We start from the raw sequence: 144,179 nt of genomic DNA, 5'->3' as shown, positions 1-144,179 counted from the left end.
CATACCTGCTTGATAATGATTCCCCATTTATCATTAAGGTTTTGAGACACCAGTTTTGAGTTCACCAGTTTTTAATTCATTTTGTGTCCCCCATGTGGGGCCCAAACTGAAAATCCAGGGGGTGAAATCCTGCCACCACTGAAGTCAATGGGAAGATTCCCACTGATTTCAATGGAGGTCAGATTTCACTCTAGATCTGAACTCCCCTGAATTTTAGAGAAGTATGTATCTGGATCCCTGTTCACAACTGGTTCCTGTCTGTGTAATGGACCCAAACAAAAGCTTCCTAATCCAAACCTCAAAGTTAGATCCAAATTTCTCAGCTCAATTCATCTCTATATATTACTGTAATAGGCCCAGTCCCATTACTGAGGACTGCCGTGAACTCCAACACAAGTCAATGGGAACTGTTGGGACTTAGAACCCAGGACCAAGCCCTTGCTGCAGACAGTGTTCTTTTCTTTTGGCATCACTTTGCAGATGGATAAATTCTATCATGGCAAAATTGTAGATAAAGCATCTTGTACTAAAGAACAATTGAATTCACACTGGAGGGTCCCCCCATTGTTGAAACACATTGCAAAGTAGTAAACTGAAGTATTTCATACCTAGATCTCCTTACACAGATTTTTTCTCCATAGAAACAATTGTGACAGTACAGATGATATAATACTGTATACTGTTAAGACAAAAAACCTACAAACAATAAAACCAAATATTAGTTGCACTTGAATTCAAAGCCAAATTTTGGATTTGACTATTTATTGGTGATTCTGGGGAAAGGTTTCAGAATAATCCCCAGTTAATGAAATCTTTGCTAGTCAATTTCCTTTGTCAACACTACATTTAATGTGAGAAGTGCTTATACCTGCTAGATTATCAAAACCTGCAAAGCTAATAGACTCAACTGGAATGTAAGACAGGGAGGATTTTCATAAAACCTTAATAAAAGGTTTTGGCCTAGAATGGTGTAGGGTGATTCCTTTAAAAACAACTCTGCTATTACTATTCTCCAGTTTCCAAATAGTTTTCAGCCATGAAAACTGACAGCTATGTTGAAAAAACTATATTAAAACGTATTTCTTGGAAATGTCGCACAAATAAAAGAAGAATTCAATTGTAAAATCCCTACCCAACCCAGGTCTGAGATTTAGATACTTCTACTCTTTTGCAATGATTATAGAGCTTGGACACATGCCAAATCCCAAAGAAGCCAGTCAAAATTGTGCATGAGAGAAAGGTAACCTTGGCCTTGGATTAAAAAAAAAAAAGAGAGGCTAACGTCTGGCTTAGTGCAATGAAGTACAGAGGCTCTTTTGCTAAAATGACAAAATTCCCCCCGTGAGCTTATGTACAGTGAGTGACAGGACCATGACAGAAAAGAGGCCTAATCTGATCTAATTCCAGCAAACACATTCTATCCTCCCACAGAAGTAAGAGCAGGTGCAGTCGGCGTCCAGTGGGGCATGGATATCTGCATCAGAGGTATTTTAGCAAATCCACCTTTAATGAAGGAGTGAGCAGGTCATGTTTTCCTATACATTTTTGAGAGACTTCTGTGCAGAAGGTGAAACTGTTGATTTCATGATTGTTTCCTATTTCTCCTCAATGGCTGACAATCAAATACAAGGCTCTTGTTGGTATTGTTAATTACATTATTGAAAATGTTTCATCTTCGGGGAATTAAAAGAAAACACTCATAACACAAATTGCACATTTCTCTTTTCTACACTTTATATAACTGCATACATTTTTGTGTTGTCAGTTAGCCCCAAATCCTGCCTTGTTTCCCTTCCATATGGGATACATTTTGTCCAGTGCAACATACCTCAGACAACATTATAAACTGTGATTACAGCTTTTTTGGTTGCTCTCTGAGGATTGCCCTCTCCAAATTCCTGAAAAAAAATACACCCAGAAACACTATGATCTCAGAGAATCCTTCCCAGGTTTTACATGGAGTCCAGCACATGCTGAGACAGGATTTTGGGAATTTAGTTAGTGCTTCCATGTCTGAAGTGTGAACGTGTTTGCAATTACGTATCTAACCATCATGTCTCAGCACTTGGATTTAAGTAAGCTTTCTAGTCAAGCTGGATGAACACTTAAAATACCTAAAAATGTGCACACATTTCAGACTTTTAAACAAACATTTTGACTGTCAACTTTATGCTGACTTTCCACAAATATCCAACAAACGTGGGATATTTGTGAAAACAGAACATTAAGAAAATATTTAGGAAAGAAAATTCTGAAATGGTAACAAATATTTGCAGCAGAAACTTTATTCTCCTCATCCAGCGAGGGAACAGAAACAAACCACGTATTGTGTGCATCCAATCAAAACAGTTAAAATTTTTGAATACTTACAAAAAACTACAGACCTAGAATTTTGTACAATAACTAAACTGGAGAAAATAATAATTTGCTCATGGGTAATTCTCTAAAAAAAGTGGAAAAATTTATGGGGAAAAAAATTATCCATTACAAACTAAGTGCCCAATTCTACTTCCCAGCAACCTTCCCATAACATTATATTCTGCCAAATGCATCTCTGATGACTAGTAACAACTGCACTCTTTCTTGCCTCTTTTTCTTAGGGGTTCTGCCTGAATATCTCATGAAAGTGCTGACAGTGAAATCTATAAGATTGTGTATAGGGTCCCTAGAAGAAGTAAAAATACATTGCACTAAAACATATTGTAGGAAACACTCTTACAATAGCATAGAATTATAGAAATGTAGGACTGGAAGGGACCTTAGTAGGTCATGTAGTCCAGCCCCCTGCACTGAGGCAAGACTAAGTTTTATCGACCATCCCTGACAGGTGTTTGTCTAACTTGCTCTTAAAAACCTCCAGGGACAGAGATTCCACAACCTCCATAGGTAATTTGTTCTAGTGCTTAACTACTCTTACAATTAGGAAGTTTTTTCTAATGCCTGTCTTAAATCTCTCTTGCTGTAATTTAAGCCCATTGCTTTGTGTCCTGTCCTCACTGGATAAGGAGATCACACTCCTCTTTACAACAACCTTAAACATACTTAAGACTGTTACATCCCACCTCATTCCTCTCTTCTCCTGACTAAACAAATGCAGTTTTTTCAATCTTTCCTCATAGGTCATGTTTGCTACACCTTTAATCATTTTGTTGGTCTCCTCTGGACATTCTCCAAAATGTAGTGCCCAGAACTGGATACAATTCTGCAGCTGAGGCCCTATCAGTGCTGAGTAGAGGGGAAGAATTACTGGTGTGTTACTTACAACACTCAAGCGAATACATCCCAGAATGTTGTTTGCAACAGTATTACATTGTTGACTCATATTTAGTTTGTGTTCCATTATGACCCCCCAAATCCTTTTCTGAAGTACTCCTTCCTAGGCAGTCATTTCTCATTTTGTAGATGTGCAATTGATTTTTCCTTCCTAAGTGAGGTACTTTGCATTTGTCCTTATTGAATTTCATCCTATTTATTTCAGACCATTTCTCCAGTTTGTCAAGGTCATTTTGAATTCTAATCCTGTCCTCTAAAGCAACCCCTCCCAACTTGGTACCCTCCACAAACTTTAAGCGTACTCTCTACGCCATTATCCAAATCACTTACAAAGATATCGAATAGAACTAGACCCAGGACAGATCTCTCTGGGACCCCACTCAATATGCCCTTTCAGCTTGATTATGAATCATTGATAACTACTCTGAGTATGGTTTTCCAACCAGTTGTGCACCCACTTTATAGTATGTTCGTCTAGGTGATATTTCTCTAGTTTATTTATGAGAAGGTCATGAGAGACAATACACAAAGTCTTACTAAAAATCAATAAATATTACATCTAATGCTTTAAAGGAGGACATTGGGTTGGATTGACATGACTTGTTCTTGAAAAGGTGATCAGTAATAGTCAACATGGATTTGTCTTCTAGGTGCTTACAAATTGATTATTTGCTCCATTATCTGTCTGGATACCAAAATTAAGCTGACTGGTCTATAATTCCCTGGGTTGTCCTTATTCCCCTTCTTATAGATAGGCACTATATCTGCCCTTTTTCCAGTCCTCTGGGATCTCCCACATCCTCCATGAGTTCTCAAAGATAATTGCCAATAGCTCAGATCTCTTCAGCCACTTCCTTATGCATTCTATGATGCATGAGGTCCTGCCAACTTGAAGACATCTAACTTGTCTAAGTAATTCTTAACTTGTTCTTCCCCAACTTTAGCCTTAGATCGTACCCCATTTACACTGATGTTCACTATGTTAATCATCCAATCACTGCTAACTCTTTTGGTGAAAACCAAAACAAAAAAAAGGGTATTTAGCAATTGGACCATAGCTGTATTTTCTGTTATTGTCTTTCCCTCCTCATTGAGTAGGGAGCCTTCCCTCTCCTCAGTCTTCCTCTGGTTTCTAACATATTTTGTAAAGTGTTTTCTTGTTACCCTTTATATCCCTAGCTAGTTAAATCTCATTTTGTATGTTAGCTTTTCTAATTTTGTCCCTACATTTTTGTTAGGGTTTTATATTTATATAATCATCCTTTGTAATTTGTCCTAGTTTCCACTTTTTGTAAGACTTTTGAGTTTCTAGTCATTGAAGATTTCCTAGTTAAGGCAGGGTGGTCTCCGACCACAGGAATCTATCTAGGGTATAACATGCTCCTAGGTGCTTTTCTGAAGCAGGATCCTAAGTACATGCTTCAGTACATCCTTATTCAGGAAAGCACCTCAGTGGGACTTCAGCACATGCTTAAAGTTAAGCATTGACACAAGCACGTTTCAGAATAGAGCTGCTTTCCTGAATTGGGGCTTAAGGGCCAATATCTCAGGATTCACCAGATGACCTATTTCCATCACTAGTTAGTGTGGTTATAATACTGTACTTTCATATAGCTTTGCACCTAATCATAGTCAGAAGTCAAGGAAGAGATCTGAGGGTTTAGGATGCAATCTTATTGCTATGTTAAGCAAGCTTTCTGCTTGAAAGGGAAAGGGTAAGGCAACTTTTATGCAATAGCTATTCCATGTGGGTGTAAAACTATGCCCATGTCTTTATATTTTAGCCCTTAGTAGTGTGTATGCAAAGAAAACAATAGAATTAAGGAACTAGCAAAAATTTCACATGTCCCTTGGAAACAAGCACCTGATACAAAGTCTATTGAAGTCAACTTGACTTCAATGAACTTTGGATCAGGCACCAATGTTTCTCTTCAGATTTCTAAAGGGCATTCTTCCAGGTGGCTGTTTGCATGAGACCGATTGGCATTGCAACTACCCCCAGACAATGCAATTTATGGGAAGAGTATTCAGATAGATAAATGAAAAATCTTGTGTGCAGAAGAGCCACACACACAAAAAAAAGTGATTTAGGGACTGGAAAAAGTACCTTATAAATAAACAGAGAACCTCAAAGATCTCAATCTATTTAGCTTATCAAAAACCAGACTGATTTTGATTATAGTGGCCAACTGCCTTCAAAGGGAGAAAATATTAAAATGGCTCTTTAATCTAACGAAGAAGGGCAAAACAAGAACCAAAGGATGAAAGCTGAAGCCAGACAAATTCAAACTAGAAATAAGGCACATATTTTTAAACAGGGTGATTAACCCTGGGAGCAAACTACTAAGGGAAGTGGTGGATTCTTCATCTCTCAGCATTCAGATTAAGAATGGATGCTATGATGTTATACCCCATATCATTCATAAAAATAGTGTTAGGATATGAATATGACATAACTAAAATATGTTTTATGCAAGATGGGTCATGTGAGGTATTATTGGAAAGGTATTAATTTACTGAATGTGTTTATCCAATGTGTATACATGTATCATTTCTGTATCTGAAGTTAGGAATATTGTCTATGTAATAACTACAAGTGTGTGTGTACCAAACAGTAAGCAATCAGCCTTAATGGTCCATTAGGAAAAGACAGTGAGTCTTTGAAGATGTGGATCTCCCATCTTCCCTGGAGTTCCTTCCTGTGGACATTGCAAATAAACCTTATTTCATGGTTGCTTTGACACTGCAAGGTCTGGTGCTAAGGTTACCTGGTACAAAATACCACCTTGGACACTGCTGGTACTTTTCCACGGGAAACAAAGGCTTCCTGCCATATGTAAATTCTATTTAAGGCTGGGAAGGAAGGCACTCAGGACTCTCCTCCATTGCCTGCCCAGGAAGGAAGACTGCTAAAAAACACCTGAAGGGAAAGGCAGGGTTAAGTCCAGGCTGAGACAGGGGTCCAGTCTGTAATGAGCAATAACTGGAATGCTAACCTACAGAAACTCTGCAACTTGCCTAAAACAACATTGAGGGTGAGAAATTGCATTCTGTAACCTCTTTCTTGAGTGTATTTAGTTTAGTTTGTGTGTTTTGTTTTATTTGCTCAGTAATCTGCTTTGTTCTGTTGCTATCCCTTATAATCACTTAAAGTTTACCTTTTATATTTAATAAAAATATTTCTTGTTAATTTCAAAACCCAGTTTGTGCAATTCATATCTGGGGAGGGGGCAAAAATCTGTACTTCTTTCCACCTTGAGAGAAGGAGCAACTTTTATGAGTTTGCATTGTGAAGATCTTTCTATACAGTGCAAGACAATATTATTTTGGGTTTACACCCCCAAAGGTGGTGTGCATGTGAGTGCTGGCCATTCTCCTTGCTAAGTCTTCCCACACAGAGCTGATTTCAGTCTGTCTCTGCAGCTGGGTGCAGCCTTACCTGTGTGTGCGCGCTGGAGAAGGCTTGAGGGTCTAGCACGTCAAAAACAGGGTGAGGAAACCCAGGCTGGTGGAAAAGACAGGTTCAGGGAGACCCGAGAACATCAGGTAGTGCCCCAGGATGGGGGGGGTCCAACTTATCACAGATGCCTTTCTGGAAGATATGCTTTAGCCAGACACTTTTATGCAATAGCTATTCCAAGGGGCTCAACCCAGGGCCAAGTGGATTAAATGTAATGGCCTGCGATATATAGGAGGTCAGACTAGATGATCTAATGGTTCCTTTTGGCCTTAAATGACATGAACATATGAAGAGACCCTTTCCACAGTAAGTAGGAGGTGGGGTACTGGAACAATTTGTATAGTGGGTTACCGAGAGCCGTTGAACCAAACTGTAAACCCTACATATGATGGAATCCACTTCAAGCCGTAGGGGTTCCAGAACTAATGTGTAGGAGGTATTGTCCAGACACATGTGCAACTGGCTGTGGCTGGAATAGGGGCAGGGCCAATTTAAGTAGATTAAGAGTGGCTGCTTTCACTAGGAACTGATACACCTGCCTTGGGATCACCTGGTTAGACCCTTAAGACTCAGAGGTAGTTACCTCAGATGACTCATAGAACTCTACCATTGACTTCATATTAGAAGTTATAGCATTGCAGCAGGTACAGTCCCTTACAGGGCAACTATGTCCATCTTATCATAGTATAGAGGGCTATGCAATGGCCCTGAGCACCCTTGGTGAATTTCACCCTTACAGAAGTGACAGAAGGCAGTATATAACAGCAGACTTTCAGCAGAGCTGCCCATTGGCTTGGGCGCCGTTTCATTGCTAGGCACCACCATGTCTCTTTGCAGCGTTCCATAAAAATCACAAGCAGCGTTGGCTTATTTAAGAAGTCATGCTTCTAAAAGAGAAGCAGAAACTAACATTCCTTGTTATGAACACATTGAACAGTTTATTAATGACACTTGACTCCTTCTTTCTGCACAGCTTTAGTTGTATGTAGTTATGAAAATAAAACAAATTTTAACACACTGGTACCATTGCTTAGGCAACAGTGCATTGCTGCTAACCTGCATGTTACCAAATGAAAGAAGACAGGAGAAAATCTTCTTACCCTTATGAGCAATGCTATTTCATATAATTATTTGTATTAGAGTAGTGTCTATGAGCCCTAGTCCTGGACCAGGACCCCATTGTGCTATGTGGTGTACAAACAAAGCTCATCCCTGTCCCAAACACCATACTGCCTAAGTATTGTCCTGACCTTCTCATACTTCTATGATCCTGGCATTTCTAGAGTCCACATTTCTGCTGGTTAGAGTAATCTGGTACTTCCTAGTAGGATTCTTAAGCACCTGAGTTCTGTCCCAAACCTCACAAAGCATCTTGGTTTGTTCTCCCTTTCACCATCTAAGAAACTACTGGGGGGGGGAGAAAGAGGGGAGAAAAGAGAAAAATGCTCTTGACTTTCTCTCCGAACACTAGAATTTTATTTAGATTTGCATTGTTTTAGCCCTTGGAGTTAAGTGTGTGACATATTTCTTAATATATTTGTGACAATTGTTAAAATAGTAATATATATTAAGTGTAATTGTTCTATCTCCAGCCTACACAGGATATGAAATGAGGAAGTAAGTTTTCTTGCAGCAAGAAAAGCATATTATTTTTATATATTAGGGCTGTTGATTAATCGCAGGTAACTCACATGATTAACTAAAAAAATTTATCGCAATCAATCTTTTAATTGCACTGTAATTTATTAAATATTTTGGATGTTTTTCTACTTCTAATATTGATTTCAATTACAACAAATACAAAGTGTACAGTGCTCACTATATTATTTTTATTACAAATATTTGCACTGTAAGACAAAATAGTATTTTTAATTCCTCATACAAGTACTGAAGTGCACTCTTCATTTTGAAAGTGCAGCTTACAAATTGAGATTTTTTTCATCACATAACTGCAGTATTAAAAAAACCCACACACAACGCCAAACTTTAGAACCTACAAGTCCACTCAGTCCTACTTCTTGTTCAGCCAGTCGCAAAGACAAACAAGTTTGTTTACATTTGCAGGAGATAGTGCTGCCTGATTCTTCTTTACAGTGTCACCAGAAAGTGAGAACAGGAGTTTGCATGGGACTTTTGTAGCAGGCATTGCAAGTAATTTACATGCCAGATATACTAAACATTTGTATGTCCCTTCATGCTTAGGCCACCATTCCAGGGGACATGATGCCACACTGATGCTCAAATTTAATTAACACATTATTTTTTTAAATGACTGAACTCCTTGGGGGAGAATTGTATGTCTCCAGCTGTTTTTCCCTGCATTCTGCCATACATATCATGTTCTAGTAGTCTCGGAGGATAACACCTTCACTGCAGATTTGACAAGACGCAAAGAAGGTACCAGTGAGAGATTTCTAAAAGATAGCTACAGCACCTGACCCAAGGTTTAGGAATCTGAAGTGCAGCCAAAATCTGAGAGGGACGAGGTGTGGAGCATGTTTTCAGAAGTCTTAAAAGAGCAACACTAATGCAAGAACTACAGAACCTGAACCACCAAAAAAGAAAAAATCAACCTTCTGCTGGTGGCATCTGACTCAGATGATGAAAATGAACATGCCTCGGCCCGAACTGCTTTGGATTTTTAATCGAGCAGAACTTGTTATCAGCATGGAAGCTTGTCCTCTGGAATGGTGGTTGAAACATGAAGGGACATGAATCTTTAGTGCTTCTGGCATGTAAATATCTTGTAACACTGGCTCCAACAGTGCCATGCGAACGCCTGTCCTCACTTTCTGGTGACATTGTAAACAAGAAGTGGGCAGCATTATCTCCTGCAAATGTAAAAGAAAACTTGTTTGTCTGAGTGAGTGGCTGAACAAGAAATAGGACTGACTGTACTTGTAAGCTCTAAAGTTTTTCATTGTTTTATTTTTGAATATAATTCTACATTTGTAAGTTCAACTTTCAAGATAAGAGATTTCAATTCACTTAATACAAGTACTGTAGTGCAAAATACTCTTGTTTATCATTTTACAGTGAAAATATTTGCAATAAAAAATATAAAGTGAGTACTGTACACTTTGTATTCTGTGTTGTATTGAAATCAATACATTTGAAAATGTAGAAAACATCAAAACTATTTAAATGATATTCTATTATTCAGCAGTGCAATCAATCGCAATTAATTTTTTTTAATTGCTTAACAGCACACACACACACAAAAACCAAGAGGTTTCCACTATCCTGGAAAATATCTTGAGGATTAACCTAGTTCCTGAGAAAGGTCTTACTGCAATGGATTAAAAGTAGGCTTGGGAGGGTTAGATTTAAAAGGTCGGTAAACTTCAATTTCACCATACACACAAACTGAAACTATTTCCATCAAATGACATTTACAGATAAGCAAAAAAAGAAGAAAAAAAAAAGGTTTTCTTGAGAACTTACTTTAAGGATATTTACTTTGTATATTTTGGCATGTGACATTGATTTGTTTGAAAGGTTATGAAGTTAATTTTGAATCTTGACGTCCGTCATTTGTCTACCCCACCCCCAATTTCCTCAACTGTGAAAATTTAGAGTTGATAAAAAAAAAAAAAAGATGCTTAAAAACATCTATTCACATTTTTTTTTAAATAGAGTAATTCTGCCAAGCCTAATTACAACTAACACTGCTTGAGGGCTCTGATTCAGCAGCCCATCTCTATTAATTTCTAGCAAAGCATAAACTTAAGCATGCACTTGAGTACTCTGGCAAATTGGGATGTACTTAAGCAACTGCTTTGTTGAATAGGAGCTTTGATTAACACTATCATCGTTAGCAAAATTCTGCTTTTCACTTGACAATGTCTAAACAGCTGATGTGCTGTGACTTCTGATTGTCAGATTGTCCATTATTGGCTCATTGTTCCCTTGTGTGCCGCCCACGTTTGTTATAGCCACCTGTTGCTTCATCTTCTGCTTAGAGTGGAGGGCAGGAGCCACTTGTGTGTTTGTACAGCACCTGACTCAATGGCATCCGGATTTGTGACTAACACCAAGACACTGCCATAATGCAAATAATAAAACACACTCCTGGGAAACAGTAATACTAAATGATGCCATGGGATTATGTTGGACATCTATTCCAGCATGAGATTTAAAGAGCTAAATGGGTATATCTTGGCTCCTAGATGACTAACAAGTGGACATAACCTACAAATAATTGGAGTATAAAATAAAGCTAATAGAGAGTAGTTATTCACAATGGAACACATGGGTATAGCTAGGAATACTGGAATGAAATTAAGAAAGGGTGAATTTCAGGAAAAAAGCTTCTTAAATGGTGTAACAGACTGTGAAAGGCTCCCAAGGAAGTAGTGGAGATCTCTCTTGGGATTTGAAATACTAGGCTGGGAAAAACATTTGAAAGTTTATTATAAGGAATTGGATTGGTGGGGAACAGACCAAATGATGCAACAGCCCCCGTCCCTCCCCCACACTGGTCAAATGTGTGTTATAAATTTAACTCCTTTTTGGGGTTAGAAGTCATTTGTGAGCCACTCGTCTTTCTTCAAGTGTATTACTTATTCATAAAATATTCACCAAATAGTTTGGAGACTTTTTTCAGACTGTGGGTTGTTTATGAACTGTTCACATGAACTATGAAGAGCAAAACAGTTATATATTTCTTATGCTGCCTATTTTGTTAAAAACGTAAGACTAGGAAAATAGAAAAAAAATAGCAAAGTTGTACTGAGTTTGACAATTATTCATACTTACATTTGTAAAACCTTCAGGATTCATAAACATCTATGTACTCTTGAATAGTTAATAATATCACAATGAACCAAAGCAAATATATTTATTCTCACTTCTTTATTATGAGATTTTTGGTTTATTATTGGATGAACTAGTTTTAAATCACTTCTAATTTCTATCTTTGTATGATCCTGACTGGATTCAGAGGAAAAGTGAAATATTCCTTCCAAGACTATTGTTTTTTCTGTCTATTGCTGATTTGATTGTCAACAAAATTTTGCAAGCTGTGAAATAACCTTTGCAGTTTTTAAATGGTAAACACAAAAAACCCCACCACCTTTAAAAAAAATCTGGAATTCACCATGTCAAATGTTGAAACCACAGATTCACCCACAGTCTGTAGGCAAATTCACCCTTTATAGAGCACCAGCATGAAAAGACAGTTACCTGTTTCAAACCAGTGTTCTTCGAGATGTGTTGCTCATGTCCATTCATTGTAGGTGTGTGTGCTCACCACACACACTGGTGCCAGAAGTTTTTCCCTCAGCAGAATGCTTTGGGGGGGGGGGGGAGAACAGCTCTGGCGCCCTCTGGAGTGGCACCTAAATGGCATGGTATAAGGGCACCACCAGCTCCCCCCACCCTCAGTTCCTTCTTGCCGGAAACTCCAACAATGGGGAAGGAGGGTGGGTTGTGGAATGGACATGAGCAACACATCTCCAAGATCATCATCAGGTACGAAACAAGTAACTGTCTTCTCTTAGAGTGCTTGCTCATGTACATTCCATTGTAGGACTCCCAAGCAGTGCCACTGGAGGTGGGCAGAAATTCATGGACATGTCAATTGCAACACCGCTCTGCCAAATCCAGCATCATCTCTGGCCTGCTGGTTGATGGCATAATGCATTGTGACAACCACATGGCAGATGTCCTGGATGGGGATGTGCGCTAGGAAGGCAGCTGATGACACTTTAATATCGGTGGTAGCTCGGCCCGTGCCAACTCATAACTGGTCTGGATACAGGTGGTGATCCAGTTCGAGATCCTTTGGGAGGACACAGGTAGGCCTTTCATCCTGTCCACTGTCGTGATGAAGAGTTGGGACAACTTGCGGAAGGACTTGGTGCGCTCCAGATAGAATGCTAGGCCGTGTCGGACATCCAAGATGTGGAGCCGCCTCTCCTCTGCAGTCGAGTGCAGCTTGGGACACAGAACCATGAGATATATCTTGATTACCATGGAAGTGGGACACCACCTTTGGCAGGAACACTGGGTGGGGACGCAGCTGGACCTTGTCCTTATAGAAAACCATATAAGGAGGCTCTGAATTGAGGGCTTTAATCATGGACACTCACTTCACCGAGGTAATGGCTACAAGGAAAGCTACCTTCCATGACAGATGTGAAAGGGAGCAAGAGGCCAAGGGCAGGCCCCATGAGCCTCGAGAGGATGAGGCTGAAGTCCCATTGCAGAATTGGGTCCCATACTCATGGGAAGAGCCACTCTAGCCCTTTTATGAATTGGATGTAGATGTCATGTGAGAACACCAAATTTGCCCTGGACCTGCTGGTGGAAGGCTGATATGCCTGCTAAGTGCGCCTTGATGGAGGAAAGCATGAGGCGTTGCTGCTTAAGGTGGAGCGCGTAATCGAGGATGGACTGCACAGACGATCCAGCTGGGGAGATGCCATGCTCCTCTGCCCAGCAGGAGAACCACTTCCACTTTGCCAAGTAAGTCACTCTGGTGGAGGGCTTTCTGCTTTCCAAGAGGACTTACTGTACCTGACTGGAGCAGGCCCTTTCCTCGAGGTTCAGCCATGCAGCAACCAAGCAGTGAGAGGAAGGGAGGGAATGTTTGGGTGCAGAAGCCATCCGTGATCTTGTGAGAGGAGGTCCAGGTGGTTGAGCGGTGGCCACGGGGAGGGGGAGCAACTGCCAGATTCACAAGCGTGCCAAACCAGTGCTGGCGAGGCCATGCCGGGGCGCTCATGATTACTCTCGCCCTGTCTCTTGATTTTTGCTATGACCCTGCTGACAAGTGGAATCAGTGGGAATGCATACACCAGATCCCCTTCCCGTGACAAAAGGAAGGCAGCGGAGAGGCAATCCCTGCCTAAGCCCTGGGGGGAGCAGTACTGCTGGCACTTCCTGTTCTGTCTGGTGGTGAACAGATCCACTTGGAGGAGTTTCCCACCTTCGGACGAGCATCTGGACGATCTCTGGATGGAGGGCCCACTCATGGGGAGGGCAGTAGGACCTGCTGAGGCAATACGCCAGAGTATTCTGGACGCTGGGGAGGTGACGCCTCGAGGTGGATGTCATGCTGGATGCAGAAGCTCCACAACCGGAGTGCTTCCTGACAGAGAGTTGATGAGTGGGCTCCCCCTTGCCTGTTGATGTCAAACATCAAGGCTGTATTGTCCTTGAGTATTCATACTGGTCAACTGGGAGGAAGACTCTGCAGGCTAGGCAGACTGCTCTGAGTTCTCTGATGTTTATGTGCAACGTCAGTTCCTGTAGGAGCCATATCCCTTGGGTCCGCAATGTGCTGAGATGCGCTCCCCAGCTGAGGCTGGAAGCATCCAATATCAGAGACACAGAGGGTCATTGCCGAATTAACTCCCCTGTGGGCCCGGGGTTATTAGATTTTGTGGGGCCCCTGTATACAAGTCTCTTTCCTAATTTAGGACAAAACCACAATTATGGCATCAAGGCTTTTAATGCTATACTAAACTTGCCTTTTAATTAACAAAGCCATTCTGTGGTTACATTTCAGTCTTAAAACATGTAGAATATAGTTAAGTAGGCTATTTTGAATTCTTACCTTACAACAGCTGTTATATCAGTTTCTTTCTGGGAATGAGTTTGGGTACAGGAGGGGGCTCCAGGCTGAGGCAGAGTGTTGGGGTGCAGGCTCTGTGAGGGAGTTTGGTGCAGGAGGGGATTCTGACCTGGGGCATGGGGTAAGGGTGCAGGAGGGGGTACAAAGTGCAGGCTCAGACCAGGAAGTGCTTACCACTGGTGGCTCCCAGCCAGCAGTGCAGCCAGGCTCAGCCAGGCTGCCTGCCTGCCTGCCAGCTGTGGCCCCACGCCGCTCCCGGAAGCGGCTGTCCGCTGGCATGTCTCTTGTGCCCCTGGTGGGAGGAGGACAGCATGTCTCCGTCAACAGATCAGATGAATGCAGCCAGGATGCCCTGCTCATAGAGATGGTGGAGGCCATGGTTCTTGCCACGGAGTCCACTGTGTCTGAGGCCACCTGGAGGGCCGCTCTGGCTACCGCTTTGCCCTCTTTGAGGATCGCACAGAACTCCTTCTTGGGGTCCTCAAGCAGAGAATCTTCGAACTTTACCATAGACTGCCACATGTTAAGTTGTAGCAGCCAAGCAGGGCCTGGTGGTTGACCACTAGCAACTGAAGTCTTGATTTATTTGGAAGAAAAACGTATTTGTCCTCAAGCCTCTTTTAGTCCGTTTTTCGGGGTCGCACCTTGTTTGGTCTTGCCTTTTCCATTCATTAATGGCTAAGATCACCAGGGAGCTTGGGGCAGGGTGCGTGTAAAGGTATTCATATTCTTTAGCGGGCACATAGTAGATGTGTTCTGCCCTTTTGGAGATAAGGGACAGTGATGAGGGCATCTGCCACAAGGATTTGGTGATCTTTGCCACCCCCTTGTGCAAGGGCAATGCTACCCTGGCAGGTGCTGCTGAACTGAGGACATCGAATAGGGAGTCCAAGATTTCCTCCAGCTCCTCAGCATGAAGCCCCAAGTTCCAGGCAACCTTCTTTAGCAGCTCCTGATGGGCCTTATCCTGTGGAACTGGATGAGGGGGTCCTGTGATCACCTCATCAGGCGAGGAGGAGGAGGAAGCAGGTAGACATCGGAGGATCCGCCGCCTCTGATGGCTGCTCAACTGGTCCCTCCATGGGAGCTGGGTGAATCTGAGGGGTCTTTTCTCCACATCTGGAAGACCATGGCTGCCAGTTTATCCAAAGCCAACCTAAGCCCTTGCAAAGGCTGTGGAAACCCCCTAGGGACTCCAAGGGTACTGGGGGCAAGCCACTGGCCCTAAGGCCATGACACAACTGGTGGTGACATTGGTAGAGTGGGTAAACCTGACGCAGAACCTTGGCCTGCTGGCAGAGTCCAAAGAGGAGTGATCATGTCTGGGAGACCAGGACGGTGCCAACTGATCCTCCCGGTCACAATGGTGCCCATCCTGACACTGTGACGGGCATCTTTCAGAGTGCAACGACTCCCCGCGTTGAGCTCCCAGAGACTGATGGCATTCGGCGGATTGGCGACGGTGGCCTGGTGATCAATGACTTATGCTGGTTGATTGTGCCGGTCTGTTAAGAGTGGAAGCAAGTTGGCTGCTGATATGGGGAATGTCAGCCAGATGGTGGTAACCCGTACTGGCGCTCCAGACCATCAGCTTGGGTCCCTAGAATGGTACCGGACACTAGGGCAGCGGCTAGGTCGGTCTCGACATCAGGGCTACAGGTACAGGCCTCCATGGGTCTGCGCCAAGTCACCGGCCATTGTGTCTCGAGCCCAGTGAGCGGTGCCCTGAATCTGGTGGCGGCTCCTTCGGGCTGGCCTCCCCATGTCTGAGAGCTGGTATTTCCACGCAGGCAAGCACTGGCGGGACACTCCCTGAGGTTGGGAGTGGTGCTGCACTGATGGGGACTGTTGAAAAGGTCCCAGGGTGGGTTTGCCCTTAGAATCGGGCACTGCCATGGCCAGCGTGGGCGGCACCAGCAGCGGTAGGATGTCCTGCACCAGCTGCAGGGCCTCTGGTGTGGATAGCATGTCCAGGTGCCGGAGGCCTGCATCACTGTCCAGGGAGGCAGGTGCATCACTGGGTGGACTAACCCGCTCGACCTGAGCCAGGGCCTGACTCCCACTCAGAGGTGCCCTTCTTGGGTCTTAGCTCCCCTCCGGCCCTCTCCTTCCCTTGATGGCATGTAGGAGATTGTCCTCTCCTGGCTTTCTTTGCCTCCGGGCCAGTGCCAGGAAGGGGGATTGGCACCAGTCCAAAGATGGCACTGGTGGAGTGCTCTGCACCAATTCTGCTGGGAGCAGAGTCTGGCCGAGACAGCTCTGGTGCCCCTGCTAGCGCCAGTTCTATAAGGAGCACCCGGAGATGTATGTCCCATTCCTTTTTAGTCTGAGGTTTGAAACCCTTACAGATACGACACTTGTTGCAGATATGGGGTCTCGCACCTCAGACAGCTACTATGGGGGTTCGCTGATGGGCATTGTTTTTTTTACAGTGGTCACAGGATTTGAAGCCTGGGGAATCAGGCCATGCCCCATCCCTAGGCGGAGTCCCGTTGGGAACTAACTACACTAAGGGAAACAACTAACAACTTTCAACTGTTTACAGAGAAAAGTTCGGATCAACAGATTGAAAATGAGAAGAGTTGCTGAAGCAAGAAGATGTTCCAGCACCGTCACTGGCGGTAAGAAGGAACTGAGAGTGGGGGGAGCTGGTGACGCCCATTATACCGCGCCATACAGGCACCACTCGAAAGGGCATCAGAGATGGTCCCCTATGGATACTGCTGCGGGAAAAAAAAAAAAACTTACGGCATCAGTGCGTGTGGCAAGCACACACACCTACAATGGAACAGACATGAGAACACATCTCAAAGAAGTCGTCTACGATCTGAATCCTCAGGATAGGGCTAAATTGGTGTAAAGGCCTGGTCTTGTTTTCTGCATGGGGAAGAGGGGTAATTTTACCTTGTGAAGAAGTATTTCACTGTATTTTTTGTTTAAGTTGACCAATTAAAGAAACAAAGAAAATTTTGAAACAAGACTGTGTTGATAAATTTGACTCATTGCAGTGCAAGAAGTTGATCTAACGTGCGATACCAAAGAAGGTTAGATATGTTTCCTAATAAAGGGTGAGGGAATGAGCATTTTTTAAAAAGGAACCCATTCATCAAGATGAAAAACTAAACCATTTCCTTTTGGTGAGGGGAATTGGGGGGTGGGGGGGAAATGAATAGCTGCATCCCTTTCTCCTGATGTGCAAGTGTGTAAATAGTCTGTCATCACCTTGTTTAGATTTCAGATGTTAGAATGGTCTGTTACACACTGGGAAATTTTGCCCAGCCTCTCTCCTTTGTGCAGCTGTTAGGAATGGAATCAAGTCATCTTCCCCACACTTAAATCAGGGAACATGGTTTAAAAATAAGCCAGCAGTATGCCACAAAGCCATTACCTAAATCTGGTTGGAGGATACATACAGATTTCAAGAGTTTCCATTGCACGGGGTTCAAAATGGACCCAGGTTTTTGTGGGAGAGTTTCCATGTTTTTTTTTTATTACAATTTTAAATAAAAAAAGTTACTGAAATTTGTTTCCTGAAAACTCATGTTTCCTTGCCAAAAAGGTGATTTTAACATTTCAGTAACATTGAAATTAAATTAAGTTTTAGAGAAGTTGCAGTAGATTTCAGCAATTTAATAAATATGAAAAAGGTTTCCATTTTGAAAGCGGCCATTTTCTAACTAAATAACCCCCCAAAAACATTGCATGTGAAAAGCATCAAAGCTGTAATATTAACCTTTGTGTAAAGTAAAACGAGCAAGCATGGGGGCACCAAGCCGATAGCAGTATGACTGCTGCAGGGAGCACTGGGGGCAAAAAGTTTCAACCTTGTACATTTCACAGCATTGCAGGAAAAGAACCCCAAGCTCAGTGGATAATTCTTGCTCTCACTGCAGCAGCCATACTGCTATTGGCTTGATGCCGCAGGCGTTGACCAGTAGCTGCAATGGAGGAGACCAAAAGGAAGTTAAAAAAACAAAAACAAACCACCACACACACAGCTCCCAGATGTATTAATTCCCACCTGATATCCACACTGAAAGGACCAGCCTAATGTATAGGGATCTAGTAGTAAGGTACTGCAATGCCACATATGGGATCTGAGTTTAGACCTTTAACTTGTTTCTTATTAGAAAGCCATTTTCCCTTACACCGTGACTGTGCAAATGGATGTAGAAGTTAAAGTGTTACACAGAATCTTGTCAAAATATTGTTAAAGCACAAAAGAAAATTCTCAGCTCAACCTCCTTTTCAGGGTCTAGTAGCAGGTTATTTAAATGGAACATTGATGTTTCAATCATAGAAAGTGCAGATATGGTATAGTCTCCCATTGTATTGTCTTCTAATAGTGGCTTCAGGGAATACCTTATTGCTTGATTTGTCTGACCTAGAAATGGAAGAGGCCAGGGCCAAGCGATGGTTCTGTTGAAAATAATACTGCAGGAGTTCGGTACAAACTGTAATATCCTATAGGGATTAACCCTAAGCATTCTAGGTTTATGGTCTGAGCTATTAAGATGCTGAGAATACAGAACAGTGTGCCCGGATAGATTTTAATGCACATTTCCTCTAAGTCATTGCTGATTTTTAAATATCATATTTCTGTTACCAGAACAGTGACCTGAAGAAGCATTTTGAATTGGTAAAGCTACTGGGAGGGAGAGAAATCAGGGCAATTGTTTTTCGTTTTCATTTTTAAGTCACGTTTGGAGCCTAAAAATGGAAACTTAAATGCTGACTGTAGCATAGTCCCATCAAGAGAACACTCAGGCAATGAGAGCACAAGATAAGCATAACTTTGAACTGACCCACAAACATCTGCCACTAGAGAATATTTTCAAGCTTTAGACAGATTGTATTTCCCAATATAGGAAATAAAAGCCCTTCATGTCCTCCTCAAGTGAATGATTTGCTTTGGTCACAAGACCAAGTGGCTCAATATTCCTAGCAAACATATTTCAAGTCTTGCTTTTAGAGAATTTGTTCATATATTGGCCTTGTGGGGATGAGAGAAATCTAGCTTGCTGCAGTCAGCCAAAGTCTCATCAGGGACAGAGGAAGAGGTACATTAGCCAGCTTCTCTTTGGTCTTACCAAGTTGTAAGATGAAACAACACTCACAAGAGGGCCTTTAGCAATATAACTGAGCAAAGAGGTGCTAGTCACATTTAGAGGAACAGAAATAGCCAAACAGACTCTGAACAGTATTAGAGTGTAATTTATATTAATTGTTATTTATATTAGAGTAGCATCTAAATGCCCCAGCTGAGATCAGGACCCATTGTGTTAGGCGCTGTACATGCACATAGTAAGAGACAGTCCCTGCCCGAAGAGTTTACAGTTTAACTAGACAAGACAAAGGAAGTATCATCCCAGTTTTACAGATTGCAGCGGGGAAGGGGGAGAGGAGGCACAGAGATTAAGGGTGGATTTTTCAAAAGGAGCCTAAAGTTGGATACCAAAATCTGACTGGAATGCAATGGGAGTTGAGTGTGTAATCCCCTTAAGATACTTCGAAAGTGCCAGCCTCAATCATTTGGACCCTTTGGCCAAATTGGAATTGAACCCCCCCCAATCTGCCAAGTGCAGGTCCAGTGCCATAACCACAAGGCTGTGCTTCCTCTCTGGCCTAAGAATTATCACACTATCAGTGAACTGGATTTTATTTGCTGTTTACCATTCCATTGCCTTTTGCTCTTCTCCAGTACCATGCAGCATCATCCTACAAGGATGACTCCAGGTAACAGGTGAGAGAGTAATATTCCCTGAAGTTCTAGGCAGAATTTCAAGCTGGCCTTTCTGAACCTTATCTACCCTGCTTTAAAAGCCTTGCTCTTTCCTAATTTATCCCTCAAAACAGCAACATGCTTATTCATCATTTAATGACAGTGCTTGTAAGATTAACCTTCCTGCATTTAAATTACTTTGTGCTGCTACTTTTAAAGTTTAAAAAAAAATACTCAGTATTATGGAGATCTATTTTCCTACCTGAAGGAACAAACATGGTAAGTATGCACTGCCTGTAGCACATAGGGTCAGATTTTCAAAGATCTGTAGGCACCTAAAAATGGAGCTAGGTGCCCAGTGGGATTTTCAGAAGTGACTTCAAGGGGAGTCAGGCACCTAGACAAGGGGAGTTAGATGCCTAGGCATCTTTTGAAAAGCCCATTAGGTTCTATCTGCATCCTTAGGCTCCTGAAAACCTTTACAAAAATCTGACCCATAGTGCCCTCAGGGACATCTTGGGTGCACAATGAAGTATGTGCTGGTAGTAGCAACAGCAGCAGAAAGGGAAGAGTTTCACAATTCCACTGCAGCAGGAAAGTGAGGGGGACATGTAGGCAAAAGATTGCAGGGAGTAGGCCCACTTTGCCAGCCCAAAACCCAGAATGAAAGGAGCTGGCTGGCCAGCCAGCAGGCTCTTGCACATTTCCAATGGACACCGAAGACGACAACCCCAGCAAAGGTGATAGGGAGGGAGACGGATCTCTGGGGGATGGGTATTCCCATGAGTCTCTCATCCCAAATGACTTGCACTTGGGGTTCATGTGAGCACAAAAACTCAAAGCACAAGGAGAAATGAAGGGGTCTATGTCATGTGAACATCTTGGTAAAGATCAGGAAGGGCTCTGAGCTTCATGGGATTAGTTATCCTTCTTCCTGTCATAGTGCTGGTTTGCATCAGTAGCCCAGCTAAGATAGGGAATATGGAGATACTAAAATGCCCACCTTTACTGTTGGTAGGTAGGCAACCAAATGAATTCCTTTCTACCACTTATGGCATCACCCTTATACACACTTAAAGGTTTTAAGATCAAGCAGATACTTAAGTCCTGCAGCAACAGACACAAAGATCAGATTCAGGACTAGCAGAGAGATTGGGAGAAGAATGATTTGAGTAAAGGCCTGGGAGTCAGGATCTCCTGTGTTCTTCCCCAGTCTAAGAGGGACTCCTTCTGGGATCTTGAGCAAATCAAATCACTTAACCTCACCCTGTCTCAGCTCATTCCCAGTTTACAGATGGATGCTGCATTGGTACGTATGTTTATAAAGCATCCTGAAGAGGGAAAAGCACTAAGAGTGCCAAGTAGCAACACTGTTAGCTGTGCCAGCTAAGTCGGGCACTTGAGGAAAAACCATTTTTCACAGACAGCAACTTTTCTTAAAGCCATCTATTTCCCACTCTCAAATGCCAGCCTTAGGCAATGTCTGCCTGATCAAGAGAGTGAGATTAGGAGCAGCCATCTCTTTGATGACTGTTCCAGGTTCCTACAGAATGGACAGCAGGGAGTACAAATATAAATATAGATCAATAATGAAGGGCCAAATCCTGCAGTTCTGCCCCAAGCAATATTTCTCATTGTATCAAACCCTCCTGCAAAACTGGAAGTGCCATGATGGATGAGACATGTGGTCCATCTCCTGAGATATCTAGTTTCTGATACTGTTAGGCACAGTATATTTCAGATCCCAGTCAATGTTAGCCTTCCTTCAAGTACGAGAATTTATATACCACAGATCACTTTTTTTTTTTTTAAGTTTGCACCACTTAATATCTACACTATATAGTTGTCCATGTTTCCCGCCCACCCCCACTGCACTTAGTTGTCTAGATCTTAGTTTTATCTTCAAGGCATTGGGAACATCCTATACTAATGTTCTCCGAGACCAAATAAACTGTATTAGTAATTAAAAATTAATTAGCTCATTGCTCCAACACACACGACATCTCATTATGACCACATGGACTAGAACTCATCAGGCCAGATTCTGCTGATAAAGTACTTTGGGTTTTTATCTGAAATTCTCCCCTGGTTCAGAGTTTACAAGTTCTTTCCCAAATGTTCAGAAGTCAAATATGTGTAAAAGAGTTCGTAAAAAATATAATGGTTTCCCACAGCTTTATTCTGTAATATATACCAACAGCCACAGATAATTAGCTCCTTTGGGTTGAGTTCAGAATTTGACCCTTTGTAAATGGCTATCCATTTGGAAATCTCTCAAGTGCTGAATAAAAAGCCTAACGTAATGGAAGATAATCTAGATATAGCTCACTATATCCAAGAGGACAATTTTGTCTTGACACTCGTGGAGCTAAAACAAAGACTTCAAATTTATCCCCAAAACAAGAGTGATTGGATCTTGGGTAGTTTGAAGTCTTCTCTTTGGAAAATTCAGTGTCATTAATGGCTGTTAGATGGAATTATACATCCAGATCACGATCAATAAATGCTCAGGTTTATTAAGTGGATTTTTGTGGGACTTGGACTCTCTTTTTTAGGAGCAAACATGTCAACAAGTAAACGTCACCCCCACCCCTCACACGCACTAAGTTTCTCAAAATTTCAGCATGGAAATTGTGAAGTGTCTAAGCAAATCAATTCAGAGTCTCATTTGTCTGCATTCAGCATGCTATTTTATGTTTACAGCTGCAGAGAAACTGAATTCCTTCAACAGTATTATTTTAGTATAAATGAACAGGAAGACTTGACCAAAATTGATGATCCAGTGGGTGTCGCCCCTCTGACTGTACTGTATATGCACAGCTTTCTAGACTAATTTATTGGTTTGTCAGAAACTTCAGTCATTTTCATCAAGTTGAGTTTTACATTAAACATTCCTCCACTTAATTGGAACCATGCGGATACACTTGGGCAGCATCCATATTCCTGCTCAAATAAAAGGGGTACTTTGTTAAAAGTTCAGCACACTTTGCTGTTAAGTTATATTTTGCTAGCAATTACAATTAAATATGAAGTTCACACTTAATAGCAAATATTGTAATCATGTGGGAATAATTCTCCTTCCACAAACATCCTGGTTGAGCAGGGGAACCTCACAGCTTCATGAAATAAGCAGCCCTGCTGGTGAATAATCCAGGGATTTTAAGATAAGGTAGCAGCAGGATGGAAATTGTTTAGAAAGCTTATTTAACCCTCTCACCTGCTACTTCTAGCCCTCTTAGGAGGCACACACCCCCCAGTGCAGGCAGGCATGAGTAGAAGAGGTTGGCAAAGTGGCGCAATATATTAATGCTTGGTTTTATGTTCAGTACTGTTGCAAGACGTGACTTTGGTTGGGTCAGAGATGCTTTGGGGTTCACACAGACCTGGAAAGGACTGCATCAAAACCTGCCCTGTAACCTGGGATTTTCTGTGCTGTGCAGTTTTGGCTCCAAACCCTGATACTCGCAGCCTGCTGACAGCACAGACCTCACCCTGGCTTCTACCAGGCTGATTACTCCTTGCAGGAGGACACCAGCAGCCCCTCCAGTCCTGAGTCTCCCTTGCCATGCTTAGCCCCTATTCTCACAAAATCTTATCAAGTTTCTGCTCCTTTAAAGGGACAGTATGCAGCACCAGTCTGTTAGTTTTTCTGAGGATTTTACTCTTCAGTTTGAAACACTGCCCCGAGATAGCTGTGTAATAAAACAAATATCTGATCCTTGTTAATAAACTTAATCTTAAGTGATACTACGTAGAAGGAATTGAGCTAGAAATGGTTACAAACTTAAAAATATGCTTCTACGTCTAAAATCTAGCTTAACAAATGGCTTTAAGTAATTTTCTCACCACAATTCTTCCAGCATGGCTGACCAGTTCCTAGCCAGGATCTGCACAAACTATTGGTTTCTCTCATTGGGTGAAAGATGCCAAAATGGCACTCTCTCTGCACTTATATCCCCAAAGTTTCTTTGTTTTCAGAGTCAGGAAGCAATCCTGGCTGGCTCAGTTTGCTGTGTCCACCAGGGAGCTGACACCATTTTTTTTTTGCTGTCTTCTCTCCATCTATCCCCCACCCCCACATCTCCACTCCCCCTAGTCTGACAGTTTAACAAAACCATCCTTTTATGCAAGTGTACTTTCTATTGTCTCTTTGTTCAAATTACATTGGAGACACATTCAAGCAGGCAGAACCACCTTCCTTTGTCTAGGGTGGGATGATTTAAGCCCTACCTGCCAAACACTAAGAACATATGAAAAGTTATAGGTGTGCTGGCAATATATCACCCTGTCACAGGATCCACTCACCACAGTGGCGCCTCCTGCTGGCCATCCTGGGAATTAGCTCTACTTCTCAGTGCACCCCCTTCAGGTGGTGTCTCTTCCGTCATCCTCACCCTGCAAACCTGCCTCACTCAACCCTCCAGTCGGGTCACCATTTGTGTTTCCCCCTTCTGGGGTTACTCAAAGTCCTTCTATGCACAGTCCCAGGCAGTCTTCTCTCTGCTGTCCTGATGCGGCAACTTCCTCAGTGGCCAGTAGAGGAATCCAGGCCTGACCGCCCACTACTCTGGGTTCCAGTCCAGGGACTTTCACTTCTGCAGTTCTAGGCTCTCTTCTCACAGCCCTCACTGCTTCTTCCCTGGACTGCTTCCTACTCTTCCTGTCCCACTGCGCTGCACCCCCCTTGGGAGTACCATCTCCCTCCTCTTTCTAGGGAGGGACGCCTGCCTGCCTTCATGCAGTCTTTCCCACCATCCATCTGGCTTTATACAGGCCCTGCCTGTTCCTGCACAGGTGAACCTGCTTCCAATTAGTTCCCTATTCCCTAGCTCCTCCTCCAGGTGCAGCCTGCCCCCCTTAACCGCTTCTAATCCTCTCTGGGGTGAGCACCCCATCACATACCCATGATACTTTCACCACACAATAATATTCACCACTGTGTTACCAGTTCTCATATCCTACTTTACATGACACCTTTTAGATACTGATTATGACAGTGAGATGGGATACTCTCAGCTGGCCTGACCAGCTGAGGCTCATTATTACATACTGGGGAGCCCCTTGCCCTCTGGCATTCAGCTGGCTCTTAGGATCACAGGGTGCATAGAAAGAAAGTGTCTAAGCTTTGTGCTTTCTTGGATTCACAAAAAAAAAAAGCATTCTAGAAGTACATTTTTAAAGCAAAAGGCATAGATAGAAGAACATTTAGGAAAAGAGGTGATGCTCTAAATGCCAACACTATTAAAATAAAAAATTAGATTTGGGATCTTTAACACACACTTCCCCCATAGGCCAGTTCCAGCTTCAAAAAGAAAGTTACAGATTGCAGTTGACTCAAGACACCACCACCACCTTTCTCATCTCTCTGCTGCATATCCTGAATGCATTCTTCACATTAAACTTCCACTGGTATCAGAGAGACAGTATAATACTATACATTTCTTTAGGACCTTCCATCTGAGGATCTCAAATAATTAAGACTGACAGCATCCTGGGATACAGGGAAATATTGCTATACCAGTTTAAGAGTTGTGAACTGAGTGATGGCAAAGAGACGTGACTCACTAAGTGTTACGTGGGGGATTAGCAGCAGAGCTGCTGATTGAACCAAAGAAGTTCCAAATCCCCATCCCCTATCTTAATACATGCTCAAAGCTGTAATGATTTCTGCATTCTCCCCCAAACAGATGGGGTTGGTCCCTCCCTTATAACTAAGAAGGCCCAGCTATCTTCTCCTATCTTTCAACCTAAGGCAGGCCCTATTTTCTCCACCAAGACAGCACTGCACCTGTGAAATAGCCTCAAGTATAGGCCAATTCCATGCAAGGCAGCAACAATCCAAAGACAAGGGGAAAGGAGAAGACTGACACTACATCAGCAGCCAAAAGAATCTGCACAAGCTGGTGGTAGCAGTTGCTCATGATAGTGATTACAGACAGTTAGCAGCAAACTGGAGTGACTCAAGCATCATGTGGGGGGCGTAGGAAAGGGATTTACAGCTTTAGATACACACATCTCCCATACAGAGACATGTAGAGCATGCTACAGAAATCCACAAAGAATCTCTTAACTGCAGTGTGGCTTTTAAAAGAACATTTGTACCCAGTGTGCGTATAATTTTTGCTATTTAAACAGAAACTAGCATTGCTGTACCTATACATACCTCTAGAGCATCCCTTGTGCTGGATGGGGTGTTGCAAGGGGCTTCCCCTCTCATGCTACCGCCGATAGCCACCACATAGGACTGGCCATTGCAGCCAAGGCAGGGTGTTCTCCAGTCTCCCTCACTGGGTTTTCTGTGGCTCAACCTTCCAGCCAAATTAAACAACAAAACATCCAACTTAAAGCCCAAATCAAATGGCCAGACTAATAGCTCTTCTGCCCTGCTCAGACTCTCCTGAAGTTCTCTGCTTCCTGGCTTTATCTTGCTTCTTTTCCAGTAGGGTTCCCTACAGCCTCCTTAGCCAGAACCTGCAGCATTTGGCTCCTAAGGATCTCACTGCTTCTTTTGGGCAGTATCTCAAGGCTCCTCCAGAGCCTACCCTGCTTTTTGTGGGTGCCTCACTCTGACTTCCTCAGTGTCTTCCCAATGAGGAACTCCCCTTATTTCTCTCTTTACTGAGTTCCCCCACAGCTGGGGTCAGTCTCTCTAAGTAGGCCCCATTACTCCTAGCTGGGGTGACTAATGAGCCCTTACTTTGCCAGTTCATCAGTGACTCTGAGGGATAGCTGCTAAGTCACGAGTCCAGCTTGTCTCTCAGAGCCGGCCAGCCCATGAAATATTTTTTGTAACACAGAGTTAAATTTTATTTTTTGTAACACAGAGTTATATCTATAGAAATCTACATTTTATTATCTTTTACCACCATGTTGTGGCACCACACTAGGGAAGTACCAAATTGTTCTTATGTTGTTCTCACTGTCATGCTTCTCTTATAGCTCCTCCATGCTTCCCTGTTTAACTCTTCCAGCCATCTTACGAATTGCTCTCTTGTCCCTGGGTTCAAACAGACCACTCACCACTTCACCAGATCTAACTTGTTCTGCTTTTAGCATGCCATTCCTATGTGTCTGTAGAGCTTTTATATCCCTGCAAACTCGGTACGGGCCATCTGTTTAAATTACAGATGGGTGAATCTGTTGGAGTTTGAAGTAGTGCAAACCTTTTGAACCTATTTTGGGTGTTCTTCAAACTAATTCCAACTCACAAAAGCTTATTCCATATAAATTTAACTCCATGCTTTCTTAAAGGGTGAATTCATTTAAAAACAAAAGGAAGCCAGTTGTTGGGGTTTTTGTTTTGTTTCATTTTATCCTAGGGGAAAACTGGTTCTCTGTAGTAAGGGTGGAACCATCAAAAAAAAATGCTAAAGTTGAAAACTAGAGGCAAAGTGGCTGAGTGGATAAGGCACTAAACTGGTCTTGGCTCTGCCACTGATTGCGTGTGATCTTGACCAAGTCATTTCACTTCTCTGTCTCTCTGTTTTCCCTCCTACCCTTTATGAGTCCCATCTATTTAGCTAGTAAATTCTTTGGGGCGGTACCATCCCTTACTATGTGTACCTACATTGCCTAGCACAATGGGGCCCCCCACTGAGATCAGACTAATAGGCTGTACAGTAAAAGAAATAAAGTGGGTGTCCTAAATAGGGGTATATATTTTAGTGTATGTATTTTTTTCCTTTGGAATGTTTCTCTCAGCTCCTTCAGTCTCCAGTTTTCACTCTCTGCTCCTTTTTTACTATACTTTTCCTCTCTTCCCACTCTCTGCTACTTATTTCTCATCTCTTTTCATGAGAATACAAACACAACAGCCACACCCAAGTTGATCAGGCAAAACAAGGATCCTAAGTGTCTCATACCAGTAGTGCACACTCATGCACGTAGCCCAATTGACATCAGTGGGTCATAAATGACTCACATATGTAAACATTTGCAAATCCGACCATACATTTGCCATCCTTGGTTTATCTAATGAAGATGCTGGAGGAGGCATCACAAGAAAAAAACCTCAAATATTGTTTTCTTTACAGGGCTCAGATCCAAGCCTCCTACATCCTGTAAGTTTGCTTTAAAAGGCACTAAGGAGCTAATTGAATCCTGCACTGAACATTACTATCCAATTCAACGTTAGATTACTTCTGGTCTTCAAACAATTGTGTGTCAACTACAAATTCTCAGCTGTATATTTAATAGACGGTAATCTTTGACATATGTTATAATGAATAGCACACTGCTAAACAATGCATATAAAGACTGTAATTCCATCTGGGAGTTTGTTGACATTAATAAACTACTCAGGCTATGCTCTTGTGGTTCATGATATCATTAGAGAGGCTCAGTAGGATTACAGGCCTGTTATGTACAGTTGTAATATACATTATTCCATATGATGATGATTCTGTGTATGAAAGGGAAGCTTTGAATTTAAAAGATAATTTAGAAACCCTTATCAGTGTTCTGATACACCTACGAGTATTAAATCTGAAAGAATATTAAACATCAAGTTTACTTATTTATGTAGCTGGTTTACTTTTTGAAGTTTCCTCAGCTTGGACAATAACAATATACTAATCAGTTTTATTTTTTTTCCATAAAGAGGGATTTAAACATTCCCCTATAAAGTTTTGTTAGCACAGGAGAACCAGAAAGTGAAACTAGACAAGAAGAGTGAAGTAGACAAGTCCAGTAATTTCATAATCCAAACTGAGTGAAATACGAAAAAACAAATTAACAGTGAAAACTGCATATTTACACTTCTTTCAGTTTCACTAATCGAATGGTGATATCACTGCTAGAGAGTTGTTAAATAAATCAGGCTTTGCTCTTTAGTTTGAAAATATTCAGCAGGCCAGATAGTAGATGCCTATATTTCCCTTAAAGTAAAGTTTGTATTGACATATCTCCTCCTGTCTTCTTCTCAAGTATCTAGGGCACACAAGTGAGGGCTTCCATTCTTCTGCATTTTATTTCCAGTTTACCTGCATGACTATGATTTTAAAGCATTTAGTTCAAACATTCCATTGCTAATGTGCCCTGCTTTTCTTATCTCAATGCATCCCAAAGTGAAGGAGTTTTAATAAAGTCTAGACTTGTTAGGGTGGATGGAAAAGAAATGCACCTAATAGTCATTCTATCACATTTATTTAAACTACTAGTAATTATCTGAATCACTGCTTGAGAGATGAGTGGGGACACCACACTTGATGTCTTGTTATTGGGTTTGATCTGTGGGTTCTATAAAAAAGGAAGTTGTGTAACACCCTGTGTATTAGATTTCCAGATTTAATTTTGCATTAAAGTAAAGATTAGAAAGCTCTGGCAGAGAAGTTGCATGGACCAGTTATGGCAAACCACATATGTAGAATGATATCAAATGGATTGCTGCATATGTAGAATGATATCAAATGGAACCTCTTTTCCCTCACCAATGATTTTGCTTAGCTGTCATTCATCTAACACCAGAACACTGTCCTAGAGCAGATTTTAAATGACCCACCACCGCATCCAGCTGTTCAATCCATTTATTTACATCAATTTTTGCACACTGATGTGTGCTTTAGAAGAAACAAACTTTTACTGAACTAAGTTATTGTTTCATACTTCCATACTCTTGGCAGAATTATCTTAAACTGTCCAACTGATTTAGTTCATTTTCTCCAGCCTCATTTCATCTGTGTGCATGGAGACTTCTGGTATGAGTTCAGTAAGAGGATTGCTTAACTTCCTTCCCACACCAGAAATTCTGCTCCTAAGAGTTCAGGCATTTATCTGGGTGAGTTGTGCTTGGACAGAGTGGAATAAAGACATCTGATTTTATAAGGCTAGCGATGATTTGTACAAATTCATGCTTCCAGATGAGATCTTTCCTTGCCCAAAGTCTGTTGAGAATTTGAGTTATATAAACTTGCACTTCTCATACCATAGGCAAGGACAGATAAAAGCATGAAATAGAATAGCTCAATAATCACTTGTTCCCAAGATCTGTATTAAACCTATGAGGCTATAGGGACAAATAAACCCATTTGGTGTCATTTCAGACTCCAGTCTAGACTTAAAAGAGTGAATCTCAACTTTCCACAGACTAGTGACTTCAATTTATGACTATTACTTCTGGAGAAGCTGCACGCTTGGCCCTTGAATAATCCCCAGTCGCGTTGATGCTGGATCCATGCTATGTAGTATATCTACCTGAACTTGCTGTATTTGAGCAATACTCAACACTAAAAACCTATGTTCCCCTCTCACTGAGAATGTACAATTCGTTATCCTTAAAATGTGATAATGATCAGAAATGTTCATATGGCACCTTCTTACTCAACATATCTGCACTTTTATCTTCCCAAGTAACATATGTCCTCATCTGATTGATTAGAGCAATTTTTCTCATCTTTGCACCATAGAACCAATACTGCTATGAATAACAAACTGGACTCTATTCTGCCTTCTGCATCCTTAACACTGTCAGCTAAGTTCTAATAAAAAGGATTCTTTTTAAAAGTTTGAGGCAGATTGGAAGACAAGCTGCACGCCAAATCAGGACACAATTTGCAGGGTTGGCCATGAGAATAAGCATGGTTTAAAGTGACAAAAATTTATTTCGAGTCATTGGAAGAGATAAATATGGAAGCCCACTGTGCCATTTTTAGTCACTTCTCTAACTGTAAGTGCACTTTAATAGAAGTTATACTGTCACAGGTATAAACAATAGGAAATCGTTGTCATTTGTGATAATGTTTTACTGCTGATTATTGAAAAATTACAGGAAAACCACTTAATAACCAAGTCATGTTTTAGTAATACTGTCAGCTTAGTGATTCATTTTTGAAAGGGACGACACAACCCTGGAGTCTTTGATAGGGTGGCACCCAAGTGAGTAATTGCTCTCACGTAAATGCTATTAAGATTCAGGCAGTTTGCTGCTGACATAAATGAAAGTCTAGAATCCCCACCCTCACAAAAACCTCAAAGAAATTAGATAAATATGGTACCATTGGCAGAGAAGAGAAAAATGGAGAAAGATTAAAAGTTACTTTGGCTTTAAAAGAAAGTATGTTTATTTTTTTAAAACTAGAAGACGTTGGCTTTATTCCAGAATACAGCCAATGTTCATAAAACTGTATCCAAATTATGGAAATATTCTACATAAGTGGGAATGAGGATAAGCTTCCAATAGCATCAGCAAGGGTGGGGAGATAGGAACCCTTTTCAGACTAATGTATTATACGCATACATTAAAGGCAAAATAAAAACATAGCAAGCTGGTGGCTAGGGGCTCTGAACTGGGAGTCAGGGGACCTGGACTTTATTCCTGACTCTCCCACTGACCAAGGCAAGACGTTTCACCTCTCACTGTCCATTTCCCCTCCCACCCTTTGTCATCTGTCTTGTCTACTTAAATTGCTGGCTCTTTGCCATAGGGGCTGCCATTAGTATGTGTCTGTACAGCATCTAGCACAGTGTGGCTCCAGTTGTAGTTACAGCAGCTAGGTACTACTGTAATACAAATTACACATTCAAAGAACATTAAAGCTGTATGGACCCTTCAATAATTGATCACTTCCTCTAGCTACAGACTACCGGCATCATCTTGCTTTAGACGTAAGGGCAGTTACAATGCTGCCCGCAGTCATGGGAAAGCTAATCGTTTTTTGTTCACCTGACTTTCTGTCTATTTTGTGGGTAGGTTCATTGTGCAGTTGTACAACCCCGAGTTGAAGTCTGAGTTTTGGGTTAAAGCAAAATTGAGACTCTGAACAACTTTTAGGTTGTGAGGATCGGGCTAAGGTGGACACTTAGTAATTTTGTACACTATTTTCAGGGCTGGACCTTGCCTTTGATTTCCTTCCCTTGTCATCCTCCCACAACCCCCCATGTGCTACCCTGTTATGGAGCAGTTTGAAGGCTGTGTTCTAAAGGACTATTTTTCCCCTGTGGAAATCCACACACATCCCAGCTTTGGAAAGGGACCCATTTTGACTGTGGTTGGAGAACTGAGATTCTGAAGTTTATGGTTGTTACTTTGGCTCTAATAGTTGAGCTGTGACGTAAAGGATCTTGATAAAGTAAAGAGGAAGTTTTCCACACTAAGGCTATTTCTGTGGCTTCTTAAGGTCTAATGGATTGTTACCTTAGGATTTTTCTACCCAATTCTTTGTGCTCCCAGTTTTAAAGCAGCTGGGACAGATGGACCATTTGCCAGTTCTTTGGACCCCAGAATACTCTCAAGAATTGTCTGGTATTTTGAAGGATACTATCTTTAAGAAGGGGAACAAAGAGGACTCTGGAAATTATAGACCAGTCAGCTAACTTTGTTTAATAATTTATTGAAGCATTTTTCCAGGTATCAGTTAATAAGCACCTACAAGATAATAGGCCAATAAGGAGCAATCAACATGTTAAGAACAACTCAACTTAATTTCCTTCTTTGACAGGGTTACTGGCCTAGTGGATAGGGGGGAAGAAGATGTTCTGGGTCTGATACGATTCAACATTTTCATTAATGATTTGGATGATAGAATGGAGAGCATGCTTATAAAATGTGCAGATGACAGCAAGTTTCGAGGGGTTACAAGCACCGTGGAGGACAGTATTAGAATTCAAACTGACTTGATGAATTCAGAAAATTGGTCTTAAATCAATTAAGATGAAATTCAATAAAGACAAATGCGAAGTACTCACTTAGGAAGGAAAAGTCAAATGTACAGCTACAAAATTGTGAATAACTGGCTAGGTGTAGTATTGCTGTAAAGGATTTTGGTGTTAGAGTAGATCACAAATTGAATATGAGCCAACAATGTGACCCACTTGTGAAAAAGGGTAACATTTGGGGGGGTGGGGGAAGGGTAGTAGGAGTGTTTATGTAAGACACAGGAGGTAATTGTTCTGCTCTGCTTGGCACTGGTGAGGCCTCAGTTGGAGTACTGTGTCCAGTTTTAGGTGCCACACTTGAGGAAAGTTGTGGACAAATTGAAGAGTCCAGAGGAGAGTAGGAAAAATGATAAAAGACTTAGAAAACCTGACCTGTGAGGAAAGGTGAAAAAACCTGGGCATATTTAGTCCTGAGAAAAGAAGACTGAGAGGCGACCTGATAAGTCTTCAAATATGTTATGGGCTGTTCTAAAGATGATGGTAGTCAATTGTTCTTGTCCACTGAACACAGGACAAGAATTAAGGTACTTAATCTGCAGGAGGGAAGATTTAGGTTAGAAATATCTAACTATAAGGATAGTAAAGCAGTGAAATAGGCTTCCAAGGGAGGTTGTGGAATCCCCATCATTTGAGGTTTTTAAGAATAGGTTAGATCAGGGATCAGCAACCTTTGGCACGTGGCCCAACAGGGAAAGCCACTGGTGGGCTGGGATGGTTTGTTTACCTGCCGCATCCACAGGTTCGGCCGATCGCAGCTTCCACTGGCCGTGGTTTGCTGTTCAAGGCCAATGGGGGCGGCGGGAAGAGGTGGCCTAGGCCGCGCTGCTTCCTGCAGCCCCCATTGGCCTGGAACGGCGAACTGCAGCCAATGGGAGCTGCGATCAGCTAAACCTGTGGATGCTGCAGGTAAACAAACCATCCCAGCCAGCCAGCGGCTTTCCCTGTTGGGCCACGTGCCAAAGGTTGCTGATCCCTGGGTTAGATGATAAATACTTTCAGGGATATTGTGTGTGTGTGTGTTTGTGTCCTTCCAGCTCTATATTTCTAGAATGGCATCTAAGAAATTTCTCACTAATTATTCCATGTAATTCAGAAAAAAACAGAGAGATTGCTGTCAAAAAGTTAGATAATTTATAAAGTCTGATAAAATGGAGTTTGATTTAGTTATTGCAAAGTAATCTGTTGAAGGGGTTATACAAATCCACACCTAATGATAGGAGTAAACTGGAAACCTTATAGATTATTGTCCTTAACAGGCATATTGACATCTTTCATCTGAGAAGAAAAATGGATATTTTGAAAACATTTAAAAATATAACCATTTTTAGATTTCCTAAGATTGCTGATGAAATTTTCAGCCTCTCTTTTAGATATTTAGAGGTAAGTGCTTGGGGATTTGCCAAGAATTAAATCATTTAGTGAAAGTGTACATTTTTAACTAGATGCTTGTAAATAAATAGGAATAGTAGTAATAATAAAATAATAATAATAATAATAATAATTAATAATGCTCCCACTGAACTCCCTGATTCATGAGTACTTTGTTTCCTATGATAAAAGAGCCTCAATAGATCAGTAGGTAAATTAGACACTCTTATTTATTCTCTCACCTGCTGCTAGAATAAAAGGGACTCCGAATTAAATAAAATAGTGACAAGTTGAAAATTGATCAAAAGGAATGCTTTCTAACGTAAGTCAAAGAATATGTAACTCATTGCCACATGTTATCACTAGGGCCACAAGCTCAATGGGATTCTAAAAAGTAATATCCATGTAAATGTCTAATCAAGGAACATCCACAGTTATATTCAATAAAACACCTTTAAAAAAAAAGGGGGGGGGGAGGGGGCTATAGCACTCCTGGTCTAGGCATAAGACCAGTAACTTAATCTGTGGACATGTTATTCCATAACATGTCCATGTCACAGGGCTTTCCACTTGATCTGGCTTTAGGCCAGGATCAATTGCCTGCCCACATTCTCCTGACCTTCCCAGGAAGGACTCGCTGCCACATCGAGTCTTTTGAGACTTTCTTCCAGGCCACCATTTTATTCATTCAAACAAAGCTTGCAAAGTAACACAAACTATCCATGCCAGCTGTCAGAACTACAAGGCCTTTTACTCTGCAACAGGGTTAATCACAGGAGCCAGTTTCTGTCTCTCAGCCACCACATCAGCCCTTTTTAAAAAACACACACACACCCCTTCTGAGCTGGGTCTGATATATTGACCAGGGCTGGCTGGCCAGCCCCAGTCCCTTAAAGGGCAGGCCTCCCTGTTACAGTCCACTTCAGAAAATGTACAAAACCCCCAAACCCACACAATCTGAAGCATCTAATATTGCCCGCTCAGACGGGATATTGGACTTGATGATCTGATTGAAATTACCATACTCTATATCCCCATGTTTCCTTTGAAAATTTGGTCTGTAGATAAAGGTTTACTTTTTTCCTTTTCTGATGCAGACTGAATGCTGTGCCTTTTTATTTTTTTGGAGATGATTGTGTTTCCCAGAAGTCTCAAGACCAGATATGGTGTTTGGAGGTTAACAGCTGCATAATGATGCAGAATTTTCCTCTGAGTTTTTATAAATGTCATGTAATTTACATTATCCCTTGTACTCGTTACAGTATAGCGAATTTGCAAGTTTTCAAGAGTAAAGCAAAAAGGAATCTTTTCTTACTTTAGTGGAATCATTCTTTTCACACATTCAGTGATGAGCATAGGAATAATTAACGTTGCGACTATATTAACATGTTAGTTCCTGCCTCAGCTTTGTAAAAATGATATACTGTTAGCGAATGTTTGAAGCCATGCAAGTTCTATCAGTCTTTCTTGTAACATTCCTTATTGTTGCAATATCTCTTTACCTTCTGAGTCTTGAAGGGTTTACATGGGGAAATTGCTTTTACATTTTTTTTTTAAATATTTTCCTCAGTATAATTGTTTATACCATTGTCCATAATGGTAGCTCATTTCTGTGCTCTAAAGTTTGAAATAAAATCTGAAATAGAACCAGAGAACCTCTTGAGTTTCTACAAAAACAACGAGGAGTCCTTGTGGCACCTTAGAGACTCTGAAACCTGTTGAGTTTCTGTAAGCTTTCCTCCAGAGGTCCCTACTACTTCAACGCATTCTAGATCTTCTCTTACCAGTCTTCTACAGCCCCCCTAAGGGCAGTTGGCCGCCAACCCTGTTCTTTGATGTGTGTGTTAGAGAAACAAAGTAGGCTCATGCCATTCACTCAGGTTCCCCGAGATCTTGAGGGTTCTGTAACAAGTGCACAGTTGAAACTGACACTCAAGGGCACAGTTCGTGGAATGACCAGATGCTGGTAAATATGTAGATATCCTGCAAATTTTTTTTTTTTTTTTACTAAGTATTGTGTAGTCAGCACACCATCCTAACATTATTATATTGTAGCATCACCTACAGGCTCTCTCCATGATCAGACCCACTGTATATACCCATGGCGAGAGACAGCCCATGCCCCAGTTTGCTTGAGTCTAAAATAGACAGAACAAACAGTGGAAGAAAGGAAGTATTATCCAAGTGGTATAGTGGTTAAAAAAAAAAAAAAAAGAGTAGACTAACCTCCACCTTTCCCAAATTAGAAGTGGGTAAGCACCATTTACCTGAGTTTACCCTCAACAATCTTTCTGGATTATCCCCCTTTGCAGATGAAGAACTGAAGAAGAGCAGAGAAGTTAAATGACTTTGTCCCCGGTTGCACAGGATAATCAGTGGCAGAGTCAGAAACTGAGCCCAGATGCAATCTAGTGTATTAAATCACAAAACCAACCTTCCTCTCTTGAGATGTAGAAAGCCTGGACGGGAAGGGAAAATACGTGCCAGAGAAACAAACAAAAACAAGAAGTATTAGAACAGACTCCTAAGGGGACATTAAAGTCTTGCATACACATAAACGCTTTCCAGATGATGACAGCTGAATTCATAAGAACATACATAAGAACAGCCATACTGGGTCAGACCAAAGGTCCATCTCGCCCAGTATCCTGTCTTCCAACAGAGGCCAATGCCAGATACCCCAGAGGGAACGAACAGAACAGATAATCATCAAGTGATCCATCCCCTGTTGCCCATTCCCAGCTTCTGGCAAACAGAGGCTAGGGACCATCCCTGCCCCATCACTCTGAAAGATAAAAGCCTAAAGAAATAGGATATTAAACACAATATTGAGATCATCCTAAGCACACCAAGCATAGAATCATAGAATATCAGGGTTGGAAGGGACCTCAGGAGGTCATCTAGTCCAACCCCCTGCTCAAAGCAGGACCAATCCCCAATTAAATCATCCCAGCCAGGGCTTTGTCAAGCCTGACCTTAAAAACTTCTAAGGAAGGAGATTCTACCACCTCCCTAGGTAACACATTCCAGTGTTTCACCACCCTCCTAGTGAAAAAGTTTTTCCTAATATCCAACCTAAACCTCCCCCACTGCAACTTGAGACCATTACTCCTTGTCCTGTCATCTTCTACCACTGAGAATAGTCTAGAACCATCCTCTTTGGAACCACCTCTCAGGTAGTTGAAAGCAGCTATCAAATCCCCCCTCATTCTTCTCTTCTGCAGACTAAACAATCCCAGTTCCCTCAGCCTCTCCTCATAAGTCATGTGTTCCAGACCCCTAATCATTTTTGTTGCCCTTCGCTGGACTCTCTCCAATTTATCCACATCCTTCTTGTAGTGTGGGGCCCAAAACTGGACACAGTACTCCAGATGAGGCCTCACCAATGTCGAATAGAGGGGAACGATCATGTCCCTCGATCTGCTCACTATGCCCCTACTTATACATCCCAAAATGCCATTGGCCTTCTTGGCAACAAGGGCACACTGCTGACTCATATCCAGCTTCTCGTCCACTGTCACCCCTAGGTCCTTTTCCGCAGAACTGCTGCCTAGCCATTCGGTCCCTAGTCTGTAGCTGTGCATTGGGTTCTTCCGTCCTAAGTGCAGGACCCTGCATTTATCCTTATTGAACCTCATCAGGTTTCTTTTGGCCCAATCCTCCAATTTGTCCAGGTCCCTCTGTATCCTATCTCTGCCCTCCAACGTATCTACCACTCCTCCCAGTTTAGTATCGTCCGCAAATTTGCTAAGAGTGCAATCCACACCATCCTCCAGATCATTTATGAAGATATTGAACAAAACCGGCCCCAGGACCGACCCCTGGGGCACTCCACTTGACACCAGCTGCCAACTAGACATGGAGCCATTGATCACTACCCGTTGAGCCCGACAATCTAGCCAACTTTCTACCCACCTTATAGTACATTCATCCAGCCCATACTTCTTTAACTTGCTGACAAGAATACTGTGGAATACTGTACAAGAATACATCTCAGCTATCACAAGTGATCAGTCTAAAACATCTGTAATGCATGTATCTGGAGAGCATAAAACAATTCTTTCAAAAGTCCACCCTAGACCCAGAGACTATAGAGTACATGAGATAGGATAGATTGGGAAAAAAAATACTTCACTTAATGAGGAAAACTTCCATTGCTAGCCCATCATAACAGCTCTAGCAGAACCACCACCAAATGTTTAAACTGCACACCCTCTTCTTCAATTTATCACACTATTATGTTAGTGAAAACACATTTTGGAGGTTGGAACAATAAGTCTGAACAAAGAGCTTAACAGAGAACTGCTGCATATTTTCCTTTGGGAATTCAAGCAATAGTTATATAAAAACTTTAGTTGTAAAATATTCTAACTAAGAACACTGGGCACAAAAAGACATACATTTGTGATATGAATGAAAAAATAAATGATAGCAAAAACATTATACAAGAAATGATTGGCAGAGGCAACCTCCACAGAAAGGGTCTGGAGGGAACAAGCTAGGTCCTGGCAACCAGTAGAAAGGATAATCCCAGAAGCCTTGTAAACAGTGAGTCTATTTGTTTGGAACCCCAGCAAGGAGCTAACCCAAAGCCAGATAAAAGATCATTGACGTATTTGCCATGACTAGGTCATAAATAAGGTGAGAAGGGGGGGGCATATTTATGTATTTATTTATTTCAATTTGGCCCAGAAAAAGAGTTTAAAGAGCACCTATCCCAGACTCTAGTGGCCACTGACAAATATTTTAAAATACAGTTCTTTGGAATCAGAAATCCAGCAACACCCTTCCAATCCCAAGCCAACAATGACCAAACAGAAAAACAAAACAAACACAAACCCCTGCCCCCATCACCAGCCTCACAATTCTATTCCTCCTCAAAACCCTGAACAAATAGATCAGCTTTGCAGTGAGCTAGAAAGGTCAACAGATTTAGTTTATTTTAGATCAAAAGCAGAAGTGAGTTCTAAAGTGCCAGCAGCTCCCTCACTATTAAACCATGGAAGTGCCAGCTCTTGTTTCCTTGCTGATTAGAACTGAGGGAGCATCAGCTGTGGAGAGAGATGGTCTTTCAAGTAGACAGCTTCTAAGTCATTCAGGGCTTTCTAAAGTGAAAACAACACCTTAAACTCCACTTGGAAACCACGAGGCAGCCTATGAAGATCCTGGTGCACTGGTGTAATATGCTGTTGCCTGCTCTATTGATCAGGTATTATTTAGAGTTTCCAGTTTAACATTCTGTGGTTTGGCAAGATTCATTTGCCTCTAGATCAGCCACAGTATTACAGTTAATGTGGGAGAGACATACTTATCTTTTGAATTTGGGGAGTTTTATTAGCACAAAAAGCAGTACTGCAAACACTACAGTGTAGCAAAATAGACAGGGATAATACGAGCATCAGAACTTGCATACTCACACCATTTTTTACTGGTGAGCCCGCAGTAGGTAAGATGACATACGAGTGGATTTTGACTTAGCAGGTTCACCTGTTGGCAATTTAGCTACACTTACTTATAACATCCCTATACGTGTGACATAGGGTCATTTACTGGTTAGTTGTTTATGTTGAGTCGTTAGGTTTGGCTAAGCTATTGTCTTTACAGGCTTAAGACCTGTAGGCTTTTGAATTACTGCCTTAATCCATGCCCATACCTTATTTAACACATACCTATATATCTATAACAACAAAGCTGGTTCCATATGGTAAGATACTGTGCTTAACAAGTGGGCCAACAAATTCTTCATCCTCTTCAGTTTCTGACCTGATTTAAGGGGTAGCCCCATGTAGAACACATTTGAGTAACTTAATCTTGAGATAGCAAAGGCATGATGAACAATAGGAAGGCATGGTTACAACTTTCTGGGCAAGTGCAGATGTAAAATAGCAATCCTGGGTGATACTACTAATCCGATCATCCATCAGTAGCTTGGAACCTAACCAATCTCCTAGACTGTGAACAGGAGTAGCAAATGAGTAGGGCTGATTGGATAATTGATTTTTTGTTCATTGATTGAACAAAAAAAATGGTGTGAGTTGAACAGAAACCAAACATTTCAGCAAATCAAAATAGTGGAATAACTTTGGTTTGGATCAGACAAAATCTTGTGTTCAAACTGAAACAAAATGTCTCATTGCCAGACATTTTAAACTATTTTTAATGAAAGCAAAGGAAAGATAGGGTTAGAGTTACAAAACTGGAGGAGGAGAAAGTGATGGGTACTCACCTGAGATGTGGGAGGTGCAGATTCAAATTCCCACACTGGAACAGGGACTTGAATTCAGGTCTCCACCCTCTCAAGTGAGTGCCCTAATGTGGGATAGCTTCAGTAGGAGATAATGAGAGCCCCTCACCCCAGAATACCCACCAAGCTGGTGGGTAGGGCACTCACCTAGCAGCGTAAAGACATGGGTTCAAGTCTTTGCTCCCAAACACAAATTCAAAGCTGGGCCTCCCAGATGAGTGGACTAGAAGGTATAATGATTACAGCACCACCTTCTCCTGCACCAGTTTTGTGAATAGTGCACAAATTCCCTTGTGACTGTAGATCTGGAAAAAAAATGTCCAAAGCTATTTGACACATCTATGTCAAATCTGCAAATAGCTTCCCTCCACCTGATACTTTATTCCCCCCCCACCCCAAAATGCAATATTTGTCCAAAAAAATTCATCCCACTTAACAAATAAACATCCACAAACATAGAGGTAGCTATAATCCTTATTATATCTTCCAGTTGCTTTCCCTGGCCCACCAACATCTTCTCAGTCCTGGACATATTACATTTTATCCAGCTAGCTATTATGTTTTGTCCAAGCTTAGACAGTCATTGTCCACAGGGAAGGTCTTTATTTAAACCTGAACCAAGGCATCCTAGTTAGGCCTCTTGAATACCAAGGGATACAAGTGCTAGACCTCTATCTGTTTGCATTTGTGCTTAAAGGTTCTAGATATCTATTTATATCTGTGGTAAGAGACAAGAGTTTCTAGGCCTCCACTTTGGCCTTTTTAATCTCCTCTGCACATACAAGTGATTGAGAGGATTGTATCACCATCCAAGGTGAAAAAAATTCACAAATATTCTATGAACTCCATAAAATAGAATGTAAAATTTCCATTAAATCAGTGACTAAAAAACCTCCCCACATTTAAAATCTATTTTTATCATTGAGAAAATATACTAATGCCTCAAGCACTGACTGATATGACTAGTTTTCAAAAATAGCCTGCAGAGAAGATGAAGGCTTAAAGCTACCTGTTCTGTCAAGCAAAGTTTTGTCTTTTCCCTCTCTCCTCATATACCACTGATGGATGTCGAAAAATATTTATGGATTCTCATGTAAATTCTTTAGCTGATAAATTTCATTTCACATCCCCTGGGTTAAGCGAAAAATAAAACACTGTATTGCGTTAGCCTTCACACATGTGGAGATTGTATTACTTTACAGTGAAAACCCAGCAAGCTGTACGTTACAGATTTTACCACAATCCTTTTGGTAGGAATGTTTCAAATATATTGCATATGTGTGAGTGCCTTGTAAGCATATTGAACTGCTTTGAACATTGTAATGCATCAGACACTTGGGGTGGTGAAAGAAACTTCACCTACACTGCTGCTTATCTTACATTTATACAGCCCCATACATTCCAAAGGATCCCTAAATGCTTAATTTGAGACCTGGTGTTCTTCAGTCTTAACTCATATGTGTTCCATGTCTAGCCAATGTATAAAGGTGAGCTACAAAACAAATGACTGATTATACATCCTCACAAAAGTTTCAATAACTCAGTGCATCGTTACCAGTTTGCATTTCATTTCTCGAATTAAACACCTGAGTTAAAGAAAGCAGAAATCGCTATTTGTTCTGTGTGTTATTACTTGGGGGAAACAGATTAAAAATGTCACAGCTGTACAGCAAAGCCCTTTGTTTTATATGCACAGCTTTCTGAATCCCATAAAAGTCTAAACATCTGACCCATTTACATTTTACAAGGGACAGGGCTACAACCCTGGAAAATATGCGTAAAAATCTACAATTCAAAGGCATTAAACAGTTTCATTTCACATTTGTTTCCTATGTACCCATCTTGATAGAATCACAGCAGCAGGTGCTGCTATAACTCTAATCTCAATCAGTTTCCCCCCTGTAGTCTTGCTCTGCTTTTTTTTTGTTTTGTTTTAGCTGTAGCGACGCTGCCATCTCCTGTTTAAACCAGGAAATATTGTTTAGAATGGACTAACCCTTTAGCCTGGGTACTGTAGCAGATTTAGGACCACATTTGGAAGAGTCTAGAGATTAACACAATCTGTAGTCAGATCACAGAATCCTTGAATGAGAAGGATCATCCCACCATATGGGATGTACCAGCTATCAGCACATTTGTGTGATCAGTACAAAAATAGTTTCCATCTGAGGACTAAAAAAGACACTACAGATCTTACAAAGAGTTACAATATAGTCTACCATATTATATTACATTTTTTTAAAAAAAACTATGTTAAAAGAATGGCAAGATTGCAAAGTCAAGCACACAAAAGTTAGAAAATGCCAGAATTAAGATTGCCTGCGCAAACTTAATTTTGCCTCCTTGTGCATATGCATTATGATATTGTTGTTAATTGCATACTACGTCTTTCGACAGATCCCCTGCCTAATTCAGGGAATGGGTAGTTATTCAGTATTTCTTTTTATTCTCCACCAGGCCTATTTACCACAAAATTACTAATTTCTTCATAAGTATTTCTATGGTGCTCTCACAATAATATCTGTGTGTTGCATAAACAGTTAATTTACCTTCACAACACCCTTCTGAGATTAGGTAGTATTATTAATCCCATTTTACAGTTTGGGAACTGTGACAGGGATAGATTAAGCCAAAATTCCCAAAAGTGATCACTAATTTGGGCTGCCTAATTTGAGATACCTAGCACCTGATTTTTCAGAGTACTGAGCATTCTAAAGGTTTCAGAGTAGCAGCCGTGTTAGTCAATACCCGCAAAAAGAAAAGGAGGACTTGTGGCACCTTCGAGTCGCTAAGGTGCCACAAGTCCTCCTTTTCTTTTAGCATTCTAAAGCACTTCATATGTTCAAAGCACAGCTCCCATTGACTTCAGCTGCAGCAGTGGGAGCTCTGTACTTCTTCAGATCTGGCCATAGGGGTCTGACTTTGGGCATCTACAGCATCAGGAACACAGTGACAACCTAAGAAAGTTTTTGTTTCAGTGACTTTCCTCGTATCACATAGGAGCTCTGTCACAGAGGCAGGGATAAAAGCCAATTGTCCAGGTAGCATTCAACTGTCTGAACCATATTATCCTTGTTTTTTCTGACCAATAAGAGCCTCCTTCACTATACAACCCTGATTCACTCCTAGAACTTGCCTTTGCGCTGAATGAGGCAGAAAAACTAGTATGTGATCATGTAATTAAAGACTGTATCATAATGCATATACACAAGGGCTGTGAATTAAGATTGCACAGGCAACCATAATTCTGGCATTTCCTAACTTTTGAGTGATTCACTTTGCAACCATAATAATGTTTTTTTAACATAGCTTCTTTGTGTGTAATCTTCTAGGTTTTCAAAAAATTAACCTGAAAAAACAAATTCCATCACATAACATCATAGTGACATGGTTTGTCATCAGGGAGGAAAACTTTAGATTCCCCCCACAGACATCTACCACTTGAGCTAATAGAGTCGCTGATAGCTGTAGTAGGTTGTCATCCTCTATGTGGACCAGCACTAGATGGGGTGGGGACATTTTGCCAGTCGGTTTCTCAGATATTTACTAACAATAGAAGAATGGTGAGACTGAGGATTCCTAGGTTCGATTCCTGGGTTCAATTCCAGGTTTTCAAAGGGAATATTGTCTATTGGTTAGATCCTTCTTCCCTTATGCCCTAGCCTACCTCTGCCCCCTTCTGTACCAATCCATGCCCTCTTCCCCTCCCTTCCTCTTCATAGCTCCTTTCCAATGCCCACCTCGCTGTCCTACTGCTCCTACCCGTCCTCCATTGCTCCTACCCACCTGCCCTTCCCCTGGCTCCAGTTCTCATCTCCTTCTGCACCTATTTACCCACCATCATCAGTCTGCTTCCCCTCTGCTGGTCCTCAGCTCCTCCCCACTCTCTGCTGCCCATCATTTCTCACACCCCTGCATTCCTTCCTTTTCATCCTCCATGTTGCCTGAGCACCAGTAAGGGGAGCATTGAGAGCACACAGTCTCTTTTCTCTCAGTTCCCTTCTCTGGAACTATAATAGTCCCTAGCTGCCATCAGTAGCAATAGCAGTGAAAGGTCTACTCAGCCCCTATAAACCCTGGGATGGACCCTGGTCACTTGGTCTGTGGAGATGGCATGTACTCAGACCAGTGGGTGACACAGGACTGACAGCTTGGAGCATGCTCATTACAGATGGAAGCTCTGGAGAATTTAGCTGCAAAACTAACAAATGCCTACTAAGCATGTATGAACTGTGATTTTTCAAAAGCTCATAATTTAGCCAAATTTGGGTGGATTTTCATGGGGATAGCAAAGGGCACATCCCTGGTGCATGGCAATCCCACTGCCAAATTTCAACACCCTGCATGGAGGGAGGCCCTAGACCTTATCAGAGAAAAGATTGTAAGGATTTAACATGGGCACAAACATATTTTTCCTAATCTAATTCTTGGAAAAAGATGTGAAAATCTGCACTTCTGCTGCCAAGCCGTACTGGTTTTGTGCATAGAGGACTTAAAGTCTCCAGAATTCTCAATTTAGTCCCTATTTTAAATACATTCACTAAATAATGAACAGCAAACACACACACACACACTCAGTATGTGCCAAACCCACATTGATATTAATAAGTGTTATGCATGCATAGGGAGAGAATGGCACAAGTAGAGTGTGAGTGATTATAGACTGAGAAGAGACATTATCCAGTTTGCTTAGGAAAGCAAAAGCCCTACAGCGAATATTGCTTCCAGACTACAATCTAGTGCATTTGTTCTATATGCACATACCCATTTTCTTTATGAGCTTTTAAATATCAGATTGTTTGTTGCCCTGGTGAAACCGAAACAATTGTGTTACCTCAATATTGGCCACTCAAGTCAAGGGCTGAAAAGGAAAATACACATCACAACCTGAAGCTACACACACATTTAAGTGTATGGGTATCTGAGGGTGTTTCATTTTTCATTTGGGGGCTCTACTTGCTCTACAAAATGTGACCTCTATTCCCCAAAACACACACACTGCAAAAATTGGAATCATTTCAGAATTTTTTCCTTTCTTAAACCTGTCCTAGGCATCTGTATTATGTTATCCAACACTCCAGTTGCTAACAATACAATCAATATAAAAGGTCACTTAGGGTGCATGGGTTTTTTACTCTGCCTCCACAATATGAAGCCTATTTTAATGTGGAATTAAACTTGCTTGCTATGAAAACCAAAATTTTAGAACCATTTGAAAAAAGCAAGCAAGCAAAACTGCAGCATAATTAGCATTATGCACATTTTAGGAGTAAGAAAAAACATCAGATAAAATTTGCTTTAATAAAGGTCTGTCTACATGTCAGCATAATATATTTTTTCTGCTGTTTTATAACTTGGCTGCAAAACTTTACTGGGCAGAAACTTGGCATGCAAGATCTTGGCCTAAATGCTTTATTTCAACATTTAAGAAAAACTGGGGGTGGGGAAAATAGCTTGTTTATTTCAGTTAAGTAATGTCCAGCTGATCACACAATGGTATTCTTGTAGTTTTATTACTCAAATGTATAGCACTGTAGTCTCTGAGCCACAAAGGGTAAATTCATTCTGGTGTAACTCCATTAACCTCAGTAGAGTTACAGTAGGGATGAACTGGCCCAATATATTCCCAGTTCAGCATCACATTTGCTGACCTGTGAACCTATCCAAATGTTTCAAACATCAGATCAGAAAAACGAGACAAGGTTGTAAGTTTGAATTGATTTGGATCTCAATATTTTCTTTTCCCCTCATAGATACAGTATTTATTATTTTTATAGCTCCACTTTGCATGTACTAATCTAGAATGTCAGCAATGTGAAGTACCATAGGGCCTTTAAAGGTTTTTTTAATAACAAGCGAAGTAGGTACAAACTAAGTTTTTATATCAATTTGGACATTTAATACAGTGCTTAGGTTAAGAAAAAAGACAAGTATTCCAATTACATCAAAATGTATCCCTATGTTATACAATACTGTACTGTTTGCATGTATCTCAGTACAAATATTTTTAAAGTTACTTAGATTTTAACAGTATAAAAATTTTGGATGAATTTTTTTAGGCTCCCATCGGTCAAAATGACTTTAAAATTGTTTTTATCGGCTCATATAATGTAATGTGGCCCAAACACTTCTTGGAATTGGGGAAAAAATACAGTTAATATCTGAAAGCTAACTAGTATTTGCATAATAGCTTTTTCGTGATACCTTGCATTTTGCTTATGCATATTATTATTTGATCATTTGCTATTGCTCTGCAATATGAAACATAGTTTTAGGGCATGGTTCTGCAAAACCATGCTCACATGAATAATCTCAGTGTACTAGGAAAAGGTTTAATGGTACTGTGTCCTTGAAAAGTACACTGATGTTTTCATCAAACACATGTTAAAAAGTTTTCAACATAAACTTTTCACTTGACAATCTGTGGCAATACAGCCATAGTTGCTCTTCAAGTCAATTAAAAAGCCCATCATTTCTTTAATAAACCAAAGTAACAGTTACAAACTATTGGAGAGAAGCCTTTGGTAATTTATCCAGTTTTCAAAATAAAATAAATCAAACCACAATACTGTGCCTGGTTAAAAATCAGATCTGTTTTAATTCCCTCAAGCAAAGAAAAGCTTAAAACTCTGGACTGACAGAACAAGAATGCCTCTATAGCCCAGTGGTTAAAACCCTCCTCTAGGAGTGCCAATCGCTGTTGCACATCAGGCACAATGGGGATTTGAACCTCAATCTCTCACATCCTACGTGGGTGTGCTAAACCCTGGGCTACTGAGTATGGGGGGAAGCATCATCTCCCCCTTGTTTTTTATGAGACAGGAATAACCTGGCTTAGGCACCGAACACTAATCATGAGTCAGTCATAAATCCCAAGCGGAGGAATATAGCCCCTGTTAGGTGCCTATGTCATTTGTTGTTTCCTATTGCCTATCTTAGGTGGCTCCCGCTCAGTGGGATGGAGCCCGTTCTTAGGTGCCTAACTCTCCTCATGCATTTACAGAGAGCTTGGATGCCTAACGCAGAGCTGTAGATTCCATGAGGCATCAGCGGACTGGGGACTAAATGCTAGGGGTTACCAAGACAGACAAAGTTGGGAAGGTAATATATTTTATTGGACCAACTTCTGCTGGTGCGAGAGACAAACTTTCGAGCTACACAGAGCTCTACTTCAGATCACAATTACAATACCGTAATTACAGTTACAATTCTAAGTCCCTTTTGTGTATCTAGCCTTTTGAATCCTACCTGCTAGTGGATGCTGGTGACACCTTAAAATACACAGGCAAAACTGATGTGTTCATGTGTGGTCAGAAATGTTTTACAGCAGTGGATGAAAAAATTACCATATTTTAATAAAAGAAAAGGAGTACTTGTGGCAAACTAACTAATTTATTTGACCATAAGCTTTCGTGAGCTACAGCTCACTTCATCGGATGCTACTCTGAAACCTGTCATATTTTAATAAAAACTCTAAGTTCTTTGGTGCAGGGATCATCTTTCTGTTCAGTATAACTGTAGTATCTAGTACAACAGGGCTCTGGTCTATGACTGGGGCACCTAAGTGCTACTACACAAATAAATAATAAAACTGGGTAAACAGTCCTTATGTTGAGGAGCCCTTATGAGTGAACTCAAGTTCTTATGCTTAACAACAGCAGGAATTAATGACAGCTTGTCAGCCTTAACCATAAATATATTTTAGTTTCATGACATTAGTGCACACCAGACAATATCATACTTATTGTGTTTAACAATCCTGGAATACATATTTTTTTCTCTTGGCAACCATGAAGAATAAATAATACTCTCTAAAGGAATGGTTGGAACCTGCAGATGTGCTTATACAGGAGACCGATTTCTTGCTGACAGGACCTGATCCCCTGCCATTTGTGCTACTGCAAAATATATCAGCATATTATAGTGGGAAATCCTGATGTGAATGAGAACTGGTCTTGTAACAATTTACTTTCCAAAGAGCAGCCAGGAATATAAGTCTCACCAAGCATTATCAGAATTCATACCCACCTCCTTCTTAATCAGGATCAACATGGAATGAAAGATCAACTCTATCACCCAGTCTCTAAGTGATTAAAAATGAAAGGAAGTAGAACTATTAAGTGAAAGCTTGGGTTACAGATATAACCAAACATGAAATATCTGAAGTGCAGGAAAATTCTGCTATTGCCAATGTAGTGAGGTGGAGTGGCCTCCCTCTGAACTGGAATGTGAGGGACCACTAAATTCCCCTGGCTGGGTGGAGCCAAATCTGCCCTGCCTCGCCCCCTCCCCCCCCCCCAAAAAAAAAAAATATCAGGGCAGGACAGGAAGTAGGAAAGGAGATGAGTGCCCTGGAACTCAGTTGCTGCTGAGCCATGAGACACAGCAGACATCTCTTCTAGGGAGCAGACACCTCTGCAGGAGCCCAGCCCAGCCCTGGAGCAGACTGACACCTTGCCATCAGGGGAGACAGATGAGGACCCCAAGGAGCTGCCAGTGGCCGAGTACCCCAAGGAGATGGAGGGTCACTGGACCCTACACCCAGATTCTGGTAGGAAGCAACCCAGGGGAACCAGACTCCAGTCCAGTTCTGCTGCCTGAAGATGAGTTAGTGTGTTTTGGGAGGATCCCCGCTGATCCAGTGGCAGACCCATCCACCACTGTTAGGGTCCTAGGCTTGGACATGGTGGAGTAGGGTGGGCCCGGGTCCCCCTAACTCCCTGTTGCCAACCCCACCCCTGGGATGGTGACATATGCACCCGTAGGCCGGAAGGCCCATGTGTTGCTTGAGGGACTGGGTCCCAGAGTGTCAGAAAAAGCCTTTCAAGGCCCTTAAGAAACCTGATGGTCATTTCATGAGAGACTGCCCTGGACACGGGAATGGAAGGCCGAAATGGCTGCCAGGTGCACATTGATTTTGGAGAAGGCCAGGCCTTGATGTTTCAAGTGAAGCAGATAGTCCACAATGGACTGCAGAAAAGACTGGGTCAGGAGGATCCTCCGCTCTGATGTCCAGCAGGAGAAGTGCTTCCACTTTGCCAGGTAAGTTGCTCTAGTGGAGGGTTTTCTCCTTTCTAACAGAATGCACTTGACTTGATCAGAGCAGGCCTGCTCTTCCGGGTTCAGCCACTCAGCATCCATGCTGTGAGATGGAGAGAGGCAAGGTTTTGGTGCAGCAACCTCCAGTGACCCTGAGACAACAGGTCTGGGATGTTGGAAAGCATCCATGGAGGCGCTGTTGCCAAGTCTATGAGCATGTTGAACCAGTGCTGGCAAGCCCAGGCTGGGGCAATCATGAGGACTTTGGCCCTGTCCCTCTTGACTTTCAGGAGGGTCCTGCTGATAAGCAGAATTGGCGGAAAGGAGTACATCAGGTTGCCTGCCCAAGACAGGAGAACAGCATTGGAGAGTGACCTGTTTTTGAGCCCTTGAAGGGAGCAGAACCAATGGCACTTCCTGTTCCACAGCTAGAATGTCAAATTGAGTGAGAGAGGGTTCCACCAACTCCTCTGCTTCGAATTGCAGGTATGTCACCACCCACTTTAGCAGTTCCTTGTGTGCCTTGGCATCATCCTGTGGCACTGTCTGGAACGGTCCCGCCACTGCCACATCAGGTAAGGATGATGAGGAGGTGAGGGTGGGGGCAGGGGCTGGCTCAGCATCACCCGCATGGGAGGTTTCCCCCAGGGCTGGAGGGTGCTCCTGGGCACCTTGCTCAGAACACACCTCTGTGTCCAGAGGGGGGCAAGAGACTGTCACCGACTTCCTCTCTGGTGGCCCTGACAGTGAACACTGCTTCTGAGTCTCCGATGCCTAGGGGAACCCCCAAGGGTTCCAGAAGTACCACAGGTAGGCCATTGGCCCTGAGGCCATGCTCTGGCTGGTGGCCCTGGAGGAGCCCTCACAGATCTGGCTGGGTGCACCTGGTCCAAGAGACCTGCTGTCTCCTCAGCCTCTGAGCTCGAGGAGGAAAGCTCCTTCCTTAAGGACCACTGAGGTGCGGATGCTATGTCCATGTCCTCTCCACGCCTACCATGCCAGCATCTGCGGCTGAGGGACAGGTGCCGGGGCTTGGGGTCCCAGTACTGCCTGACCAGGGACCAGCAGCAGAGCTCAGCAGATCGGTGATGGTACACCAGCGATCCATGCCTAGAGCTGTGGGAATGGTGCCGGTAGTCTGGCAACCGAGAATGGGATGACAGAGAATATCACCTCAACCCCAGTGATCAGTGATGTGAGTCTGGCGATTTGCATTTCGGTGCCGGGGACCAGTCCCGTGGTCCCGGGGATCAGCATTCTGGTCCTAACAAATTTCATTGCCCCAAGGAGTGATGCCCATGCTCCGGCGAGCGGTGGCATGATTCGGGGGATCGGTGGCATGCTACGGCTCTGCGCCAACCATTGGGTGAGCAATCCCACACCTTCGGGGACCAGTGCCGAGAGTCCAGTGAATGATGCTGGGAACTCCAGTCAGTATGGGAAGGTCAGAAGGGCATCCCTGGGGATCACTGCTTCGACGTCGACTGCTGTCGGGGAGCGATGACGCATAGATGGAGACCGTTGCACAGCTCCAGTGCCGGCTTCCCTCTAGAGACGACTACATCTTGACGTGGCGTCAGTTGTACCAGCAAAGATATGATGTCTTTTGCAGTCTGGAAGGCCTCCGGATGGATGGAACCTCCAGCTGCTGGAGACCTCTGCCACTACCCGGAGCAGCTAGCGGGTCCCTAGGAGGGCTGGATAGCCTAGCCGGCTATGCAGGTGCCTGGCTGGGCTTTGGAGACATGCTGCCTCACATGGGCCTATGCTGCTCTCTGGAATTTCCCTTTTCAGTATGGGATGTCAGGGAAGCCCTCTCCCGGTGTGCTTCCTCTGCTTCTTAGTAGGTACCGGGGACTGGGACTGGCGTCAGGAGGCCAGTGCCATGCTTCACACTGATGCTGCTGTGCTCAGAGCGGAGTCTGATCTCAGCGGCTTGGAGATCAGCGCAAGGGCCAACTCCATGAGGAGCACTCTTAGTCTTATGTCCCGCTCCTTTTTAGTTGTAGGCTTGAAGCTCTTGCAGATGCGACACTTATTGCTAACATGGGTTTCCCCCAAAGACTTCAAGCAGCTTTGATGAGGGTCGCTGATCGGCATAGGCTTTTTGCAGCAATCACAAGGCTTGAAGTCTGGGGATCGGGCATGCCCGGTTCCTAGGCTAAGTTCCTTAGGGGACTATCTAACTTATCTACAGTACTAGTAGCTAACTATTAAGAGAACAAAAGAACTACTTGTCTAAGAACTATTTACAAAATGAATGATAAGAAGAACCACTGGTAAGAGCACTTGCCAAAGCAAGGAGATGTTCCAGCACCATCCCTAGTGGTAAGAAGGAACTGAGGGAGCGGGGAGCTGGCGGCACCCCTTCTACCGGTGCATATGCGCCCCACTCCAGAGGGCACCAGAGCCAGTCCCCTACAGATACCACTGAGGGAAAAACTTCCGGCATCGGTCCATGTGATGAGCACACACACATAACATGGAATGGACATGATCAAGCACTCGAACAAGAATAATTAGTGCGGATCAGAACATTTTTAACTAACTTTTTTTTTTAATGCTGTCTGGTAGAAACTGAAACATTTCACAGAGATGTTTTTGATGGGAAGATTTCTGAGGTCCAGGGTGAAGACTGCACACTTCAAGAAAGATGTGAATTGAAAACCTGGGCTTTTCGATCTGAAAATGGACATTTAAACTGAATTCCTTTTCACAAAAAACATTTTAAGTCCCATTTTCAAAAGCGCTTAAGGGCCAGATTTGGGGCAGATACGTACCAAGGGGGATTTTCAAAAGTGCTAATGCGAGTTAGGTGCCAAAGCATTTTAAAGATCCCACTAAGGTGCCTCTCTGTATCATTAAGCACTTAATATCTTTTAAAATCTGGCCCTAAGTAACCAGTCCACTTGATACTGTCCAGTTTCTGTCCAGTTGTCTACTTCGCAACACACACAATTACAACTGGCATTCTTATGGGAATATCTGTGATTACAGGGGACAAGATATAGTTCCGTCTCTTTCCCTTAAAAATGTTCTCTCCAGAGTCACAAAAATCTGAAGCTGCATTGGTGCAAGATCCATTTTATGCTACTGCCAAACACATCAGCCACACTGTCAGAGGCTCATTCACCTGCACGTCTACTAATATGCCATCATGTGCCAGCAATGCCCCTCTGCCATGTACATTTGCCAAACCGGACAGTCCCTACGTAAAAGAATAAATGGACACAAATTGGACATCAGGAATGGTAACATACAAAAGCCAGTAGGAGAACACTTCAATCTTCCTGGATATTCTATAACAGATTTAAAAGTAGCTATACTTGAACAAGTGAGCTGTAGCTCACTTCAAGCTTATGCTCAAATAAATTGGTTAGTCTCTAAGGTGCCGCAAGTACTCCTTTTCTTTTTGCGAATACAGACTAACACGGCTGTTACTCTAAAAGACTTCAAAGAGAAACAGCAGAACTAAAATTCATTTGCAAATTTAACACCATTAATTTGAGCCTGAATAGGGACTGGGGGTTGCTGGCTCATTACAAAAGCGGCTTTGCCTCTCCTGGAATTGACGCCTCCTCATCTATTATTGGGGGTGGACTACATCCACCCTGACTGAATCGGCCCTGTCAGCACTGGTTTTCCACTTGTGGGGTAACTTCTCTTCATGTGTCAGTGTAATAATCCCTGCATCTGTAATTTTCACTCCATGCATCCGATGAAGTGGGTTCTAGCCCACGAAAGCTTATGCCCAAATAAATCTGTTAGTTTTTAAGGTGCCACCGGACTCCTTGTTGTTATTATAACTTCATTGAAGTCATAACAGCAATGCAAGTTTCTCTAATGTAAACAGGATCTGAGAAAATCCTGAGATAGGATCTATATTCTACATATCCTCAATTTCATACCATTTCAAGTTTAAAAATTGCCAGCTATTCAACATTTGAAATTCTAGAGAACAGGAACTTAAAGGCATAGTAAATATTTTACTATGCATTTTAATTTGTGAACTGATAACATTTGATATGAAACTAATGACCTCCAACCAGTGGAGGTACATTCAAATAATTACAGGCCTCAAACCACTCATTAGCCAGCCAGATTGCTTCCTGCCTTCAAGTATGACTACTTTACCATATCATAAACTGACTCAGCAAAGTAAAAATATACCTGGGGAAAAGGTTGTAAGTTAAAACAAAAGAAATCCATTAATTCTACTATATTTATGACCTTCCTATGGAGCTGTTTGAGCTCTCCAGATTTTCATTTAAGACAATAAGTTTCTACTTCTGAAAGCAGATAGTCCTTTAGGATCAAGACATGTTATCTCACTGAGTCTGCAGCCAGAGAGCTGTGAACATCCATCTGTTCTAATAGAGAGAACTTTGACCTCTTAAATACAAATAATGTAAATCATTTCACTTCAGACCATTACACGAGAAACACAAGTGTGGCTAGACATACAAGCCTTCTGTACAATAAGGATTTTAAGGAAATCTCCCATTGTTACTTGCGGGGCTAGGGGTCAGCACAACAACCAGTCTACCACTGCTACTAATGCTCCCACCTTTGCTAGTACTTTTGTGATAGCAACTGTGAGAGATTTCCCTAAAATCCCTAGTGTATACACAGCAGTTGAAATTCTAGATTCATTGAAATCAGTGACAAAATTCCCATTGGCTTCAATGGGCTAGGATTTTACCCAACTAGTTTTACTGTTGTATTTCAATGAAACAGATACTCCAAAGAATAAAGCTGTAAACTTTTTTCTTTTATAATTTAATAGGTCTACTATTCTCCTCACACTGAAGATAACTGGCAAACATTTTTGCAGTATAATGAGTTAAAATGTGTTGAATGAAGTAGAATTTTCTATTAAAAGTTCAGTCAGGATGTTGGTCTCTCATTTCCTGGATTATTAGTGGTTTAGAAATGTAAAAGCGATATTCTTCCCTTTAGGACCCAGTTACTCTACAGTTACAACTGCACCACAGAACTTGGTTACAAAATTCCAATTTGCAATGCAGACTGAACTTTAGGAGTGTCCCTTAACAATATTACAGCCCTAGGCAACAATAAAGAGCAGTGTTTATGCTCCCAATATACTATTAAAAGAGGAATAAAAGAGAATAAAAACAAATGCTTTTAATTTGCCCCCAAAGATTTCAGTGGCCCCATGTCAAAATTCAAAGCTGTAGTACAGCAATTCTAAGTCCAGGAAGAACAAGACACTTCACTTTTGTATTATGTCATTCTACAAACATTTTGCTTCTTTATTATATTTAAAAAATTAACCTATCCAAGGCTCTAAAACAAAATTAGACAGGTTTCAGAGTAGCAGCTGTGTTAGTCTGTATCTGCAAAAAGAAGAGGAGTACTTGTGGCTCCTTAGAGACTAACCAATTTAACTGAGCATAAGCTTTTTGTGAGCTACAGCTCACTTCATCAGATGAAGAGCCACGGGGAGGGGTGAGAGGAGGTGTGTGCTGCATATCCACCCGAAAACCACAGCCCCTCCTCTTAAATGTGAAACCCAACCCATTGCTTGCTCTGGGAAAGGAGGGTACTGCAGTTTGAAAACATTCCCACATAGATACTAATGTCAGAAGGGACCATTATGATCATCTAGTCTGACCTCCTGCACAAGGCAGGCCACAGAATTTCACCCACCCATTCCTGCAAAAAACCTATCACCTACGTCTGAGCTATTGAAGTCCTCAAATCGTGGTTTAAAGACATCAAGGAGCAGAGAATCTTCCAGCAAGTGACATGTGCCTCATGCTACAGAGGAAGGCGAAAAACCTCCAGGGCCTCTTCCAATCTGCCCTGGAGGAAAATTCCTTCCCGACCCCAAATATGGCAATCAGCTAAACCCTGAGCATATGGGCAAGATTCACCAGCCAGATACTACAGAAAATTCTTTCCTGGGTAACTCAGATCCCACCCCATCTAACATCCCATCACAGGCCATTTAGGCCTTTATACCATGAATATTTAATTACCAAAATCATGTTATCCCATCATACCATCTCCTCCATAAACTTATCAAGTTTAATCTTAAAACCAGATAGATCTTTTGACCCCACTGCTTCCCTTGGAAGGCTATTCCAAAACTTCACTCCTCTGATGGTTAGAAACCTTCGTCTAATTTCAAGTCTAAACTTCCCGATGGCCAGTTTATATCCATTTGTTCTTGTGTCCACATTGGTACTGAGCTTAAATAATTCCTCTCCTCTCCAGTATTTATCCCTCTGATATATTTATAGAGAGCAATCATATCTCCCCTCATATGAAGGCGTAAGAAGCCATCCCCGTGTACCAAAAGGCTTACCATGGCTGCCTGGAAACCGATTTCTGTTGCTCAGCCGTGTGTGTGTGATGTGTCACCAGACCAGCAGGTGCTCAATATAAAAGGCAAAGTGTGACCTTGTACCTAAAGCACATGTGCTGTCTGTTGTGAATTGCTTGATTCACTGTGAAAGAGTCTCCCTTTTGTTCTCAGAAATGTATCAGCTTAAATTTTACTCTCCCTTTTTATCTCCCCCAGGTGCAAATGTTTCTACGCTCCCCCTACCATCTCCATCCCTGAGGCTATCACAGATTAGAAGGCAAAAAAACCCCTGCACTCGTGATGACATGTTTACCGAGCTCATGCAGTCCTCCTGCACTGGTAGGGCACAGCTTAATGCATGGAGGCATTCAGTGGCAGAGGCCAGGAAAGAATTAAGTGAGTGCAAAGAGCGGAGGCAAGACACGATGCTTAGGCTAATAGGGGAGCAAACGGACACGATGAAGTGTCTGTTGGAGCTGCAGGAAAGCCAACAAGAGCACAGCCCCCCGCTGCATCCACTGTATAACTGCATGCCCTCTTCCCCAAGTTCCATATCCGCCTCACCCAGACGCCCAAGAATGCAGGGGAAGGGGGGCAGGGGGAGGCTCCGGTCACCCAGCCACTCCACTCCAGAGGATGGCCCAAGCAACAGAAGGCTGTCATTCGAACAGTTTGATTGTTAGTGTGGCTACAATAAGCAATGTGGCCTTGTCCTTTCCTCCTCCCGCACCCCACCCGGGCTACCTTGTCCGTTTTTTTTTTTTAATTAAGAAAGAAAGAATGCATGGTTTCAAAACAATAGTTACTTTATTTCTAAGTGGGGAGGGTGGTTGGCTTACAGGGAATTAAAATCAACAAAGGGGGCAGGTTTGCATCAAGGAGAGACATACACAACTGTCACACCGAAGCCTCGCCAGTCATGAAACTGGTTTTCAAAGCCTCTCTGATGTGCAGCATGCCTTGCTGTGCTCTTCTAATCGCCCTGGTGTCTGGCTGCTCAAAATCAGACGCCAGGCGATTTGCCTCAACCTCCCACCCCGCCATAGTCTCCCCCTTACTCTCACAGATATAGTGGAGCACACAGCAAGTAGCAATAACAATGGGAATGTTGGTTGCACTGTGGTCTAACCTAGTCAGCAAACAGTGCCAGCAAGCTTTTAAACATCCAAAGGCACATTCTACCACCATTCTGCACTTGCTCAGCCTATAGTTGAACTGCTCCTTACTACTGTCCAGGCTTCATGAGCCATGGGAGCAAGGGCTGGCTGGGGTAGGTGCGACTGCGCGGTGCTGCCAGCTGGGCGAGCAGCCTGAGGCAGAAGCCTCCAGCCTGCGGCAGAAGCCTCCAGCCTGCATGATATTCCAGGCAGGACTGAATCTCCATGAGACAAAAAAGAAGAGAATGACCTGGAAGCTCCGGCTCCCATTAGGTGCTCTAAGAGCAGGATAGTCATGTCTGTCCAGGCACCCTTGATCGACCTCACCGAGGTCTGCTAGGAGCACCCAGGAAACGTACAATGGCTATCAGTCCTATTGCACTGTCTGCCGCAAAGGCAAGGAGCTGCTGCTCTGTAGCAATGCAGTACCGCGTTTGCCAGCAGCACCCAGGAAACATACTGTGATGGTGAGCTGAGCGGGCTCCATGCTTGCTGTGGTATGGCGTCTGCATGGCTAACCTAGGAAAAAAGGAGTGAAATGATTGTCCACCATTGCTTTCATGGAGGGAGGAAGGGAGGTGGGGGCCTGACGACATATACCCAAAACTACCCGCGACAATGTTTTTGACTCATCAGACATTGGGAGCTTAACCCAGAATTCCAATGGCTGGCGAAGACTGCGGGATAGCTACCCACAGTGCACCACTCTGTAAGTCAATGCTAGCCATGGTAGTGAGGACATAATGTAGTCATACCCTTATTCTAAATTAGTTTGACTTACTTCCAAAGTGGATTAAGTTAATTCAGAATATAACACTTTTATTCCAGAAGAGGAGCATCTACACTCAGAATTAATCAATCAGGAAGAGCTATTCTGGAAAAACTCCCTATGCAAGAGCCTGTACATAGGCTATGTATACACTACAGCAGAGGTTCTCAAACTGTGGTGCCCTCTAAGGTGTGTGCCTGGCCTGCCGCACACAAGACAATGAAGGGCCACCCACTTAATTGAGGGAGCCGTGTAGGCATGGCTCCACTAATTAGGTACCTGGACCCTGGAGAAGATGCACATGTAAGGTGAGGTGGTGGCCTTGGAGAGAATAGGGGGTAGGTGGGAGGGGACAGTGTGGTGAGAAGAGGGAGTGGGGGGAATTTGGGATGTGCAGGGCTGCAGCAGCAAGAGAAAGAGGTGACTTTCCCCAGCTCTAGGGCTGCAGCTGCCGGGGAGAGATGGCCCTCCTTCCCAGCCTCAGCTCTGTGGCAGGGGAGACCCCCTCCTTCCCAGCCCCAGCTCGGGGGCTGCCATGGTGGGGGAGGGAGGGAGGGACACATCCATTGCATTAGAAAGGCAAGACTACTGATATTAAAATATGAGTTGTGTGCTTTTATTTGTGGAACAAAAAAACCTTTATTATTAAAGTTGGGGTTTTTTTTATAAAGCGCTTTACAATAGTTGCCTAACGGTACAAACATTTGGAAAGATCATCAAGCGGTCTGTCAAGACTCTCAGCAATTTTCAAGTGGTCTGCGAAACAAAAAGTTTGAGAACTACTGAACTACAGAGCTTATGGCAGCATAGCCCTTTAGTGAAGACACAGAGTACATTGACTGAAGGAGTTTTTTCTGCCAGTGTAGCAACACCATCTCCCCGCCTAACTTTATTTATGCCTACAGAAAACACTGTTCTGACAGCATAGCTGTGTCTACACTGGGGTTTTTGTCAGCCTAGCTATGTTGGTCATGGGTGTGGAGAGGTTTTCACATCCCTGCCGATATAAATTTTAAGTGTAGACCACAGTCACAGAGATGGGAAAAGTGGAGAAGATGCTGGAATCAGGAGAACAATCAGTACAGGTGTACACAGATGACAACCCCCTCTCCCTTCCATACAACTAGATAGCTACATTTGGCATAAATCAAAAAAGATGAGTAATGGGAGTTTACAGAAAGGAAAAAATGGGATTTACTGCTGTGAATTGTTATCTATACGAAAAAAGAAAAGGAGGACTTGTGGCACCTTAGAGACTAACCAATTTATTTGAGCATAAGCTTTCGTGAGCTACAGCTCACTTCATCAGATGCATGATGTGTAAAGTGTAGAAGATATTATATACACACAAAAAGCATGAAAAAATACCTCCTCCCACCCCACTCTCCTGCTGGTAATAGCTTATCTAAAGTGACCACTCTCCTTACAATGTGTATGATAATCAAGGTGGGCCATTTCCAGCACAAATCCATGGTTTAACAAGAACGTGGGGGGGGGGGGGGGGGGAGGGGAGGAAAAAACAAGGGGAAATAGGCTTGAATAGAGACTGGGAGTGGCTTAGTCATTATGCAAGGTAGCTAAGTTAATTGTATCCAATTTGCAAATGAATTCCAATTCAGCAGTTTCTCGCTGGAGTCTGGATTTGAAGTTTTTTTGGTGTAAAATAGCGACTTTCATGTCTGTAATCGCGTGACCACTCTCTCTGGTCACGCGATTACAGACATGAAAGTCGCTATTTTACACCAAAAAAACTTCAAATCCAGACTCCAGCGAGAAACTGCTGAATTGGAATTCATTTGCGCAGTAATAAATACTAAAATATTTAAATCCATATCTCCTACATAATCAGGTTTATAGCATTATTTTCAGACCACAACGCTAGGCAGTGCACCACAAACACATGGCATATAAAATGATGTGCACTTGCTAGGAGTATGCAAGTGATTTTGATTCAGAGTATTTAACCAACCTGGACTAAAACTGAAAAAAACTATTGCAAAAAGTTGGAATAAATGGGGCTGAGAAAGTATGGACAAATATTAACCAGATCTATACTCTTAGGCTTTCACGTTTCTCTTGTTTGATAAAACACCCTATTTGGTATACAAAATTTTTCTATCAACTCTAAACAAAAGCCACAAACTAAGGCATTTCCGCATCAGGTTATAGGAGGGCCTGCAGTAAATCAGTCACACTCTGGACAGTGGGTCTTCCTTCCCACTATGTTTATCAATATTTTCAAGTTAGGCTTTGAAGTACTCCACCACACAAAAGAAATATTCAAACACAAAATAAAGGGGGATATCTTTCACTCCCCCTCTCCCCCGAAGGGTGTCATCCTGTTATGCGCCCAGGGTGTTAGTCCTTCCCCTAAACAAGTACTCAGTTTTGGCTATTTCTGTTGTCGGGAGAAGCCTCTCTCCCTACTGCCACTAGCCCTGCAGCCGCTTGTCTCTCTTCTCACCAGAGGGATTTTTAGAGGTCTCAGGCAGCCCTGAATTGGACTCAGGTGTCCCTAATGACCTGAGCCAACTGCTTCTCAGCTTGTAAGAAAAGGGACCTTTATCATTCTAAGGCCAACATCACTCTTGTAGCTGTCCTGCTTTTGTCACAAGTTTTAATCACAATATTTAGTTGCCAAGTTTGAAAATTGTAACTCCAATAGGAGACATTTTCACAATATTATATAAAGGAAATCCACCTCACCATTAATTAGCATGAAGGTATCAAATTGGTTCCTATAAATTCCCTCACAACTCAGTCAGTGCATTCCCCACACTAACAAAAATGCAATCTAATTAGAACAGTGGTAGTTTAACATTCACTTTTCACAGAATTAAGCCACAGCCAGTACACAAAGTAGGGAAGAAGTATGGTCAAGAGGTCAAAATAATCTGAGCATTTCACTTATAATGGGACCTTACAAGGATTACTTGGTCTGGTTCACAGAGAGAAGTCAAAGCCAGAACTCCTTATCAGAACATATCTAAACATAAGAAAGCAAAATCCAGAAGCTCCCAAAGGTTGGGGTGAAAGTTACTTATATTCAGTGCATTATAAAAACATATTTGAGCTGAAATCTCTAATTCAAACCTGAATTTCCTTTAGAACTGTGTAGTTAAGTTCTCAAAAGATAGAAAAACCATACCTAAAATGTATCCAGTGTTAATTAAAAAGTGCCAAAATAAGCTAGTTTTAAGGAATTTTTGCTGCATCTCAGAAGATTTGGGTAACAATTCAGGCATCTTTCCTCACTTGTTTCAGTAGAGGGAGCCAAATTTTCATCACAGATGCTGCAATACTGCAATAGAGGTTCTCAATCCCCCCCAAAACAAAATTAGGTTCTCTCTACAATTGACAGCAAGAGTTTGCGTAATTACGTGGATATAGTTGAATGAATGATAAACTACCCTCAAAAGACCTAAGATGAAAGGAGGGGTTAGAAAGTGTACTTTTGAGACATCATGATAGATGCTGCCCATCAAAAAAAGACAAATTAGTCAGGCTTGACAAAATTTATTTTTCATTCATTTCTTGCACTTGAAGTATTCTTCGATGACATCTTTGGCCTGAGATTCCTTGCCATAGTCCTATAATACAAAACAGTAAATTAATGGAATACACACATCTTTGGAAATTAATACATCTTTGTTCAGAGTAAGCTAAATGCTAAATTACAATATATTTTTGTTTGGCTATGTTGGGGTAAACTTTAGTGGAAGATACTCAGATAAATTCAGCAGTTAGAAATATGGGCACACAAACTTTATTCTTCAAGTACGATGTACAGGTATGTACATACTTGTTCATGTACACCCTCATGTCAGGAGTAACAACCAGAGACCCTTTGGGCATGGCTACACTTGCAGACGTAGAGCACTTTGAGTTAAACCAGCCTTCGTAGAGAGCAGTAGGGAAAGCGCTGCAGTCTGTCCACACTGTCAGATTCAAGCGCACTGGCGTGGCCACATTTGCAGCAGGATTGGGAGCAGTGCATTATGGACAGCTATCCCAGCATGCAGGTGACTGCAACATGGGGTGGAGTGTGACAGGGAGCACGTTGTGTGTATGTGCGAGGAGAGAGTAGGTTTTGGGGGGCTGAGAGCATGTCAGCACGCTGTCTTGTAAATTCAGACAGCAGCAGCAGGCCTCCCTCCCCCCACCTCTCTCTCACACAGCATTCCACAGTAATGGTTTGATTTGTCTCGGAGCAGATAAGCATGCTGGCTGTCAGAAACAGAGCTTTGAAAGGGCATATCCGCTTTCCTGCAGGGATTCCAAAACAATGACAAGAGTGGCCACTTGACTTAAGGGGATTATGGGACGTTTCTGGAGGCCGATCAGAGCACAGTAATGCAACACCTTGTTCACACTGACACCAGAGCGTTGCAGTCGAGGCACATCAAACGTTATTCCACTCGCCGAGGTGGACTACCAAAAGCACTCTAATCGCGGAGTCAGAGTGCTCTATGTGCCTTGCCAGTGTGGACGGGCAGTGAGCTAGGGCGCCCGGGGATGCTTTAATGCGCTCTAACTCACAAGTGTAGCCAAGCCCTAAATATTCACTTCAGCCTCCTTAATATACTAATAAGTTGCACACACCTCATCTACTTCCCACTGTTTGAAGAAACTGAGCTGTGCAGAAATTGGGATAAAAGGTATCCAGTGATAAACATGCATACTAACTGCTAGATTTTCCCTCTATATATACACACACATGCAGTATTTTTGAAAAATCTATTCTCATCCTTGACTCCCCTCAAACACACCAATAATCCCCTGTACTTTGACCAAAAAAAAAAAAAAAAAAAAAGTAGTGTTCAAAAGCAGCGTGCTTCTACCATCTCTTTGTTGTGCTCCTTGAGCAACCTCAAGTGGACTGCACTTTCCCAGATACTCTGCTACTCTTCCAAAATACCCTACAACATATCTGAGTGCCTGAGACTTAAGGGAACCTAATGGTAAAATGTAGGCAAGCATACCTAATTGTTGAGATAACATGGAATCTGTGGCAAAGCCTTAGCGATCACAGGAAATCCATTTATTAAAATCCAGAACAATGACAGAAATATGAAAATATTCAGAGTAACCATTAGTGTTGTCCACTATGGAAAATATGTAGCCATTTTCAGGGACCTCAAGGACTAGCAAGTCCTTAAGGCTCGTACCATGGCTTTGTTATTGCCAGCACCATCCTAATGATTTCTGCAGAACATTTTCAAGTTAAGCAGACATAATTTACTGGCATTTGGTTATTTGTTAAAACAGAATCAGATCTTTTCCAATAAAGGGTAATATTAACTTTGTTTGAAGGCTAAAACATTACCGTTTTCTACCAATCCTGTACTCAAATGTCTAGTTATGCATTATAAAATAATCAGCAACAAAAGAAAACACATTAGATTGAGCTGGGATTGGTAAAACTTTTTGTTTCTAAAAATACCACTAAAGTTAATTATAAAATACGAATGTTAGTTCACGTATGCCTATTTTTTTCAATACAGGAAACAATGTTTTTCTGGAACAGAAAACTGGCACTAAATTTACAAAGTAGGAATATTTTTCTATTTAAAACTATATTACTTATTTTTTTTGGAAACCGAGGAAACATGGAAAAAACGTGTATTCTTACTTTGACAACCACACAACTGCAGCCCACTACTTTGCGGGGTTTTCCTTCTCTGTCGATTTTGCAGAGACCTACCCACTCACCCAGTTTCTTGTTGTCATCAACCTGTTAAAAACATTAGTACATTAGAACTGCACTTTCCTTGGTGCATTCAGAATAAGATCAAAGCCGCTGTACACTCAGAAACATTGGGTAACGTTTGTGGCTGCTTTCCTCACAAATATCAGTAGAGGGAGCCAAACTATCATCATTGTACAGCTCTAACAGGATTCTGAAGAAAGTAAATGTGGCTTTGACTTGCAATTAAGAGCCTCAGACTAACAAAATTCATTTGTAGGCAGAAGTGGCAGCCACTGAATCACAGTTTACTTGGACTTCAACATTACTTACTGAAAAAGCTTAATTTTCTTCCTCTGCCTTATATTTTATACTTTTGTGGTTTTGTAGTGTTAATATGCTTAGTTCATAGCACTAAAATGCTAGTCCAACAGAAATGGGTCTTGGTTGAGTAGACTACTGTATCAGATCACTTATGGCACCACGTATATTTTTAAGTACAATATTGATACAGCTCTCAATTTGTAACTGAAGTTTCAATACTCACTTTTATCAAGTTGATCTGGTGTTCTGCACAAAGGGCTTCAACCAACTTTACGTACATGGGTTCGTCGCAGTTTGAAGCAAGTACACAAAGGTGGGCTTGGCGTCTAAAACAAAGAACATTTATACACAAGTTACACAAGTTATTCCAAAGTCAATAGATTTTCATTAGTAATTAAGCCATGAACTAAAATACAATATTCAATGTCTATTTGCCTGCATTACACCACTTTTTGTAAAACCTATCTGATCCCACCAATATGTTCAGATTCAGTTTACAAGAGAATAAATAACTTTTAATCAAGCTTTAGAAGGATTTACTGCATCAATATCAGAGTTCTAGTTTAACTGACAGGAATCCACTTCAGTTTTGGAAACAATCTCAAAAACCATTGATTACATGGAACCGCTGCCCTTGATTTAATGTAGTGTAATGTAGTTAGAGCCCAGATTCTCCAAATGACTGCATATAGGCACACCCCCACATTACAGCAAGCAGTCAACTGCAAAAGTGAGGTCTTCACTGCATAGTTCAAATGACAGCAATCCATTAGCACAACTATGATTGTGAAGTAAAAATGTATGTCCACTAGTTATATTTGAAATTTAAATTATAAACTCTTCAAGGCAGGGATCTTGTCTGCCTGTTTGCAAAGCAGCTATCATGACAGGACCTCAAGTTTAATTAGGACCTCTGTACACTATTGCAATACATACTTTTTGGATAGTTTGAAGAGGAAGATGAGAGTGAGGGAAACCTGAAAGAAGGCAGTTACAGGAGTCCAGGCAAGAAAAAACCCAGCAGCACAAGCCATGAATTTTATATCTTTACTTTATGCATTTTGACCTTAAAATGACTGGACTTGTAACTTTGTATGCAATTTTATTCCCCTGCTGGTGACTGGAATGGAGTTACTGTAGTTGTTCACAATCTCTCAAGTTAAAGTTCTATGAATAACATATATTGGATAAAGGTTGGGGAGGGCACCATTGAAAAAGAATGGGATCCACCTGAATCCCGGGCATGGGTTTGGCTCTGGTGTCTCCTGATCCTCCTCATGCAAGAAATGGAAGTGAGATGTGAATATCATGAGGAGCCGAGTCACTACACCCAGACCTGATTACAACCATGATGCTGCTCCATCTATTTCATCCTGCACCACACATCTGATTATCTGAAGAGATGAATGTGGCTAAAAGCAGGCTCCTAGTACTGTACTTAACACACTTTGAAAGAATCCGCCTATTAAATATCAATACTAACCATGGTCCTGTGCTAATACCCCCCGATCCCCCACCCAGCCTACAACAAATAAGGTTTTACATACAGGCAGCTCAAAAAGCAATGTCTCTTTTGGCAACAGAACTGTATTTCCGAAAGTATGTTTCAGGCAGTTGACTGTACATAGTCTGTCTTCTTCCTTTCTCACTCCTGTTTTTATATTATCTTTCTGTCTATTCCCTTAAACTTACAGGTTTGTCAGACTACTTTTATCACTCATAAAAAGAGTGAAGGGGTATCCGACATTTTTGAGAGTCATCATTCAAACACTGTAGTTTTATTGGAGTTTTCAAAGCTATTATATACCTGAACCTAAAGAGATTATTCACACATGCATCTCTATCTTACTTTGCCACTGTGTGCTGAGACCAACTCACATACCATATGGTAACAAACACATAGTTTCAGCTTCGTGTTCTGTTTTATAAGATTATCTTTGCAATATATTATACGGAAAGTCATCGAATGAAACCAGAAAATAAATTAAAGGTTACCAAAAAACTGAAGACAAGTTTTCCCAAATAGACCTATTCTCAAGGAGATCTTGAGAAGATTTTTATCCCCAGTTAAAGGCACACTATTAAGTTTAGTAGACTTATATTGTCTATAAAAAACTCAATCTTCCAATAATCCCTGGCCTAGAAGAAATGTATCAGCTCTCCAAAACAAGGGCCATACTAGTCTTAAACTACATTTAAGGTAGAGGCTCAAGCAGACTACACTTAGGCTCAGATTTCCTAAACTAAAATCATGTTGTGTGTGCTAAAACTCCCACAACTGTTCATGAAAGCTATTTTTGCTTGTGTGCACTCAGTTACATGACGCAACTACATAATACAAGCACAGGAAACCCAGCATTTTGGGACTGTAATTTTGGGTTTACCCATTTTACATATAGCAGTAAACAGAAAGATCAGATTTCAAGCCAAAACCTTTTCAGGCTAATATATATATCTAAACACCTATACAAATCAGGTACTGCATATACATTAACATAACTCAACAAACACATTTGTTCGTTACAATACATAGCCCCAACATAAGACTCACTTGTCCAAGGCTTTGGCAGCTTCACGAATACCACGAGCCAAGCCATCGTGGATGAGTGCGGTCTTCAGCACTTCTTGCAGGGCGGTGTTAACATCCATTACACCTCCAGCAGCAATGCTACACAATTGAACACAGAGACAGAGCGCCTCGCTCGCCTGCCAGCCTCCCGCCTTAGGAGCCCCGGAGCAACAGCACACCGGCGGGGGGGGGGGGGGGGTGCGCGCAGGGACACACAATCCTGCTGCAGCTCGGCCCGACTCCCACCGCTGCAGGTGAAGCCCCCGACCCGGCGACCCCGCCACCCCCCCGCAGGCTCCCAACACGCGGCGGGGCCGCGCAGGCCTGGGCCGGGCCAGGAGCGCCCGGCGGAGCCACATGGGCGGCACGTGGCGCGCTGGGCCCGGCATCGCCCAGGCGGGGCCGCGTTTTTCCCCCTTCCCCCCCCGCTCCCCGAGCGGAGCTCCCAGGACCCAGCGCCCCCCGACTCACCCCCCCCCACCCCGGCCCGCCCGCCGGCCCCGGCTCTCACCCTTCCTCGGCCATGGTCGGTGGGGGTCGCTCCCGCCCGGGATTTGCTGAAACACAAGAGGCAGAGCGAGAAGGTTAGTGGCGGTGGCCGCAGCCCCGGCCCGGCGCCCCGGCGGGGGGGTGGGGGGAGGTTGAATTCGCGCCGCGGCCCAGTTCCCACTTACCCCGCAGCCTCTACGAGTCACCAGCGAAAGAGGGGGCGGGGTCCTCGGCGGCACGTACTTAAGGGCGCGAGGACCCCGGCACCGCCGCGCGCTCCCGGAAGAGGTGTCCTCAGAAGCGCCTGATCCCCGGCGATAGCCCTGGAGAGGGGGGCGGGGGGCGGGGGGCGAACGCGCCCTGCTCGGTGCGTGCGTGTCACTGTCTGTCAGTCACTGACTCCCGTTCACAAGCATTGCTGACAACAAAACCTTCCCCCAGTCGCCTCTGCTTGTGTCCCCCCTCCCGTGTCCCCCTCCCGAGCTGGGTGACGTGTTTCCGCCCAAACTTTTTTCCACGGCACCGTGCCGGGGCGGGCGGGAGCCTCTGGCGGAGCGGCGGGGCCGGGCTGCCCCGGGGCAAGCCGCGCCGCTGGCGGGAACCGCCTGTGAAAAGGAGACCGGGGCCCGTCCGAGCGTTTCCCACAGACCCTGGTGGACTCAGCGCCCCTCTGCTTTTGCCTTTGCTCCCCTTGCTCCCGTCTTGGGGTCCCAGTTGCCAACTTCCACGCGGTAAATAAGCACCCGACTTTCACATTGAGCCACGAGTCAGGCTAATGCCAGTTCAAACCAAGCCCATCCCTAAGAGCCCCAGCACGCCCTGGGACCAGATCCCCCTGGCCCGCGGTGCTTGCCCGGGGGCTGATCCCCCCACCCCCAAAAAGGCGCTACAAGCCCCAAACTAGCCAACAAGCAACTCTCAAGCCAATTAAGCCAAAAACCAGCCCAGTTTCTGCATTTTTTCCCACGGGTTTGGCATGTCTGCTTGGGATCCTTTGCGGCCCTTGCACTCAGAGTTCCCCTTTCCTTTCCCACAAAGCCCTGCTGTTTGTCAGTTCTCCCGTGGGCCCGCCAGCGGGAAGAAGATCAGTGATTCCCACAGCTCAGCTCCTCCCCACCTCCTTTCCCAGGGGGCTGTGTCTACCCTACAGCTTATGTCAGCATAATTTATGGCTCTGATGGGTGCAAATAAGGCTGTATTTACACTGCGCAGCTTACAGTGGCACAGCCGTGTCGCTAAAGCCTTGCCGTTGTAAGGGACGCAGCATAGCCACTTTGTCTCCAGGAGAGAGCTCTCCTAAGGACAAGATAAAACCACCCCCAAGGAGGGGCAGTAGCTTCATTGGCCGCAGAGCATCTCTCACTGATGAAGCACAGGCCGCACCGGCTCTTTTCGTCATTAAAACTTTTGTTGTCCAGAGAGTGTTTTTTCACACCCGTGAGTGACAAAAATTTTAACGATGAAAGTGCAGTGTAGACATAGCCTAAATGACCCCCCTGAGCGACATAGTTACACCAACATAACCGCTCATATGCACAGCATTATGTTGGCGGGAGAGCTTCTGAGGCATGTGGATTTTTCACACCCCTGAGAGACGTAGCTATACCAGTGTAAGTTTGTAGTGTAGATCAGCCCTCAGCTCTGTTGCTCCAGGCCTTGAAAATTTTACATCCGAAGCACCATAGTTAGGTTGACCTAACCCCCACTTTAGATGCAGCTAGGTTGATAGGAGCATTCATCTCTTGACTTAGCTATCGCCTCTCAAAGAAGTTGATTAATTACATCGATGGAGAACCCCTTCCTGTCACTGTAGAAAACATAGACGCTATTATGTCACTATGTGGCACAGGTACACCCTGGCTCTGCTGCTGCAGTGGCTGCAGCATAGACAAGTCCCTGAGTGTTTGTACAACTCTTAGAACAATGGGGCCCAGATCTTGGTTTGAACCTGCAGGCACTATTGTAATACAGGTATTAATAATAATTAAAAAGACATTGTCAGGCCAAAGTTTTTTTGTATAAGATAGCAAATAAATTGAGAGCCCAACAGCCTAAGACGAAATTCGACTATGATTATGATATGGTTATTGGGATGCAATTGTGGTTAGAGCAGGGGAGAGGGAGTTAGGCCATCTTGGTTCTGTTCCCAGTTGCTCCACCACAAACTCACTATGTGATCTGGTAAAAGTCACTTGTCATGTCTATGCTAGTAGTGCCTGCACTATGCCAGGTGTTTTTCACGCGTATAGGAAGACAGTTTCAGTCTTGAAGAATGCCTCAGTTTCACCAACTGTAAAATGAGAATAATACTTACAAATAAAGCAAGAACTACAGAACTATATTGAAACTTTGGGGTATATTTTCAATGGCACAAATGAGATCTGTTTTGTTTCAGTAACCAACTTTGACAATGACATATGGGTGTGAATTAATTCAGAAGTAAAACTAAGACTTTGGAGATTTAGTCACAGTTCTTAAATACACATTTGTATGTCAGAAACCAGATACATTTCAAAAACATGACAACTACCCTAGGACCTACTATAAGAATTTCAGATATTCCCACATTAAAGGAATTGTTAACAAGACGCATTTAAACCAGAAACATCCCACACCTTGTAAATGTTACGTTTCAGTATTCAGCATTTATATATATTCTTCTCCACTGTGTCTGAAAAGATTTCTGTAGCCTAAGAATGTGTTCAGAAAAGAGTCAAAGTAGAATACAAACACTGGAAAATTCTGAGAATGAAAAAGCACAGAAACAAATAAAAAAAAACTGATTTTGTGTGTGTGGCGGGAGTGGGGGGAGAAGGAGAACAAAAGTTGGTAGCCACAGCTTTGTAACTAAAGAAACCAAAACCAGAACCCTCCGTCCTTTTTCTGCAATGTATCCCTCTATCACCTTGCTGGTACCCACAGCATTGATAGAATTTTGCCCCACTTCTTTCCATCCAGGTTATCATGGGAGGCAACCACTAGTGGACCATGAGGCTTGTTACACCTCTGTACAGGGAACTATAGAATGACCTATGCAATATATATTCTATCCAGTAGGTGGAAGTATGCTCAGCTAAAAAGGGATGTATTAGATCAAACAAGGAAAATAATAGAAGAGCCAATGTATCATACATTTCTCCCCACCTTTGTCTAGCTACATTATAAACTCCTTGTTGCAGATTCTCTCTTCTTATGTGTATGTCCAGCACCTAGCACCCTGGAGCCCTGATCTTAGTTGGGGTCTCCAGGCACTAAACAACAATTGTAATAATAAATAATGTGGAGTTATATGTGTTAGTGCATGCTAGATGTGTACACATGAATACACATGTATCTGCATGTAGGTGTGGGAGTCAGTTTCTACAGATTTATTTTTATAGGTATCTGGACAGGTGTGCATTTCTGTGGTTGTGCTCTTGGGCTTCAGGAGTGGGCCTTTAATGGACTCATTGCAGCTGTGATAATGTGTGGTACTAATTCCACACATAAAATTATAATTACTTTCGTGAACAAAAAACATGGAGCTGGTTATAAAAAATGGGAAGAGGGGAGGGAAAGAATCATGAAAATATTTGTGAAATTTCATTTTTTTAAATTACCCTTTTTGACTAATTTGCTGGGAGCTCTAGTGTCCTGTAACAAATAAAACCTGGACTTAGCATAATACATCTGTCAAAACAATAAATATGCCTGTTTGGGCCTTTCCGTGAAAATAAGCTCATGAAAGAGGGTGTGGGAGAGCAAATGATGGAGGGAGGGGGGATGGAGTGAGCAGGGGGCGGGGCCTTGGGGAAGGGGAGGGGCAGTGGGCAAGGCAAGGGTGTTCAGTTTTCTGGAATTAGAAAGTTGACAACCCTAGTGACAGCACGTGTTTGTTTCTTGGCAGCAGGGAAAGATCCCAGGTGGTCATTCTTCAGCTCTACTCTTGCTGCCTGAAACTTCCAAAGCTGGGCTGGCTGTGGGGATAATTATCCCCGAATGTGCCTGGGGCAGCAGCCCCCTCTCCAGCCTGAGCAGCCCTGTATCTACGGGTGTCACAAGGGGCTTGCTCCTGCCTTTGTAACATGTCACCATGTGAAGGTGAATGGCGAAATCTGCAGCAAGCATCTTCTGACCTAAGCCCAGAGCTTCCTTCCCCACACCACTCCCTGAGCCTGTTTGTTTCAGGAATTAATTTGAAAAAAGTGCTGCTGAAACTCCCAGTCCTGCTATTGGCTCTGCCAGATACACCTCTTCATTCCTATTGGCCAAGCAAAGAATTGCCAGCCCAGGGAGGGGAGGGGAAAGAAGAGTGAACCACATTGCTGCTGACTGGTGAGGGGCTGCGGGGAGAGGAGTAAGCGACGAAAGCAGCGTGCGTCACTCTCGCTCCCAGCTAGTGAGGGGAGGAGGCAGAAGAGCAAGCAGCGTTGCTCCCAACTGGCGGTACAAAACTTGGGGTGGAGGGGCTGCAGCCCTCCCCTGGTATCCCTAAATGGTGCCCTTGTATGGCTGGCTCTTCTAATAGTCCTTGTGCCTGGCAGTTCAAACTCAGCAGACAGCTGATCCACCCTGCTGGTAGCCTTTCCCCCCCATCTCACAGATATTATGCAGGACACAACAGGTAGCTATAACCATTGGGATATTTTTTCTCTCTGAGATGCAGTCTAGCTAGTAAACATCACCAGAACCTTTTATTCTACTGAAAGCACATTAAACAATAATCCTGCACCTGCTCAGCCAATTTATCAGTGGACGGCGACCTTCGGACCGCCGCTTCCCGCAGCTCCCATTGGGTGGGAATGGCGAACTGCAGCCACTGGGAGCTGCGGGCCGCTGTGCTTGTGGATAGTTGATGTAAAGAAACTGTCTCGCGGCCCGCCAGTGGATTACCCTGATGGGCCGCGTGTGGCCCGTGAACCACAGGTTGCCCACCACTGCAATAGATGAATCTTTCATTGATGTCAAGGAAGCAAAGGGTAGGGTCCCCCCGAATCACTACTGTCATTTCAACAGCACAAATGGGAATGTAGCAACCAGGGAAGAATGTCCCTGCTTGCAGCTCTTGGAAAAGACCTGTGTTCTTAAAGATGTAAGCATCATGCAACCAGCTCTTGCATAACTACGGGAAAACTATCCCTTTGCACATTTGGATGCCAATGGAACCCTCTGTGGATTTTTTAACTCCGAACTGATCTCCCACCAACCGATAGCAATCCAGCATTGTAAGTTTCCCTAGTGTGATCACCACTCACTTTTCTACTGTCAATGTAGTTCTAATTCTGGTGATTCTGCACTGGAGGGCTAGGGCAAACTTGGCGCATCGGTCCAGGAACATGGCCTTTTGCATCTGAAAGTTCTGAAGCCATTGCTCGTCTTCACAAACTTGCATTCTGATGTGACCCCACCAGCCAGTGCTTGTTTCTTGGTCCCAGAAGCAGCAGTCCACCATGTAGAGCTGCTCTGTGAGAGTCAACAGCAACCTGCCATTTTTATTTGCTTTGTGCATCAGCACCCAGTCATTATCATCAAACATCTCCTCTTCTTCCTCCTCACACACATGGTTGTAGTCATACTTGAAATTCCACAAATACAGGAGATTCATGTGTATTGTATCAGCAGCAGTTATTAATATTGTCCGAAGTTCTGCAGAGCACATGCTTCTGCCAGAGAGATGGCAGAGATGGAAAAGCAGAGCATAGGACTGTGAGAGTTGTAATAACAGCACAAAAATTATGGAATGAAACAAGCATTATGTGTTGGAGAAAATGGCTTTATGGAAATTTGATCCCAAGTTCCCAGAAATCTATGAGCAAATCACAAGTATTCCCAAAGCATTGTAAAAATGTCCCACAAGGCATTGCACTGGATGGCGGCGCAGGACACACAGGGATAAATATCCATGTAAATATCCATGGTGCACCACATTTTCCATAGATGCTACCACTCTTGGTGAGTAATGGAGTGCCATCGCAAGCAGACAAGAGGCATACTCTCAGGCAATATGCAAACGTCATTGGTAGTACGTCAATGTAACTTACATCAATGAAACTTTGTATGGTAGATGTAACCTTAGTTTCCTATCTGTAAAATGAGGATAATAATGCTACTTCACAGGAGTGTTGAAATGACTAATTAAGGTTTATAAAGTGCTAACATTCAGCAAAATTCACCCAAAAAATCCCTATCAACTGGACAATCCATTGACTCCCACATTCCCAGCTTATTTTGACAAATGACTCTTAAAAACACTTTTTAAAATGTTGATAACTGTGCACAGACTTCAGCACAAGTGGAAGATTCGCATCTCTCTTTTTACATAAAATGTGTCAAAAAACTTTCCTAAAATCTTTGGGGCTGGCCCTGTTCAGAGAGGTGTGATCACAGCGGACAGCAGTCAGTTATGTCTCTTGAAGGAAGGGTCAAAAATATTTTACAGGCCTTTACAAATGTACAGTACCAGAGTGAGAATGCATATTCCCATGGTGTTTTGAGGGGAAATTATTCTTATTGTGTTTTCATGTAGTGAACAAAAAATTTAAAAATGAATGCAGACTTTCATCAATAGTATTGTTATGAGGTGGGTGAAACCTTGTTGTGGGTTAAGTTAAAAGCGCATTAAGATTGATAGATGTGAGTACTCCTTTCAGTTAACATAACTGAAAAGACAATCCCTCACCTAAGGCAGAAGGAATATGTGACCCTGTCCAAGAGCTTTTGCTGAGTATTGTTTGGGGTTACAGAGAGAGAGAGAGAGAGAGAGAAATTGGCAGAACACAGAGGACCAGGAGAGCTAAATGAACAGCCTTAAGGAGCTGCTGCAAGCATGGTGTATGGCCTTTGAAGAAACCTGGGGAGAGGTTTTGTGGTCAGGATGAAGAGTGTTCATCCTGACCACAAAAAGTCAGGAGAGGTCAGCTGAAAAGAGTGTTCTTGGTGCTGGGAGCAATGAAGTTTTTTCCTGCTGTTTGATTCCTTCTGTGTTCAGAGACACAGGACTCTGTAAATAAACAAAACCACTTCAAAGAACTACTTGAATATCAGCAATTTCTCCTACTCACTGGAAAAACCTGCTAATTTTTTGGCTAGCTGCTAAGGTCAAAAGAAGTGACAGCATTTATAAAGAGCCTGGGGTACCAAGGCATGAGTTTGTCATACAATGTAATTTGGATCCTGACCAGAGGGTGACTTGAAAAGTTGCTGGGGGCTTGATATAAGCAAGAAAGCACTTTTATGGTTCGTTTTTCCTCCATTTAGGCCTCAAAGTGAACCCATGTTTGTGGCTATTAATCTTGTCACATGTCAGTGTCAAGTGCCAATTCCAAAGTTACAATTTATAAATATTTGTAACCATTTTGATCATTTCCCTTTTTAAACATAAGAGTCCACACACTGGTTTAGTGAATCCATTTTTCTATAACAGTGCACACTTAACTACTTAAAAGCTGTACCTCAGCATACAAAGTTCATAGCTTTTTTTTAACCACGTGACTGTTCCAGCAGAATGTTACCTTTTAAAATTACTGCTAAGCATCCATAATGGGAGCTAATGGCTGAATCTTGTGAGCTGCCTACAAACCCTGTGTGGTGGTGCTCATAGTAGTTACTAGGAATTTCTCTGACCTATGCTGGTTTTACATGAGTGTAACTCCATGGGCTTCTGTGGAGTGAATCCTGCTTTATGTCAGAATAAGTGAGAAGAGAATCAGGTCCTAAAAGTAGAGGATGGATACAAAGAAGCTGGTGTTTGAGAGAGATCACTAGACCGAGGTAGGCAAGGAATGGGGAGAGGGATGAATTGTAATCGTGGGGGCCTTTTGATGTAAGGAAGCTAGAGCTATAAAGGGGGCAGTGATGGTATACGGAAAGTATTCATCATCTCTCTGAACAGATTGTTTTGATTGTTTCTCTCTGCCTTCAAAAATGGAGGCTTGGTTTACCGTTTCTTCCTTTCACAGCTCTAATCCCTCTCTGCAGCTTTCCCTGATTTCCTTATATTTGTGCCACATATGCCAACATTCTGCCCTTGTCCTTTTGCTCAACTGAGAATCACCAACAATGTTTCTTCCCCTGTCATCATCTTGAGGTTGTTCAAGGGGCAGTTTCTACTCTACCACAGAGATTTTGTTTTGTTTTTCTGGAGGCGGATATGCACAGATCAAATCTGTTCTGAGGAACCTTCTAACCTCACAGCTTCAGGCTCCTGCAGCAGCTCTGTAGGAGGAATGAAAGAAGAGAAACAATATCACTGCTCAGTCACTGTGTGCATTCTATAGACCATCAAAATACATAGCTGCAAAGAAGGATGTATAACTTTATTATTCTTGGTGACTGGGAAAGGATTTTAAAGTTTCTTAATCTCACTATAAAAAAATCATTCTATTCTATTCTGCCATATGGAGTGTGGTGTCCTAAAGTTAGATAACTGGGAACGTTTGTCCTTACATTGCCCTATTGTGATTAATCTTAATATAATTGGTGCCCAGATAGTTTTGGTGATTGTGTATTAAAAATACCTGCTAGGCACATAAGACAGAGCTGGGTAGCCAAAGCATAGTATATCAGTCTGGAAAAATCCTAGGGCCTGGTTTCAGAGGTGCTGAGCATCCTGAGCACGCATTGATTGTAACTGGACTAGTGAGTGCTCAGCACCTCTGGAAATGAGGCCTAAAAGCCTGAAGCAGAAATGTTACTTGGGCAAGTAATGGTGGCAAAGTTTCTGCGCACCAGACAAGGACACCAGGAAGTCTGCAGGGTGAGCTGAGTGACTTCAGATGTAGCACCATAGAGCTGCCAGTTAGAAGGCAGAATGCCTAGAAAGCTATGGCCTGGTCCACACTAACATTTTGCTGTTATAGCTATGTTGATTAGGAATGTGAAAAAAATTCCCCCAAAAAACATAGCTATTCTGTGGCAAAAGCCCTAGTGTGGATGCAGTTATACAAACAAAAAAGTCCTTTTGCCTATGTAGTTTATTTTGTTTGGGGAACTAGTAGCCCAAAGACTCCAGGATCTGGAGACCAAGACCATGGGGGAAACTAATGAACAATTGTCTTCAAGCAATATTCACATGTCCTCCCAGCTCAGATACAGGCGTGGATCTGTTATTCTGGCCACTGCCTGTAGCAGCTGCCTTGGAAATGACTGAAATGTTCCTGGAGGCGAAGGTGCCCAGGGCTGGAAAACCCAGCCCCACAATGGGCTAGCCTGGCCTGGAATGGGGACAAAAGATGACACCATTGAGACCCAGAAACATTTGCAGGAGAGCTTGGCCCAGAACTACTCAACTTTGGAACCAGGGTCCACCCATGGCCACAGCCCCAACTGAAAAGACTGACTTTTTCAAAGCTTCAGGCACCCAGGTGCTGTGGCCACCCACTGGGGAGAGTCCAATGATTTATCATTGCTGTAGGGAATAGGGTCACATCAAGTGTGAATGCCCACTGAGGGAATGTGATGGTCTGAGGTGCAGTTTCAGTCTGTCTGGGGAGGCAATCAACCAACATGTAAGCCCCCCTCATTCCCTAAGCAGTCCAAGTAAAAATTGGACCAAACTGTCATGGAAGGTCTGCTAGACTTGGGCTGCAGGCACACCTTGCTTCAAAGCGACTTGGTTTTGCCCAAGGCCTTAAATCCAGGACAACCTCTTTGATTCTTGTGCATCCATGGTGATGTCTGGTTGTCTGCCTCTAATCTTACAGGCAGTGAACCAGGTGGGCTGACTGGGTGGGAGTCTTGGATTGCTTACTCTGGTTGCTGCTACTGGGGCAGGACGGGAAATATCTTCCAGTGTTCATGGAAGGAGAATCCATTCTCTCAATGTCTGAGTTCTTGGAGGGGCAAGAAGGAGCCTACTCAGAAGATGCCTGGATCTATTCCCCACCACCTATTCAGACTTTTTGAGACTTGCATTGTCAGAATATTTGTGACAGACTGAACACCCAGTGTTTCCCCAATTTGAATGGAGAAATTAGACATTGTACCAGCTACAGAGGTACCTCTAACCTGATGCCTAAACCCCTTATATGGGAGCTCCTACAGCTGGCCCACACTATACCAACCATGGGGCACCTGGGAAAGGATAAAACCCAGGAAAGGCTGTTGGCCTGGTCAGGGCTATACAAGTAGGTAATGGACTCCTGCCTTTCATGTTCTGGCTGCCAGAGGACAGTGCCAAAAGGCAAGGGGCTAGCACCTTTAATTTCCCTATATCTCATTGCTTGTGGGACCCCATCTTCTGCACTCGCAGTGCTAGAGTGGGGAATCAGCCTTGACAGGGGCCTTTAGTTCACCATTTCAAACCCTAAATCAGCTTTAACTGGAGGCTGCACCACTTTAACGTAACATGGAACCCAGATCAGAAGATCTGCTTCATGGATATTTTAATTGTGGAAGAAAGTAGTTACAGGTTTAATCAAGGTTGGGGTAACAAAACAGTTACTCCCAATCCCTAGTCCCCCCTCCTCATTCCAAACTGCTCCCAGAAAAATCCACTAGAATATAAGAGTAAAAGCTGAAGCAGAATTCTCTGCTGCCTGGCAAACATATCACAGCTTTCAGCTGTGCAATCCTAACTATTTTAACCAGAGTCCCAACAACAACATTGCTAGTTGGACATTTGTCCCCGTCCCCTGTATACAGCAGTCAAATCACCTATATCTGTTGAGGCATCCTAAAATAATTCTTCCATTATGAGGAATCTGCCCAGAAGATCAGTCCTGCCAGCTGTGACTGTTGCTAGGATTTCTTCCTAGGTGGTCCCTAAGAGGACCCATTGCTGGAAACAGATACCTCAGATCCTTCCTTATTGTCACCATTCCTCAGTTGCTAACTCCCAACAGGCTTTCATGTTCTCTCTTCAGCCCTGATTTTTCCCTTGGTGTTGCTGGGATCCCCATGGTTAAGCAAAACAAAAAAACACCACTTCAGATTCTAAAAAAATGCCTCGTTTGGACCACTTTTCCTTCTCGTCCACTCATATCCTTAATAATCCCGAGTGGAGTAAAGCAAATGGAGCTCCTGCAACAGAGGAGATCCCAATACTACCCCCATCTCCACTCACAGGGGAAGGGGAAGCCACATGTGTGGTTGCTAAACTGCCCTTTACCTCTACATTTCTGATACAGCCTGACTGTGTTAAAGTTCCACTGTATCCCTGCTCCTCCTCTAAACCCCATGCAGAACTGAAAATGGAGGGCATGCCCTGCAAACCATCTGCAAGAGTAAGGAGACCTAATCCACCCCTCCATAGCCAAAGCTCCTTCTGGCAGCTGCTCCCCAACAGCAGGGAGATTCAAAGCAAGCTCTCTTTCCATTTGAACATGTACTCCTATTGCTGGTCTCTTCATCCTCCCTCTCCGTGCCGATCCCAAGTCAGCTTCCCCAGCTACACCTACATGTACCTTTGGCCTGGGGACACAACCCTGCCCACCAAGCACCACAGGAATAAGGTTTATAACATCAGCTGATAGCACCACATAGATCCACTGATCTGTTCACAGTGACTTCTGCAGCAGTCTCCACACACACAGACTCTTATGCCATCCCATCCAGAGCAGTTGTGGGTAGGACAAAGTCTCCTTTCAGCCCCATTATCTGAGACTGCTGCCAGCTTGGAAGGAAGAGGATGTAAGAACTCTCAATCTCTCTCTCTGTAGCTCAGAGAGACTGAGAACAGCGAGACTTTTGTTTTAGATTTTTAAGATTTGGGAGTTCTGAACCTTAGTCCTGAGGTAAGGGCCTTTAAACTAATTTCCAACTGCTCCTTTCATGGAGCTTAATTAAAAGGGAGACATACTTATGTTAATTAGTGTGCTTGGTTTCTCATTGCCCTGATCTGAGCAAGCACACTTGTTGACACCCTGGTTGGATAATGTAGGGTGAGGTGTATCTGCAGTACCACTTCTGGCCATGAGGGTGGGCATAGATGGCCCACCCCATACATGAAAAGTGTCTATCACAATGTGCAATGAATGTCAATAACATAAAAAAGTACACAAAAACTCAAATGAACAAGTAAGAGGAAAAAATAAGACTTTCTTGAAGCTTTGTGAAATTTAAAGTTTTCAATTTGCATCCTATAGAAGTTTCCTTTTGAGTTGAAAGAGAACCAACCTAGGCTGAAACCACTAAATTTCAGCAGGTCAGAAATACACATTAGATAACTCGGTGAGTTTTTTTATTGAAAACCTAAAACAGGTAACATCCAGCATCCAGCCGTACCCACCTACCATGCCCAGATTCCTGTCTTCTTTGGATGTCTTCCAAAATTGTTCCTCACCTCCATTGTTCCTGCACAGGGGGACAGCTGGCCTGCTGCCCTATTTGTGTCTTCACGGGAGCAGAATAAGTTAGATCTGCTTCAAAAAATATGACCTGGAAATCTTTGGGAGAATGGAAGAAAAATCCAAAGCTTCTGCCTGAACCTTAGCTCAGAAAACTATGAATTGTTCCTGTTCATCTCCAGGGGATGTTGACCCTAATGATGATGATGTAAATCTCAATGTCAACTATTTCACTGCTGATCAAAGCATAAGCAAATAAAAATTGACACATTCTACTGGAAATGGCATCTCTTTTTGGCATCATGAATGGCTGAAGCTTGAGTTATAGACAGCTCCTGTAGGTGTACCATCCTAATGAGATCCAATGACTGGAACAGGAAGCAAGACAGGGTGCAACTTTTTAACAGTGAGGGTAATTAATCATTGGAACAATTTATCTAGGGATGTGGTGAATTCTCCATCACTCAGAGTCTTTGTATGAAAACTGGATATCTTTCTAAAACATAGCTCCAACAGAAGTTATGGTCTTGATGTAGCAATTACTGGATAAGGTTCTGGGGCCTGTATTATGCAGGAAGGCAGACTAGATGATCATTATAGTCTTTGTCCTAAATGTTAGGTAATGCTCACTCTTACTTTGCTCCATGCTGCACATACGTGCACACACACACACACACACACACACACCTGTGTGGCTCCCACAGGTTTGTCTTGCGCTTGGAACACTGAATGACAGAATAACCAAAAAGAAAAGGAGTGGACTGTAAGGTGCCACAAGTCCTCCTTTTCTTTTTGCGGCTACAGGCTAACGCGGCTGCTACTCTGAAACCTGTCAGAATAACCCACAGAACATTTCCATGGATGTGATTCCAGTGATCAGGTGTAATGTCCCTGTTTTGCTGTGACGGTAAATTCGCAGCTGTTCTTTGTCACCATTCACAAATTCTCAGGGTAGAAAAAGGACCAATATGTACTAAAGCCGCTGACTGGCGGATTAAGCAAATATGGTGAAGCAGCCTGTGTCTTGTCAGTGAAAAACAGGGAGGGAACGGCCGTGTCAGCTGCTCCCCCGTGCGGCTAATGAGCGGGTTTAGGGTGGGCGAAGCATGCTCACTAACAACATCTGAAGCTACTGTCCTAAATCTGTTCTTCGCTGCGGTCAGGATCTCTTCCCTGTGCAAAACCGGGGTAGACTCTCAGAGGGACGTTGGTACTCTGGTGAAGCTACATTGGGCTGCGATATCCATGACCCCTCGCTATGGGCAGCTGGGAAGCAGAGACGCAGGAGACTTTGCAAACCCCAGGTGAGTGTAGGAGAATTTGTTTCTTTCAGATCCTGCTCTCTTTAACCTTTTGGGTTGTGGGTCCCCCCGCAGAAACTGGGTGACTACCCAAGCGTTGTCTGAACGCTTCTGAAACCCGGCTGACTTCTTTTGTTGAGGTTAGTGGGTTTGCGTTTCCTTAAGGTGGGACCTGATTTTTTCTGAGTAACTGCAACTTTGAGGGCAGCGGACGCGTTTTGTCTGCACTCCCAGCCCTTTAGCTGTTTTTGTAACTAAACTGTGCACATCAGAAGAACTCAGAACTACGAAGATCACTGTCTGGCGCATACTGCCGTGCATGTTTCCATCTCCCACTGTTGAAATTGACCCATTTCATCTTCTGTTCTTGGGTAATATGTTCAATTGGCTTTTTGTCTTTGTGTGAAGGGTAGCTGAAGCTCCGCAGGAGCTTTTTGTCTGTTTATAAAGGCTATGAAGGGACGAACTCGAAAGGTTCTTGCTGGCTATTTAAAAACTCTCTGACCCTAGACAGATACCGAAGAGCCTTACTAGTGGGGCCTGAAGCCAAACCTGTTAAATAACTGTCTTAAAATACCTTGGAAAAAGAGCAAAAGGGTATCTTTGATTTTCTGGGAACTCTCTTCTGGCCTCAACCTCACTCTGGAGTGCAGAATATCAGGAACGCTTAAAATATACGCATGGCGGAGTGGAGAGAAAGAAAGTAGTAAATTTAAATACTATCTATTGCAAACCTTCTTTGATGGATACAAAGAGCTGGCAAAGAACAGGAGTACTTGTGGCACCTTAGAGACTAACAACTTTGTTGGAGCATAAGCTTTCATGGGCTACAGCCCACTTCATCACATGTATTGAATGGAACATATAGTAAGAAGATATACATGTACAAAGAACATGAAAAGGTGGAAGTACCCATACCAACTATAAGAGGAAAGGAGGACTTGTGGCACCTTAGAGACTAACCAATTTATTTGAGCATAAGCTTTCGTGAGCTTATGCTCAAAGCTCACGAAAGCTTATGCTCAAATAAATTGGTTAGTCTCTAAGGTGCCACAAGTACTCCTTTTCTTTTTGCGAATACAGACTAACTCGGCTGTTCTGAAAACTGTAAGAGGCTAATTAATTAAGAGGAGCTATTATCAGCAGGGGAAAAAAACTTTTGAAGTGATAATCAAGATGGCCCATTTGTGAGGATTTCCCCATGTTAAGTATCCTCACACCTTCATGTCAACTGTCTGAAATAGGCCATCTTGATTATCACTTCAAAAGTTTTTTTTCCCCTGCTGATAGTAGCTCCTCTTAATTAATTAGCCTCTTACAGTTGGTATGGCTACTTCCACCTTTTCATGTTCTCTGTATGTATAAATATCTTCCATTCTAGGCATCTGATGAAGTGGGCTGTAGCCCACAAAAGCTTATGCTCAAATAAATGTTAGTCTCTAAGGTGCCACAAGTACTCCTGTTCTTTTTGTATCTTAAATGTTTCTTACATCTTTATTTGTAAGCTGATTGTTTTACAGCCCAGAGACCCAGAAACAAAGTATGTGAGGGATGAGGTCCAGACCTTTTTATAGCACATTAATACTGTGCAGACAAACTACTGCAACTTTATATGTTAGAAGTTGACAGTTCACTTAAAGGTGCCCTGGGGTCTGATCAGGCAGCCACTACTCAGATGGGAAGTTCTCGCTCCCACAAGTAATCCACTTAACTTCAGTGGAGCTATGTGTGAGTCAGAGTGGCAAGATTTTATATATATATATAATAATTGAGCAGCTTGCAGCATCAATGCAGAAAGAGACTGGGAGACTCTCAGAGGTTAAAGGGACCCTGGGTGCAAGAGGCTATACAGGTCAGCTTGCAGAGTTGTGGGAAGCGTTTCACTTAAGCTATGTCTACACTGCGCTTTTCTCATTAAAACTATTGTCCCTCAGGTAGGGTGACCACATGTCCCGATTTTTATAGGGACAGTCCCGATTTTTTGGGTCTTTTTCTTATATTGGCTTCTATTACTCCTCCCCCACCCCGCACACACACCCCCTGTCCTGATTTTTCACATTTGCTGTCTGGTCACCCTACTCTCAGGGGTGTGGGAAAAAAAAACCTCGTTGTGGGGTGGTTTTATTTTGTCAAGAAGAGTGGCTACACTGCTTACCTTACAGCAGCACCAAGGCTTGTAAGCTGTGCAGTGTAGACACTGCCTTGTAAAACGGTGCAGTAATATATTCAGAAAATGGTGGGTTTTAGGGCTCTTAATGGCAGAACATCAATTACCTTTTCCTGACCCATGCGTTTAGGTTACTAATTCCAAATTCCTGGAGGGCACATCTCTTGTAAACAGACAGCTTGAAATTGTGTCCCAGTTTATCAGAGCCTAATACAAATATTTGTAGTTCTAGAAAATGGCAGACCAGAAGTTCCCAGTGAAGAGTCAAGCAGGTTTACCAGAGATCAGCTCTTCACAATGGCAGCAGCAGCTTGTTTGAACTTCAGTTCGATGATTTGCTATTCAATCCTGGGGCCCTTTTTTCCAAGAGAGGTAAATCAATATTCGGCTCTGCAAACTATTATTCAAATTACTTGCATATTTTGTAGATCTTTTTAAGTTACTTCTACTTTAAATAATTAGATCATTTATATTGCAGCATCGCCACTAGAGGCTACATGTGAGCCCAAGCCCCTATTGTGCCAGGCACTGTAAGAGACAGTTCCTGTCCCAAAGCACTTGCAGCCTATTTTAACTGAGGCAGCTAAATCGTAGAGAGAGGTGAAGTGATTTGCCCTGCCTCACATAGCAGGTCAGTAGGAAAACCAGGAATAAAACCCAGGTCTTCTGACTCCCATTCCAATGCCTTATCCTCTGGATATCACTCTTCCCTCCCCTCCCCCATCCACTTATGACTTCCCCCTCAGTCTTTCCCAGGCTAAAGTTTGCCTGGCTGGCAGATAGGAAAACCACCTTTATTGTCATATTAAACTGAGCAAACTTAATGTACAAGCTGAGAAAAATAAATAAATGCATGTAGAGCCCCATGACACATCAGAGTAAGCAATTGCTCAGAGAAAGAGAGAGAGGCAGGCCCTGGGGCAATGCCTACAAGAGAGGGCTAAGGGTTTTCTCCTGGAACATTTCAGAGTTCCACTCACCTGCCTGATGGAGTGATCTTCAAAGCTTGCCCCCAGAGGCTGCATAGCCACCAGGATCTGAGAGGCCAGTGCTCTCTGCGCAGAGGCCTTGTACCTCTGTTCCAGTGCTGGAGTCACTCTGGTTCTTCCCCCCTGGCAGTGTAGCTCTAGTGGAAAGGAAAAGTACAGTTACAGAACATATTACCTCTTCCTAGGTAATTTCTATAAGGCCAGTGGGGAGATGTCGTCATCTTTCCCCCTGCCCACTCCACACCCGTCCTCTGCATGGATCCAAAATTTGCAGGGTGTCCTCTGTGGCATCCTGGGATGTGGGGGTACAGGAACCAGGCTGTGGAGACAGCAGATTCCTTCATTTGCCACTTCCTTGCAGGGAGGATGAGGTCTGTGCACACCAGGTTCCACCTGCGTATGGACTTAGGGAATGCGTTCTGTCCCTGAGTAAGGTCCAATTAGCTGACCTGTAGTGCAACACAGCAACTTTAGAATTTCCTTCCTTCACACCTGCTTCCATGTGGAATAGATGCTGCTTCTGCTCCTGACTACAGAAATACTGAATTGTGGTGCAATTTTAAATTGTTGTTGAGTTACTGCTGAATCTCCCATTCTTTAAAAGAGAAAATGCTTTATGACCATACTGGCAGGTACAATGTAAGAAGGATGAAGATGGAAGACTTGATTAAAAGTATTTTACTTAATGCTAACATTTTTCTTTGTGTACTGAGGTTTGTGTTTTTTTTTTTTTTGGTCCATCTTCTAAGTCTGGCTGTCATGGTGTTTCCTTTTACAGGCAGAGAAAAAGGGTGCCAGTGACACAGTTGTTGGACTGATTTTTGGATGCTTTGCTTTATCTAATTTCTTGACTTCTTTAATAGTAGGCAATTATGTAAGTATTTTTACAGTTTTCAGTACTGACTTACTTATGGAATAGGACCTAACAACCTTACTGAGAATCTGGTCCAGATAAACCAATTTGTGACTGCTGACATATATGTTTGCTCTTTTAAGCAAGTGAAAAGATATGTAAACATAATAATGGCCATACTGGGTCAGCCCAAAGGTCCATCTAGCTCACTATCCTGTCTTTCAACAGTGGTCAATGCCAGGTGCTTCAGAGGAAATGAACAGAACAGGTAATCATCAAGTGATCCATCCGCTGTCGCCCATTCCCGGGTGTTTAGTGGTCAGGAAAAACTAATTATGGGCACTCTGAGACTCACTCCATACTCTAGTAAACATATTTATGTTGTCTTCCTATTTTCCAATTGCTTTTACAGACATCTGCTCTCTTCCTTTCAATGAAGAGTCTGGACACCTGTAAATTCAGCTAGAAATTAGAAAGACATCCAGCAGCATGAGACTAAGTTACTCTGCTGACCATCAGCAAGCACTCTACAGTAGAGAAACTGCTGTTTTTTCTTTTTTTTTTTTTAAAGAAGGCAGCTTTCTCTCTGACTGCATATTCAGCCAGCTGGGTTAGAAGCAATAGTTTGTGTGCTGTTTTTTACACCACTGGGTTCTCAGACAGACCTCCCAGGAGAAGAGGTCAAAACTAGGACTGTCAAGTGATTAAAAAAATAAATCATGATTAATAGCACAATTAATTGCACTGTTCAACAATAGAATACCTTTTTATTTAAATATTTTTAGATTTTTCTACATTTTCAAATTGATTTCAATTACAACACAGAATACTAAGTGTACAGTGCTCACTTTATATTTATTTCTGATTACAAGTATTTGCACCATAAGATAGAAATAGTATTTTTCAATTCACCTAATACAAGTACTGTAGTGCAAACTCTTTATCATGAAAGTTGAACTTACAAAGGTAGAATTATGTACAAAAAAATGCACACACAAACAAAACAATGTAAAATTTTAGAGCTTGCAAGTCCACTCAGTCCTGCTTCTTGTTCAGCCAATCACTCAGACAAACAAGTTTGTTTACATTTGCAGGAGATAACGCTTCCCGCTTCTTGTTTACAGTGTCACCTGAAAGTGAGAACAGGTGTTCTCACGGCGCTATTGTAGCCTGCATCGCAAGATATTTACGTGCCAGATTCAGTAAAGATTCATGTGTCCCTTTATGCTTCAACCACCATTCCAGAGGATATGCGTCCATGCTGATGATGGGTTCTGCTCGATAACAATCCAAAGCAGTGCGGACCAACACATGTTCATTTTTGTTATCTGAGTTAGATGGCATCAGCAGAAGGTTGATTTTCTTTTTTGGTGGTTCAGGTTCTGGAGTTTCTGCATTGGAATGTTGCTCTTCTAAGACTTCTGAAAGCATGCTCCACACCCCGTCCTGCTCAGATTTTGGAAGCCACTTCAGGTTCTTAAACCTTGGGTCGAGTTCTGTAGCTATCTTTAGAAATCTCACATTAGTACCTTTTGCATTTTGTGAAATCTGCAGTGAAAGTTTCCTTAAAAAGAACAACATGTGCCGGGTCATCATCAGAGACTGCTATAACATGAAATATATGTCAGAATGTGGGTAAAACAGAGCAGGGGGCATACAATCCTCTCTCAAGGAGTTCAGTCACAAATTTAATAAATGCTTTTTTTTTTCCCCCAAGCGTCATCAGCATGGAAGCATGTCCTTTGGAATGGTGGCCGAAGCATGAAGGGGCATATGAATGTTTAGCATATATAGCATGTAAATTCCTTGCAATACCCGGCTACAAGAGTTCCATGCAAATGCCTGTTCTCACTTGCTGGTGACATTGTAAATAAGAAGAGGGCAGCATTATTTCCTGAAAATGTATACAGGCTTGTTTGTCTGAGCAACTGGCTGAACAAGAATTAGGACTGAGTGGACTTTGTCTTTGAGTGCAGATATGTAACAAAAAAAAAAATCTACATTTGTAAGTTGCACTTTCAGGGTAAAGAGATTGCACTACAGTACTGGTATGAGGTGAATTAAAAAATACTATTTCTTTTGTTTATCATTTTTACAGTGCAAATATTTGTAATAAAATAATATACACTTAGATTTCAATTACAATACAGACTATAATACAAAAAAATTCCAAAACAGTTAATAAATTTCAATTGGTCTTCTATTGTTTAACAGTGCAATTTAAAAGTGTGATTAATCACCATTATTGTTTTAATCGCAATTCATTTGTGAGTTAACTGCCCTAGTCAAAATTGTGGCCAGAATATGCTGTAATCCAAAAAAAAAAAAAAAAGTGGACAGGAGAACTTTTTTTGAAGTATCTTCTTTTAATTTCAATTTTGCCTCTCTTCGTGACTAGTACTCAAAGATTTGAGAAACCCCTTGTTAGTCTTTCAAAATTGACACTCCTCCCACCCCCACCCCCTCACTGCAGTGATTACCCAGTCAGTGGGCACGGAGCTAAACCATGCAAGAAAACATTTTAAAGCTGGAAAATGTCTTCTAGGTTCTTACCTTAAATATGGCTATCAAATATAGTTCTTAAGTTTAGTGTATAGGCTGCTTTAAGGCCCTAACTACACTTTTTTTAGTGTTAAGAGTGTTTATCTTTTGCCCCTTCCTTTTTTTGGGAGGGGGGCGAGGGTGGACTGTGTGTGTGTGTGTGGGGGGGGGAATAGTACTTGAAAATCTTTTCAATGAAAGTGTCATTAGACCTCTAGTGTTTCCAATGGAAAGTCCCTTCAATCTACAAGAAAAAGAATAAAAGCCCTTACAACAGACCACAGGGGTGAAAGTAAGGCAGTATGGGTTGCTGTAAAAACGGCCACCGGTACTGGTCTGTACAGCTGACTTTGCCACGACAGCGCTTTAAAGGACCTACTTAAGTGCTGCCGCAACAGCACTTTAACGTCGTTGCCCCTTTTGCCCCTCCCCGGGCTGCCAACGGGGAGTGAAAGGAGCAGCTGCTCTGGGGCCGGCGAGTTAAAAGGGCCTGGGGCTCCGGCCGCCACCCCGGACCCTTTTAAATCACTGCTGGAGCCCCGGGTGGCGTGAGCCAGGCAGTGCAGATGGGCTGGCTGGGGGATGCTGACCCCCAGCCCCACCCCTTCTGCCTGAGGCCTCCACCCCTTCTGGGGGGGCTGGAGCAGATACCGTACCAGTAGGAGTTCAATTTTACTTTCACCCCTGACAGACCAGTAATGTAGAGGAGGAAAGAGAGGCATCTGGTTGTTTTCTCAGCACTGCTAATATATTTACATTACTGCATTCATTTTCTTCTACCCACCTCCTGACCAGCTCTAAGTTTACCTTCTTTCTCGCTCCTTTCCATCAGTCTACATCCGTCTCTCTCTTCTGCTACCTCCCCCCACATAAGTTAGACTCCTCCAGGTGCTTTCACACAAGGCTGAAAATATTCCTCTTGCTGAGCCACGAGGCTGCCCCACAGGTAGCTTTGGTTGGAGTTGTAGTCTTTATGTATCTTGACAATATTTAGGAGTGCATGTGACTTCTCCACTGCAAGGTAAGTGAGTGGGGGCTGTGGAGCAGCTGAGAGGCCTCTACTGGGGGTGCTGCTGTGTGAAATGCACAATTCATTACTAATGGAAGAGACAAGTGGGTAGCCTATATCAGTGATCAGACCTCTCAGGGTTTCACTGAAAGCAGGACAAACCACTGGCTTCAGTAAAACAGGCTGCAGTACAGGAACTGGTTCTCTAGACCCAAACAATCCAAAGAAACTGAAATATCTGCTCATGCTAAGGGAGGGTTAGAATGCAATTAGAAGCCCCACAGGGTTATATTGTTGAAGGTGACCTGGCCATAGACTGTGCCCTCAGCCATCCATTTCCTAGCTGGTAGAGACTGTAGTGAAAGCAGGCCATGCTGTCTTGCCTCTGGCATTTCTGAAAATGGGGAGAAGTGAGGTGCGTTCCCTATCTCAGAGGTGGTCACTAGTTTCTTTTAAAATTGGCTTCCATGACAGAATGGTCTTTTCCCTGAATAATTAGTCTTCCACAGATCCTGTGTTTACTGCCTTCTGGAGCTTATATGCCCTGCACTGCATACCCTGTTGTCTTGGATTAGCTCCTAGTCTGTTAGATGAGCAAAGGAGGAGCTGACTAAAATGGCCGTTTCCATCGCCTACCTTAATAGCACCATTACTGCCTACTATAGGCAATGCTGGATGTATGTGAGTCACTCCATCGAATTGATATAAGAATGCTGGGGCATTCTGCCACTGTATAGAGGCTACAGCAAATGGCTGCGAGAGTGTTAGCTCTACCAGTGACTTACTGTTGGAAAAAGTATGTTAAGTCACTTAACCTAAAAATACTCTAAATGGTTTGGTTACAAGTTAAATGTGGGGAGAGTCAGTGATTTTTTTCTAGAATGTACACACAGTGTTTTTTATTCATGACAAAACTCCCCAAATTTCCTTGATAAAAATGGACTGGAGATAATTAAAAATGTAATATTTATTCTTCACCAATTGCAGCTTGTACAAATTGGAGCCAAATTCATGTTTGTGGCTGGGATGTTTGTCTCAGGATGTGTTACAATTCTGTTTGGGTGAGTGTGTTTTCTTGCATCTTATTTGTAGTGTGAAATTTGCATTGTGTTGTTAATTCTACGAAAAACAGATGGTCTTGCTGTTAAAACTCAGGGATAGGAGTCAAAAGACCTCAGCTCCGTTTCTGACATTGGCCCAATGTCAGAAACTTCTTTCTTAGTTTTCCTCTTCTGTAAAGTGGGAATAATACTTACCTAACTCCTAGGGCTATAAGGCTTGTTTAGGACTGAGACCCTTGGCTGGAAGGTGCCATAAATGCAATTTGCTGTTTAGTTATTGGAAAAACCTCAAGTATGGTAATAAGTGCATACAAAATCTAGCTTACAAAAGGGGATTTTTCAATTGTTTTAAATCCATTTGGAAATTGGAAACTTTGCCTGGTCATTGTAGGGGCTAAGGCACCAACTTGTGCAATGTGTAGGCTTTATTTTTAAAAAGTGTCTATTCCCCATTGGGCAGCTGTGAAACTGTGAAATCCAGTTCAGCTTTGTGGGGATGTTGCTTGTCAAAACTATGAGGAGTAATGGAGGAAGGCACTGGAGTTCTTCACAGGGAAGAAGGTTGCTGTGCTGGCTCTCTGCCCCCAAAGCGGGGCAGGGGAGTTGGAGGGCTAGAGACTGTTTCCCTCCCCTTCCCAGCAGCAGGTAGAACTCTCCTTTTCCTGTTCAGGCACTAGGGGTCAGGGCCGGCTCTACAGGTGTGTTTTTTTTTTTTTTTTGCCACCCCAAGCAAAAAATTTGCTGCTCCAAGCTCAGGTGGGGCTGGGCCTTGCAGGCGGCACTGGAAGAGGAGGGAGTGACGTCACCTTCTCCCAGTGCCTGCAGGGGCTTCCCCCCACTCCCCCACCCGGCCGCGCAGAGAAGCCCCGATATAAGGGGAGGCGCAAGGCAGCGCAGCAGCCAGTGTGCAGATGAGGTGGCGCAGCACCGGCTCCCCGGCAGGACTCGCTCTCTCCTACCCAGGTAGCGGCAGGGCCCTGGCAGCTCAGCATCCCAGGGCTGGGGCTTCCCCTTCCCGCTGCGGCCAGGAGTGCGGTGCCCTCGCCCCGTCTAAATGACGCAGCTCCGAGAGCGCAACTGCCCCCCAAAAATGGATGGCTGGAACGCCGCCCCTGGAAATGTGCCGCCCCAAGCACGTGCTTGCTTTGCCGGTGCCTAGAGCCGGTCCTGCTAGGGGTATGTCTACAGTGCATTGTCATCCTGGGTCTGTGGAATCTGAGTCTGCAGACTCGGTATCTTTGTTTTGCATCCACACTGCATAGTGAACCTGGGTTTATCATTTCTGGACCTGGGTCTCGCAATCATGCTGACGCATCCATACTGTGCTATGCTGACCCCAGTCAAACCTTATTCTTGGGGCATATTCCAGGCTTCCTAGTGTAGCCTCTCGCTGTAGCCATTCTAGGCCTTGCTCCACTGTGTATTGTGGAGAAACTTGACTGTCCATCCTACAGCACTTGACTGGAAGTTGTCTCAGCCTGCCAATGCATCCAGCTGAGTCATCTTTGGGTCTACACCCTCCCAAGAAGCAGAGCCATAACCATGGGTGAAGCACTGTTGGAAGAACTTGTCTAGCTTGCACTTTCTCTCCCATTTCAGGAAACGGTAGAGTGTCCATGAGACGCTGGTGGTTATTTTAATAGTGATTTTTGGTCCTACTGGAGGCACTTCTCAGCAGGGAATACAGATGTAGCAGACTCCAGATGGTGGGTGCTGTTCATGATTCTTGCTATAACTGCAGATTTTCCCCATGTGTTGACTGGTGCTTCTGGAGCAGGGCCATGAGAATGACTAGTGGGATCAGATCATGTGGACCTGGGATGCCCAGCAGCGGCTCCAGAACTTTCACATGAAGAAGCAGATGTTTCTGGAGCTTTGTCATCAGCTTGCCCTGATACTTCAGCATCAGGACACATGTGAGGGAGGCCAGGCTGGTCAAGAGCAAGGTTGCTATAGCCATCTGAAAGAAGGCTGCCCCTGACTGCTACAGATCCATGGCTAACCAGTTTGGTGTTGGCAAGTCAATGGTAGGAGCTGTACTGGTGGATGTTTGCATGGTAACTGGAACTGAGATTTACCTAAAGGTTAATGGGCATAAACGAAGTCCCTGAAATAATTTTGAGAGACTGGGCTTTCCAAACTGCACTGGGGCATGGATGGGACTCCTGTGTCCTTAATTCGCTCTCCTCAAGGAGCATGAGTGCATAAACTACAAGTGATACAACTCAATCATTACGGAGGCCCTGGTTGACCACGGAGGCTAATTCATGGATGCTAATGTGGGCTGTTCCAGCAAAGTACATGGTGCCAAGGTTTTCTGCAGAACAGGACTTTACCTTCATGGACAGGCTGGGACACTATTCCCACCAAATGAGATGGTCAAAAATAGAGTAACTGTCCTCACTGTTGTTCTAGGGAATTCCACATACCCCTTATGGCTTATGAAACAGTACCCTGATCTCGGAAGGCCTGGCAAAAAAGGTTAATTACACCTTCAGTAGCCGTAGAATGGTGGTTCAGTGTGCCTTTGACAGATTGAAATCCTACTGGGGCTGTTTTGTTACCAGATTTGCCCATTACTGTGGGATATGCTCATTTATTAGGGTTACTCTTCTGGGGGTGTGGGGGGCGGGGGTTCTGTAATTCTATTGTACTGCTTGTGTCACTTGTTTTCATATGGCGCTCTATTCCTCCCTTCTGCAAGTCCCCTCCCAGTGGAGGTATCCTGCAGGACGTAGGTTCCCCAGGGCTGGGTTCCTCCAGCCCCAAAATCAGATGAGCACACACACATTAACAGAGCAAGTATGAGTGGACTGGGTCAATCAGCACTCTCAAGCTGGCCCTTATGTCCCTGGGCTCAATAGCCTGGGCCAAGCAGCACTTCCAAGCTGCCACCCTTGTATGCCACAGGTACTGCACTGGAATAGAGTAAGCCTGAGCAGACTGGGTCGAACAGCACTTCCGGGCTGCCACCCTGATATGCCCCTGGACTTGGCGGACTGGGTCTAGCAACACTTCCAAGCTGCCACCCTCATATGTCACAGGTTCAGCACATCCCTATCCCCACTTTCTTGTCACAATTGTTCTGGTAGTAACCCACTTGATGAGCAAACCCCACAGTATTTTGGAGCGCTACAGGGATCTTTAGCTTAGGTAAGAGAAGCGTTGCTGCAGAGTAAATAGGGAAGCCAGAAACACAAAAGAGTAAAGATCAGAGAGAGGGAGGGAAGCAATCAGCTTAACCATAAATGAGTAATCAGCATAAGATGATGTTGGAGACTTAAAGCCCAGGAGGTTGTCTTGTGTCCGAGATCAAAACAATGAGTCTTGGGGAAATAAAACAACATTTTGTCCATCACCGAGGGAACAAAATGGACAGTGCTTTCAGCTTCCATGAAAGCTGGATCCTGGCCTTGAGGCTGGTGATGCTGAGAGGTTGCTGTAGGCAAGAAACTTAGCTTAGGCAAAGCTCAGAGACTAATCAAAACTTTTAACAGGTGGGAAGAAGTGTCATACTTATTTGTAACCTGTTCGCCTTTCACCATTTTAGTCAGTTTCACTTACGTCTCTGGGCTTAATCAATAAGCTTATTCTTGGGTTTATTATAAATTCATCTCAGTGCTTTTATACTTAGTAAAGTGTGAATCTTGAACTGAAAAACAGGCTGATGAGTACACTGTCTTTGGAGACGGCCAACTTGGTAATTTCTGCGAGTGTCTAGTGACAGGATCTGGATATTACAGGGAACACTCTTCTAGGGAGCATGGGGATTACAATGTTAACCTGCAGGGTACAGTAAAGGCTGGCACAGCTTCTCCAGAGATTGTTTGGGTGGCTAACAAACTGGTGAGACAGGGAGTTGGTACCACTAAGTTGGTCTTTCTCTTGCTGAGACAGGTGGCTAACTAACTGACTCGTAATCCTGTCCACTCCGAGAGAAGAAAACACTCCAGCTCTGTTTCACCAATCCTGAGTGCCTCCCACCCCAGTTCTCTTTGGCCTTTCTAGTGTGTCATGTATGCACTGGCTGCTGCTTCACAGGACTGGAAGAATGAATATGGTACACATGCCCATTCCAACTGGGGTTCATGCCTTGTAGCATGTACCACCCGATCACAGAATTGTCCAAAGGGTTCTGGGGCTGCAGGATACAGTAGCGTGGTGGGGCTCAGGGTGTGGGACTGGAGCAGGAGGTACAGATGTAACTGTGGTTGGAACCTTCAGTCTCACTGCCCTGAGCACAAGCAGCTTCCCTAACCTTTCTGCTGCACTTGATTTTTCTCCTTCAAGTGTTGCTTCGGCTCCAGAAACTATACTGCCAATCTCTTCTAATGTGCTGCAGCCTCTCTCTCTGTCAGCCTGGCATATGTCCTCATCCCATTGGTATTACTGCTGATGACCTGGTTTATCCAGGGTGTCAATTATCAATTCTTCTTTCCTGCTTCCTCCTTGATCTCTGTAGCCGCATTTGGCTGCCCCCTCCCCTGACCCTTAAAAAGGTCCTGGTTGACTGACTGCCCTGCAGAGGTGAAAGGGCTGGCAAGACAAATGGAAGAACACATTATTATCTGAGTATTTCAAAAAGAAGCTTGACTTCATCTATAGCGAAAGTCAAGGTCAAAAATGATACTTTGGGTTTTATTCTTAGAAAAAGTTGGTTCTTAGATACTGTTGAGAGTTGAGCAGAAACCAATCACATTATGATAAGGTCTGACTTACAAAATCAATTTAAATTATTTCTAATATTCCAGTCCATTTTTTCCCTTGTGGTGGAAGAAGGGCGACCACTTGTCATGGTTTACTACCTATGGTTTTCTAATCATTTTAGACTTATAGTGCCTGGCCAGTACATCTACGAGTGGAAGGGCCTATGGAGGAGGCCCTAATGAGCATGCCCTGCACTGAAATGTGACCACCCATTTGGAGTCTGTGCTCCGGGAAAAGTTTGCAATCATCAGCAAATGGGATTGTGTGGAAAACTTGTGGGGAAAGCAACGGGATGCTGAGTTCACTTGCAGATAGTGAAGCCTCCCTGCAAGCTCCCTGCAGTCCTGCACTGACCCCAGTGCAGCTTAAGCTTACACTACAGCCCCCATAATTACATACAGACACCCCAGGTCAATTTGGACTCCTTATATGGCACCCACAGACTATTCACACACACCAAGGACAGCCTGGATTCCTCATAGGGCATCTATAGCCTAAATAACTTTTTACCCCTCCCCTGTTTGGATCATAGCTCAGTAAAAGGGACTGAAAAGCACCCCCCTTCCTGGCATCTTTCTGGACTCCTAATACAGGACTCCTGGAGTAGATACAACCCCAGGTGCATTTTGGACAGTTAGTAAGGCACCTGTGAGCTATAAATTCTCCCCCATCCCCATTACAGCTGAGAGTAATTGGACAGCCAGCTTGGCATGGTCTAGTGGTACCGATTTGTATGGCATTATGTACTATCAGTAAAAGGCTCTTTATCTCCATAAAGCATCTTTGACACAAGGGGAGGGGCTGAATATTTAGTAAAAAATTTCATCATAACTGCTTAACTTTTTGTTTTCACTTCCCGAAATCCATTTTGAATTCAATGTGGCGGCTGGGAGTGGGGGGACACAAGGGTGCTGGCATGTGTTTCGCCTTTAGCAGCTACATGCTGCTACCCCCAATAATCATTTCATTGGGGCATAAGCCAAAATCGACTCTTCCATATATTATCTCATGTTAATTCTCCACCCATGTCCTAGGACCTGGGTCTGAGAGCTTATTGACCCAAGTCAATATATTTGTGTGTGGATGCTAAAGGAGGTCTGGGCTCAAACCTGAGTCTTAGCATGGATTTACAATCCAGTATAGACATACACTAGAGATACTGGAGCTTCTAATATATCAAATACGTGCAAAAGCTGGAGCACCCAAGCAGGTCCTGGGACAGCACCTTCCACAGCACCTGAGAGTGAAAGTGGAACAGAGCTTCTCATCAGGACACTGTCCCTGGACTCTGGAGGTGGGGGAGCCTGCATTGCCTGCTAGGTGTCTAAATGTTTCAAGCTCTTTCTTTATGTGATGGATAGGTAAGAGTTATTCCCATTTGAAAAAGGGCAAGTGACTTGCCCTGTGCTTTGACCACTAGACCATACTGTTTAAAGCTATTATCTTTTTGGTTTGTTTTGTTTCATTTTGTTTTGTTTCCTTGTTCTTTCAGTCTGTTGGACAGAGCACCTGATGGGCCAGTATTCATTGGCTTGTGTTTTCTGGTTAGAGCGATGGATGCCATGGGCTTTGCTGCAGCAGTGACAGCTTCATTTTCTATTCTTGCAAGGGCTTTTCCCAATAACATAGCTACAGTAATGGTATGTACAGAACTACACATGATGGCCGAACGTCCAGAATAAAAGTTTTAATGACTCTCCTACATCTTTGTGCATTGTGCGTACCAGACAGCCACTGTAACCCTACAGATCATGTCAGGTGTCTAATATAAGGTCCTCAAACTTAAAAAGCCTGACAAAAATCTCTAATTTGAATTAAAAAAAACTATATATCCCTGGATGAATAATCATGATTCAACTGCAATAAAAGTTATGCAGGTCCTGGAACAATGGAAGGAATGAGGATATAAAACTGAGCTAATTCAGTAACATATGCAGGAGTGTTTTTTTTTTTTTTTTTTTAAAGCAAAACAAAAAAAAACCTTCATGTCTTTCTGAGGATTAGTTGAGGAGGGATTTTTGATTATGTTCTTTTTGTGATCCATTTACCGATCTTCTTTGAAACATGGGTAGGATACTGACAGACAACGTACAATCTGAAAGCTTTTTAAAAATGCAACCACTTAATCTAGTCTTCATGAAAACTGAATTCCGTATGTCATATGACATCACACAACAAAGGAAAATGGTCTGGCTTATCCTACAGCTTTCTGCTTAAGGATCAAATCCGCTTTAACCAGGTGCTTCAGCAAGAAGTTAAACCATCACATCTGGGATTTTTTTTCTTCTAAGGTTCCTCCATTCTAGTGGGACTAGGGTGACCAGATGTCCCGATTTTTATAGGAACAGTCCTGATTTTTGGGCCTTTTTCTTATATACGCTCCTATTACCCTCCCACCCCCTGTCCTGATTTTTCACACTTGCTGTCTGGCCACCCTATGATGTTGTGTCCAGCTGCATTGGTGATGGCTTCACTAGGAGTAGACAGAAGGGAGGGAGTGCTGACCAAATCCTGCATGATACTAATCCTGTGCCCTTGCTTTAAAAACAGCAAACCAGTAGCAATGGGAGGAGGGATCTAAGAAGTGGATATGGCTGGAGACTTGGAGTAGGAATTGGTGCTGCTGTTCAATTAGATAGAAGTAATCCTAATTTTTTGGGTGTATGTGAGCAAATTAACTCAAAGGAGACCAAGTGGAGACACAAGTCTGGTATACATTTAAGTTTTACCCATATTTTAATTATGGGTGGCCTTTTTTAACCAAAATAGTCAGTGGCAAAAGCCTTTGTGTAGACACAGGTATACTAGTGTAAACGTGATTTCTACCAGGGCAGTTTTCTCCTTCCTGCATGGGAATAATGATACTGGTGAAAGCACTACCCATATAGTGCAAGCAGTACATCTTTCTAGTGTAGACATGCCATTATGTGGGTTTTCTTGTCACTGTTCTATCACTTCCCAGTGGATATTATGCCTAACGACTCCCTTTTTTATTTTTTTTTCCCCCCCAGGAACATTTCTTAGCCTAAGTATAGGCTGATCCAACGATGTAACTGAAGGGTAGTCAATTATTTTTGTCAAAATCCAAATTTCTTGGTCACGGTCCAGACTCCAGAGAAAATAATTATAAAACATATGATAAGTAAATAGATTTTGGGGTCCATTCAAACGCATCTGGTGGTCTGGGTTTGGCCTGCGGTCCGCCCATTGACTACCCCTGATGTAACTAATGGAGACTAATAGTCTCCTCTTACAATACTAAGTCCACATAGGCCCCCTTCATCCTATTCTTTGAGGGAGCATCTGATAAAAGAAACCAAACTTAGTGGGTCAAACATACCCATTTTGTGACTTGATGGACTTCATTAGATAGATGCAGGGGCTGAACTTGACCAATTGTATATAGGTAGAAAAGTGCTTCAGCTTAAGGCATTTTTCACCCAAGCCGCAAAGAAGTGACCTGATGATGATCAACTGCAATATGCTTACTAAGTTCTCCCCTTCAGGTTCTAATGTAATTTTGTATTTGGGAAATGTAGTCACTTCATTGCTGGCATCCCTGCAGATGTACTGGGTATATGGAACAGCAATGGAGGTATTTTGCCCCAGGAACCAGGTATGTTAGGCAGTACTTGAGTGGCTAATACCAAAAAAGTAAGAACTATACTTGGTCCTGTCCTCTCTGTGCTGTAATAAGAGGATCAGATTCCTTTACCTAGACAACTTTTCAGACTCCTTTTGCTGTCCTTGCATGTGAAGGTGGTTGTTGATGGATGTGATTTGTTCTAGCGCTCGATCAATGACAGAGCCTCGCTTCTATCTAACCAACCTCATCACACTGAATGCTCCTCATAAGAAGTGATTTTGTCTCCAGACTGTTGCTGAAGAATTCAGATGCACCCAAAAATTGATGTTTGTTCTCTCTCTCTCTCTCCCTCCTCTTTAGGGCAGTCTTGAAACATTTACAGGGCTTGGACTGGTGCTGGGCCCACCTATAGGTGGCTTTTTGTATCAGTCCTTTGGCTATGAAGTCCCTTTCATAGTGCTAGGATGTGTAGTGCTGATCCTGGTGCCTCTGAACATGTACCTCTTACCAAAATACGGTAGGCTCTTCTCCTTCCACTTCCTTTGCTCAGTATTTCAAATTTGAGATGGATGGATGGATAGATAGATGCATACTCTAGTAAAATATTTTAATTCTTCTTGTGTGTAACTATCTGTATGAGATTCCTGGAGCTGGATCAGGCATAAGAAGTCTTTTATGCAAAATTGCAACTGATTTTAATGGTGCAGGATCAGGTCCTTGTTGAACATAACTAAAAATAATGGGTGCATGTGGCTTGGAATGAACCAAATGTTTTCTGTCCATCCCTGTAAATGCTAGCTTTCTCTGTTGCATTGAAATGCAGTGAGATTTTTCTACATGTCTCTCTGGGCTTTGGGACTGGAAATGATTAGTTGTCTTTGCTTAATAGCATTTTGAGGCTAGTTGGAGGCTTACAGTACCGAGGACAAAGGGATTCCAATGTATTGTATGCCACACAATTCAAGATATAATTAACACATACAAGAGACTCCAGCTGCATGCAGTATTTTGAACCCTGACGCGTTCTGGGGAGAAAAGGTAGCTAGAAGTTAACGGTCCATCTAATATGAACAGCCTAATATTAGAAGGTAGTCATCACCAGATTGCTGGACTATAAAACTAATGGAACATTGCAGACGTGATAACTTTGGAGGATAATAACTGCATGGCTAAACACTTGTGGGCTTTCTATAAAGCTTCAAGTGAGGGGATGGTAAGTAACTATAACAAATCACAGGAGAGAAAGCACATATATATAATACGCACGTTTCAGAGTAGCAACCGTGTTAGTCTGTATCCGCAAAAAGTCTCTTAAGGTGCCACAAGTATTCCTGTTCTAACAAATTTATTTGAGCATAAGCTTTCGTGGGCTACAGCCCACTTCATCAGATGCATAGAACGGAACATATAGTAAGATTATATACACACATACAGAGAACATGAAAAGATGGAAGTAGCCATACCTTAATTAAGATGAGCTATTATCAGCAGGGGAGGAAAAAAAAACTCTTGTAGTAATAATCAAGATGGCCCATTTAGGCAGTTGACAAGAAGGTGTGAAGATACTTAACATGGGGAAATAGATTCAATATGTGTAATGACCCAGCCACTCCCAGTCTCTAGTCAAACCCAAGTTAATGGTATCTAGTTTGCATATTAATTCAAGCTCAGCAGTTTCTAATTGGAGTCTGTTTTTGAAGCTTTTCCTTTTTTTCTCCTGCTGATAATAGCTCATCTTAATTTAATTAAGGTATGGCTACTTCCACCTTTTCATGTTCTCTGTATGTGTGTATATATATCTTCTTACTATACATTCCATTCTATGCATCCAATGAAGTGGGCTTTAGCCCACAAAAGCTTATGCCCAAATAAATTTGTTAGTCTCTAAGGTGCCACAAGTACTCCTGTTCTTTTTTTTACACATACATATAATGAGTCTGTATCCTGCTTACTACCACTAGATGGGATATGCTGGTTAACCATTTGTCTGTCTTTGAAAGATGTGTATAGCTTGGATATAAATACTCTGAATTATGCAGCTTTGGAATTTTGCTATGTGGAAGTCATTATACAATAGTCATAGGTTTTGATCTTGTAGATGATGCATATGAGTAGCGGTCTCATTGTACACACATCGAGATCATGCACATATTGAAGTGTGCGCAGGAGCAGGGCAATGGAACATAACTTAGAAATGAAAAGACATCACAATGGCACCTGAAATGTGTCTTGTCTAGAGTTCGTATCCAAGGTGCAGGAAGCCTGATCAGGTAACTGCATGAATACACTTATGAATTTGGTTTGACAACTGAAAATCTTTTTTGTTTTGGTAGCACATGTCTGAACTAGGAATACCCTGAAAAGGGAGAACTTCCACATGTGGTTTTATGATGCACAATGTGTTTGTTTGTTTTTTCTTTTTAAGGCCAGAATGAATTATTAGATTATCTAGTTTGATTTTATGTAATGGCAGATGGTGTACTGTAGAGAAATGGCTGTATTTAATATTTTTGCTTCACTTAATAGGCAATAGCTCAATTACTTTAATCTAAGATGAAGGCATTAAATAGACAAATTAACCGGGGGGGAGGAGGAAGAGAAAACAGAACTTAATTTTTGCTATCTTCCAATTTTGGAGGCTTTAAAAAAAATGTCCATCGATGAGCTGTAACATTCTAAATTTCGCTTCAATTTGTGTATGAGGTGACCATCTTTAAAGCAGTGGGAGTGGGAGAATACCAAATCTTGGAAGCAAGAGAGTGGGTTATGGGCATATCAAATTAAACACAACCCATGCTACCAAAAGAACACAGTTTCTTGTCTTCTCTTAAAACAGATGCAATCGCTACCAAGGACTCGTTGTGGATGCTCGTTACTCTGCCAAAAGTTTTATTTCTCTGTTTTATTAGATTTTCACTAAGTGCGTGTTTTGGCTTTCTGGATCCCACTATGTCACTGTTCGTTTCAGAGAAGGTGAGTCATCTTAATGTGCAAGAGATGGGTTAATGACTTCAGCAATATGGAGTACTTTAATTCAAATATTTTAAAATGGATGTCCTAATAAATTGGATTTTTTAACAAATGTGCTTGTCATCGGCATTAGCCAAGCTTAATACTGTATATTGTTGACTTGCCATTCAGAGTAATTTGATTTCCACAGTGCTCTCTTTTAAATTTTTTTTCCAGTTGCACAAGTTCCTTCCCTAAGGTATTCAAACTGTGACTGCAACTCTCCCTTTTATGCACCCCTGTCTGTCAGATAAAATGAGTAAATGCTTTGTCCTTGGGATAATAGTCACTGTGACAGAACATTGTCCTAAGCAAAAGCATCTTATTTTGGGGCTAAGCTGTTTTGGCTCCACCTCTGCTTGTAAAAACACAAAACACACAAACTGTTTCAACAGTCTGTTCTGCAGACGCTATCTCGGCCTTGTCACTTACCCATTAAGATGGATAATGTAACTTGTTTGTATGCTTGTATGACATGCTGAAATAAAGTGCCTGCTAACAAAATCATTAGGTATGTATTAATGATGTCATCATTGTATTTCCCCATCAGGAAACTTGAAAACCAAGCTTAATTGCAACTTTGCCAAGTGCAAAATTTTCCTGATTCTTTTCCATTTACAGTCTCTGGATAAGATGAACAGATAATGCATGTGTGAGTGGCAGGGGGTTCATGTGCATGTGATTGGGTAAGAAGAGTATTTACAGACTTTGAGGTTTTAATTGAAATAGCTGCAATCTTGGAATATTTGAATTGACTGAGCTCTTCAAATCTAGAATTGTGAATTGTTCATGCCATTGGCCTATAAAACTAGGGAAAGGCAAATGACAAGCGAACGAAGCCTACTCTACAATATTTTAACTTCTTATTCTATTGTTGTTGAATCACTGAGACCACTTTCCTCTCCCTCCCATGCCCTGTTCTGAATCTCTCTATATATTACAGAGACAAAGTGGGTAAGATGATCTTTTATGGGACCAACTTTTGTTGGTGAGAGAGAGAAGCTTTTGAGTTACACAGAGCTCTTCTCCAGGTCTGGGAAGGGTATTCAGAGTGTCATAGCTAAATACAAAGTGGAACTGCTTGTTTAGCATAAAAAATTAATACATATTGTAAGGGACCATTCAAGGTAAAGTGGCCTATTAACACCCCTCCAGTCATAGAACAAAAAAGAGTGGGGTTAGTGGGTTACAGATTGTTGTAATAAGACATAAATCCAGTGTCTTTATTAAGACCTTGATCGTAGTGTCTAGCAACATTATGAATTTAAGCTCAAGGCTCATCTTTTGAAAGTGTTGCAGAGGTTTCCTTTGAGGAGGAGGACTGAGAGGTCAGATACGGAGTGATAGTTTTGTGAAAAGTGTTCACCCAGGTGTGATATGGTGTTTTTGTCTATTATCACTTTTCTGTGCGAGTTTATTTGACAGCATAGTGATTGTCTGATTGTTGGGGCATTGAGTGCACTGGATGAAGTAAACCTCACATTGTGATAGGCACGTGTAGGACCACTGTATCTTGAAAGCTGTGTTGTGGTGAAGTATTTATAATTATAGCAGTGGAGATATTCCTTCTGTTGTTCTGGCAGGGTCTAGTGCCATTTTGAGTTGGTGGGCCCTAGTCTGCGGGAAGCTTGCTTCTGATGAGGAGCTTAGTGAGGTTGGGGGGAGGGGGTTGCTTCAAGGCCAGAAGAGGGGGTTCAGGAAAGACTTTTTTTTTCAGGATGTGGTCCCCATTGAGCATGGTTTGTAATTGTTTAATGATGCCCTATACGGGCTCCGGTGTGGGGTGGTAACTGACAAGTGGGTATATGCAATCAAAATTTTTGTTTGTTCTGTAATGGAGCAAGCTCTCTTGGGCTATTAGGGAGGTCTGGTCTGTGATACGATCCTCTTCTCTGGTGTAGTGTCCTTATTTAGTGAAAGCGGCAAAGAGTCCTGTGGCATCTTATAGACTAACAGACCTATTGGAGCATAAGCTTTTGTGGGTGAATACCCACTTCATCAGATGCACGTAGTGAAAATTTCCAGAGGCAGGTATAAATATGCAGGCAAGAATCAGGCTAGGGATAACGAGGTTTGTTCAGTCAGGGAGGATGAGGCCCTCTTCCAGCAGTTGAGGTGTGAACGCCAAGGGAGGAGAAACTGCTGTTGTAGTTGGCTAGCCATCCACAGTATTTGTTTAATCCTGAGCTGACTGTGTCAAATTTGCAAATGAACTGAAGGTCAGCAGTTTCTCTCTCTTTGAAGTCTGGTCCTGAGGTTTTTTTTGCTGCAGGATGGCTACCTTTAAATCTGCTATTGTGTGTCCAGGGAGATTGAAGTGTTCTCCTACAGGTTTCTGTATATTGCCATTCCTAACATCTGATTTGTGTCCATTTATCCTTTTACATAGGGACTGTCCAGTTTGGCCGATGTACATAGCAGAGGGGCATTGCTGGCACATGATGGCGTATAATACATTGGTGGACGTGCAGGTGAATGAACCGGTGATGGTGTGGCTGATCTGGTTAGGTCCTGTGATGGCGTCGCTGGTGTAGATATGAGGGCAGAGTTGGCATCGGTTTGTTGCATGGATTGGTTCCTGAATTAGTTACTATGGTGCGGTGTGTCATTGCTGGTGAGAATATGCTTCAGGTTGGCAGGTTGTCTGTGGGTGAGGACTGGTCTGCCTCCCAAGGCCTGTGAAAGTGAGGGATTGTTGTCCAGGATGGGTTGTAGATCACTGATGGTACGTTGGAGAGGTTTTAGCTGAGGACTGTATGTGATGGCCAGTGGAGTTCTGTTTGGTTTCTTTCTTGGGCTTGTCTTGCAGCAGGAGGCTTCTGGCTACACGTCTGGCTCTGTTGATCGATTTCCTTATTTCCTCGTGCAGGTATGACAACCCAACATAAATGCTTTATGACAACCCAACATCATCAATTTATCAAGAGTACCCCTAATTGCAGCTGAATTATCTGGTCTTTACAAGGGACCAAACTTCTGCCCCACCACAGACCCTGATACCGTACTAACATGTGGGAAAACGAGAATAACTCTTCCATTGACTGCTTCCAAGTATTCTTTCACAACAGTGACAAAATCACCCACCACTATTACATCCCCACCCACAGTCATAAGAAAAAAAGAATCATCTGACTGGACACTTAAGTTTCCTCTAAGCTGCTCAAACATGTGGCCGTGCAGCAGCCCATTAAGTGTCACGCAGGTGCTCAGGGCTGCGGCGGGGAAACATGCTTCTCTCCCATCCCCGGACCTGCTGGGGTGGGGAGAGGCACCTTTCCCCGCCACCCCTAGCCCAGCCCCACCCCGGACCTGCTGCGACTGGGGGAGAGGTGCCCCTCCTCCTTCTCCCCTCCCCCAGCCCGGACCTGCCGTGGATGGGGAAGAGGCGCCTATCCCATGGTCCCAGCCCTGGACTTGCTGCGGCAGGGGGAGAGGTGTCCCCGCCCTGGACCTGTTGCAGCTGTGGGTGGGAGAGGCACCCCGGCCGCAACCCAGACCGGCCCAGACCTGACGCGGATGGGGAAGAGGCACCTATCCCGTGGCCCCAGCCTCGGAGCTGCCACGGCAGGGAGAGGCACCTCTTCTCCCCCCGAACCCAGGTGCTGCAGCCAAGAGAGAACACTTGGGGGGGGGGTCGTCTCTCTCTCCTTCCTATAGCCCTGGGGCAGCATGCACCCCAAAGCCCTCATCCCCAACCCTCTGCCCAAGCCCTGAGCCCCTTGTCACCATCCCCACACCCTTAGCTGGAGCTCTCCTCCCCTGCACCTCAGCCCTCTGCCTGAGCCCCCTCCCACACTCCGAACCCCTTGGCTCCACCTCCTGCCACATTAATTTTGTTATGTGCACCAATATGGAGGTGATGGTGCACATAGCAAAATTCATTCCACATATATGTGCGAAAAATTAGAGGGAACACTACTGGACACCCCACATTGGACAAAACCACACTTTTTTTTTCTGCTTCAGGAAAAAATAGACTGTGAAATCCTTAACAAACATCATATCCAGCACAATCTTTCCACTGCCAAGAGGGTAGCTGTACAGTCCCTGAAATCCAACCACTAGATAATGATCAAACCTGCAGACAAAGGGAGTATTGTCGTAATTCTCAACCATGACGACCACATCAATGAGCTTAACTGACAACTTTCCAACAATGCCTACTATAACGAACTCAGAAGACCCCACACCACAATTCACCCAGGAATTTAAAGATACGATCAAATCCTTCCTCAAGCAACTCCAAGAGAAACTCTACAACTTCGTCCTGCACAAAACCACCCCAGGGATCTTCTACATGCTTCCTGTGGTATACAAACAAGGGAACCCAGGCAGACCAATCATACCTAGCCATGGCACTCTTATTGAAGGAATATCCAGACTCATACAAACCATCCTCAAACCACTCACCACACACAAGGTCAGCTTCATCCAGGACACAAGAGACTTCCTGCAAAAACTCTGCAACGTTAACAAGCTCCCTCAAAACACCATCCTTACCACCATGAATGTCACCCCCTCTATACCAACATTTCTCACAATGAAGGCATCACTGCCTACCTCCAAATATCTACAAGACCATAAACACTAAGATATTCACCCCAAACACATCACCAAACTTCTCCATTTCATCCTCACCCATAACAATTTCAAATTCAACAACAGTTTGTTCAAACCATGGGAACAGCCATGGGTATTAGGATGGCTCCCCAACATGCCAACCTGTTCATGGGTCACCTTGAGAGAGAATTTCTGGACAAATGCACCATGAAACCAATGATGTACCAGAGATCCATGGATAGCATTTTCATCTAAACTCCCTCAGAGATTTCCACCACAACTTCAACAAGCCACCACCCATCCACCAAACTCTCTCTAGAACACTCCCTCACCAGCATCAACTTCCTGGACACCACAATCAGCTTAAACAATGGATCCCTACAGAAAACTGTGTACAAGAAACCCACGGATCACCACGCTTGACGTCACAGATTCGGTAACTACCCAAAACACACCAAGAAATCTATCTACAGTCAGGCACTCAGATATCACAGAATATGCTTTGAGGAGAAAGTCCGGGATCCATATCTTATGACACTTAAAACTGCCTTCACCAGACAAGGACATTCCACCAGAGACGTAGATTGCATCAGGGAACAGGCCCCCCAAACACCCTGAGAGAATCTTCTTCAATATGGAAATAAAACAGTCTCTGCACAACCCTAGTTGTCACCTTGTTACAATAGAACTGCCCCCCCCACCCAGGGGGTCCCCTGGGGAAGCACCAGGGTTCTATATATTGCTAATGCTATTATATGTAGGGGAAAGGATCTTGGGAAGGGCAAAGTATGAATGTGGAGTGAAAAATTTCTTTGCAAGTTGAGAGGCCAAAAGGGGAGGCGGGGAGGAGAAAGGAGCAGGTTAACTCAGTGTTCCAGCTAAACCCAAAGATAAGTTGACGACTCCAGCCCAAGGCCACTGCACACAACAAGTTCTCTTCTACCTGCCAAGAAAGACGGGGGTCTGAGATTCCAACCCTGACCAGCTGTGAAAAAGGAGAGCTACTGAACAAAATTGCAGGGGCTGCGAAAATGAGTGAGATGGCAAAGGTCAGCAAGTGAAAAATAACTGTCTCTCATCCCTGAAGTCGGTAAGTGTTTTGGGAAAGCCGAGGAAGCTGCAAAAGCTGGTTTGGACTGGTACAAAGAGCATGGGGGACAGAAGTCCCTGAACGGAATGCCTCCAGAAGAACGAAGGGCTTAAAAATCCTCCCAAGAGCCAGGGCAGGTTGGAGATCAACAGCGGACCCTGGACAATCAATACACGGGACAGAACTCCTGTCCATCCTTCCCCCTTTTCTTCTTACATTACACCCAGGCTTGGCCAGCTTTGGGTAGTACGTGTGTGAGTATGAAAGTGGGTTAGGGCTTGGGTCACTAATACTTTCTTCCTTCCTCTGAGTGACGTGGGGAACCCCCAGCACTCTCTGCTGTTATTTTACTTTATTTTATTAATAAAGCTTTAAAATTTAGTCACTTAGTGTGCTCCTTCATCTCCTCCCCTAATGATTCTGCGGCCTCAGCCTGATCACCTGACACCCCAGGCAGATAGGTTGTGACAGATTTAAGTTACCAATTGCCCCATGCTGGAACCCCTATGGGGTATCATTAAATAATTATAACCCATACTTTGTGAGGACCTCATCCTGAAAGAAATATTTCCTGAATCCCATTTTTTGGCCTTGAAACAACCCCTCATCTCTCCAAGGTCATCTGAAGTAAGCTCTCCACAGACCAGAACCCACCAACTCCAAATGGCACCAGATCCTGCCATAACAACAGAAGCAAAACTTGAAGACACTTCTCTATGGCTACAAGGATTAATACCCCCCACAGTGCAGCCTTCAAGGTCCATGGGTCCTACACATGCATATCAGTCACAACATGTGGTGTACCTCATCGAGTGCACTATATTCCCCAATAACAACTCATAACCAGACAGTCATTATTTTCTCAAATGAACTCACAAACAAAAATGACAAAAGACAAAAACACCATATCACCAGTGGGCGGACACTTTTCACAAAACAATCACTTCATATCCAGGGTGACCAGACAGCAAGTGTGAAAAACTGGGACAGGGGCTGGGGGGTAATAGGTGTCTAAATCAGAGAGAGCCCCAAATATCAGGACTGTCCCTATAAAATCAGGACATCTGGTCACCCTATTCATATCTGACTTCTCAGTCCTCCTCCTCAAAGGAAAACTGGACAGCACCTTCAAAAGACAGAACAATCTTAAATTCATAACTTTGCTAGACACTAAAATCATGGTTTTAATAAAGGCATGGGAATTATGGTTTATTACAACAATCTGTAACCCACTACCCCACCTTTTTGACCTATGAGCAGGGTGTTAATGAGCTACTTCACATTAATGGACCCTTTAGACTATATTGCTAACTACTTATGCTAAACAGTCTGTTCCATACTTTGTATTTAGCTGTGACACTTTGAGAGCCCTTCCAAGACCTGGAGAAGAGCTCTGTGTAGCTCAAACGCTTGTCTCTTTCATCAGCAGAAGTTGGTTCATTAAAAGATATTGCCTCACCCACCTTGTCTCTCTAATATCCTGGAACCAACAGGGCTGCAACAACACTGCAAACAACAACAGAAGGTTTTTTATTACTCAAAAAAAAAAAATCAAATTATAGCTTTTAAATTGGAAAAAAGAAATCTTAAAGGCAAGTCATGCTGTAAAATAAATTCACCTAGTAGGAAGGTACAAATGCTGTAGTAATCTACTATTAACAAAACTAAAAACTGGAGGAGATGTAAATACCAAAGCCACTTGTACTGAACTCTGAGATATAGATTTCAAACACCCCAGATTCTGAGCTGTTAAAATGCAGTATTCTGGATTGGGGGCAAATCTTTGTCTACTTTTGAGATTACACTTGAACCATACATGTCTGTGGAGTGATGGAATCTGATGAATTGAATAGATTTGGGGTTAAGGGGGAACCCCAAAACTACTGCTGATATTGGAGTAGCAAGTATTGAAAAATATATTTCATAAGGAAGTTAAAATTATTGGCTTCAGCCACTTAACTTAAAATGTGAGTCTTATGGAATACTTCAATCATTCTGTGCTTTTTTTTAAAAAAAAAAAAAAACTTTGTATTTTACAGTTCAAATTACCAGCTGGTTATGTGGGTTTAGTATTTCTAGCGTTGGCACTCTCCTACTCCCTGTCTTCACCATTATTTGGGCTTCTAAGTGATAAAATGCCAGTGAGTAAAATCTCTTGTTGCTTGCATAGTGTCATATGTACGTGACTAGCTTAAATATGCAAAGTAAAAAAGCAGAGAAGTCTCATTTCTGAAGGCTTAGACCAAGACCCCAATTCTGCAAAAGGATCCATCTGCCAGGCCTTTACACCTGCACTGAGTCACGTTTTCATCAAGTCAGTGGATCCCTTTGTAGGATCTGGGGCTACACTAAGATCACAAATACACTTGTTCATTATCTTTACTGTTTCTATGTACATTATAGCTGATACACAGCTGGAGTTTTACATGGGCTAAATGGATGATCTGCCTCTTAGATGTAAAGAATCACTACTCCAGGTAGAGCTGGAATTGGGGTGGGGGGGAGGGAGAGGGTGTGGGGTGGTGAACAAACAATAAGGAAATTTAAAAAAAAAAATTTCCCCCCTTCTGGACAAATGTACTGGCCAGCCATATCTTGACACTCTTAATGAAAAGCTCACTATAGGAATATATTTCAAATGAGCTCTGTATATGTGTGGGCTAGGAGGCTTTGGTGACAGCCTTTTACCTTTGGAGATCTTTGTTAAAGCCTTATCTGATCACAAGTGCAAATGTCTACTTATTTTGACATAGTATGTGTCACCTTTTGCTACATAATTGGCTGTCACTGCTTTTCCTGTGGTCTTTTGCCATTTACCAGAGACACTGAACATCCAAAATTAGATGCATGGTCAACTCTGTATGGCAGCAAGCGCTTGATAGTAGTGGGAGCGATTAATATTACATTAGCATCACATGCAAACTTTTTTTTTAAATACTGTTGAAAAGTAGGTCCTGAATCATACTGCTGGTGAAAACCAAGCTTTGGGCCCCTGGTAGCAGAGTCTGCTTGCAATAGAGTCACAGTGACTTGAAATACCTTTACCCTTACCTCCTGATTTTGTCACCTGCAAGCTTCCTGATGTAATCGCCACAGTAGGCACACTTGCCAGGGAGAGGGCATGTTAGGAAATGCACTAATCAGTGCCTCTCCCATACATCTACCTATGGAGCCTCAGTCAGAATGTAAAGGAGTTTTCCCCAGGGGCCACTTTTAAAAGCTTGGGATTGAGGTAATCCAGTTAAACAAATTTGCCTCTAATACCTGTCATATCTGCAGCATCTTCTTACACTGGGAATAGGAGATACTGTGCTGCCATAACTAATGCTGAATGGCAAATGTTAAGTGTAAGGACTCGTACGCTGTTGTGAGGGGGAGAAAATATTAACTTTCTCTAGAAAATTGTTCTAAATCCCACTCCCTGCTTTCACCCACAAGAGGTTTGAACTGCTTCTGAAGGAAGGGAAATGCATCTGAATGAGTCCAAGTATCTTCCTTTCCCTGGTGGGCCAGAAGCACCTTACGCAAATTATTTTTGCGTATGTGCTAGTTTAGCAGATAAGAGTTTGGTTGAGTTTGGATTTCTTTAGACCTTTGATTTCTCTTTCTCAGCACCTAAGGAAATGGTGGTTGGTCTTTGGGGGCTTACTGGCAGCACTGTCCTTTTTCCTGTTAGGACCTGCTCCCATCTTGCACATTGAAAGGTACAGTTTACCGCCTTTTATCTCTAACCCTATCAAGTGATCTTTCCCCATTAATTGGCATTCTGTCTAATTATGACCACTTTATGTAGCCATTCAATACAAGAGGATTTTATCTACTGAGCTTTTGGAAAGAGATACTGTTTTCCTTGCTCAAGCAGCAGAATACAAATGGGAGCTTCAGAATACTTACGTACGGTTATAATTAAAAAATGACTAGAAAAAATAACTCTGTATTGACCTGCATCCTTTGCCTCTTCAGAGTTGTATCTGCTCACTTTAGTCTGTGTGTGGGGTGGAGAATAATAAAGTTTAGTTTTGTTATTACTGGTAAGTCCTCCAGGACCAACATGGCTGTGGGAGAGCAAAGTGATTTATTTGGTTAGTGCTTGGGATGCATAAGCAACTACAGCTATGTCTTCACAGGGCAGGAGGGAGAGTTCCCACTGAGAGAGCCATCTTGATGTTATATCTAATGGGAGACAGGTACTGTGTTTTGATTTATTTGTTTAACCTCCGTGTAGCTAGATGAGGTAAATGCTATAGCCTGCATTTGATGTTTACCTCAACTAACTACACTGAAATAAAAAACTACAGTGCCTGTCTCTCCTTGAATATTCATGACATTAAAATACCGCTCAATGCAAAATCATCTCCCGCCCCCCCCCCAAAAAAAGCAAAGAGCGTCTGTGTTCCATTTGTAAAGCCACCTGTGCTACCCCTATTGTCTTCCAATGATCTATTACATCTGTGAAATGACACTGATGGCCAGGGTTGCAAAGGTGTAGAGCTGGTTGTTTGTTTTTTTTCTAACTTTTGAAGGAGAACATAACCAATTTCAAACATTTGGGGAGGAGGGGTGAGTGGAGGAGAAACTTCAGGAAGTAGCTTGTAGGGTTCCCCCCCCCCCCATCCTCTGTCTCTACACCGATGTAACTGTGGACTGCAGAATCTTTAGTGTTGTGAAACAAAGATCATATCTTGGATTTAACAATCCCAGGATGAATTTTCAGGGTCAGCAGTTGGTAAAACCATTCTCTCTTTATAAACTGAGCTCCCTGCATAAGGAAATCATTGACGCAACAAAAATGGAATCACAGAATTTTGTTGTTTTTCACGAAGTCCATTTTTCAAATTGGAGCTGCACTCTTAAGAAATCTCTTCTGTCAAAACATGCAGGGCTATTTACTGGATGATTTAAAACTAATATTACAGCTAACGATGTTTTGAAGGGAAAACTAATCTCTGAATCATAGAGAACTGGTGTAACAGTCCTAACTAATGAAAGTAAAGTTTAATTTGAAAGGAATGGCGTAAAACTTCTTTAAATGCTTATTTTGCAGCAAACTCTGGATGTTTGTCCTAGTGCTGGTTTTATGTGGCTTTTCCTTTGCGTTGACTAGTATCCCACTGTTCCCTGAGATGCTCAGTTGTGCTTAGTAAGTAATTCTATCTGTTTATATTACTAATAATGGGAAGCTCTGCAAACAATTTCCAGCCACCCTTTCATTCTCTGGGAGGGAGGGGGGAAGTAATTAATTAATTGATCTGAGCCTGAGATGTTGGGTGAATCTTTTGAAAAAGTGACTTAGGCTCTTGTCAAGTGTCTTTCTGGCTTTAAAAAAAAAATGAGCTGGGCTTCTATATCACTTAAGCACTTCTGAATTTTATCTATTGGTAAGGGGGTGTGATGATCTCAGTAGGGTCATGGGGTCCAGCTGGTTTTGGTTGTTTGCATAGCAAGCCATAAGACTAATGTATGTATCTATTAAGGGTCATTGGAAGGGTTAATATTCAGCAAATACCATTGTCTCTGGGAGACCCCACAGCAACAATTCTATCCGCAGGAGTCAGGATTACTTAAAATACAGTTTCCCATCTCTCATGCTGCTTGGCCATAGTGGGCTGAGGTCCTCTTGGTTCCATGTTTAGCCAATGTGTATTTCTCCTTGGAACCAAGGGCTTTCCCCTTTTTCAGACCCATCTCTCTCAGCTTTCCTTCTCCTATACCCCATCACAAGACTGATTGTGTGTGATATTAATATCTACTTATCACACTCTCAAAGGTGATTACACTGTAGTGCTGGGAATCCCACTCAACATTGTCCTTATCTTCCTTCTCCTAGGGAGGTGGTGCCAGATGGCTTAATAGGCAAGACATGGGGGAAAAGGTTGTAGATCCTCTGCACAGAGAAACTTCTCTGTGCTGTAGTGGCTGCACTTGTGTGTATGTTAATGTAGTTCATATTTCCCTGTGGGGGGGACATTCCCCACCTCCCCCAGCAATGGAGCACTTAGTAGAAATAACCTGTCTGTCTTTCTCCAGTGAGAATGGATTCGAGCAGGGGCTAAGTGCTTTGGGACTGGTGTCTGGGCTCTGTGGTGCAGTGTGGTCCCTTGGGTAGGTACACAGTCATGCTCTATAAACTTCTGGTGTTTTGGTTGCTCTGTGTTACTATAATGTTGCTGGGCTGCTTAAGTGTGTAAAAGAGCTGGTTCGCCCTGTAGCACCTCCCTGCTGGCTAAGTATGGCTCTTCAATGTCCTACCTCAATATTCTGTGCTCTCAGGACCCCTTAAGAATGCCACACAGTCCAAAGGTATAACATGAAATTCCCCTGCTTGGGTTCTACTTCATGAAGTCCAAAGACTTTTTTGAAATAAAGTCTCTTCTGCCCAGATTCAAAATAAAGCCGCCTTGGCTTGCAGTCTCTGTCCCCTCAGGTTCAGGGGTTGCATAGCCCTCTTTCTTGGGGGTGTTACCCGGGATTCTTCCAACCCAAAGCTCTTGGTAACTTTTATTCTGTGAGAGGTGGTGTCAGGAAATAGGGGAGACACGGCCCTCCGACCGATAGATGGCTGGCACAAACAGGACAACACAAGAGTGCTTTCACTTCAAGCTAAACTTTACTTAGTCTCAAGAACTTAGACACACGTCCGCAACTGGTTAGTAAAACACCCCCAACCCTTGATAATTACCAAAGCTGAGTGTGGCTCTCGAGTGGCACAGCAGCAGACACTGCCGGTGGGAAACACAAATGCATCCAGAGGGAGAGTCCAGGCCTGAAGAGTCCCCCTACCTCAAACTTTTTCCCCTTATTTATACATTAGTAATAGAATGACATGTCCCTTAAAGCAAACTTGTTAAGCAAGCAGTTTCAATGGTCAAGCAAGAGGTTCCTTCTGATTATCGATTAACCAGGTGTGGGTTTTTCCAGAGTTTGCAGCATTGAGGCCCCAGTAGACATTCCTGGGGCACATCCTGCTCCTCTAAAACGCATGTATCAGCAACTTCAACACAATCCTTATCAGGAAGGATGTGGGTCAAGCTGCCCTCTCTGTGGCACCCAACCCCCCCGCCTTTGTTAAGCTAAACCTGCTGACTTGGCTAATTTACAGCCTGCTGACTTGGCTGCTTTTAGCAATAAGCCATAGTGGTTTCAGGCACTTTACTGGTTTGCCAAAGTATGTGCTTCCAGGCTCCCAGTAGCTTCCTTCAGGGACCGTTTCAGCTGCTGCCTGTGTAATTTTTTCCCTTCTTTCCCTGTGTTGAGAGAGAGAGATCCATGGGTAGCCCTTCCATGTCTCCTGTTTCCCGGATACCTCTTCTTAAGCCTAGTTGGGCAGCAGGTAGTCAGTCACAGGTGCGCTGGACCCTGCTCCCTCTTAAAGGGGCCAGTCTCCCAGTGACAAATTGATAAAGAAAAATCACTTAACTTTTATGCCTGTCATTGTGTTAACCTTGGACCAAAGGCTCATTACTTAATTGCTGCCAGGTGGGCATGTTCTGCAGTGACTCAAAATGTGCAGGAAAGGGATAACAGGACGGAGTCTGAACTAATCTTCCTTTAGATGGTGGTGTCTTTCACATCAAGAAATAATTGTTGGTGACTAAGGCTGGGTGAGCCTGCACTTCCCCTGTGTGTGGTTACTTCTTGGCTATCAAAACTCTTGGTGTGTGCTAGTTTAAAGACTGTGACCATGAACCTCCCAATAGTACGGGGAGGGACGCTTGTGCCTGAGATGAAGGATATAGTGATGTTCCCATCACTACTCCCTCTGTCTCCCCCTCCGCTCTCCTGCCAATTGCCACCTTTTCCCCTTCATTGTCTGGACAGTTTGATGTGTGGCTAATTTGGCATTTTGAGGGGGTGTGTGTGTGTGGGGGGGGTGTGTGTGTGTGTGTGTGTGTGTGTTTGTGTTCAAGGCTGGCTCTAGACCAAATGGCGCCCCAGGCAAGGAGTGCCTTTGGTGCTCCTCCCCTCATTTGTTAAACTTTTGAAAATTTATATATATAAAAATTTTGCATTTGTAGACCATTTCATGACTTTGATGCACGATTTGCATGCATGATTTATCCCTGTCATATAAGACTTGCATGCTAGGATCTGTAAATCTGCATTTATTCATGCCATATATAAAAAATGTTTTCCTCTAAGCTTATAGAAACTTTTTAATTTTAAGAATAACTGAAGTATATGAACATCACAAAATTGAACTGTGCACCAACTCTGGGTGGAGCCGTATTAAATAGTGTTACAATAGGAGACAGCCTTAGAATGTTAACTCTAGTCCAGGGGTCGGCAACCTTTCAGAAGTGATGTGCCGAGTCTTCATTTATTCACCTCTAATTTAAGGTTTCGTGTGCCAGTAATACATTTTAACATTTTTAGAAGGTCTCTTTCTATAAGTCTGTCATATATAACTAAACTATTGTATGTAAAGTAAATACGGTTTTTAAAATGTTTAAGAAGCTTCATTTAAAATTAAACTAAAATGCAGAGCCCCCTAGACCAGTGACCAGGACCTGGGCAGTGTGAGTGCTACTGAAAATCAGCTTGCCATAGGTTGCCTACCCCTGCCATAGTCCTTTAGTTCAGAAGGTCACTTTTCTCACCTCTGCCCTCGTGAGCTGAAGCACAGTGTCGGAGATCCAAAGACTGGCCAATGGCATTTTCAAGCAATGAAATAGCAAGCGATGTCAGTCTCTCATTGACCATCATTAAGGCTAAGATTTAGTCATGGGTATTTTTAGTAAAAGTCATGGACAGGTCACAGGCAATAAACAAAAATTCATGGCCTGTGACCTGTCCATGACTTTTACTATATATATACCCCCGACTAAAACTTAGCAGTTCCTGAGCCCCCAGGACACAGCTGCTGTGGGGGCTCCCCAGGGCCAGTGTGGCTGGCTGCAGGGTGCCCGAGCAGCTGGCCCCGGGATCAGCCTCACTGGCCACTGCAGCTGCAAAAGTCACTGAGGTCACGGAAGGTCACAGAATCCGTGATTTCCGCTATATCCATGGCAGAATCGCAGCCTTAGCCATCGTTGATCAGATATACATTTTAATGAGCCTGAGCTTCAAAAAGCTATGCTTACCACTCGTGACTGTGATCGGCACTGTGAGCAGAATCCTCAAAGCTATCCACACATTAGGTAAAGTGTCCTTCAGCTTTGCATTATGAATGAATTGGAGAACTTGGAGTGAAGAGTGCTTCCCATGTTGCAAAATGTGATGGATGTTGTCCAATTCGACATGGAGGTCTTTATCATTGACATCCGAACATACCCCATGTGTCTGCATCCAGTGAAGATCTGTATAATTGTTCGAGTGTTTTTCTGTCTACTGGTAGCTTACTAAGGGCATACAAAAAACCCCAGGTCTTTTCATGGTACTTCATTTGTCCAAATCTTTCTTCGATGGATACTTGAGCAGCATCAAGGAGTGAGCAAAAAAACTCCCTCCTGAATTTTTCTTCCGAGCTTCCCATCACCTCATCTCTCCCCTCATAACCAAACTCTCTCTTCTTCCAATGAATACAAGTTTCCTTGAAGACAGGCTCAACTCCTAAGTTTTCTGCCATTTCTTTGGCAGCAGTGATGGTACCTTCAAATGCATTATATCTGTATGCCACAAGGAAATCAAGGCAGCTCCTTGTCGAAGTAGCAGCGGTTGCGATGTCCATAGACTGAGTTTGTAGTGCCTTGCTTACAACATTTACTTGGAACAGGATATTGTGCCAAACCACAACTGAGATCAGAAATTTGAAGTCCGTGATCTGATTTGCCAGGCTTTGCACCTCGGGTCGGATTCTGGCCTCGGCTTTACTCGACTGCACCTGTTCTATCAGGGCGTCCTAAACCTCAGTCACTTGGTAGCTCACTGGCCTTCTGTTGTCGATACAGCTCTCCCAGTGAGTGTCATTTAGCAGCTTCATGGTCAGATTTGTCACGTTATCTATGAGGATCTTCCACCTGATAGCTGATGCTGAAAACAGGATGTATATCCTTTGCAATACTCTGAAGAGAGATACTGATTCTAAAGAAGATGCTGCTGCCTCTGACACAATTAGGTTGAGGGAATGGCAACCACAAGACATGAAGAAAGCTTTTGGATTTAGTGCCAGGATCCTTGCCTGGATGCCACTGTTTCTTCCCTTCGTGTTCACGCTGTTGTCGTAGCCTTGGCTGCGGCAATCCTGAAACTTTATTTTATTCTCATTCAAAACATTCATAAACAGTTCTGTTAAGCTTTTTCCAGTAGAGTCATCCACAGACTGGAAACAGATAGATAGTGTTTCTTTACTTGGATACAGCCTTCCTTATCAACAAATCTTACTGTAAATGACATCTTTTCATTGTGACTAATGTCAGGACTGCAGTCCATTATTACGGCATAGTACTTCGCTTTGTCAAGCCGCATCAATATGTTAAGTCCCTTCCTTTCCATAACGTCAATCCATTCATTTTGAATTGTTTTGCTACAGTAATGGTCCATAGCTTCTTTATGAACTACTTGATGATGTAGGTGCTCACTCATGATGATGTATTTCCCAAAGAGCTCTACCAAATGGAGGAAATTACCATTAAGTTGTTGAACATATATGCCAAGCCCCAGAAAGCCAAATTATTCTTTGCAAGTAATTTTGAGATCAGACGCTTGTGCACATTCCTCCAGTGCTGGGTTAGTACATTTAATAATGCGCTCGTTTTCTGTGTGTCTGCATTTATTCAGCTTGAGCCTGGACTTAACCTCCATCCATTTGGAGTAGGCTGTAAAATGTCTGGATAACTTATGTTGCTTCAGAGTATCAGCTAAATTATGCTGGTAATTGTACCTGGAAAGCACAAGCAATGATTTGGTTTTGTCAAATATTTTGCAACAATAACAGAACAATTGGTCAGTTGATTTTGAGTAAACTAGCCCATGTCAATTCAGTTTCTCACCATTCTCGAGCACTCTTTTGCAGCATGACTTTGAAATGTGTCATTTCTGCTCATTTACTGGAAACATCATATCCTCAATTTTGCCCGGCCCATTCAAAATTGTTCAATCAATATTGGCAGAGTTTTTAGGTTTGCTGGCCATAAAGCAGGATCTGACGTATCAATTTGTGGTGTGCAGTTTTTCTCACTGCTGTTTCTGTCATCGTGCCAGTCTGATTCTTCTTTATCATTTCTCTCGTTTTCATGTAAAACAGTTTTTTTTTCTTTCACATTACGCTCCTTTTCACGTGAGCCACATTCTTTATCATTGCTGTCCTTTTATGCCTCCAGGAAAACTGGGCGATTCTCCATCACTTTCCTCACATTTCCATTCCCTATCTTCAGGTAAATTTGTTAATTCCTTAGTAATAGGACTTCAATCATTTTACGTTTTGCTCCTCAATTTCTTTGCACTGGGACAATTGCTACTACCTAAAGCCCAGTCTATATTGTTCTGTTTCAGATATTTTCCCATTAAATTTACACCTTGCTGCAATCTAGATTGCAACTGAGCTTTTCACTTCCTATACTGAGCTCCTGAAGACATCTTTTGGGGGTATCTTTTATTTTCTATGGGGGAAAACAGACCATATTGGGGAGAGCAAAAGTCTATGTTCCGCAGTCTTAGAAAGTCATCAAACATTACGTGTTAAGCATAGCAAAAGAAGTAACAATATTTCTTTTATATTGTTGCTTAGATAGGGGTTCAATAGATATCTCTGGTGTCTCATTAAATATGTCCTTTATTAGTTGCTCTTCAAGTCTTAAAACACAAGTACACTTTCACAATCACACAATAAAACAAGGTTCACAATATTGTAGCTGAGCTCTCACTTCACTTGGTTTTTATATGTCACTGACTGACACCCCGCTCCTTACATACCCAGGAGGGCATGGCTGGCAACATTCTAGGAGGTTCAAGGAAAATGTAATTCTCAAAGTCTGGAAGGTTCCACAAGATTCTAGAAAGGTCCAGAACATTCTAGGAGGTTAGTGAAAAATGAATCCACGTGTGGAATACCTGAAACATTTTACTTCAAACATTCTATTTTCCCTTTTTGTCATTTAATGAGAAAAACAGCACCCTGAGCCCAGTGTCCCAAGTCCAAGTTGCCTGGGTCACCTGCCCCTGAATCCAGCCCTGTATGTATTTGGATAGAGAGGAGGGGTCCCAGAGTTTCTCACCCAGTTGCTGCCACCAAGTGAGTGGAAGCAGAGGAAGACGTGAGGTATGCCACAGCCAGTGCTCTGCCCGCCCTGCTTGTGTTGCTAGCAGCACACAGGCAACAGCAGCACAAACCATAGCTTTGGACAGCATTTTCCAGGGTGTTAGTCTGCCCTGATTTATCATCAGCAACTGATGGGATTTAACGGAACAAGAGTGGATGCTCTCTGCTGAGTGACTGAAATGCTGGATGTCCTGCTTAGAGTTGAGAGCAATGCTGGGTATATGACAGCAGCCTGGTGGATGTAGTAAAGATGTGTACAGTGCAAGGTCACCTGTACCAGTCCTCCCCTGTTGCTAAATATGTCTTTAGGTTGTGTAAACTGAACTAGCTTTTTACAAGAAGTGAAGTTAATTGTAAACAATAATGTTGTGTTACTGCGTGAGAATGATACTGTACTATGCTTTCAAAAAAGCGGAACACGCACTATTCACATGGAAATCAATGGACCTTGCAAGGTTCTCAGCACCTCAGAATACCAGGCCCCTGCATAAATAGTCTAACTTTGAACACAAGGCCCCACTCCTGCATTGAATTCTAGCACAGACCTGGGCATGGTCCCATTTAAATCAGTGGGACTCTGCATGGACACAGGAGTCAATAGGACACAAGTCTGAAAACATAGGTTAGTTTTATATTCTGCATAGCTTTTCCCCCATCACTTCACAAAACCTCAATTTGGTGCATGGACTACACTGACAGTCCTTATGTCAAACCACTCTTGCATGGGACTACTCATTAGATGTCTGCCAGCTGATGTGCTATCTGTACATAAGTTATAGATCTGAAACCTCTTGTGTCAATGTATTGTGATAAAGAATCTCTTTTAGCTGTGGATGTTGTAATCTCTTCTCTTTGAGGTACCCATACTTCTCTTTGATATTTTTAGAGGTTTTGTAGGACCAACATTAGGTGGATTCCTAAATGAGAGGCTGGGGTTTGAATGGGCTGCCGCCATACAAGGAGGATGGCCGTTACTAAGTGTAAGTAAAGATAGTATTCTTGCTTGTTGCTTTTATTGCAGACTGCAACTGTAAAATATAACACAAATATTACAACTGTAATAATTGGTGTCCGTTTCTTTAAAGGGACTAGCTATTGGAATATTCTATATCCTAGAGGCCTCACGAAGAAGAAGGTACTGTGGGACTTTTATTCTTTACATCCATTTCCAACCAGATTTAAAAGGCTTTCATTAAAGAGAAAACAAAATCAACTTAGTAAGGAAAGAGACTTCTGGGGGCACAGACCACACTTGTTTGTTTTTTTTTGTTTTGTTTTGTTTTGTTTTGTTTTGTTTTTTGGCTTTTTTGTTTGTGTGTTGTTAAATAATGCTAGCATTATATATGCAAAAAGTATCCAGAAGTTCTGTCACACATTGCCTTTCTTCTTTTCCCTTCCCCTCCACTCAAACAGATCCAGCCTGCAGACTCCTCCAGGCACAAATGAAGAAACAGTTCACCTTTTGGCTAGTGAGACATAGCCAGAAATATTTTTGGATCACTGTTCATTTTTTATAGTTAACTTAGTGATGAGAAGAGTGGACTTCACACACGCACAAACATGCAATGCTGCATAATTCTAGAGCTGGGGGGCAGAGGGATATCTTCCCATAATGCACAATGAATTGTGGTTTATTTGTAATTGCAATACATTGCTCCAGGGTTGTTCTGAAACTTGGATATTAAATATCGAATGCCTTTCTTTTGGATGTTCCTGCTGTGCATTGGTTGAACTGGTAACTATTAGATGTCAGTCTGCTTATCTGTGTTCACTGTACGGTGTTCTGAAGAGTCATTTTGTCCAATGTGAAAGAATTTTATTTCAAGATGTTCTACTTTTTGTATTTGTATCTGCTGGGGACTATTCCAGAGAGTCTGTCACTACCATTTTTTTTCCCCTAATGTATGTGTATTTTCCTTTTTTAAAGGGGAAGATAGTGATTAAAAATATCATAAGACACTATAAGATGTTCAAAGGGAATTTTGAAATAGTGAAGCAGTGATCGTAATGATCTGTTAAATAAAGCCAATTAACTTATTTCTAAATTCTGTGAATTTCTTTAGCCAAATGAGATTACAAGTGAGGGTGGAAAGGAAGTCCACAATCTCCCATGCCTCCCTCTGTTTGAAAAGGTCAAAATGAAATTGTTAGGGGGCTTATTCCTTCACCCACCTACTTCCCTGGTTCTTCTCGCATGAACAGAGAGCAACAATACCCGAAGTCCAAAGGTGCAAACAATTCGATGTTTATTGGGGTGAACTTCCAGCAAGCATGATTCCAGTTTCCTTCCTTAGTATCCTCCTTCCCAGCTCTGACACCACAGAGCCTTACACCTGTGTCCCTGTTCCCATTTCTCCCTTTAACCAAACAGGATTCCAGTTTCCTTACTCCCATTCCCTGTTCCCATTTCCCCCTTTAGCCAAACATGGTTCCAATTTCTCCACCCCCATACCCTGTTCCCATCTCTCTCTCTCTCCCTCACACACACACACACCCACCCCCTCCCACCAAGGCCCACTCACTTCCTCATTGACTACAGATTATATAGTAAAACTTCAGTTCTGCTTAGCTATACCTTAACCAATCATTTTCCTGAAATTTAACTAACCAATCCTAACATATTGTAACATGATTATGTAACCAATTATATCCCACCACCTTAATTAGTTTACACCCAGCAAAATTAATTATACAGCAGACAGGAACAATCACAGAACCAGACAGAGATTATACAGACAAACAATAGCAAAGTAGGAACTATAATGACAAAACAATACAGAAGTGAGGATTTCACATCTCAGTATTGATAAGTGAGTTCTTGCCAGACAGGATGCTGTTTCCTTTTTACATTTTCTAGGCACTTCCCTTTCTCTGGAGGTGATAGGAATGGAATACAATTCTGTCCTGATAATGCCTAACAGCCCAATAGCACCTTCTTTCAATGTGACTAGTTTGGAATGTGAGGATGTGACCTGTCGCTTCCTAGCTTATGGCTGCCTCTGCTGCTTAGCCAAAGGCCTTAGCCTAAGCACAGGGCCTCAGACTGTCACAGTAAGAGAAGGCCCTTACACCAGCAGACAGTGATTTTGATTCTTTCTTTTATACTTCTAGAACTAGCCAAGTGATAAGAATACCCCTAAATTCTTAAAGTACAGGCCTTTACAGACAGGCCTGAATATCTATATCCTAACAGAAATGTGTGAGTTGAAAGGGGATTTTAAAATTGTTGGATGCCAAGTAATTTTTCCTTTGAAAATTACTTAAAAAATCAGCTTACAAAAACAAGAAATGGAATAGGTGTATTTTGAATAATTGTTTCTCTTTACTGCCAATTCAGGGGAGTGGCTCCATTATTTAGTCCTTCCTATGGTTGTTTTTTTAACATACCTTAGGAGATACCATGATTAACACCAAGCAAAATAATCAAAGTTTTAATGCTATTTTATTATTAAAGCATTGAACACAAATTATAAACTGGTTATTTCCGTTACACTCCTTAATGTATGCTACTTTGTGGAGAGCTTTTAACAGAGATTGTGCTCCTGAGATTTCGGGGCAGGTGGACCTGTTGGTTTTTAATAAATAACTTGTCAGTTTATAGCTAGCAAATTAAGCAATCTTAACTATAACTGAAGAAAATTATTTAAATTAGTTACTCAGAAGAAGCCACTTAAGGAGCTGTCTTAAAGGGGCCAATTAACCAATATTAATAATCTTAAATCCAATTAAATCTCACTGTGTCTCTGTTTACCAATCTTTAGCCCTCATCTCCTCCAAGAATACATGGTCTAACCACTTGGTGATTAACAGGAGAAACTGTTAGTATATTAAGTTCCAATAGCATTTTAATATCCCAATAAAATCATTTTACAAGTTTAAATTTAACCCCTTGGCAGTGTCTTAATTAACTTTCTTTTATCAATCCATGTTTAAAATTTTGGGCAGGTGTCTTTGGGTTGGTTTCTTCTTGAGTCTTCTCTGTTTTCTTATCTGTTTGTGGCAGGTTGCTTGGAGAGATGGATAAGGTGTATTGGGTAATGCTTTTCATCTAGCAGAGTAGCAGGGGATATGAGTACGAGGTGCTCACTTCAGAGTCTTTTATGCCCTTCTTATTTTCATGAAATTGTAGAAAAACACACCTCTTTTGTGCCCGTTTAGATTTAAATGGGCACTGTTTCTTAGGTTCCAGGCCTTTTGGGGTTGGCTTAGATTACACTTTCTGCTCCTCCATATATAGTCTGTTTTAAAGAATGTGCAACATTTCTGTAGTTGCCTTTGTTCATATTGCAGCCATAAAGATCCAAATAACTTTTTCTTCTCTTTTTTCTTCCCCCCCCCCCCCCCAGTTCATTTTCTGAGATAATTGTTTTCCTGTATTGGGTGAGGGTTTGTTTGTACACTGCCGGTAATTAATTTCCCCATTAATATAAATATTCAATACTTAAATGGCTTCTTACATTGCTAAATAGTCTAGCATCAAATTACCTTGCTATATTTGTACATTAAACATCTTGCTATTCATACAACAATATCAGGCAGTTGTTATATGAAGTCTTGCATTTAGGTACAAAATATTTGTAAATGTATTTAAGAAGCTTATGCCATCTTAAGCATTTTGAGAAACAACAAAGGGTTTTCACCTTTAGGTGGAAAACAGCATTAATTGGAAGTAACCAGTATCGTCTGTAAAATATTTCCCACCATAAATGTTCTACAAGTTTAAAGAATGAAGATTTTAGTGTACTTACAAATTAAATCAATTTCAATAAAGATACTTCTAGAATTCTTTGTGTGGGTTAAAACTCAGGGTTTTTTTTCTTGGTATAGGCCCACTTTACCTTTGTATTTATTGCTCTGATCATAGAATATCAGGGTTGGAAGAGACCTTAGGAGGTCATCTAGTCCAACCCCCTGCTCAAAGCAGGACCAATTCCCCATTTTTGCCCCAGATCCCTAAATGGCCCCCTCAAGGATTGAACTCACAACCCTGGGTTTAGCAGGCTGATGCTCAAACCACTGAGCTATCTCCCCCCCCCCCCATAGAATATCAGGGTTGGAAGGGACCTCAGGAGATCATCTAGTCCAACCTCCTGCTCAAAGCAGGATCAATCCCCAAAAGCAGGATCAATCCCCAAACAATAACATAACAATATGTAGTTCTGGATACCCTGATATACTGACTGGAATTGGCACCTGAAGATTACTTTGTTTTTTGCAAGCAGTATTTATGTCAGTTTCACTTAGTTGTATTATATGCAATATTTTAATTCTTTATCCAGTGTCGAAACTGAGTGTTTTGGGTGGCTTTTAGAGCTGTCAAGGAATTAAAAAATTAATCACGATTAATCACACTGTTAAACAAGAATAGAATACCATTTATTTAAATATTTTTGGATGTTTTCTACATTTTCAAATATATTGATTTCAGTTACAACACAGAATACAAAGTGTACAGTGCTCACTTTATATTTATTTTTGATTACAAGTATTTGTGCTATAAAAAAACAGAAATAGTATTTTTCAATTCACTTAATACAAGTACTGTTGTGCAATCTCTTAATCATGAAAGTTGAATTTACAAATGAGGAATTATGTACAAAAAAACTGAATTCAAAAATAAAACAATGTAAAATTTTAGAGCCTGCAAGTCCACTCAGTCTTAATTCTTGTTACACCAATCACTCAGACAAACAAGTTTTCTTTACATTTGCAGGAGATAGTATTGCCTGGTTCTTGTTTACAATGTCACCTGAAAGTGGGAACAGGCGTTCTCATGGCACTGTTGTAGCTAGAATCGCAAGATATTTATGTGCCAGATGCTCTAAAGATTCATATGTTGCTTCGTGCTTCAACCACCATTCCAGGGGACATGCGTCCATGCTGATGGTGGGTTCTGCTCGATAAGAATCCAAAGCGGTGTGGACCAACACATGTTCATGTTTATCTGAGTCAGATGCCACCAGCATAAGGTTGATTTTTCTTTTTCTTTTTTTTTTTTTTTCCTTTTGGTGGTTTGGGTTCTGTAGTTTCCGCATTGGAATGTTGCTTTTTTAAGACTTCTGAAAGCATGCTCTACACCTCATCCCTCTCAGATTTTGGAAGGCACTTCAGGTTCTTAAACCTCAGGTTGAGTGCTGTAGCTATCTTTAGAAATCTCACATTGGTACCCTCTTTTGTGAAATCTGCAGTGAAAGTGTTCTTAAAATTAACAACATGTGCTGGCTCATCATCCGAGACTGCTATAACATGAAATATATGACAGAATGTGGGTAAAACAGAGCAGGGGACATAGAATTCTCCCCCAAGGAGTTCAGTCATAAATTTAATTAACGCATTTTTTTTAACGGACGTCATCAGCATGGAAGTATGTCCTCTGGAATGTTGGCCGAAGCATGAAGGGGCATATGAATGTTTAGCATATCTGGCACGTGAATACCTTGCAATGCTGGCTACAAAAGTGCCATCCAAATGCTTGTTCTCACTTTCTGGTGATATTGTAAATAAGAGGGCAGCATTATCTTCTGTAAATGTAAACAAACTTGTTTGCCTTAGCGATTTGGCTGAACAAGAAGTAGGACTGAGTGGACTTGTAGGCTCTGAAGTTTTACATTGTTTTGTTTTTGAGTGCAGTTATGTAACAAAAAAATCTACATTTGTAAGTTGCACTTTCATGACAAAGAGATTGCAGTACAGTACTTCTATGAGGTGAATTTGAAAAATACTATTTATTTTGTTTATCATTTTTACAGTGCAAATATTTGTAATAAAAATAATATACACTTTTTGATTTCCTTTACAACACAGAATACAATATATATGAAAATGTAGGAAAACATCCAAAATATTTAATACATTTCAATTAGTTCTCTATTGTTTAACAGTGCAATTAAAACTGCGATTAATTGTGATTAATTTTGAGTTAATTGCGTGAGTTAACTGCCATTAATCAACAGCTCTAGTGGCTTTATTAATATATAACTACTTTGTTGCCCAGAATGGGCAGTTAAAGGTCAGTATGGTCTGTTTTTTCATAAGTATTCTGTTGCTCCCAGTTAGCTGTAGTGTATGTATCATTTTCATCCTCTGTGCCACTTTGGAGCAGTGTATTCGGAGTGATTTTAGTAACAAAGCTATTTATTGTCTGGAATGGCCAGTGAAAGCTCGATTTGGATGGGTTTTTCATTAGCATTAGATTATTCTCACCTATTTTGTATAATCTTGGTAATCTGTGCAACTTCAGAACTTAATGTTCTGGGGCTTTTTTTAATCTTAAAAATGGTTCTGGGCCCAAACAGGTTAAAGAAGGTGTGCTGTTAATTAGTTTTCCTTATTAAAATATTATTCTCAAGATTGTCTAACTGAATCAGCTATTTTTAAAATCAGTTTAATTTATTAAAATGCTGTTCCTAGGTATTCCGGCTCCTTTCATCTTTTATCTCCTTCCATTAAATCCTATTTGGTTTACTCATGCAAACGATCCTACTTCAGTAAATAAACTGCTTGTGTGATTTAAGGCAGAAGGATTTAGCCTGGCATGTATAAATAAGTAACAAGGTAAAGAGTAACCAGATCCTGCTGTGATTTTTTCCCCTACTTGTTTTTCTACTGGGCTGGCTTCATATATATTGTATTCTGTGTTGTAATGGAAATCAAAATGTATATTTTCATTACAAATATTTGCACTGTAAAAATGATAAACAAAATAAATAGTATTTTTCAATTCACCTCATAGAAGTACTGTACCGCAATCTCTTTGTCGTGAAAGTGCAACTTACAAATGTAGATTTTTTTTTTTGTTACGTAACTGCACTCAAAGAAAACAATGTAAAACTTCAGAGCCTACAAGTCCACTCAGTCCTACTTCTTGTTCAGCCAATCGCTAAGACAAACAAGTTTCTTTACATTTACACCATTGGCTCTGCCACAGGCTTGCTCTGTTTCTAAATCAGCACTGCTGTGTTTCTGCAGCTTTTGCCCAGTGACTTCTATGGCAACAAAAAGGTAATTAAAATGGCACAGCATTACTTGTGCAGGCCTTTTGTCCTTTATGGTGTAAGACTTTCTAGATGTGGTAACTGTGTTGCACAGTGTTGGCTTCCTGCAACAGAATGCCTTGATTAAATAGGGAATACGTTTCCCAAGCGAGGTAATCCCTTTTCTGATTTAGTCCCCCCTCGCCTTGCCTACACTTGCGGTCATTTTGAGCAACTATCAAGCTTCAAATATGGCCTGTTCCCAGCCTCATGTTTACACTGCAGCTTTTATTCTGCCTGTCCTGAAGGCCTGTGCCTTGGACAGCTACATTGCAGCAGTGTACAAGCGCTCAATTCTGTTGTCAGAGGACACCAAAATACCGGTTTCTCCTGAAGATGCTTTGATGCTGATGAACAAAAGTATGGACATGTTGGAAGGGGCCATCAGGACAGCAGCCCTGCAGGTACTGTCATTGGCTATTCTGTACTTAGATGTGTTTAGGGGGAGACTTTTTTTGTTTTCGCCTGTCTTCTCAAGGTGCATGTATCATTGTGCCTCCTGAAGATGGTATTTACAGCTGGTTCTTCCCAAAGGAAACAGTTTACTCCTATCTTGAAGACTTCCCAGATCCACAGGTAACTGGATTCCATGTAGTGACCCTGAAAAATATTGTCTTTGCTACTAAAAGGGGCAGCGGTATGGTGGGAGAGGGGTTAAAATCTTTATTCAGCAGTGAAGACCAATAACTTCATTGTGGCTTGTATAGTTCTAAAAAGTATAGGCTAATAATGAACATGTAATATCTGAAAAGTCTCTTTTGTGGCTGGTTGCTTTCATGATTGTTTGGTTCCCCCTCCCCCCCCCCCCCCCCGCATAAAGTATAGTCTTAAATAAAATGGAGTAACTGTAATGTACTTGTTGGGTCCGATGCTTATTTGAAACAAAATATAAGGGCCCTGCTTTTTCAACGAGCTCTGTAGGTTCTATGGCAAAACCAGGACCTAAGAAATATTCACTATTACAATGCAGGAAACCTGCTCAAAGGGTTAAAAAAAATCCTGTAATCTGTGTTTTTATTTGAACTCTGAATGATGAGTTATTACATAGTGATCTTTATTCAGTGCTAGTAATACATTTCTGGTAACTAGGTAAAAGTCAAAGTCCAATAAGCGTAAATTGACATCCCTTGTTATCAGGTCCGAACAGATATTCTGTGATGTCACAGTGCAATAATTTATGTTGCGCAAATATGAAAAAAATACTTCTAAAATGGGGGAGTAGCTTCGTTCTAATAGATATTAGGCTGCATTTAAGGGGAAATAATCCCAATAACTTTATAAATCTTAGTGCTAAAACAATAACCGTTTACAAAAACACTACTGAACAAACAAACCCATAAGAAAAATATCAGTTAAACTTGAAAGTCTTCAAAGAAGGACTTTCAGACCTTCTAATTTCAATTCCTTGCTTTTTAAGCCATTCCTGGCTTTGTCCCATTGCACAGGTTACTAGAATTAGGAAAGGAATATAAAGTAAAGGAAGCTGTCAAATTGTTTTCTGGTTATTATAGTACTTGAAGTCCTACAAACTCATTTGGGCATGTAGGAATGAAATCAGGAAGGCTAAATCACACCTGGAGTTGCAGCTAGCGAGGGATGTTAAGAGTAACAAGAAGGGTTTCTTCAGGTATGTTGGCAACAAGAAGAAAGCCAAGGAAAGTGTGGGCCCCTTACTGAATGAGGGAGGCAACCTAGTGACAGAGGATGTGGAAAAAGCTAATGTACTCAATGCTTTTTTTTGCCTCTGTCTTCACGAACAAGGTCAGCTCCCAGACTACTCCACTGAGCAGCACAGCATGGGGAGGAGGTGGCCAGCCCTCTGTGAAGGAAGAAGTGGTTCGGGACTATTTAGAAAAACTGGACGTGCACAAGTTCATGGGGCCGGATGCGTTGCATCCAAGAGTGCTAAAGGAATTGGCGGATGTGATTGCAGAGCTATTGGCCATTATCTTTGAAAACTCATAGCGATCGGGGGAAGTCCCGGACGACTGGAAAAAGGCTAATGTAGTGCCCATCTTTAAAAAAGGGAAGAAGGAGGATCCTGGGAACTACAGGCCGGTCAGCCTCACCTCAGTCCCCGGAAAAATCATGGAGCATGTCCTCAAGGAATCAATTCTGAAGCACTTAGACGAGAGGAAAGTGATCAGGAACAGTCAGCATGGATTCACCAAGGGAAAGTCATGCCTGACTAATCTAATTGCCTTCTATGATGAGATAACTGGTTCTGTGGATGAAGGGAAAGCAGTGGACGTGTTGTTCCTTGACTTTAGCAAAGCTTTTGACACGGTCTCCCACAGTATTCTTGTCAGCAAGTTAAAGAAGAATGGGCTGTGTGGATGCACTACAAGGTGGGTAGAAAGTTGGCTAGATTGTCGGGCTCAACTGGTAGTGATCAATGGCTCCATGTCTATTTGGCAGCCGGTATCTAGCGGAGTGCCCCAAGGGTCGGTCCTGGGGCCGGTTTTGTTCAATATCTTCATTAATGATCTGGAGGATGGTGTGGATTGCACCCTCAGCAAGTTTGCGGATGACACTAAACTGGGAGGAGTGGTAGATACGCTGGAGGGTAGGGATAGGATACAGAGGGACCTAGACAAATTGGAGGATTGGACCAAAAGAAATCTGATGAGGTTCAACAAGGACAAGTGCAGAGTCCTGCACTTAGGACGGAAGAATCCGATGCACCGCTACAGACTAGGGACCGAATGGCTAGGCAGCAGTTCTGCAGAGAAGGAACTAGGGGTGACAGTGGACGAGAAGCTGGATATGAGTCAACAGTGTGCCCTTGTTGCCAAGAAGGCCAATGGCATTTTGGGATGTATAAGTAGGGGCATTGCCAGCAGATCGAGGGACGTGATCGTTCTCCTCTATTCGACATTGGTGAGGCCTCATCTGGAGTACTGTGTCCAGTTTTGGGCCCCACACTACAAGAAGGATGTGGAGAAATTGGAGAGAGTCCAGCGAAGGGCAACAAAAATGATTAGGGGTCTGGAACACATGACTTATGAGGAGAGGCTGAGGGAACTGGGATTGTTTAGTCTACGGAAGAGAAGAATGAGGGGGGATTTGATAGCTGCTTTCAACTACCTGAAAGGTGGATCCAAAGAGGATGGATCTAGACTATTCTCAGTGATAGCAGATGACAGGACAAGGAGTAATGGTCTCAAGTTGCAGTGGGGGAGATTTAGGTTGGATATTAGGAAAAACTTTTTCACTAGGAGGGTGGTGAAACACTGGAATGCATTACCTAGGGAGGTGGTGGAATCCCCTTCCTTAGAAGTTTTTAAGGTCAGGCTTGACAAAGCCCTGGCTGGGATGATTTAGTTGGGATTGGTCCTGCTCTGGGAAGGGGGTTGGACTAGATGACCTCCAGAGGTCCCTTCCAACCCTGATATTCTATGATTCTATGAGAATTGTGCATCCTGTATTAGAAACAGTCATTAGAACTGCATTGAGCTCTGCAAGGTCCATGCTTCTTCCAGAGATATGGCGGAGACTAAAAAGCAGAGCACAGGACTGTGGGAGCTATAAAAACAATACAAAAATTATAGGATGGAACAAGCATTATGGGATGGAGAAAATGGTGTAGACCTTTATTTGAGGATCCTCTGAACTCATCAGAGATATTCTGATTAGACCAACCTCTGTGTACTAGACACTGGCTTTCAAGGACTACAGATCCCCTGGTGGGTGCCCTTTGGAACTGAACTGGGCTTCCCAGGTCAGAAACTGAGAGTTGCTGCTCCTTTCTGTGGTTTGGGCAAAGAAAAGCTGTGATGGAGCCCTTTTGTTGAATTGCAGCGTTTGAAGATACGCGACCAGGGTTAAGACTGAGCTACTGTTGACAACATGGTAATGCTGGGTCTATGCTCTCTGTGCTGAAGATGCAGTGTTAAGGCTGTGTGGCTACATTTAAGTCTAAGAAGAAGGAGGGATTTATTGTATGATCAGATTCACAGGCTATTGCTCTCTGATATAACTGTCTGTATTATCAGCTAGTACTGTGCAATCCTAAACTGGTCACAGTTCAAAATCACCTCACTCCTTTTTATTTCAACTAAATTGCCTTTGCCAGACTTACAGAGCACTGGCCTGAACTCCAGCAAGCCAATGCACGAAGGAGAGCCCAGGACTATAAACTTAAAGGAGACGGTGCACTCAGGAATGGGGTGGATCTGTGTATAATGATAAGAGTGTTGGTTAGGTTTATGTTGCAGTTGAAAGCTGCAGCCATTAGCTGAACTATAGAAGTGCTACCTACTGACCTCAGACAGTTATAATAACTAACACTGCATTAATCCACTGCATTTGCCATTGTATGTTGCTCAGATAACTTTTAAATAAAATTGTGTTTTCTATTTTGGGTGTTTTATTGCCTGTATAAATATTTATACTTTTTGTTCCTGGAGGCAACTGAGGCATACCTATAGGTTTGTATAGTATCTGTCTCTCTGGAGGCACCACCAACTACAAATATTCATATGAGTAAGAGGACTTCTGCAGAGGATTTCCACCTAATTCCCCGTCTCAGATGGGACCCACCTTCCCCTCCCCCGAATCTCCATTATCCTTAATGACATAAGGCACCCAGGCAACAGGTATGAGTTGCCTGCTCCCCAATAACCTAGGAAGGTAAAGAAGCTTGTGTGGGAACTTGACTCCTAGTTCCCAGGAATCCGTGGGCGAATCATTAGTATCCCACAAAGCATTGTGAAAATGTCCCATAAGGCATTGCACTGGATGGCAGCACAGGACACACTGGGATACCGATCCGTAGTGCACCACTTTTTCTATAGATGCCACCACTCTTAGTGGGTATGTGCAGTGCCATCACAAGCAGCCACGCATGCATACATCCAAGGGATATACAGATGTTGTTGGCAGTACACCAACGCAACTTACATTAGTGAAACTTGGCAAGGTAAACATAGCCTTAATTTCCTATCTGTAAAATTAGGAGGAGAAGGCTACTTCACAGGAATGTAGAAATGATTAATTAAGGTTTATAAAGTGCTAACATTCACCCAAATGCACCCCAAACCTCTAACAACTTGGCAATCCATTGACTTCCACATTCCCAGCTTATTTTGACAAATGACTCTTGAAAACATTTTTAAACGTTGATAACTGTGCACAGACCCTAGCACAAGTGGAAGATTCGCCTCTGTCTTTGTACATAAAATTAGTCATTTAGATTTGGAGGTCCACTAAAGCATCATCTTGTGTAAAAGCTTTTCTAAAATCTTTGGGCTGGCCCTGTTCATAGAGATGTGATCACAAGGAACAGGAAACAGTTTTGTCTGTTGAAGGAAGGGCCAAAAATATTTCCCAGGCCTTTACAAATATACAGTACCAAAGTGAGGAATGAGTATTTCCAGGGTGTTTTGAGCATTTCAGGGTATTATTTATGTCCATGAGATTATATATACTAGAGCAAATTATTATTATTATTATGTTTTCATGTAGCGGACATGAAAATTAAAAATGCATGCAGACTTTCTTCAATATTTTTGTTATGACCTGGGTGAAATCTTGTTGTGGGTTAAGTTAAAGCCTCATTAAGATTGATAGGTGTGAATGCACCCTTCAGTTAACATAATTGTAAGGAAAAGCCATCCATAAAACAAAAGGAGTATTTGAACCTGCCCAGAAGCTTTTGCAGAATATTGTTTGGGTCAGAGAGAGAGTGTGAAAATTGGCAGAACAGAGAGGATCAGTGTGAGCCAAGCGAACAGCCAGAAGGATCTACTGAAAGTCTAGTGTATGACCTTGGAAGAAACCTGGGAAGAGGTTTGTGGGTCAGGGTGAAGGTTGAAAACTGTGGTTTGTTTTGGTGCTCTGAGCAAAGAAGCTGTTCCCTGTTGTTTGATTCCTTCTGTGTTCAGAGACACAGAACTTTGGACTTTCTGTGGGAATAATTAAAACTGTATCAAAGAAACACCTATCACCAATTTCTACTACTAGACCCCAAATTATTGGCTAGCTGCTTGGGTCAAAACAGGTAACACAGTGTTCAGAGTGGGATCCAATTTCCAAGGAGAGAGATTGTGAACGGGTATAACTGTTGAAACAAGTTGAAGCAAATGATGGCAGCTCTCTCAGAAATTAAAGATGGCCAAAATGAATTAAAGCAAGACCTAAAACAAGATCTGGAGGTTTCCCAGAAAAGCCTCGGAGGGGACTTGCAGGCTGAGAATAAATCCCTGTTAGAGCATCAATTACAAATTGCCTGGACAGACTGGGAAACACAACTGCAACACACTCAGGCTAGAATAGTAGAATGGATTGATGAAGTGACCAACAATCTGATGGCCATCGACCAGAAGTTTTACCAAGAAATAGTGGAGACCAAACAGGCTTTGGCCAGTCTGGAATCTGCTAACTGAGAAGCATTGAAGCAAGGACTTAAGGACCTGAAAATTTGGATCCAGAGGGAAATCAAAGGATCACAGACCACAAGGGAAAGCAGCCATGTGGATGAGACTTGAGCTAGCCAGAGGACTTGGATAAGACTGGATATTTACAATAGCTTTCTACCCCATTTGTAACCCACAGAGGCCCAGAGGGGAAAGAGTGGGCTGTGCAAGAGCCATCTTTGAGGGAAAAACTCCTGGGAAGCTTCTTTGGCTCAGTTCAACATTGTAGCTCAAATTGATGGCTGGAAGGGACTGAAAGGGGGATTACTAGCAGCCAACTTGGGTGACCTGTCATGGCATTCTTGCATGCTATCCAGACCAATGAAGGGTTGTATCACCATCTGCCCTGTAACCCTGTGTGCCTGAAATACCCTGCTGCTATAGCTCCCAGCCTGGGATGCTAACAACTAGCCTTCAAGCATGTAGGTCACACCCTATGTGTCTGGATGCTAGACAGCCCTGGTTTAGCGGCTCCAACTTCAGCAGCCTGTCTACTGCCCCACTCTGGCTTCCACCAGCCTTGGTTACAACCAGCAAGGTGACCCCAACACACCCCTCGTCCCAAATTTTCCCTAAGACATGTGCCCTGAAGTATCCACCCCATTTGGACTACTCCGAGAAATAATAAGTTTCATTGCTTGTTTAAAGAGACAAAAGCAAGTTACAGCTTACTAAATAGCTGGGGTAAATATGTCCTTCCCTACAAACAGAGTACTGAGTTGGTTTATAATAACAATAAAACAAATTTATTAACAATAGGACGTAGGGTAAGTGATGCCAAGTAAAAGATATAAAAGTGGAGATGGTTACAAGCAAATAAAAGTGAAAACATGCATCTAAAATCTAAAGTTTTATCTAGTGGGGTGCAGGCTTTGTTCAAGATGGCTTTTTCTTCAATCAGGACCTTCCGCAGAAGTACAAGGTGCTGGTTTCCTTTGTCTTCCTAGGTGGAAGTTCTTTGCCTAAGCAGATTTCTCACCTACATTCAGTTTCCAGAGACTTGAACCCTGCATTGGTTGAAGTACCCATCTTTCTCAGCTTGCAAGAGCTCTGGCCTCTCATGTTTGTCTAGGGATGGATGCATAAATGGCTTTCTGTCTTTGGTAACAATGTTGTGAATCATTATGAAAGGAATCGATAAGACAGAAAATATCATATTGCCTCTATATAAATCTATGGTATGCCCACATCTTGAATACTGCATGCAGATGTGGTTGCCTGTCTCAAAAGAGATATATTGGAATTGGAAAAGGTACAGAAAAGGGCAACAAAAATGATTAGGGGTATGGAACAGCTTCCATATGAGGAGAGATCAATGAGAGTGGGACTTTTCAGGTTGGAAAAGAGACGCCTAAGGTGGAGATATGATAGAGGTCTATAAAATCATGAATGGTGTGGAGAAAGTAACTAAGGATGTGTTGTTTACTCCTTCACATAACGCAAGAACTAGGGGTCACCAAATGAAATTAATAGGCAGCAAGTTTTTAAAAAGTATTTCTTCACACAACGCACACTCAATCTGTGCAACTCCTTGCCGGAGGATGTTGTGAAGGCCAAGACTAAAAAAGGGTTCTAAAAAGAATTAGAGAAGTTCATGGAGGATAGGTCCATCAATGGCTATTAGCCAGGATGGGCAGGAATGGTGTCCCTAGCCCCTGTTTGCCAGAAGCTGGGAATGGGCAACAGGAGGTCGATCACTTAAATGATTACCTGTTCTGTTCATTCCCTCTGGGGCACCTGGCATTGGTCGCTGTCAGAAGACAGGATACTGTGCTAGATGGACCTTTGGTCTGACCCAGTATGGCCATTCTCATGTTCTTATGTCTCTCAAAGTTCAATGACTTTATTTCAAGAGACAGGATGGTCTCATGCTGTTCTTCCCTTCCTGTGGGCTTCCCATCCTCCTGTATATAAATGGGGGTTCCATTGTTTTAATTCCACCATGTGTAATTTACATATAAGATAGATAAATAACTAATGTTCCCTGCTGTCCTGGAAGAGACCTGTATCTCCCTCTGTTTGGACACAGACTATAACATTTAAAATCAATTAATGTTCATGATTCCCGATAGTGTTAATACATCCATTTTACGATATTAATTATCGGTATTTCATAGGCTTTCATAAAGCCTCACTCCAATACTTTTATAATACACTAATATTGTATACAATCAGCTGATTCAGGTGCTTATCATTTGAGGTTCAGTGTCCCGTCCCCCTCCCACCCCCCGGTGCCGCATTTTATATACCAGTCAACCTTTGAAATGTTTTTGAAAAGTGAAACCCAGACCAAGCTTCTCTATCCTGCTGGGGTGCAGACCCCATGCTGTTTCTTCCCCCACTTGTTAGATTGATTTGATTTCTTTACCTTATACATAAATGGTCCTTCATTGTCTCTGCCTGATGACGGGGTTGGTCAGAGGAGGAAATACCCATTCCTTTGTCTAGGGCAGACCTGTCTACTAACTCCCCCTGACCTGAGTGGTTTAAACACATTTTAGTCATTCCCATAAAAAACAAAACTCTTTATACATACCACATATATACATCATGCAAGAATATTAATGATCAGTGAGTTATTAATTTTCCAGTGACCTATTATATGACTCTTAGATACAAATTATATAACCACACTGAGTTGAGGTACACTGAATTGGTCAAGCCAGCTGAAACTCATTACCTGATACCAGTGAACCTCTGGCTTTAGGTTGCTCTTAGGGTCACATCTTCCCCCTTACAAAGCTGCAGGAGACTTAGCCATTGACTGAACTGGAGACAGCAGTCAGAACTGTCTTACCTGAACAGGGCCTCTACCACCATATTTTCTTTCCCCTTTATACAGAAGAAATGTATTTTTGTCCCCTTGGCCAGTTTACAGTCTCCAGAACATATCAGAGAGAATCTATAATTTCTTCTACAGAGTTATTACAAACATTTCAGTGACATTAATGACCAGTGTGGTGTGGTAGCTTTCAAATGATATACCTTTTTAGACGAATACTCACTACACCTTACACACTGGTGTCATGATATGTCAGGCCTGACAAGAATTGCTGAGACAGAGTAGTGAACCACAAATGAGCCTGTGTGTCACAGTAACCCAGCTCTGATTTTGCGACACACCAAAGAGGTTTAAAGTTGAAATATTGTGTAGGAGGTGGGAGAAGAATGCTGCATGAAGGATTCAAGAAACTTAAAGAAGAAAGTGAGCTTCGGGATAAATAGTTAATATCGGGAGCTTTCATTAAGACTTTAATGAAAGAGAGGACACAACATGATTGTTTCAATGAATTTGTGCTTGCTCTTTGTTTCACCGGACAACCGCTGTTAATTGCAGAGGGACCTATTGATGACATTGTGCAGTAATACTGTCCAGCAGCAAAAACCCTTCCTAATGCAGACAATCTCACTCATAAGAATCTGAAAGAAAATGATGATGCTTTATTATCTAAACTGATGGATGAATTGCTGGAAATGTGGTGTCTAATTTGATTTTTGACTTGTCTCCTGATGCTTTGGACTGTCCAATTCTTGGCCTTTTGTTTTTGTTTTGATTTCAAAGCGAATAAACCCACATTGTTTTGTGCTGACGTGACAGTCATCTCCCCTCTGCTGATAGCCATGTTGTCAATGCATCAATAACTGACATGTTTGATATGTACCATCTAACTTGGGAAAATGTGGACACAACTAACAGATTCTGCTTCCTACATGGCTAAATATGCACAGGAGATTAAACTCAATCAGAAACCAGAGCTGCTACATATTACCTGTCTTGCTCATCTAACGAATGTTGTATTGTCAGCAGCTACTGCTACAGAAGAAATGAAAGACATGAAATCTTGCATCATTGGATTGGGGGTCATTTTCAAGCATGCGAACAAGCTGAAGGCTTTGTTTTACACAGTACAAGACAAGTGTAGAGCTGACTGCTTCTTACCTACCCCAGTGTGCTACATGGGTGGATGAGCTTGCACTTCGCTGCCTGTCATGTAAATAATGTGTGGATGGTGCTAATGTATGGATCAGCCTGAGTTTGTTGGTTCTAAAGCAGAAACTCTGAAGAGACTGGCAAATAACCAAAATGACTGCTAGATTTTGTGCACCAAGTTAATGTTCATTGGAACATCACGAAAACTTGGAATCTCTGTGTGTCACACAGAAAACACTTGAGTTTTCTCTGACTACTGCCAACAGGTTTGCCAATACAGACATTTACCAGATCCTGACAACCAAAATCTCAGCTGAATTGAGCACAAAAGCTGAATGAGAAACCTATGGCGAGAAAACCCAGCTATATCTGAAAACCTTTCAGACCTGGAACATGAAAAAAACCAAAAAAGTGTTCAAAACCTTCAACACAATGGTCCGCAAGGCTCTGTGGCCTGTAATCTGAACCCCAGAGTGTGTGTTGCTGAAGATTCTCTTTGGAATGTCATCCAGGTGTTGCACCACTTTCTCAAGGTGAATTTTTTGCAACAGACTTCTATTGTTATGCCACAGTGTTTCAACCATTTGCCACTAAAGAAGAAATTCCAAATCTGAAAGGGGAATTTACTACTTACACAAATATGCCTAACCTTGACAATGTGAAACTGGATGTGTTGGCTTTTTGGAACAGTCATAAAGATCTACTTCTCAACTTCAGCAAAGTGGCAGAGCAAGCTTTGAGTGTACCCCCTGTATTTATTGATGCAGAGCACTTATTTTCAAAGTTGGACTACCTCCATGACAGCAAGCTCAACATGAGTGAGAATACTTTGAAGAAAATGATGCAAGCATATGCAAACCAGGATTTCTGGAAAAACAACTAACTGTGAGAGACAAAAATACCTTTGCCACCCGACTCCTTGTTGTTTTTGTGGATACAGACTAACACGGCTATCCCCTGATACTTGAAAAATACCTTTGTACCTTTTAAAAAAAAAAAGTTTAAATTATACTGTATGTGTATATTATGAAAGGCTTCTCTCTCTCTCTCTCTCTCTCTTTCCACCGTCCCCCCCCCCCCCCCGATTTTTCTTTTTTTCTAACTGTTTCATCCTGGTTTTAATTTTTGGAAGATAAAAACCAAAAAATTCAGGGTTTTTTTGGGATAAAAACTGAAAACATGGAACACTAGTTACAGTCTTAAAACGGCTGGACATTTTGGGGTTGCAAATACCTTAGCCAAGCTAAGAGAGAACTTCTATTGGGTAAAATGCAGGCAGGATGTAGAAAATTGGTGCAGGAAATGTGATACTTGTATTGCAAAGAAGGGCCTCCCTAAAACTGGGAGAGCCCCTTTTCAGCAGCATCTTGTGAGGGCAGCAATGGCGAGCATTGCCATTGCCATTTTTGGGCCACTGCCTGAGTCAGAGACTACCGATCAATACTTGCTAGTAGCTATGGACAACTTCACAAAATGGCAGTAGCAGGAGCCCTAGTGAATGAATCCTCCACCAGATTTGGGGTCCTGGGTGAGTTACACAAAGGAGATACTTTGAATCCAAAGTGTTTCAACAGGTCTGTGAGATTCTAGGGATTCACAAAACTCTCACCACCCTAACAGACTCACAGTCTGATGGGAGGGTGGAAAGGTTCAATAGGACTTTGGGAGTTCAGTTGGCTACCTTTGTGGAACAGAACCAAAGGAACTGGGATCAGCGTATCCCATTCCTTTGGCTTGCTTGTAGAACAGCTGTCAATGAGAGTATAAAGCATTCTGCACTCATAGTTGGGTACGAGCTAAGGACCCAGCAAACCTATCATATGGAGTTCCTGAAGAGGAACAAAGGGATCTGGACTATTTGGAAACCCTACAATCACACCTTAAAAATTTGAAGGTCGCCTCTGACAAAATGGAAAGGTTCTATGATGTAAGGTCACGTGGGGAAACTTTTAAAAGAGGGGACTTGGTCTTGTTCCATAATCCTACAAGAGCAAAGGAAAGGAGCCCTAAATTGGATAAACTGTGGGAGGGACCCTGTACGGTACTGACCTGAATACACAAAGTGGTGTAAAGGACACAGTTGGGTCCCAGGATGAAACCCAAAGTTATCCATAAAAGCCACCTAAAGAGGTATCGGGGGGTGGGGGCGGGGACGGGACAGGATATAAGCATGACAGCCCCCTGAAACTGAGAATGTAGCTGTAGAAGTTGAGGCTGGGAAAGTTGTGAGGGGGCTGTCCTAGCCATCCAGCTCCACAGAAACAAATGACACACCTTAGGAACACACTGTAAGGAAGTCCAGGAATAGAAAAGTCCCAAGAGATTTGGGTGGGAATAAAAGTATTTTGAGCTGGGAATGTGAAACAAGCCTGACAGAAACACATTGTACGTAGTTGTAGATCGTTAACCTAATATTTTTAATTTGTTAAATAGTTTTTCTCTTTGTTTGGGTCGTATAAGGTGTCACCATTTTGAGCACTTTCAGGCTGATGGGTGGAGTTACAACAGGGGGAGTGGTTATGCTGAGAGGTATGGTGACTGCCTGGATCACTAACCTTTGAGACTGGGTATGAACTCACCCTTCAATTAGGGTAAGGATAAGTTAATCACAAGCCAAAAGGGGTTGTAAACTTGCCTGGGAGTTTTGGGCCAAGTGGCAGGCGAGGTTTTGCTGAGCATTGATTTAGATAAGGGTGCCTATGTGTAGGCAGAAGAGAGAGGATCAGAGCCACACAAAGAGCCTGAAGGAGAAGCTGGAAGCATAGTGTATGACCCTGGAAGAAATCTTAGAAGAGTTTTTGGATTGGGGGGCAAGCTGAAAAGAGCCATGAGCAAAAGATGCTGTTTCCTGCTATTTGATTCTTTCTGCATTTAGAGAGAGACAGATGTTTGTACATCTTTGTAAATAAACAAAACTGCATCAAAGAAATCCCTGACTACCACCAATATTTCCTCCTAACTGAAACAATTTACTAATTTTTGGCTAGCTACTAAGGTTAAAAGGAGTGACAGTATTTATAAAGAGCCTGGGGCACCAAGACATGAGTTTGACATACCCTCTGGTTCAGGATCCAAATCACATGGTGACTTTTGAAAAGTTGCTGTGGGCATAATACAAGCAAGAAAGCCCCTTTGTGGTTTGTTTTGCCTCTCTTTAGCCCTGAAAGGGAATCAAAGATTGTGGCTATTCATCTTGTCACATGTCAGTGTCAAGTACCAATTCCAAAGTTACAATTTATAAATATTTGTAACTATGTTGATGATTTCATTTTTAAATATAGTACAAAAGAGTCCAGGTGCTAGTGTAGTGACTCCATCTTTTCTATAACAGTACATGCTTAACTTCTTAAAGTTATATATCAGCATAGAAAGTTCATAGCCAATTGTACCAGCTGTCTGTGCCAGCAGACTATGTGACTTTTTAGCATTACTACTAAGGGCCCATAATGGGAGATGATGGTTGACTCCTGTGAGCTGTCTACAAACCCTGTGTGGTGGTGCTCAGGGTAGTTTCTAGGAACTGCAGGTTCAATTTTTCTCTGACCTATGCTGGTTTTACATGAATGTAACTCCATGGGCTTCAGTGGAGGTAATCCTGATTTATGTCAGAATAAGGGAGAAGAGAATCTAGTCCTAAAAGTGGAGTTCCATAAATATAAAGAGAAGGGTAACCACCTTTCTGTATACAGTGCTATAAAATCCCTCCTGGCCAGAGGCAACATCCTGTTACCTGTAAAAGGGTTAAGAAGCTCAGCTAACCTGGCTGGCACCTGACCCAAAGGACCAATAAGGGAACAAGATACTTTCAAATCTTGGGGGGTGGGTGGAGGCTTTTGTTTGTGCTCTTTCTTTGTGTTTGTTTTTCTCTTGGAACTGAGAGGGGCCAGACAGAAATCCATCTTCTCCAACCCATCCTAATCCATGTCTCCAATATTGCAACCAGTATAGGTAAGCCAGGCAAGGCAGATTAGTTTATCTTTTGTTTTATGTGAATTTTCCCTGTGTTAAGAGGGAGGTTTATTCCTGTTTTCTGTAACTTGAAGGTTTTGCTCAGAGGGGGATCCTCTGTTTTGAATCTGAATACCCTGTAAAGTATTTTCCATCCTGATTTTACAGAGATGATTCTTTTACCTTTTCTTTAATTAAAATTCTTCTTTTAAGAACCTGATTGATTTTTCATTGTTCTTAAGATCCAAGGGTTTGGGTCTGTGTTCACCTGTACCAATTGGTGAGGATTTTTATCAAGCCTTCCCCAGGAAAGGGGATGTAAGGCTTGGGGGGATATTTTGGGAAAAGACGTCTCCAAGTGGTCTGTTTCCCTGTTCTTTGTTTAAAACGTTTGGTGGTGGCAGCATACTGTTCAAGGACAAGGCAAAGTTTGTACCTTGGGGAAGCTTTTAACCTAAGCTGGTAAGAATAAGCTTAGGGGGTCTTTCATGCGGGTCGTCACATCTGTGCCCTAGAGTTCAGAGTGGGTAAGGAACCCGGACATGGAGGATGGATGGAAAGAAGCTAGTGTCTGAGAGAGATCACTAGACCGAGGTGGGCAAGGAATGGGGAGAGGGTTGCTCGTAATCATGGGGGCCTTTTGATGTAAGGAAGCTACAGCTATAAGGGGGGCAGTGATGGTATATGGAAAGTGTTAATCATATCCCTGAACAGATTGTTTTGATTGTTCCTCTCTGCCTTAATAATGGAGGCTTGGTTTACCGTTTCTTCCTTTCACAGCTCTAATCCCTCTCTCTGCAGCTTTCCCTGATTTCCTTATATTTGTGCCTCTTGCTCCACCTATGCCAACATTCTACCCTTGTCCCTTAGCTGAACTGAGGATCACCGTCAATGCCTCTTCCCGCGTTGTCATCATGTGGTTGTTTGAGGGGCAGCTTCTACAACAGGGTTTTTGTTTTTGTTTTTTTGCTTTGCTGGAGGCAGATATGCAAGATCAAGGCTGTTCAGAGGAACCTTCTAACCTCACAGCTTCAGGCTCCTCCAACTCTGTAGGAGGAATGCGATAAGGGTAAAATAATATCACTGCTCAGTCCCTGTGTGCAGCATAAGATAGGCCATCCAAATACATAGCTGGAGGGACAGATGCATGACTTTTTTGTTCTTGGTGACTGGGAAAGGATTTTAAAGTTTCTTAATCGCACTATAAGAAAATCATTCTATTCTAATCTGTTATATGGGGTTAGGGTTGCCAACTTTCTAATCACACAAAACTGAACACCCCTGCCCTGCCCCTTCTCTGAGGCCATGTCTCTGCTTGCTCCATTTCCCCCCTCCCTCAGTCGCTCGCTCTCCCCCCACCCTCACTCACTTGCCCAGGCTGGGGAAAGGGGTTGGGGTGCGGGAGGTGGGTGAGGGCTCCAGCTGGGGATGTGGACTCTGGGGTGGGGCCAGGGATGAAGGGTTTGGGGTGTGGGAGAGGGCTCTGGGCAGGGGGTTGGGGTGTGTGTGGGGGTGAGGACTCTGGCTGGGGGTGCTGGTTCTGGGGTGGGGCCGGGGATGAGAGGTTTAGGGTGCAGGAGAGGTTCTGGGCTGGGGCCCAGGGGTTTGGAGTGCAGAGGTGGGTGCAGGCTCCAGCTGGGGGTGTGGGCTCTGGGGTGAGGCCAGGGATGAGGAGTTTGGAGTGAAGGAGGGGGCTCGACTGGGGCAGGGAGATGAGGTGTGGGGGGTGAAGTCTCCGGCTGGGGGTGTGGGCTCTGGGTGGGGCTGGGGATGAGGGGTTTTGGGGTGCAGGAGGGGGCTCAGGGCTGGGGGAAGGGATTGGGTTGTTTGGGGTGGGTGGGATCCGAGAGGGAGTTTGGGTGCGGGGGGTGGGATCCGGGCAGGGGTTTGGGGTGCGGGCTGTGGGGTCCCAGTGGCGCTTACCATGGCTCCCAGGAAGCGGCTGCCAGGTCCTTGCAGCCCCTAGTTGCATGGGCAGCCAGGGAGGCTCCATGCACTGCCCCCATGCCCGCAGGCACTGCCCCTGCAGCTCCCATTTGTCATGGTTCCTGGCCAATGGGTGCTGAGGAGTCAGTACTAGGGGCAGGGGCAGCGTGCGGAGCCTCCCTGGCTGCCCATGTGCCTAGGAGCTGCAAGGACCTGGTGGTTGCTTCGGGAGCTGTGTGGAGCTAGGGCGGGCAGGCAGGGAGCCTGCCTTAGCCCTGGGTCCCCACTATGCTGCTGACCAGACTTTTAAAGGCCTCCAGGGTTCCTTTTTGACCAGGTGTTCTGGTCAAAAACCAGATGCCTGGAAACCGTAAGGGTGGTGGTGGTCTAAAGTTAGATACTGGGAACATATGTCCTTACATTGCTCTATTGGGAATCTTAATAATGTAATTGGTGCCCAGATAGTATTGGTGATTGTGTATTAAAAATACCTGCTAGGCACATCAGACAGAGCTGGATGTTTTCTTACAAGCCTTCTCTGCTATATTTGACAACCTGCATTGAGTCCGTACTGCTGAAGCAGCACTGTGGAATCTTTGGCAAGGACAGTGACCCACCACCACATATATGCCACTCACTATCAGTGAGATTGGCATAAAGAAACAGATACTACATCATCAGTCTCTAGTCCCCTTCCTAATTCCAAACTGCTCCTAAAGAACTTGGAGCAAATGCTGATATCGATTCTCTACTGCCTGGCAGGTATCATACCTTTCAGGTCAGTCAACATCTTCTTGGAAAACCATGAGTGAGAAAGGTATCTTAAACAAAGCCTTGAACCAAAACTGGCTAGATTAAGTTTTAAATGCATGTTGTCACTTGTATTTGCCTCGTAAACATTTCTAACTTCATTTCTTATACTTGAATTCACTTAAAACCCTACCTTATTTTGTTAATAAACTTTTATTTTTAATCTATTCCAATCCAGTGCTTTGTTTAAATTGAACCATTTGGTAATGCCAGTTAAGGTATCAAGCCGTTGACTATTAACTCTGTATAGGAGCAACAAACCTTTAACATCTGAACTGTTCAGGAGAGGGCAATGTAGAACACACTTTTTCTGAGAAAATTCAGGACTGGAAGTGAGTTGGGATCAAGCTGCAAGTAGTAACACAAGCTGGTGGAAGCCAGTGAGAGACTGGTGTGTGGCTGACAGGCTGCTGGGGTCAGAGCTGCCCAACCAGGGCTGCAGCTATACACTGACTCTCAGTGTAATCTGCATGCTGGTAGGTTGTTTGTGAGGTTGGGAGCTATGACAGTGAAGCATTGCAAGGCAGCCAAGATTGTGCGACAGGAGGTGACAACCCCTCACTGGTCTGGATTGCACCAGGATATGTGACACATCCCACTTCAGAGTCTAAACAAATGCCTCTTTTGGATCACTTTCCCTTCTGGTCCACTCATACCCTTAATAATCTCTTGAGTGGAGTAATGCAAATGGAGCTCCTACAACAGAAGCGACCCCAGCATTACCTCCATCTCCGCTCACAGGGGAATGGGGAGCTTCAGGTGTGGCTGTTAAACTGCCTTTTGGCTCTACATTTCTGATGCAGCCTGACTGTGGCAAAGCTCCACTCTACCCCGGCCCTCCTTGAGACCCCGTGCCTCAAGGTCATGCCCTGCGAGCTATTGCCTCAGTAAGAGGACCTAGTCCCATACCCAGGGCTCCTTTTGGCAGCTGCTCCCCAGCAGCAGGGAGCTGTGAAGGAAGCTCTTTTTCCATTTGAACATGTACTCCTATTGCCTGTCCCTTCACTCCCTGCACTGCAGATACCAGATCACCTTTGGCCTGGGGGCACACTCCCCACCCCTCTTCCCACCCCAGGCACATGGCTCATAACATTAGCTGATAGCATCTTTGGCCTGCTAAAC

The 144,179-nt window shown here is 42.8% G+C and overlaps 2 protein-coding genes and 4 non-coding genes across 6 annotated transcripts; 1 reads left to right on the top strand and 5 right to left on the bottom strand.

Annotated features, from left to right (window-relative positions):
• Positions 1-60,803: 60,803 nt before the first annotated feature.
• Positions 60,804-60,888, bottom strand: LOC141985632 (small nucleolar RNA SNORD100). Its single transcript, XR_012638989.1, has one exon. It is a non-coding gene; the product is annotated as a small nucleolar RNA SNORD100 (small nucleolar RNA).
• A 205-nt stretch (positions 60,889-61,093) lies between these two features.
• Positions 61,094-66,956, bottom strand: RPS12 (ribosomal protein S12). The gene is made up of 6 exons (XM_074946956.1): positions 66,847-66,956; positions 66,684-66,729; positions 66,155-66,271; positions 63,827-63,929; positions 63,226-63,327; positions 61,094-61,183 (listed from the first exon to the last, which is right to left on the bottom strand). The coding sequence occupies exons 2-6, from the start codon at positions 66,695-66,697 to the stop codon at positions 61,121-61,123; spliced, it is 399 nt and encodes a 132-aa protein (XP_074803057.1). The 5' UTR covers positions 66,698-66,729; positions 66,847-66,956; the 3' UTR covers positions 61,094-61,120.
• Positions 62,708-62,841, bottom strand: LOC141985629 (small nucleolar RNA SNORA33). Its single transcript, XR_012638986.1, has one exon. It is a non-coding gene; the product is annotated as a small nucleolar RNA SNORA33 (small nucleolar RNA).
• On the bottom strand, positions 63,393-63,481 carry LOC141985630 (small nucleolar RNA SNORD100). The gene has a single exon (XR_012638987.1). It is a non-coding gene; the product is annotated as a small nucleolar RNA SNORD100 (small nucleolar RNA).
• On the bottom strand, positions 65,298-65,372 carry LOC141985617 (small nucleolar RNA SNORD101). The gene has a single exon (XR_012638975.1). It is a non-coding gene; the product is annotated as a small nucleolar RNA SNORD101 (small nucleolar RNA).
• Positions 66,957-80,125: 13,169 nt separating the features above from the next.
• Positions 80,126-119,580, top strand: LOC141984007 (MFS-type transporter SLC18B1-like). The gene is made up of 14 exons (XM_074946955.1): positions 80,126-80,228; positions 82,619-82,764; positions 84,160-84,255; positions 88,772-88,845; positions 95,045-95,192; positions 97,499-97,655; positions 99,975-100,111; positions 107,837-107,938; positions 109,410-109,501; positions 110,842-110,937; positions 111,825-111,899; positions 118,880-118,973; positions 119,079-119,128; positions 119,407-119,580. Exons 1-14 carry the CDS (start codon positions 80,183-80,185, stop codon positions 119,471-119,473), a joined length of 1,380 nt encoding a protein of 459 aa, XP_074803056.1. The 5' UTR covers positions 80,126-80,182; the 3' UTR covers positions 119,474-119,580.
• Positions 119,581-144,179: the final 24,599 nt, after the last annotated feature.

This window comes from Natator depressus, chromosome 3, assembly GCF_965152275.1.
Source record: "Natator depressus isolate rNatDep1 chromosome 3, rNatDep2.hap1, whole genome shotgun sequence".
In the NCBI taxonomy this organism is placed as follows: domain Eukaryota; kingdom Metazoa; phylum Chordata; order Testudines; family Cheloniidae; genus Natator; species Natator depressus.
The sequence above is the reverse complement of the archived record's forward strand: the minus strand, read 5'-3'. Positions and strand labels throughout refer to the sequence as shown.

Bases quoted from the DNA above. Each gene is read 5' to 3' on its own strand.
- RPS12 (XM_074946956.1), bottom strand. The intron at 63,328-63,826 runs GTGAGTATTGAA...TGTTTTTAACAG, and splicing joins ACCAGATCAACTTGATAAAA to GTTGATGACAACAAGAAACT. The intron at 61,184-63,225 runs GTAAGAATACAC...TTTGTATTATAG, and splicing joins GCAGTTGTGTGGTTGTCAAA to GACTATGGCAAGGAATCTCA.
- LOC141984007 (XM_074946955.1), top strand. From the start codon at position 80,183: ATGGGCAGCTGGGAAGCAGAGACGCAGGAGACTTTGCAAACCCCAG. The intron at 95,193-97,498 runs GTATGTACAGAA...CCTCCTCTTTAG, and splicing joins ATAACATAGCTACAGTAATG to GGCAGTCTTGAAACATTTAC. The intron at 110,938-111,824 runs GTAAGTAATTCT...GTCTTTCTCCAG, and splicing joins GAGATGCTCAGTTGTGCTTA to TGAGAATGGATTCGAGCAGG.